Here is a 144,179-nt window from a genome sequence, read left to right as displayed (position 1 = left end):
TGTCAATGGAGGAGTACCATAACAAGTACAGAGAATATTCTCACCTCTCATTCCCTCTCCCTCTCTTCCTCTCTCCTCTCCCTCTCCCCTCTCCTCCCTCCCCCCTCTCCCCTCTCCCTCTCCCCTCTCCCTCTCCCCTCTCCCCTCTCTCCTCTCTCCTCTCCCCTCTCCCTCTCCCTCTCCCCTCTCTCCTCTCCTTCTCCTCCCTCTCCCCTCTCCCTTCTCCTCTCTCTCCCCTCTCCTCCCTCCCCCCTCTCCCTTCTTCTCCCTCTCTTCTCTCCTCCTTCTCCCCTCTCTCCTCTCCTCCCTCTCTCCTCTCCCCTCTCCTCCCTCCCCCCTCTCCCTTCTTCTCCCCTCTCTCCTCTCCTCCCTCTTCCCTCTCCCTCTCTCCTATCCCCGCTCCCCCCTCCTCTCTCCCCTCTCCCTCTCCTCTCCTCTCTCCCCTCTCATTGAAATCTGTTCATTGTCCACGTTCACTTGTTTGCGCACAACAGCCCCCCCCCCCCCAGCCCCCATACCCCCCCCCCCCCTCCCCACAAAATGCCCCTCCAGCACTCCAACAGACACTCAGGATGTGAAGGCAGTCCCAGGAAAGCAATAACAGGAAGCAACAGAAACCATCATTGACATTACAAAAAAACACCCTCCCACCCGCCCTCCCCCAAAGAAAAGAAAACAGAGGACCGCCCGCCGCGTGCGCTGTGTGTGTGCGGCGACCTCTGCCTTCCTTGTTATCTCGGTCCCCACGGGTTACGCGGCGACGGCGGCGACGGCGGCGACGGCGGCGACGGCGGCGACGCTCTTCTGGGGTCCAAGGTCGGCGGCGAGCACTGCGTCCGTTTACATCAGCGGGCCGCGCTCCGTTAGCGGCGAGCTCAAACCGTTCCTCTGGAGCAAATCACAGCGGCGCACCAAATGGAAGCGCGGGGGGGCTGCGTTTGCTGCGTTGCTGCGGGGGCCAGATAAGAGCGAGCGTGCCGGGGGTCCCCGACGCCCTGCGGCCCGTAGCCCGCCCCGGTGGGGCTCGCGCTCGCCCGCGGCCGCGTGGGGCGGGGCCGTCGGAGCGGCCTGGCCAGCGGCGCCCAAAGCGGCGCTCTCTCAGTCACATGCATTATGGATCCGTAGCCGCACACGTGTGCGCAGAGGCACGTGCGTGCAGACGCACACGGGGTGCACAGGAACTCACACACATAGACAGAGAAGCACACACACACACAACACACACACTCGCACACTCACACACACAAAAAACACGTATGCACAAACACACATATAGTATACACACACACACACACACACACACACACACAGACAGACAAACACGTATGCACAAACACACATATATACACACACCCAAACACACGTATCTACACATATGTTCACATATGTTCACATAAACACACTCACACACGCACACACACACACACACACACACACACACACACACACACACACACACACACACACACACACACACAACACACACACACACACACACACACACACACACACACACATTCACACAGAGAGAGTGTAAGTGGGGAAAGCTGTTAGGACTATCAGACCGCGGGGTCTAGGGAGAGAAAAGCTGGATGAAATATTAATGGGGCTGAAATATTAACGTCATTATTCTTCTGAACTCCTCCTGTGAAGTTTGCAGAGCGATGGTCGTGCCTCCGCAGTACTGAGGGCCCGGCACCCGGGATCCCCTGAAGGAGCCCGGGGTGGAGAGGCGGAAGGGGCTCCAAACACACGGGTCCTCTGACTGACCAGCCACGTGCACTCTCCCCCTTGGCATGTGTACGCTGATGTTTGGAGCACGTATGGGCGCTTTTGTTCAAAGGGGGGGGGGAGAAGCTGTTTTCCGACCAGCTGTGCTGACTACGCCGTTGCTGTCAGACAGCAGAAGGTTTGGAGGCTGGGGCCATGGGAACGCATGCACACACACACACACACACACACACACACACACACACACACACACACACACGCACACACACACACACACACAACACTCACACACACACATGAGGGTGCACACACGCAAACACAAATCCATGTGCACACACACACACACACTATATGTGGTCACTCCTGCACACATGCAGACATGCACATGCATGCACAAACAGACAAACAATTCAGACCTAGACATGCAGACACAAACACCACACACACCACACACACACACACACACACACACACACACACACACACACACACACACACACACACACACACACACACACACCTCGCATGCACACGTGCAGAAAAACACATTCATGCACACGTGCGGGACGACCACGCAGATATACTTGCTCATGCATGTTCAAAATACACACTCACGCAGGCACGTTCACGCAGACCTTTTTGTTCCGTCTGTTAATCCAGCCCTCCCCCTCTCTATCTCTCTCACTCCTTCGGAGCAACAACAGGCATAAATCTCCGGCACACACACACACACACACACACACACACACACACACACGCACAGCATTCTCGCTTGGCACCCGGGGCGACGCTGTGGCGACGTCTGGCAGCGCGAGATGAATCAGCGAGACCCGCGTTCACATGTGGATGAAGATACCGCTGGCCTTTCTATAATCCCCCCCAGCATACGGGCTAATCTCTGTGTTTCAAGTAACGCGGTTCAAGGCCCTTGAGGTTCAATTTTTGGGTTCTCTCGCCTTGACCCAATTTGTTTTACATCATGGCTCGGAAATCTGTCAGAGGCATTTGGTGGCGAAGGCCGTCGAGAAGCGGCGGGTTTGGGACAACGTTTGTCCCCATGAATGGCCGAGATGTCCACGCAGGGAGAAGTGCTGCGGACACACAGCATTCTTGCATTCGTGTTAAGGGTTAAATCGTCTTTCTGGAAATTCATGTTGAGAAAACAGAGGGTCGCAGCGACAAGGAAAAGGAGCATGTATTAGACATAAGAGAGAGCAAGAAGGGAGAGATAGGGAGAGAGAGAGTGAAAGAGAGGGAAAGATATGCGATATCAGTCTGACTTTGATCTGCCACATGTTGGAATAATAGCTTGTAACAGCACTGCAATGTGTTTTTGAAAGGGAAATCTAAAGGGGTTGTTCTTCAGGCATTAAAACGACACTTTCATCAACACGTATGCGCATCAGGTATTTGAAAGGCACCTTCAGCAGGTGGGACAAAGCAACAGACGACCCTCCTCCTTTTGGATATCACGTGACATGTCGGTACACGTTCACCGGCCATCAGCGCGTCACTTTTACGACTTGCGAGCTTGCACCATCGACCGGAGGGTGGGTAAACCTCTCCCTAATATGACAAGAGGAGTTAATTGGAGCCATCAATCAGCAGCGCGACTCTTCATCTCTCCTCCACATCGCTCTCCTCTCCATCATTCTGTCTTGTACCTTCTTGTCCTTTGGCCGCACTCGCTCCGACAATCTCGACGATCTCTCCTGCACACAATCCCTCCTCCTCCTCCTACTTCTACCAATAAAATATTGAGGATTCGCAGAGGATGAAACAAGTGGTATAATGCTCTCCCTGCCTCCCCCCTCCCCACATTGTGCCAGCGGTAATTAATATCTCACTCCTCGTTCTCCTCCGGCAGCCACTTCAGCTTGTCTAAGTATTAATGTTAATAACATTGTTACAAGCTGTCCTCCGACGCGTTTAAAGGGACACCTCGCCTCAGGGTCGCGGAGGACCAGAGGACAAACGGGAATGAGGCGAGCATCTCCCCTTCTCCTCGCGGAGAGGAAAGGGTTACGCCTCCGACAAAAGACCAATCAGGGGCGCACCACAAACCTCCGCAGTGAGAGAGAGAGAGAGAGAGAGAGAGAGAGAGAGAGAGAGAGAGAGAGAGAGAGAGAGAGAGAGAGAGAGAGAGAGAGAGAGAGAGAGAGAGAGAGAGAGAGAGGGGGGGGGGAGCGAGAGCGAGAGAGAGAGAGCGAGAGAGAGCGAAGAGAGAGAGAGAGAGAGGGGGGAGAGAGAGGGAGGGGGGGGGAGAGGGAGAGGGGGGGGGAGAGAGGCGCGAGCGAGAGAGAGAGAGAGAGAGAGAGAGAGAGAGAGAGAGAGAGAGAGAGAGAGGGGGGGGGAGAGAGGGAGAGGGGAGGAGGGGAGACAGAGAAATACTGGGAGAGTAGGAGAGCGGCAGATCTTGAATCAGCAGAGAGAGGAACGAGCACAACTGAGAGTTCTGACGCGCGGGCTCCTGTCTCCTAGGACAGGACAGGGTATAACACACAAACGGCACAAACGAAGATCAAGGACAAGATTTCCCAGACATCTCCTCCAGGACGTGACTGAATGGAGTTGTACTTCTTTATTTCCCCCCCCCCCCCAGCTCGTTATTGAGTACGGCGACACAGAAGAAGAAGCAGAAGAGAGGGGACATCTGTTGTCAATTGAAATGCTTCTCACATGTCAATCCATACCCCGTCTGGACTCCGCCGGGTACGCTGCTGGAGTACGCAGGGGGACGAGATGAGACGCTCGGTTCTGACTGCTCAGACTGTTTTACGGTGCCCGAAGACGGCAGACACAGCGTGTTGCGCGGAGCAGCCACGGAGCATCTCCGTGTAGCCGGCATGGTGAGCTGATGGGCCGGCCAACTCAACGGCTTGATTTATAGAAGCGCAAGTCTTCCAGGCTCGGCACGGCAAAGGGGGTGAAGCGTCGGTCCGGCCAAGGGCAATTATAAGGAAGTGGGCTCAAAACGAACGACAGGCGTGTAATTGGATATAGACATCTCATTGCATTGACGTTGTTTATCCTTCGTTTTTTTTGTTCTGTGGGGATCCAGTTGTTGTGTATTAAATTAAATTAAATATCCCATTAGCAAGTTGTGCATATCTATTTGTGACTAAATGTAACTATTATTGTGAATAAATAGATCCGTCTCTGTAAGTGCAACACACTCGCACGCGCACGCACACACAAACACACACACACACACACACACACACACACACACACACACACACACACACACACACACACACACACACACACACACACACACACACACACATGAAACACACCAGGATGCACGCATACAATTGGACACATGCAGATACGCACTCACATTCACGCATGCATGCGTGAATGTGTATGTACTCAAACACAGAAAAGATGCACTCACTCAAACACACACACGCACACACACTCAACACACACACTTTCATATTCTGGGTCTGAAGAGCACAGATCAATCGCAGCAATTCTTAACCCTCAGCGCACTCAATCCTAACACACACAAGTCTGCATTATGCAGGGTGTGATGTATGTGATGGATACGGGCGTCTTTACAAAGAGTTGGCTGCTTGATATTGCGCGGTTGCCTGGCCATTAAGATCTGACGTTTCCTAGTCATGCAAAAATACGGAGATGCATTTCTCAAAGACGTCCAGGAGCTCATTCACCAAGAAACCGTTAGGAGCAAGACAGGCGAACCCTTCAGCAGGGTTCACCTTGCATCAAATGTTGCATACATTTGCATGCGTTTTGCAGTTATATTCAATATGTCAGAACAGGTGACAGATTTACGTCACAAAAGCAAATGTGGAAGTGAAGGGATAAATATCTCCCTGGTGCTTCCTTGCTAATGGCTGTTATTAGTGCTGGTATTATGCTAATGCAATTGAAAAGATGTAAAGCACACCAGCCGTTGCACGGAACACGATAAGACAGCAGAGGCTGCTATGCTAATCAGAGTCAGTGCTGCCTCTCTACTGAGGATACATGTTTATTTTCACTAACGCAACCCACTCTCGCTCTCTTTTCCCTCTCTCCTTATCTTCTCTCTCTCTTCATCTTCTCTGTCTATGTGTATCTATCGTGTTATCTTCTCCCTCTCCCTCTCTCTCTTTATCATATCTTCTCTCTCTCTCTCTTTCCCTCTCTTGATCTCTCTCTTTCTCTTTTCCCTCTCTCCTTATCTTCTCTCTCTCTTCATCTTCTCTGTCTATGTGTATCTATCTTGTTATCTTCTCCCTCTCTCTCTTTATCATATCTTCTCTCTCTCGCTCTCTCTCTCTGCAGCTATCGCTCTCTCTCTCTCTCTCTCTCTCTCTTTCCCTCTCTCTCTCTCTCTCTCTCTCGCTTTCTCCCTTTATCTCTCCCTCTCCAGGTCTCCAAATGAGCTGCGCTGGGCTGCAACAGAAAGGACAGAGGATCTCATGGAAATGCGTGTCGCTCTTTGCCGAGACCCTTGCGTGCATCGGCGAGACGACGCGTCACGCGTCTTTTCAACTTTCCCCTCTCTCTCCTGCTCGTGAGGAAAACCGTCTACTGATTCTCCGACGAGCCAGCCCGGTCTCTCTCCATTCTGCCCTCATCCAAGCACGTCAAACGATACGCAAAACGCCCTTCTGCAACTACAAAAAGGACCCTGAAAGGGATGACCCCTGGACACGCACGCACACAAGAGAGAATTTCCTCTGAGCTCGAGGGACGATGACCAGGATTTGCGAAGGTCAAAGCGGTTGGGAGGTCAAACGCGAAATGACTTGTGCTTGATTGACACGCCGTGTAAAGGCCTGGTGGAGATTGGTGAAGAGTGAGACTGATGAGACACTTTGAGAGCATCGGCCTGCTCTTCTCATCGTGGTTCCCAAGGGGGGACATGGGCCCTGCGTCCTGCCAGGATAATCTCACATGTCTTGGGCTGATACTGGACCAAAACAACAATATGCATCTGCGGTGTCAATCTTCCTTGGATAACTAACTGACTTGGCTCTTGGTTTGGAGTACACACTAATGGATGTAGGTGGATTTCCTTAAAAATCCACCAAAAAAAGAAAGAAGAAGAATAAAAGACTGCTTTCCGCCCAGGGGCGACAGTCTGACTTCAAAAACACAGATTTGGATTGTACGACGCATTTGTGTGCATTTGGATTCCACCCGTGCTGAAGCGGAAAGGGGGGGGCTTGTGTCTCTTTAGTACTGCATGTTGGCCGGGTATCTCGCCTGCCTGGGAATACCACGGGTTTATAAACAGGAGATAGCGGAGACGGTTTATCCCCAATCCACTCATCTGTCAACGCTCCCAGCGTCGCCAAAACAAACACATCCGTACGGAGAGCGGGAGAGGGGGAAAAAAAAACAAAAGAAAGAGCGCGGAGGACATTGAGCACTGCCTTGCACATTTCCCTCGGAGCTCGGCAATCTGGTGGCGGGGAGAGTACTCACGGCTGGGTTACTTTCTAAAGCATCACCCCCTCTCTGTCATCGTTACTCTGGTGCACGACAGGTGCCTCTCTGGCAGGTTCTCCCCCTGGGAGGCGAGTGAAAAAAACACAGAGAGATACCGTAGAAAACAAATAAGTCTGGCAGAGAGAGAGAGAGAGAGAGAGAGAGAGAGAGAGAGAGAGAGAGAGAGAGAGAGAGAGAGAGAGACAGAGGGATAGAAGGCCCTGGGCACAGGGCTGGTCCCCCTCCTCTGGCTGCGTCAGAGGGGTGATGCTGTTCTCGGTGGAGCTAACATGGGATCTCTGGTTTAGTCCCGCTGCACAGGGGCCCAGATAGAGCCGGAACATAGGGTGAGTACTGCAGGAGAACATCTGTGTGTCTAGTCTGTGTGTGTGTGTGTGTGTGTGTGTGTGTGTGTGTGTGTGTGTGTGTGTGTGTGTGTGTGTGTGTGTGTGTGTGTGTGTGTGTGTGTGTGTGTGTGTGTGTGTGTGTGTGTGTGTGTGTGTGTGTGTGTGTATGTGTGAGTATGTATATGTGTGTGTGTGTGTGTGTGTGTGGGGGGGGGGGGGGTTCTGTGATTGTGTGTGTGTGTGTGTGTGTGTGTGTGTGTGTGTGTGTGTGTGTGTGTGTGTGTGTGTGTGTGTGTGTGTGTGTGTGTGCGTGCGTGCGTGCGTGCGTGCGTGCGTGCGTGCGTGCGTGTGTGTGTGTCCGTGAGTATGTGTGATTCTGTGAGTGTGTGTGTGTGTGGGGGGGGGGGGGGGGTTCTGTGAGTGTGTGTGTGTGCGTGTGTGTGTGTGTTTTGGTTCATTACTGCCAGCTTGTGATCCTTCCTTCACGCGATTCTATGATTGATGTCTGACTGGGGTTTGTACATGTATACACAAATACAGAACCCCCCTGTGGAGCGTGTGTCAAACTGTGACGACTTGATGTGTTTGGACCCACCTGTTCACACACTGCTGTGTCAAAGATTAAGAAGGAGCTTTGAATGTCAATAAGCTAAGGTGATGAAACAGCATCTGCTGAGTTACTCATGCTTTGCATATTCGCGATACCTTGGAACCTGGAGCTGGCAGGTCAAAATTGGATCTTCTAAAACTTTAACGAGTTCCTGCTCTCAGACATTTCCCATGTAACATTTATTGATCCCTGGATATTTTGGCAGCGATGAGTGTAACGAGTGGGCTCCACAGATGAAAGTATTTTTACATCTGGCATCGTGGGAGGATGGCGGTGCCCTGGTGTGTGAGCCGGCAGTTAATATTCTTATGAACTCGCCTTCTGGTGTCAGTGAAGCGATCCTTAATCATCGCTCCCCGCTCAGCACAGGATTAACCTATCCATCCTCTTCTTTTCCGCAATTTTAATGTGCTCTTCCTTCTCCCCCCCCCCCCCCCCCCCAATCCCCACCTCCCCATCCCCGCTGTCCTCCAGGAGAATGCATATTTCCCTCCGTCTAGAAGAAGACGCCACCATGAGCAACGTCACCGTCACCGACAACACCGCGCCCATCGGCCGGACGGCCGGCCCCGCCGCCTCCTACCCCTACCCCTTCCCCGTCGGCTTCCAGGTGTCCCTCACCGGCTTCCTCATGCTGGAGATCGTGCTGGGCCTGAGCTCCAACCTCACCGTGCTGGCCCTGTACTGCATGAAGTCCAACCTGATCAGCTCCGTCAGCAACATCGTCACCATGAACCTCCACGTGCTGGACGTGCTGGTGTGCGTGGGCTGCATCCCCCTCACCATCGTGGTGCTGCTGCTCTCGCTGGAGGGCGACACGGCGCTGCTGTGCTGCTTCCACGAGGCCTGCGTCTCCTTCGCCAGCGTGGCCACCGCCGCCAACGTGCTGGCCATCACGCTGGACCGCTACGACATCTCCGTCAAGCCCGCCAACCGCGTGCTGACCATGGGCCGCGCCCTGGCCCTGCTGGCCGCCGTGTGGGTGCTGTCCTTCGTCAGCTTCCTGGTGCCCTTCGTGGAGGTGGGCTTCTTCGCCGGCGGCCAGGCCGAGCTCAACCAGACGCTGGTGGAGACCATGGTGCACACCAGCCAGTGCTACACCGAGCTGGGTCTGTACTACCACCTGCTGGCCCAGATCCCCATCTTCTTCTTCACCGTGGTCGTGATGCTCGTCACCTACTCCAAGATCCTGCAGGCGCTCAACATCCGCATCGGCACCCGCTTCCAGACCTCGCAGAAGAAGAAGGCGCGCAGGAAAAAGTGCCCGTCGACCGCGGCGGCGACGGCGGCGGCGCAGCACGACGGCCCCGACGCCACCGCCGCCGCCCCGCCGAGCACCGGGAGCCGCATGCCGGCGCTGGGCATGCGCACGTCCGTGTCGGTGATCATCGCGTTGCGGCGCGCGGTCAAACGCCACCGGGAGCGGCGGGAGCGGCAGAAGCGCGTCTTCCGGATGTCCCTGCTGATCGTGTCCACCTTCCTGTTGTGCTGGACACCCATCACGGCGCTGAACACGGTCATCCTGAGCGTGGGCCAGAGCGACCTGACGGTCAAGCTGCGGCTGGGCTTCCTGGTCATGGCGTACGGGACCACCATCTTCCACCCGCTGCTCTACGCCTTCACCCGGCAGAAGTTCCAGAAGGTGCTGAAGAGCAAGATGAAGAAGCGGGTGGTGTCCATCATCGAGGCCGACCCCCTGCCCAACAACGCCATCATCCACAACTCTTGGATCGACCCCAAGAGGAACAGAAAGGTGACGTTTGACGACAAAGAGGCCCGGCAGAAGTGCCTGTCCTCGGAGGACGTGGAGTGAGGGAAGCTTCAGGGCGAGGCCGAGTGTTGTATAAAAGGAGGACTTTCATTTACATCAGGTAGTGATGCGAAAAAGGGAAACACTTTTATCCAAAGCAGTCGTGTACATAGTATGTGTATTAGAAGTGTACAAATAAACAGACAGATCATAATTTATTACTATTTATTGAAAAACAACAAAAGTAGATTTCATAGATACACAATAAATATACTGTACTGTACTGTAGATATTGCATGGCTTTTTGTAATGGTAGCAATACACAGCACATGTGTGTACATACAAAAAAACGTGTACAGTATAAGAATAATTAGGGAAACGTATAAAGAACTAGAAGTTGTTATGTATATGTATATTTATAATAAATTGTGTCTTCACTTAACCAGCAGTATATTTTGGGTTCTCTTCTCAGTGATGTACTGTATGTCGTGTGTTTGTTTGTTTATAAAGCGAGCACCACCTGTAGCTCTTTAACAAACGTGTTTCTGGTTTCCGTTCATCAAACATGATTACAATTCTTTGGATGAAGCCAGGATATGGTATTGTTCCGGGGAGTGTAATGTTAGCATCCGTTACCTTAACATAACTGCTTTTGTAGTTCAAGAGACAGAAAACATAACATGGCTCTTGTTAGGAAAGATAGATATTTTCAGAATCACTTTGGGTTTGACTGCCTTTCCTCTGGCTGCATGAACCGCGATCCACTGCCAGCTTCAATTGGTGTGATGGGCTCTCTCATGGACGGCTAGCATTGTGATATCTGCGAAACAGATGAAAATTTCAATGCAACCAGGCTTTCAGAACACAATCTTCTCCTGCAATTGCTAAAATTACAATCCCCAACCAGAGCCGTGAGGCCTAATAAAATATTCCATCTCAATGTGCAGTAGAAAATATAATTCCTTCTTCCCTTCTTCCATTGTTGGTCTATGCATACAACTGTGAAATTGTTTTCATTAGATGGCAACTAAGAAGAGAAATATAATAAGCAGGGTATATTCATTGTCAAAAAGGGAAAATAACGTCTTCTTACTGAAATTATACAACGCATGAATGCCAGTGAGAAGAGGGTCTAACGGAGGGAGACTTTCCACTGTGAGGCTTCCTCACACCTACCTATTAGCATGTAAAACCACTCTCATCTTGATGAGGTTTCTTTCTTCATTACAATCCTTAGGTCAGAGATTAAATCTGACACGCACACACCCACACACACCCATGCCTGCACGCACGAACACACACATGTGCACACACACACACACACACACACTTAAATGCATGCACATACACGTCCATGCGCACACACACAGACACACAAACACCCATGCGTGCACACACGTACACACACACATGCACACACCAATGTACACACCCACACTCGCCGCACAGGCCTTGGTAATGAACACATTATGCCTTCTACCATGTCAGTTTGTAGCCCCGAATGGAGTATTCCCTTGGATCCTAAAAGCATGGGGCTCCTAGCTGCCAAAGGGCTATCACAATCTCAGTACCCTCCAGCCAGCGATGGCTGCCGGTAAGTGGGCTCGGAGCTCCGTGGAGAGGGCTGATGTGGGAATATTGATGCAGCCATGGTTCTTTACGACCTGGGCTCTAAATAGGAGTGGAGGCGACTGCCCTGAATACACTTCTGTGATGGAGAGCTGGGATGGGAGGATAGCCAACGATGGATTGATTGACAGGTGTGCCCGAGGTGGGGGGGAAGAGAGGCCTGGACCCTGACGAGTAGAGGACCTGGACAACAGCAGGAAATGACTGCAGGGATTTAGGATGGCCCCCGAACTCTGTAGATGCTGTGTTAGTACTCTCACAGCTCTACGAACAAAACGAACCATGATCAGCCATAGTCCAACACAATACAACTGTTGGGCAGCACATTGAGCTCCAACTGAAAACAAAAACACATGCATAATATATAGCCAATGTAAAAATAGAAATAAATGAATGAGTAATAAATCGATGGGCCTCACAGCGTTTGTTTTTGTACCGGGGCAGGTTTTAAACAGGACCTCGGCTCAATTACTCATTCAGACACGAGCAATCATTTCAATCGATGTGCTTCCAAAAATAACTTTCCCTGAGCGATACACACAGAGGTGTAACTACCTTGTTTGCTTGTATTTAAACCTAAAATGAATGTTGACGCCTTTTTTTTTTTTTGATACCATTGGAATCAAAAACGACCTGCAGAGAAAACGGACGAGCAGAATAGTCAATAGTGCATATGGTGTTATTGATGTGTCAAAGTTCAAGCTAATACAATGACCTCATGCACCTCCTATAACTTATGCAGGCCTCTCCTTGTCCCCTCCCTATTCAATCACTTGGTCCTCCCCCATGGCGTGTCCTGTATAAGCTGCTTATTTTGGACATCCTTCCCCAAGTCAGATGGCATCTCTTAGTGGCCGTCCCATATCCATCCAGCTGCAGATTCACAGAATAAAAGCCTAGGGAAATCACATTACTCTCTCTGTGCGGAGGCCATATTACATTAGGTCACACTCAACTGTAGTTCTTGTATCATGGGGCCGAAGAAGAAAGGAGATTTTCAGCCTCATGACTAGCTCAGGATGACAAATTGTTGTTTCTTTTGCAGGCCCTTTTCCATCCACTTTACGACAGATATAAGGTGCTGTATGGAACCGACATATTGATGAAAAATCAAAGCCATAAGCACTGGTTTGAAACCACACATGGCTTAGATACTGTTCTGTTCTCTGGCTGGCGGGACCTCTAGTCTATAGCATGACACTAGTGAGCTATAAGTGGTAGCATTTACCATCAGTCCCTATAGATCCGGGGTCAACCACAGCTGCTTCGATCAAGGTCTTCCTTCATGAACTACTTGACAACAGGGCTGCAGATGAACCGGCGAGGATCCAAATGCACAAAAAATTCAAGAAAGATTGAAACACATTACACAGATCTCATCAGCCATTTGTTGAAGAGGGACACGTTGGCAATGTGCAGATTATGCTGCTTTGCCCCCTGAGCTTCTGTGTTAAACCGTTTCCTGGGACTTTTGACTGACAGAGGCTTGTTTTTAAGTATTCTGAAGGACAAACGGAAGCCCATATTTGGCTGTGTGCCACACTTGAATGTGCACGTGTGTCTTTGGTGTGTGGCTTGCGTATGCATGATTTTTGTGTGTGTGTGTGTGTGTGTGTGTGTGTGTGTGTGTGTGTGTGTGTGTGTGTGTGTGTGTGTGTGTGTGTGTGTGTGTGTGTGTGTGTGTGTGTGTGTGTGTGTGTGTTTGTATTTGTGTCTGTGGTGTGAGAGACCGGTGTGTATCTATGTTTGTATATATGTGTGTGCTTATGTGCTATGTGTATATGCAGGCCTACATGCCGGTGTAGGTGTCTGCAGAGTGTGATATGATGTGATGACCAGTTGCATCATCAGCCCGAGAGTCTGCTGCTGCTGGGGGGGGGGGACCGCCGTCAGGTCAATCAACAAACCAACGTCCTCCCCACAAATCGGATAATAGAAAAAACATAAAAAAAAACATTTAACGACACCAAAAAGACACGGAGGCCTTCAGTAAACGGTGTGTCTGAGCTGTGAGGCAATGAAGGACTGGATAACACGTAACTAATTATGTAATGCCGAGGACATGGACGTAGGCTTCTTGCGCTTGCGACTCATTGCTAGTAATAGCTTGTGACCATGAACATGAGCTTAATGGCTTACTCATACGAGTTGCAACGATATAAACATAGGTGTACACAAGGTTTCATGGGACCATCAACCTACCCAGGGACACAAACGCAGACCTCCATTAAGTTCCACACAAAATCACGATGATGGGCTATTTCAGAGGCTCGAACGGTTCTGGTTTTAGACCCTGACATCGCACATCAAGGGTCATGTAAAAAGGATACAATGTATCAACACAGGAAGAAGCAACAACTCTCTCTCTCTCTCTCACACACACACACACACACACACACACACACACACACACACACACACACACACACACACACACACACACACACACACACACACACACGCACACACACACACACACACATGCCAAGCAAACAGTCACCTTAGCTTGGCCATGTGCTTATTGCAGGCACTTCACCATAATAACCGTCCATTGCCTGCAGCCACCGCCGCTGAGCCGGCGAAGAGGGAACACAATCAAAGTACAATCATCTCTGATGGCGTTATTTATCGCTTCTCATACTCCTATCATCTGGCGCGCACGCACACACTTGATGCACACACACACACACACACACACACACACACACACACACACACACACACACACACACACACACACACACACACACACACACACACACACACACACACACACACACACACACACACACACACACACACACACATCCAATGAGGGATGGATGGGAGAGCTGTCCGTCTCCTCTCCGCCAGATGACACGTGGTAATAAACTACAACGCGCTGAAAAGGCAGCGGGGAATTGCCCCATGTGGCCAAGCAGACAGACGCGGACACGAAATGGAAGACACTTTGAAGAGGTTCAAGTTAAGTTCAAGCTAAAAGCCTGGAGGATTTCTTTATGGATTGTTAAGCCTATTTCCATGAGCAATTGAGTTTTTTGTAAAAAAAAGAAGTAAATGTGTTCCAGCCTTTGCAGTTTTACCCCACATAAAATACATTTATAATAATGACATAGGAAAGAACTTATCTTTTCTGGGATGGTCTATATAGTAGTAGTAGCAGTAAAGCAGTAGTAGTAGCAGTAGTAGTATTAGTAGTAGTAATAGTAGTAGTAGTAGTAGTAGTAGTAGTAGTAGTAGCAGCAGAAGTAGTGACCAATCCATGAGCCCAGTGCACCAGTCTCTCACTGTGCAATAGCGCCATCCTGTGACGATACGACAGACATCCAGGCATTTCGTTGACACAATTGAAGCTAACCTAAATAAATACAATTAAATAAACAACCCCAAAATATTCAACAAACAAGAAAATGTGAATAAGACTGCGCGATACAAAAAAAAAATGAATATTTTATTTTGGACAGGGGGAAAACCAGCTTGCGTCTATTCAACGGCATGGCATGTCAATCTATTTTAGAGAATCATGACACTTGAAACGTGAGTAGACTCAGCCCCATACACTCAATCACACACGCACACACACACGCGCCCACACACACACACACACACACACACACACACACACACACACACACACACACACACACACACACACACGCACGCACGCACACACACACACACACACACACACACACACACACACACACGCACACACGCACACACGCACACACAAAGCAAAGCAAAGACTAAAACCAATCAAAGTTATGGGCTTTATATTGCACGCATGAAGACAACCAACTAGGAACAGAACCAATACACTCCTTATAAGGCATTGTATAAACTAATTGGCTGGCAGATAATATCAAATGGCATTACTCTTTTCTATGAGCTGGACACACCATCTTTTTGGGGTACTTTTTGTGAGACCATGATGACGCCTCCATTAAGTGAACATTCGTGCGGATGACGTAGGCTGAGGTTCGGCTCCGTGAGCCGCCGAGGAGCAGCTGTCGCGAGGCTGGCCGCTGTATGCTGTCCAGAACTCCCATATACTTTTAAAGTTTGACCTACTTATTCCGGTAAGTAAAAACATCTCTTATATTTCCCATAACATCCAACTGAACAGCCGTAAATTCGTCTTAGTATGCTACATATTATAAGTTAAGCGAATCTATTTGAGTTGCACTAGTTTCTCGTATTAGCACGTTCCTAATCTTGACTTTTGTAATTGTATTCTAGTAAAATCATTCCTTATGATGAGTTCTCATTAGGCTGGTATACTAGTCAGACAGACGTATGAAGGTGAAAACATCATATGGGAGAACATCGACTTAGATAAGCTTCGTTTGTTTAAAAGTGGTGTAAAAGAAAGAATGGTGGTAATAGGTCATATCTGCTGCAGTAAGTTCTCTATATGAACCAGGTTAAAGTCGGTGTAAATCGGTTGCCCCGTAGATGAGTCTTCAGTGGACCGCCGTGGCCTGCTTCCTCTATGGTCAGATAGTGGTTAACCTGGTCCTGTGCTTCCCCCTCATCTCAGCTCAAAGGTATTCTATTAAACCACCTGACACCATTTTATATTAAATATATCAAATCTCAAGATATGTCTAGATATATGAGAAGTGTGTAGAAACATGTAAACGCAGAATGTTAATGTACACACACTGTTGACATTTGAGTAATCCTCAAGCCCATCTGTGAATATATTAGTTTAACTTACATACTGCGTTCATATTTTGTAGTTGGCCTTCTCACATGTGGATAGCATTGAATCACCTATATATTTTTTTATTTTTCACATTTTCTTATTTTTATTCTTGCCTACATCTTATCGTAATTTATATATAGCCTTGGTCTACACAGAGGCGTTTTACGTAAATAGCACTGAGCACAGCTATGTACTGAACCAAATGAGACCACATCACCAGCAGGGGGCGTCGACAGTCATTATCCACGCTGTAATAAAATATATCGCCTGTGAAATCCCCAGCACTTCATTGTGTATGGTCCAACCGTTACTCTACCTACAATGAATCACATTAATACAACTGTAGGCCTAGTTAAAACTGAATTCACAGTCTACAGATGCTTGAGAAAATCAGTTAATACTCAGCTCTACATACTATTTTGTACTCAGTTATAGCCCATTAAGCCTTAATAACGTCATTTGGTTGCCTCCTTTCCAATATGGAATGTAGTGCATGTTTTTTATCACCTTCTTACCGATTTAACAGTTTCAGCACATCTTATATACCTTTTGTTGCATGAGTTTAAATAGGTGGTCTGTGGTAACCCTAACCCTAACAAAAACCCTAAGTATGGTGCTCTAGATGTGAGAATGTTTTCATAATTTTTTGTACATTAAGCCTTTTGGTAATTCAATGTCCACATTCTTTCCACACATTGTTTATCTACTTAAATACTCCTAACCCTAGACGTTCTCTTATCCTCTCTCCTTGCAGGTGGCGGTCACTTTTCAACTGGACAATATGGAGCTGGTTTTCTCCGTATTGGAACAAAGCCTTCTGCACCATGATCATGGTCCTAGTTGTGCTTTTTTTCGGTAAGCATTTGTTGTCATCATTCGGGGAAAGGACATCATAGTTTCCTATCGTTTTCATTCTTATGAGAAAAGTGAAAACTTCCTTTAGATGGCTTTACACTTGGCTATAATGTTGTTTGTTGTAAATGTACAAATGTACCAATTCTAAATCATTTTCAAATCAACCATTTTCAATTGAAAGTGATAGAAAATCACTTTCACTATCACTGATCACATAGCACTTTAAGCTGTACAGTTTGATCATTGCTGTTTGTGCAGTTTGCGCATGTTTTGGCCAAAAAAGGTTGGATGCATTCATTCAATCATTCATTTATGACAGGGTAAAAACATCCAAAACTCTGATACACTCCTTTCTCTAAAAAATTCAGCTTAAATCCCATCTCTTCAGGACCACCTACAACATCTGAAAAACCATCTTCCACCCTCTTTTTCTCTCTCTTAATGTGTTGTCTATTGTTGTAGTGTTGTTTATTTGCCTTTTATTCTACTTCATTTAAGAATGTTCGATTCTGATTGGCTGGGGGGGGTGCATTAATCCGGCATATTGCCCGCTGACTTGTCGGTTCTACTTGCTGCTGACTGAGCACAGTAGATCAATACGCTGCTTGTATCGTTTTCTATCGCATACATTTCCAAAATGAGGTCCATAGTAAAAATAAACCAAGGAGTGCATGTTTGATCGATCATCATTAAAGCTGACTTGATACGAATGTAGCAACTACGTTATTAAACTAGTGATCAGATCCAGCCTTGTGTGGTTGCTATAGAAACGAGTTACCTACTGCTGAGCTAACGTTATTCACCGTAGTTCTAAAGGGAACTACTTTTCGAGGGAGATGAACTTAAACAGAGTATACATTTAATAAGCATGCAATACGAATAAGAAAAAGGCTAATTATTAAAGCATATGAATTGTTTTATTATGTTGGCCGGCGCGAAGTAGAATAAACGGAATAATCACCTCAAGGCAGGGCAATAAACAGTTTGATATGCCCGGCTCGCGGAAGGTTACCGCCCTCGACTTCGACTCGGGCGGTAAGCCGTCCACGAGCCGGGCATATCAAACTGTTAATTGCCCGACCTCTCGGTGATTATTCCTTACTTGTTTGAGTGTCTGTATGTATCCCTTTTTGTAAAGCGTCTTTGACTACCAAGAAAAGCGCTGTAAAGAAAACAATCTATTATTATTATTATTATTATTATTATTATTATTATTATTAATAATAATGTACCACTGCAACATGCCCTGCCCTGTGTTAAGACGCCGTTCGGGAGGTCCAGAAGTACTCCTCGCCCCAGACAGCACAGGACGCCACACTGAACCCCACCCTGTTTGATCACCTCCACATGAAGCTGTTCAGAGCCCAGAGGAACCTCTACATCTCAGGGTTCTCCCTCTTCCTGTGGCTGTCAGTAGCCCATAACAAACACCCACACGTTTCAACGTTTTGCATTCATAAAACGGGAGTTACTATCAGTATACTAGAGTAACCAAAAACATGAACATCCACTTTAGAGTACCAAAACCTTGAATGTCCCTCAACGGCATGTATTTCATGTTACTGTTATTTAGTCATTTAGCGGGAACAGTTATCCTCATGAATGAACAGGTATACTGGGGTATGGAGAGGGGTCCCTACCAGCGAAATGAGATGTTGTTCTTTCTGATTATATTACCTAGAGGGAGCATGTGTAGGCAGAAGAGGACTGGGCCTAAAATAGTCCCCTGGGGGACCCCAGAGGACACAGGGGCAGAAGCTCATAACAAACCACCACACTTTTTTTTTGCATTTATAAAAGATGAGTTACTATCAGTATATTGGGCAATCGGCATGTATTTGCTGTTACTGTTATTTAGTCATTTAGCAGGAATGGTTATTCTCATGAATGAACAGGTATACACAGGGGTCCCTACCAGTAGATTGTGGACATTGGGGGTTCAATGGGTTTTCTGTCTCCCTGTCCGGGCTGGTCCTGTGATCGCCTCACAGTATCATGCGTCGCATTGTGACCTTGGTGAACCAGGTTGCCTTAGCAACCACGGACAGCGCCGGACTTCAGGCCCAGACGGTTGGCGCTAACCAGGCAGCCACCCGGTACCAGGCGGAGAACCTGCAGCTGAAACAGGTCTGAAGCATTCCGGAGATAAGCCTTCAAACTAAACCCCAAATCATGGTATTACACAGAAGCCATTCCATTCCTGCCTCATTCAGAAGTATGGATTTCCTCTCGATTCGTTGTTGGGCCACACCAGAGCCAATCCTGTCAAAAATCAGCCGGTGAAATCCGAGTATTTACTTACTTGCTACATTAGCATTTTTATTTTATCCGTCAACACTTTGACACCTCTCACACTCTCAAATATATACGTTAAATTAAAATCGGATTCAGCACTTTTTTCCTCCTATAGTAAATCTTGAAAACATTTCAAAGTTAAAGTAATACGTTTGCATAGTAAAGCGGCGTGGTAGTGTTGTTCAGTAGTAATCCTTGAACCAAGAGATCACTTAGGATGAAAGCAATTGACAAGCAGAGACCGTGCGGTGTGCCCAGGCTCTGCAGGCGGAGGAGGAGAAAACCTCAACCAAGAGCCGGCAGATGGAGAAGGAGGAAGAGTCACGGGCCAGAGACCTGAAGGCTGCAGAGGAAGGTGGGAACCCCGATATGCTCAGATTCAGCATGAAGTTCCAACCCAGTCTCACGGAAATTAGTGACATTGTCACGTCATTTAATTGATCCATTCATTTGTGATCTGGGACACGTCATTTAATTTTTTTCGTGCCAAAAAGCTCAAATTTCAAACTCATGTACCTAATGTCCCTAGGCCTACAGATAATTGTTCTCATTTGTTTTTCAAGTTTTTACAAACACAGAAAAATTGTCTGTGATAACTACCAATATGACAGCTTTTGGCCACCCGTTTCTAGTTTCACCACAATTCACGGATATATTTAATGCAGGTGCGCTGCTCTGTAGGCAAACCGCGATGGAAAAAAAGATAGCTGCTTCATCTCTTCTTTTTAGAATTGTAGGCCTATGTCTTAATGTTTATTTTATCTAGCCATCTATTGTCTTGTTTATTTGTAGGCTATGTGAATGAAAGTCTGCGTCGATGCCTCTGTGTCGCGAGCAGACGTTGCCATGAAATTTGTGCTTTTTTGGCATGAAAAAAATTAAAATGACGTGTCCCAGATCACAAATGAATAGATTAAATGACGTGACAGTGTCACGTATTTCCGTGGGACTGGGTTGGAAGGACCTGCTGCTGAAGTCCGCCATCAGGGAGAAAACATGAACATCCACTTTAGAATACCAAAACCTTGAATGTCCCTCTAAGATTGTGTGAAGGCCAAATGTTACAAATTGAGAGTTACTTTTCTTTACTAAGAAAACCATGAAAACGTATCTCAGAATTCTGAGATAATTAACTCATCAATTCAGAAAAAGAGCCAAATTAAAATTTTCAACTGGATGATTACGCTTCCGTCCATGGCGCTGTCTGGTAAATGGAATGATGTAGGGCAGGGAGCGTGTTAAGCCCACACGCACTTTAGTAAAGCTTGCGTGCGATTTCCTTAAAGTGCGCGTACAACTTACTAAAGAAAGTGCGAGTGTGATTTTCTTAAAGAGTGTGTGTGATTTACTATTACACACACGCTCTTTATAAAAAGATAACTCTGTGCCACGATTCGATTCAAAATGAATTTTAGATTAATTACATTGGGACGTCAATATCCGTATCTAGTCCACTGTGTGCTAAGAAAGGTACCGTGGCAATTAACTAGGCGTAGCAAAGGCATTTTTGTTTGCATCCGCAAACAATTGTTTTTATATTACAATTTTATTTATATTTTTGGTAGTCATGAATCAACTCCGGATCATAGATAACGATGATCTCTAGACGAAAAATCTGTGTTCATTAATACAACAAATCAAAAAACGTATAGATACAGTGGATATGATGTTTTTCTCTGAAATATCTGTTGACAGGACTATATATAATAAAATGCTGGATATGGATACATTAGATGTGATGTTTTCTCTGCAGTTGTCCGTAAGGCCCGGGTTGAATTGGAGGCTATGAGGAGGCAGGCTAAGGGCCTCACACAGGAGTACGACAGACTGCTTACGGAACACACTCAACTACAGGTAACGCACGCATCGACAACGCACACAAACTATGCGCAATGAAAATGTTTATTTATTTATTTTATTTCAGGACAATGCACATTAACAAATATGCATTGTCATAATAATTAGATGACCTTGGGTGTCTTGAAAGCCGCCTCTAAATTAAATGTATTATTATTATTATTATTAATAAATGAATGTACAGCAGTACACATAAATGTGCAAGATTGTAGCCCGGGTACTAATTTCCATCTGTAGTCCATTGGGCAGGTAGATGTTACAGTACAAATAACAAAGATATACAAAAGTGAAATTTGCTATAAAATACAGGGAGAAACAGAAAGAAAGAAAAGGAAAAACAGGAGAACTCATTAGTATGTGTTCAAACTGAGACCCAATTCATTAGTATGCTGTACAGCTACAGTTAGAGGTGGTTGCACATTTGGTCGGCTCTAAGCCACACCTTTACTTGGCTCTTGAAGGTAGGCATAACGTACAGCTGCAACACATAGGGACAAACACACGCACAGCATTTGTACCTATCCAATTAGAAAGCTTTATGCTGTTTGTAATGGCTCTGACTCAAAATGTGTGACTTACTCCACAGAATCTTCAAAACACTGCGGACAAAAAGGACCAGTAACATTTGACTCATGCTGGTTTGATATTATTCCCTGTGAATCCTCCGCTTTTGAAGTTTGAATTTCTGTATGAATCCTATTGCCACTCAAGGCATTCACCTGCACTGCTGTCCTCCTCTTCCTCTTACCTGTAGGGTAAACATAGCTGTAGCACTTATCACTAATTAGGGGTCTGTTGCTTTAAGTACGACAGTAAACCTGTACAGACACAACTACTGAAGATACCACACATATATGAATGTTGTTACTGCTAGGTGTGTGTTCCATTTGATGTATCTGTATAGGCTTGGATGGCAGAACTTTTGAACATTACAACGTGCAATCGATGTATGTATGTAATCGTCACTTTACTGTATTTAGGATTTGATAAAAATATTGAAAAACAAAATAAATACATTATGACTGCTGGTCTAATACTATTTATTATCTAGTAATTGTTTAGAGTAGTAAGTCAAACACAATTGCAGGTATATACCACAGTTTGAAGTGTGTGTGGAGGATGGCTGGTTTCAGCAGCCTCACGTTGCTCGAGGGGCAGGGTAAGGCTGCACACCGGTTAACCAGCAAAACCAACCATCACAAAACACACGCAGAGAGATCACAGTCCCTCTGTGTATCCTACTCAACCTCGCTAATAAACCGGTTCCAACATCAAATCACCACCCTGCGTTGATTTGGCGGAGCCCAGTAAAAGCCACCTAGGTGGGATCTAGTTGTCACAATTAAATGGACTCACATCAAAACGTCCACACATTGTCCAGCTTGACACAATTTCTAATGGTTCATCAAACATATTCACTGTCTGCTGCGTCACACCAGAAGGCTGAGGCAGGCTGGGTGGTGGGACTTCCAGAGTGGGCCTGTGATATGGGCCTGGAGCTTGGCCAGCTGTGACCCGAGCAGTCCATGAAGGGGCTGATGGGAAGTCCCAGAGTGGGCTCCTCGTCTCCCTGCCAAGACGCCACAACACCGTTCATTTTGAAGACATCATCTCAACCCGTCTCAGCTGGACGGATTCCGGTCAGATGTCATCACATTTATTTTAGGATTTGGTTCGGCTTTTATACCCCGACACCCTCAGCGACCATTTTCTAGAGCCCACCTCGCTCTTAAGTAGGCCTACAACATATAGCACAGCCTTCCCCTGAGTTGTGTCCTATCGTCCACATGCAGCCAATACTCCAGCATTAGCATACAGCAGCTAATGGTTCAGCGCTACCGCTGGGCCAAAGGCTGGCAGAAATGTCAGCCATACCGTAGGTGGCGGCTCGCCTATAGAGGGCGCTGGGGCGCCGCCCTCCCGCCGACCGGCCATCTTTTCTTTTTCAAATATATCTATCTATATATTTTTTAATAATCTTCTCATTTTGAGAATTAATCTATTTTAATTGCATTCGAATAATGCATTTACTTTAGAATATCTTTAGAATCCCCCATAATTAAATCTTACTTCACTTAGATGTTCAACGTTCCTTTTGGTGAAGTAGCTGTCTTCCGTGGGGCGCTTTTCGCTCAGCCCCACATCCCTGAATTATTAGCCAATGGTTCCCTCGTTGCTAGGCAGAAAAGTACATAATTTCGCCAATCAGCGTCGTTGAATTGTATGGCTTTGGGGCGCTCAAGATATAGCACCAAGCGCAGTGCACCGTCCACTGCGCGTAACCGCGGATTTGCCATTACCTCAGAGATCAGCAAGATGGCGACTTTGAGTGTTGCTGCCACTGTTTCCCTGTGAGTTCAGCTAGCCCCAATTTCAGTTAAGTCTTTGCTTATGAATCCCTTCGAAAGAAGAATATTTGCAGAGCAATTGCAAGTAAAAGAACTCGGAGCAGAAAAGCCAGAAGTGAACATAAGCCAACAAGCAAGAGAAAAGGATAGAGCTTACAACAGAAGTTTTTCCAGCGTATGGTTCAGGCTTGGCTAACTAGCTGTGGGTATGCCAATGCAATTTTTTGCTTTCCTTGTATACTTTTTAGAACAAGTGCGTGTGATAGTTCGTGGACACAGACAGGGTTGACAGGCCTGAAACATCTGTCAGAACGGATAAAAAAAACACAAGTGAGCCAGAGTGCATATGAACAACTGTGTGAAGCTAGCCATGCTAGAGGTAAGCAACTTCTATTTATTCCACTAGCCTATATGTATTTCCCTTGAGATGGACAACACTGGTTGCAGACCCTCACAACCTCCCCCCACCCCTTTCAAGTGTACTGTATATAGTTCTCTGCAAACCTATGGTGGGACCAGGCCTTCCTTGTGCCTATTGTATATAGTCCTCTGCAAAGCTATTCAGTGTACACATACTGTGTATAGTTCTCTGCAAACATGGTGGAATCAGGCCTTCAGTGTGCATATATATTCCTTTGCAAACCTATTCAGTGTACACACTGTATGTAGTCCTCTGCAAACCTATGTTGGTATCATGCCTAAAGTGTGTCTTCAACAACCACACACAAAAGCTTGCACATTTACATGAATTTTGTGGAATTCATATTTCATTGTATTTGTCTAAATGCATACTAATGCAGACTGTAGATATATTTATGAGTGACGTTTACCAACACAATTACACAGTTACTTGGCCGTAACACACTCACCCATTATCTCTATCTCTCTCTTTCTCACTCACACAGAGAGAGAGAGAATGTTACCTTGTGTGTAATTCAAAGTTATTGTTGATGTATCTGCACTCTTAATGTTGCTGATTTCTACAAGGCAAAAAAATTACTTAAAACTTAGTTCACTGGCCCCATTCGTCTTTGTAAGTTAATGTTCTTTAATTGCCTTTACTATTTTGTCAGAATGCACCAGAATGCTTTGTTTGTTTGTGAAAATCACAAAAAAATCTTGTGGGGGACCCCCCCAGACCCCCCTACAGGGGTTTGAAATGCAAACGTTCAGCCCCCCCTCAAATAAATTCCACCAGCCGCCACTCCAGCAGCCGGGGTCTGCAGACTGGCCCTGCCATCCGCCGCGTCTGATAGGAATGTAAATAGGCAGGGTCTAGCGCCAGGTTTGACTGTTGCTGTGGCACCAGGCCCTGTGACCGCCCTGCTAAAACCGGCCTGCTAAAAGAAAAACGACCACCCCTATGTCTCCCTCTAACTCAAAGCATTGAGATGATCAGTGGATGGATCACTGACTTGATTGGCTTTAGTCACGAACGTAATGGGGACTGAATAGGCCAGTCCCACTGCAGGAGGGAGGGGCCGTCACTGACAACATGCTGAACAGAAGACTGCTATGTTTTCATTGCTCTGTCCGAGGGATGTATTTGGGGGCCCTCTCACATATTTAGTACAGAACAATTTTTCTGTTACCTGTAAACATTTAGGGACAACACACAACACATGTTAGAACTGGTTATATTCAAACTGCAATTGTTGATGCTGTAAATGCTGCTTGGTGCACAGACAAACACACACACACACATACGCACGCACCCACACACGCACGCACGTGCGCGCATGATTGTTGATATGGCCGATCAGTCCTGGCACTGGCTGTGTGGGGAGGTGCCCTACTGCATGGAGCACGTCTGTGGCATGGATTCTGTTATGATCCATCTCATAATTCATAGGAGAGAAGAGAGAAACACTCTTCAGAATATATCATATTGTCCACTAGAGGACACTGTTGCATCGCGTGTGGTTGTATTTAGGTTAATTTACGTCACTGTTGGACGCACAAGCGTTTCATTCACTTGTGTGAATGAAGCACTCGGTAGTACCACCCTCTAGTGGTCGTCCATCGACATTACACCTGCTGTGAATATCTTACTGCCATAATAGCAGGCCTGTATGGAGTTAGAATCATGCCAAAACCCCGCACCCACGCAAAACGTGTTTTGCTCACACATAACGATTCCCACGCACACAAAATGTGTTTTATTCACGCACAATGATTCACACCCACGCTCAGTGTGGTTTGCAAATACAAAACATCATTCACAAACTAATGCATTTTGCTTCAGAAACAAATACATTATGTTTTACACAAAGTACAAAAAGAAATCCTTCAAGTACACAGAACAATTCTACAAGTACGGAACACGAAAGCTGCGCGTGGATCGGAATGTATTTGCGCACGGATCGGAATGCATTTGCGCACGGATCAGCAAGGCGGAAAATTCGTGCCAAAAGTCACGTGACAAATAAATGTCCTGCGATTCACACTAAACAACAGCAGGTGGCGCTGTTGAGTCAGTTTAAGGCCGCCAGGACGGTCTCTTTTTTTTTTTTTTTTTAAATCTTTATTTGATGCCGGCCATCAAATAAACGTGACTTTGTTGTCACGTGACTTTTGGCACTAATTTTCAGCCTTGCTGATCCGTGCGCAAATGCATTCCGATCCATGCGTAGCTTTCGTGTTCCGTACTTGTAGAATTGTTTTGTGTACTTGAAGGATTTTTTTTTGTACTTTGTGTAAAACATACTGTATTTGTTTCTGAAGCAAAATGCATTAGTTTGTGAATGATGTTTTGTATTTGCAAACCACACTGAGCGTGTGTGTGAATCATTGTGCGTGAGTAAAACACGTTTTGTGTGCGTGTGAATCGTTATGCGTGAGCAAAACACGTTTTGTGTGTGTGCGGGGTTTTGGCATGATTCTAACTCCATAGGCCTGGTACCAGTTACTCAAGTGCGCATGTGCCAAGCGCGAACGCATACACCACAAGCAAGCACATGCGCATGAACATACACGGAAACAGACACACATGCACACACACACTACACTCACACAAGCACGCGCACACACCGCACGTCAACACAAAGGCAGCGACACAGACGCCCATATGGTCGTAAAGTAGTCTGCCCCATGGTCATATTCTAGGACTGTTGTTGTTTAAAATCGAATTACTCCGCCTGTATCTTTCGGCATTGAAGCCTATTTATTTATTTATTTCAGCAGGTATTAAAATTGTATACCTGATTTCATACCTGATTGAAACAGCTGTTATTGAGAAACACCTGATTTCAAAAGTGTTGTTATTGAGAGATTTGCACACATCGTCGGGCCAAGTTCCAAATCGAAGGTCTGCTTGATTGATGATTTGTATTTCTACTTTTCATTTATTTGCATTTCACTCGCTAAGCCTGTTGTTAAATTGTTAAAATAAAATATGGAAGAAATAACTTCCCTATAATGTCGAATTTGTACTTTGAATTAATTGACTTTGCAGAGTTGGTGTTTCCATTGCACATAGGCTATTCTGATTAGCCCGACATCATATGACGAGTGTTGCGGATGGCACTTCAAAAGCGTGCAGTAACATTAGGCTAGGCCTAAAAAAAAATATTGTTTGGTTCCGGTTTCCGACCGACCCTGTCAATTTATGCGCGACCCAAATTATTTTATGAGCTTTAAAAAAAATAATAAATAAATGTTGCAGACTATAATTACGTTTTGGTACAGCACCTCTTCATTCTATACAAGGATGAGCGAATTTTCTCGCTTTGAAATGAAAACAACCTACCTATCATTCGCTGAAAAAATAAAAAAATAAAATAAATTCCCTACCTACCCATGACCTCAACTTACAACCAACAGGAACCAAACTTTTTATTTTTTTAGGCCCTATTAGTTTATTTTTAATTCTTACTCCCAATTAGTTTAGTTAACATCTTTTAATGTAGCTCAAAATGTACGTAAATATAAATTGTGGGTGTGGTCATACGCCAGTAGTTTCTGCCCCACCGGAATGAAGGGGCACCGCACGCTACTGGTAGGTGATAGGCATCAAGGCAATAAAGGCATGCAAACTTGAAACTGATCCTACTAAGTTCAAGTCTGACTGTTTTTTATCGGATAAAAAAAACCCTGCTGTGAAGAACTGTTAGATTCCCAACCGGCTGTTTCCCAAGTGCACATGAACGGTCGCTGTCGAGAACACGCGTAACCGTGAGCATCATCACTGGCAAGCCGGCTCGTCAACACCAGGAGAGTGAACGGCTGTTTGTGATGTCATAATGAGGAGAGCGTCTCCAAGGAACTCGACTGGTCACCGGTTTATTAGGACGCACCGGTGTGACTTTATTAGCGAAGCGTAATGCATTCACTTGAGAAAATAAATTCTGCTCTGCTTATCTGAATTAACGAGTATCTCAGAATTCTGGGATAACAAGTTACAGTCAAGGGACCGCATAGCATGGGCTATACGCTGTCTTTACCGAAATTTTGCCTACATGACGACTAATTGTTTCTGTACAAAAAACATTATCCCATGTGTGAATTAGGCCTATTATTTGGCCGTAAAAAGAGCCATCTGAAGTTTGAAATTCATGTGGTCATGCATCTGTCTCAGCAGAGACTGCCATCACGCTGTGAAAATATAAACTCCTCAAGTTCAAATGCGCTGACACTTAAAGGAAATGGAAGATGGCACTCTCATTGGTTAATTGCATTTTATTTCATTGGTTTATCCAAAACACACCTATTGGTAATGAAGACCAATAGGTTTGCGTCGGGGGCAAAAGCCATTTATCCGCCGGTTTAATAGAAACAGCGGCAGAGAACCGCCCATAAGACTTGCGTTTTTCGAGTTTCACACTTGCCTTTCAGGCAGCTAAAATAGGGCCCTTACGCCTCATGCCCACTGCACCGCCAGTCAAAGGACGTGGGAAGGCGTGGCTGACGGATGGGGGAGTAGTCTTTGCAGAGGCATCCGTCAGCCAATCAAATCGCTTCGCCGGGTTCTTCCCGCTTCTTCCTGCTTGTTGCGTTGTCATTGCAAGATTTCCCGCTTTCCAGTATCGTCAGAGCCCGAGTCGCGTCACAGTGCTTAAATTTGCATACGCGATCTGATTGGATGACGGATCCGTCGCTGCTGAAAAAGTTGAAAATTTTTCAACTTTTTGACGGAGCCGAAGGCTCCAACGGAACGGACGGATCCACAATGCATTGCGCGTCCGTCCCCATGCAAAGTCAATGGGATCAGTCAACGGACGGAGGTAGTGGGCACGAGGCGTTAAAGTTACTTATCACTTAAAGTTTACGTTTAGGATGAACTGAAGGGTGAAAACAAAGCAACCTACCAGTGAAACACATTTGTGGGAACATCTACAACAGTGTTGGGAAGAGCATCCCAAGCAATATTTGATTTCCATTGTAGGAAGTTTGTTCGGCTGTTATGTCTGCAAAAGGTGGCTACTTTGATGATTCAAAAATTATGATACAAATCGTTTAACAAAAGGATTCCAGGATTTGTCTTTTTTTGTCTGCAAATTATTTATTTATTTTTAATGTAGGCCTATCTTTGTTAATACTGTTATGATTATATGACAATATTGAAGATATCACTTGACTTACAGGTTACACAAAACGTACCCCCAAGTGGACAAATATAAAAGTAGAACTTATTGCGAATATTCAATATTAAGATCTCACCTTCCTCTTGAACACTTGCTGTGAACTCTTTCCGTGTATTGGGGACTGAGGTCACCCTAGGTTAGGGAACCAACATGTTTTGTCCTATGAAGGTGTGCCTTCGGCTGTATTGCTGTTTTTCTGTTGGCAATGTACTGTATCTTTGGAACAATTGTGTAATGAATTATCTTTGGCACTATTTAGATTATTACCTGTCCCACATTTACTGAAGCGATTTAGCATAAACCTCAACTTTTAAAGCAATGAGCATCTTACTGGAAGTGTGCAGAAACGTATTATCTTTCCAGGCTGTTGGACTGGAAAACTAAATTATTAACAGCATATAGAATATTTGAACTGAAATTATCACTTACTAAACTGAAACGTTAAATAATGGGATCAGCTAGACAGACTCATTTTCATATTTTGTTTAACAAGCTCTAAGGATGAACATTGAAACACAAGCAGGTTTATGATTATGATTTATTTATCTGTGACAGTCACTCTACATTAGCAATCAAACCAATGTTATGCAATCAATATTAAAACTGTGCACAGTAAGATGTTGATGCATCTTATTCTCCATCGTTCACAAAATCAGACTCAGTGGTTTTTACATCCACTGCAGTGTAAGCCACACCATTGTAGCGGCCGGTGGTTTGGAACTGCAGCTCGCTGCCATTCAGGCATCTGATCTTCACTGTGGCCGAGTAGGGGATGTCGATGTCTGCTCGTTCCACTGACACCTCAACTTTCACGGTCTTTCCTGCCGGGACCGTCACATTGACCTCATCTGATTCGTTTATGGTCTCTTCTTTGGACACTGAGGAGGTCTGCTCCGCTCCCACGGTCACGCTAAACCCACCAGACACCTCCACCAGGTCCGGGATCCCTGCTGTAACAGTCGGGCTGACGGTGGACTCAATCTTAGTGGTGGTGCTCCAGCTGTTAGACTTGGTCACAGATCTGCTGTACGCACATTTATGCCCTTGATCCGCAGTACTGCCATTGTGATAAGACATAGATTTTACGTATTCTTTGTTTACCTTCAAACACAAAAAAAATGCATATTTTTCAGGCAACACACAAAATAATACTTAATAACCAGTACAGAAAATATCAACTCATTAATTTAGTCTAACATTTAGACTTTAACACTTTATTCAAAAGATTTAAGTGCTGACACTATTTTATTGACCTAATGAAATTAAACAAAATACATAACTGTCAACCACTCAAATTATAATGTTTATACGGTGGACAACACTCATCAAGTTTTCCTTTATGGAACGTAAAAGTGGGCCTACAAGCATTTGATCAGAACAAATCTTTATTCATTCTTCTTAAAAAAAGCACCTTGTGACAGCTGCTGATATAAAAAAGGGCTTTATAAAATACTTTTGATTAATATATTAGAGTAATATATACTATGAAAGATAGGTATAAATCATGCTTTGTTTACGATGGGAAAGAGTAAAAATACGTGCCAATTTCGGTCCTGGACACAACCTACTACAAAAACAGGTGCTATTGATGCATGAAAATTATTCCATTTCAATTGCTTTTCGGAGTTAATAAAGAAACACTTGTTAATTTAAATGTATTGGCCCACTTAGCCTGCCATATTCAGACTCATGTCTTCCACAAATAGCAGCACTCACCTGGGGTGTATACATGGCCAGGCTGGGATAGGTCATGTCGGTTAGCACAGACGACTTGATGGCATTGATGAAGAGGAATCCCATATTGTCGATGGCACCACCAGATCTCCCCTCCAACCCCAGGCAGACTCCAGACCCCACATCGATGGAGTACTCGCCGGTCTTCAGTCCCCAGTCACTCATGTGGGCCTCGAACTTGTTTCCAGAACTCGTCCTGAACTTGATGCCACCCAGACGTGTTCCGGCACCGTTCCCCCACAGGGACAGCATGGTGATGCGTTCGTCAATCCCAAACGTAAACTCACGGAAACTGTCACCCGCTCCAAAGGTCTTCGTACGCCCGTCGGTCAGTTCTGCCCGCACAGCTTTGATATACGAGCCGCCCACCTCCACTCCAATCTTCCTGAGGGTGGCACCATTGTCACGGCCAGTGAAACTAAATGACCTGCCTCCCTGTCCACCGATTAAGTACTGTGTAGTCGCCATGATTAATAACCTGAAACAGAAATGTACATCAATATATTCATGAATCCTCCAAATGCTCGACAAAAGATTCAGACATTTGGAGCTGTAAAAGGAAATCAAAGGACAAGATCCAAGGGCGAAAAAATGTATGGACAACCAAATCTGGCGGTATTTATACATAAAATAATACAAAAATTAAAAGGGTTGGCGTTAGCATGCCATTTCCTATGCTAACACATAGTATAACGCGCACACACACTGTGTGTGTGTGTGTGTGTGTGTGTGTGTGTGTGTGTGTGTGTGTGTGTGTGTGTGTGTGTGTGTGTGTGTGTGTGTGTGTGTGTGTGTGTGTGTGTGTGTGTGTGTGTGTGTGTGTGTGTGTGTGTGTGTGTGTGTGTGTGTGCGTGTGTGCGCGCGCGTCGTAATCGGGAGAATTCCCGGTGGGTCGTTAACATTTTGGGGCTGCCGGGCTGATTACTGCAGGATAACAATATTGTGTTTATAAAAGTTCCTTGCTGCGCCGTCCGGCCAGCCAGATCTGTGCGCTCGCAGCCTCTGACTCGCTGTCTTGAGTCCCACAAACAAACACAAGCAAGCACTCCCAAATTTTTTACGTCGCAACCAAGTGAAATCAAAATCATGTTATTGAAGGCATGTTGCTTTTGTGCCCTAAAAAATTGCCCTGCTGCAGCCCAAGTGGCCTTGCCCCTAAAAAACGAAATTCCCGACCTGCTAGAGGGTACAATATAACTAATGGGGATTAGAAATGTGTGGGTTGATTCCGGTCATGCGCAGTGAGTGCACTCTGAGGTAGGTAGACGGACAGGTAGGCCATCCAGTTTAATAATTCCACGGTTCTGGACCTCGGTGACCTCAGAGCTGGCTACGGGCATGTATACGCATATGAGGCAGAACTATATATTAGAAGCTAGCGAGCGTGACTGTTCCCCTTTAAGAGGTACGATGTAAGAGCTGTTATTGTTGTGTAGTTGGAGTTGACTGCACCTGCCTCTGTATCACTGGCAAAAAACGCAAGCAAGAATTACAGTTAATTAAATGCAGGATTTTACTGTTGTAGTTGGTTGAGGCGGAGTTCATTCTGAACTATTTTGTTTCAAACTGCAAATATTATTTTTCTTACGGATTATTCTGCAGATTCTGTTCTCCATTAATTGATTGATTCTTTACTTCATAGAAATTCAGAAACTAGTGAGAAATGCCGTCAGGATTACCCAGAAATCAAAATCCCATAGATCCCGGTTAGACCACCCAGGATCCTCCTTACCTGTCCTGGTGGCTCCGCTCTGGTCTTTCTTCCCTTTCCAGGAACCAATGGAATCGTCAGTATGGATCTGACCGCACTGTAGAGAGCTCTTTGTGAGTCTTCTCTTATAGCCGACCCTAACCACGCCCCTCTGCCCACACCACACTGCAGTGATGACACCAGAGTTGTTTGGTGAGAAAAGTTGAGTGAAATTAAGGCAAGTTGTCTGCCAGTTAACAGTTTACGCCCTGTTTTGGCACCGCAAAGGTGGAACAAGATCCGTGTCGATGTCAGGACTGCCAACCAGCTTCTGCAAGTGACTCAAGACTCATTTGTTCAGAGTTCACAGATAGTGAACACAGAGTTCACCACAGCCTCTTCTCCTCCCTCACTCTGCTAAAAACACCTCTCTTACGCACTTGTTGTATGTTCTGGCACTTAAAAATAGTAGCTTATCCTTATCCAATAGCGTCTTATCCAAGGTAAAAAATACGGAAATTGCCTTTCGTAAAAAAAAAAGAAACAAGGGGCTCTTACAAATATCTCACTGTATATAAATAAGAGAAGTAAGGAAAAAAATAACTATACCATATTTTTTTATCTAGTAGATCTAACCATTTCTTTCATGAAACAGTAATACAATTTATTTTGGCGCATGGTTCCCCTCTTTTCTGGTGCTCCCTGCTGTAGGATTTAAAGCATGGCCTACAGATGTCAGATACAGAATACCAACATCACACCAACATGACAACAGGGAGCACTATACAATCCCCCATGGCGTACATCAGATATCTCAACCCATCGTGTAGATTACATACAATACAGAGCAGAATCAAGCAGGTAGAGGCCTGGGTGGTGGTGGGTAGGGATGGGCATGATTAATCGACGATTGTGACGGTTCCCTGTATGTTGTGTCTTCCATTTGTTTCTAGGACTGGGGAGCAGAGACCTACTTAATGGGTCATTAGGAGTGATTGGCGTGCACCTGGGCCCGGGTGCCAACGCCCTGTAAGAGTCTGCTTCCCCAGTCCTTCCCTCTCTGTTCTTTTCAGCTCCCTAGCCATGCACACCTTTCAACACTTATGTTGAAACAACACACACACACCTATAATCCACTCATGCATACACACTCCACACTACGGACTTACTGACTTCCACATCCCATACTTTTATTATAAGTTCAGCACTTGGATTGGTTTGGTTTGATTAAAATACTTATTTTGATTGGGAAACTGTTGTCTCCCGTCTTTTTGTTGTGTAGCCTGGCGCCCCTAGGCCAGGTGCGTAACAACGATCGACTAATTGATCGTTATGAATTTCGTCGATTACGTAAATATTTAATCGATAATACATTTAAAAAATATATATTTTACCTTTATTTAGAAAAGCAGATCATTAAGAACAAGTTCTTATTTACAGTGCTAATGCTAAAAAATATCTTCACACGGTGTGTCTTTTACAATTACCATTCGTAGTGTTGTTCAGCAGAGAAATAGTCCGCCAAAGACTTGGCGTTGCTAAGCAACCGGAGACGCTGGGGTTGACATGTCACTGGTACTTGCGGAGTGATACCAAAGCCGTCATTAGAGGCAAAAAATCCTTTGTTTTCCTTGACAGCAGTCAATTATACTCATGATTATACTTACTAACAGTGAATCATCTAATATAATTCACCGCCGGAAGTTGTGAAGGGCCCATGCAAGTGAACGGAGCATTCCATGGCATTGAGAAGACCCGTGTAATAAAGTGGACTACACCACCTCTTCTATTCCACGTGGAATTATATTCCGATTGAGCTGTTCTTACACTTCTAATCGGACCAGAAGTGTCCATAAACGCAGGAGAATGAACGATACATTTTCATTGCATTTGAATATAGCATATAAATACCGTATTTCCCGCACTATAAAGCGCACCGGAGTATAAGCCGCAGCAGCTATATTGAATGATGTGTATATAAACCGCACTGGACTATAAGCCGCAGGTGTTTTAATGTCTAATTACCATTAGGGCTGGCCCGAATGCCATTTTTCAGGTTTCGAATACTCGTTGGTTTTTCCGAGCGAATATTCGAATACTCGTTGCAGAAAAAAACACCATCAAAAACAACATTAATAATCCCTATGCTCCATGGATCAGATTTTGACAGTATCTGCATATTTTGTTGAAGATTTAATAGCTTTTGAACGTTAACTGGTAGGCCTAAGTAGGTTGAAGTTCCTTAGTTTTTCCCAGTGAAAGCGAACAGCTGTTGTTCCGTTCCAAATCAGCTGTCCTCTGCAATCTCAGCCCTTACAGGAGCTTTTCAATTCATCCTGGAACATGCATCTTTTCAGGGACTTAGTACAATAAATCCATAACAAATACCGAATATTGATTGTCTTATGTGTCCATATTATATCCATTATATTGTCCGGGTATTCCCAAGACGCTCACGCTCTGCAGCAAGCCAGTCACAGTTGATTGGCAACTCGCTGTACAGCGAACGTAAACAAACAACTAAGCTAAGATTAGCATTTCGCTAAGTATTACTTACCGAGATCCCGCTAATGTTGTGTTATAAAGTAAAGGGAAACAAGATATCGATTCTTCCTCCACCTCTCTCGCTTCTCTGCTTGGTGTCGCTGACGCTTATAGTTTGCCTCCCTCGCTCTGGTAACGTCACCTACGTGAAAAAAACCAACAAAGCTCTGAATACTGATTTAAGCTTCGAATACAAATTTTCCGAGTGGCCGTTAGCTGTAAAAATCCATAGATTAGCCGCACCGTTATATAAGCTGCAGAATCAAAAAATGGAGAGAAAAAGGCGCGGCTTATAGTCTGAAAATTATGGTAGTTAATTTTAATATAAAAATATTAACGATTAATTGATCGTTAATTCTCCCGACGATCGACTAAGACAATTTAATCGAATGCCCATCCCTAGTGGTGGGTAAAATTTTGCTTTGTTAGAGATGGAAGGTCTTACGTTGAACGTCTTATGCGGGGATTCCACCGGACGCGGAACGGCTGCGACTCTGCCCTGCTTGCATTTACACCGGGCGCGTTACGGCAGCGCAGCGCTGCCTTGCGAGCCTGCCGTATTCACGCGAGATTGCGAGATCACGAGATCACGAGATCACGCGATAATCCTAAACCTAATGTACTCACCTTGCACTCCCAAAACTATTGCAATTAAATGCCAGGCTTTGTCCTTTCTGACATTGTCCTTATAAAAAGGATGATTTGAGACCCTTTGATTGATTGACTGCTGACCTGGTGCCACCGGTCATGACGTAATAATGTTGGTGTGAATTTGTGATAGGCTACGTGAGCTGAGTATTGTGTTTTATTTTGAAAATTGACCGGATGCTCTATGGCTTTCACTTTTTCACTTCCTGCCCTGCTCGATCTGCTCTGTTGAAATTGACGGGGTTCAGCAACGGCTTGCGGCAAAAATAGAAATGCTAGGGAAAGATAGCGCTGCGGCACGGCGAGCCGCTCCTGGGACGTTGCTGAGACGTTCCGCAGCCACGCCCGGTGGAAATGGTCTCATTGATTAGAGTGGAACCGATCTGCTGCGGTGACCGCGGCCAAGACGTGCCGCAGCCGTAACGCATCCGGTGGAATCAGGCCTTTATCAGTTTACGTGCGTTTGATTGGCCAGCCTTAGCCGTCCCAACAGCCACTCTAAATGTAAATGTAAATGGATGCAATTTTATATAGTGCTTTTTCTAAACATTAGCCACCCAAAGCGTTTTAATATTTTTTCCTCACATTCACCGTTTACGCACACATTCACACACCGACGGGCCGGTTACACATGCAATACTGGTAAGAAACGATGTTTGTTAATGTATTGCGTATATCATTAAATATAACCTCAGCTACCGCATATCGTGTGTGTGTTAAGTTTACTTTGCCGAGATTTATTTGAGGACTCTGTGTTTCTGAAGTTGTGGAAGAAAACGTTATTCCACGTGTGAATCAGGCCATATTATCTGGCCATGAACTGAGCCATTTGAAGTTTGAAATTCATGAAGTCAAGCATCTGTCTCATCGGAGGGGCTGGGGCAGATGTCTCTCTAAGGGGCCATTTATACGTAAAGGAGGCGTCGGGGGTTTGTCAGAATGTAGGCATTTGTTTGACAAAGGAAGTATATATCAATAGTGTTAAACATTTGGCTCCATTGTAACAATATTTACCTTATATTCTGGACTAGAATTTATACTTAAAGTTAACCTTACATATACTTATTATCTAAATGAACTGAGAAATAGACTGATGTCATTGACTACAGAGGGATGTCTGTCTGAGTGTTCGCTGGTCAACCCAGGACCCTCTGAGGTGTTACGAATGGCAAAGGGACAGGGCCCGGAGCCTGCCCCCCCACTGCTGACGCGTTTCTCTCTCTACCAGTATTCCAACAGTTTGGCGGAGAAGCCTCCAATATTTTGCACCATACTAGCAGCCTATTCGATGCAGAAAGGGTTAGGACTCTGGAAACAGAGTAGTCAATGATCAGCTGATTCAATTGACGCCCATTGTCAAGACAACTGGTACAAATGTTGCCTTAGGTTGGATTAACAAGATCATGATTGTACTTGGTTCCATATGTTTTTTCTGCCTCTGCAGTTGAGCAGGAAATAGAATAGTGATTTTACTCTGCTGCATCGACTTACGGGGGGAAACCCCGGAAATGTTTGAATGTGTTCAGACATGTTGCTTTTTTTGTTCAATGTATTTTCATATGTTATTCTATGATATATGAAGAACAGCTGATAGAGCGGTTAGTTGTACTTTTAAATCAATGCATCTGCAAACACCGTACAGCAAACACATATTTTTTTGACACAGACATCGTGTACATGCCCATAACTTTTAGGATTGATGAGTATTTGATCGTGAGAAAACATTGTTTTACCGTGAGTGAGTGTTAAAAAGAATGAATGCAGGCCCGTGTGTGTATGTGTAAAATAATCAGAGCCGGACAGTAACGGAGTACATTTACTTGAATTTACTTTACTCGAGTATCATTCTTGGGGAGTACTCATGACTTTTCTCAAGTAAATTCGAAAGGCAAATACTCTTTACTCCGCTACATTTCCATCCATAACCGTGAGTACCGTTACTTCTTCTAAAAAATAAAAGGAGAAAAGAAAAATCTCGGAAACCCTCAATTTGTTGTTTCCCTCTCAAACGTGATTGGATTGTGCAGGCGCCACTGATTAGGACAGCCTTCAGCCTATCAGCAATCACCTTCGCTTTCCGCCAAAGTCAACTCCATGGTCAGATTTAGATGAGAGACGATTGCTGATTTGATTGATGAAAAAACAGAGAAACTCACACATAGATACAATTATTAGCTGAATTTTCTTTTCTGATATTAAGTTGAGCAATTGTTTTTATGTTCTTGAGTATACTGTTATACTGTTTACTATTGTGCTATTGCCTTGTGGTCAAGTGAGAAATGTTAAATAAAGCAACATGGTAAAAAGATGAAAATTACTTGATTTTACTTTCAATTCCTTTTACATTCTCCAAGGTATTAACAATTTTCATAACTCCATGTAGGACGTTTCTATACATAAATGTAAGCGCTGTGGCACTAGTAATGCAATATTTAGAAAATGTACTCTTGTACTCTTGATACTCAAATACTTTAAAAAAACAAGCAGTTCAGTACTTTTACTTAAGTAGACATCTGACTGTAGTACTTTTACTTGAGTAAAATTTAGCAAGGGGAATCTGTACTTTTACCCAAGTAAGGAAGCTGTGTACTCTGTCCGAAATGTTTCAAAAGACAATCGGGGATACACACAGTGTATAAAATACAGTCTCCTTTGTCTTGTCTATCCATTTAACTGTCTATGCTCATTTGCAATACTCAAATTAAAATAGATAAAACACAGATAAACCTAAAATGCTTAATGCTCACCAGTCGATTGACCTCAAAAGTGTTTGCTTTTGCTATCGGCAAACTAAAATGGTGAATTGTCTATTGAAGCCTAAAGGTGTGGTGTAAGAGAAGTTTGAATGTGTTCAGACATGTTGCTTTTCCATCGAAGTCGATTAGAAGCACATAACGCCATCCATTCCACGGAACAGATACTCTGTACCAGCAAAACCAGAAATTCATGATAGGAATGCAGATTGATATCTGAAACACCACTGTTATGTCTTCTTTACTAAATGGCTGTTTTTAAGTCTTGGTCTTGAAAGTCGAGTCTCAAGCTTGATAGTAAAAGGTTCAAATCATTCTATATCCCTGCAAAAGCAGCAATACATTTAAAGTTGCGTTGTTGCTTTGAATAACTGCAACAAACCAAAAATGCCATCAATGATCATTTATCAAAGCTCAAATCTGACCAAATTTCTTTGCTTTCCAGTCTCTGAAGAGAGTCTCGAGTAAGTCCAGTCTCTCAGCCGGGACACACACACACACACACACACACACACACACACACACACACACACACACACACACACACACACACACACACACGGACACAACATTAGGTCTTGTTTACTCTCAGAACCATCAGCTCCCAGTAGTCTTGTGGTCTTGGACAAGTTGAGCAAGATGTTCAATGTATTTTCATATGTTATTCTATGATATATGAAGAACAGCTGATAGAGCGGTTAGTTGTACTTTTAAACCAATGCATCTGCCGCACGGTGCACCGTACAGCAAACACATATTTTTATGACACAGACATAGTGTACATGCCCATGACTTATAGGATTTGATCGTGAGAAAACATTGTTTTACCGCGAGTGAGTGTTAAAAAGAATGAATGAATGCGGGTGCGTGTGTGTATTAGGGCTTTGACTTTTGCCCAAAAATCATATTCGAAGTTTGTTTGTTTATTACTATTCGAATATATTTGAATATTTATTAATAATATTTTGACCATTAAATGCCTTCAGTAAGACCTGGGCTGAATCCGAAAACTTAGTACATACTATTTCTGTTCAGTGTCTACTACTTGACCGTACTACACTTGACAGTGTAGTACGGTCTACAGCTATGAGTAGAACGCCTCTGAACGCTTCCGAACAACGCCGAAACTCCGCTATCCCTCTGAAAATAATAATACAGTCCATGGCAATGTATATTAACGGGGGGACAAATGCATATTAGGAACACAAGTCGATAACGATAATGCATATGTAAGGTTGATAATTAGACAGGCCACCATGTGGTGCTGTTTACGTGATTTGAATATTGTGTCCCTTGTGTGCCAACGTAGTTTGTGTGTGCGCCATCTTGTTTCATGTTTGACCGCAATGGATACAAGGTGAGCAGTGTTTTAGTTATCTTGCACAATCTATATTTTAAATATAAGTTTAAACCACCCATCCGTTCAGTTTGTTTGGTCAATATGTTGCATGGGATGTTCGTTTACCTGTTGAGTGTTATATGTGATGTGTTTGTTTGCGTCTTATAGGATCTCGTACAATATGATTTTGTCTACTGCTTGATTTAATGTTTTCGTCCTTTTATTCTTTTATTTGAAAGATAATGTTTATTTAAGTATATAGTTTATGGTTATATGTTTTTATTTTTACATTTTGTTGGGTCAAAGAGTATTTTCTAATTCTTGTTTCATGTTTGACCCTAATGGATACAAGATACATGGCAACTATTGAAGAATTTCCACTGTTGGGGAATAAATTACCAAGCGTCTTCCACAATCCTGAACAACTGTGTCCCGTGGTCCTTCTCCCTTCACACCAACAATCAAACACAACGCAGTGTCCAAGGGTCATAGAGAGGCAGCGGGACATTTGGGTTACGGCTGGGTCAGCCATGCAAGGCGACAGCCAGCTCGTCGGGAGCTAACAGTCAGGGTTAGGTGCCTTGCTCAAGGACACCTCGACACTCAACACTAGGAGGAGCCGGGGATCGAACCGACAACCTTCAGGTTACCAGCCAACCCGCTTTACCTCCTGAGCTACTGCCGCCCTCTAGTCATGTGTAAACACTCTAGGCTCCCGGCCGGGCTGCCCGGGTCCAAGGCCGGGGAGCTGCCCGGGTCCACAGCCGGGGAGCTGCCGGGCCCATGACCCATTTTGTTCAACAAAATGTGACAATGATATCCATATGTTCAATGTTCTAGGGACAGGTTGAAGATAAGCTTTAATCCCCTGCCAAGTCATGCAATAGTTCGTTTGAAAAATGCTTATTAGCCTGGAGAATGGTGGATCGATGTGATGTTGTTTTCTTTTCATAAACCAGTGTATTTTTCATTTATTTTGGTAAAAATGTATGTATATATCTATCTTTCAGTTACTATATATTACATAACATATAACAGTGACATAAGTTCTGCCATGTAATTCCTTCTTATTTGTTATTTGTGTTTTCTTTCAGGAGATCATTGACGCTGCTGCCATCACAGAGCCCATCATTGTTGTTGATGTTGATCCCTTGTTGTACCCTGCATTTTGGTGGTTTGTGGGTAGGCCCAAAGCCATTGATAGGTGTGATGGAAAATCTACATGTTATGTTTTTCTTTATGAAATTGTTTTTCTTGTGTTTCGTGTGATGTTATCTGGTTTCACATTCCGTTCCGGGTATTGTCTTACCATCTTGCTATTCTGCAGAGTCTTATCAAATGTAAATCTTAGTGTTTCATGTGATTTAATCTGGTTTCATATTGCGTTTCCGTGTTGTCTGTAGTTTGGTTTGGTCCTGTTTTCCTTGACCTCCTGGGGAGCGCAGAGAAGCAAAAGGTGATAAGGAACAGCCTCAACCACCTTCTCAACCTCTTAAAGGGGACCTATTATGCTTTTTCGACTTTTATGACCTATAAATGTTGTTATAATGATTGATAGTCATGTTAAACCATACTAAAGTGTCAAATAATGACGTACATGCATTTCGACGTATTCCCTGCTGACAGTCTGGGGTGGCTGTGCAGAGCGTTAAACACTCGGGACAACGTTTGCGATTCACTTGTTCACATTTCCGGGAAATCATCTACGTACGTGTCTCCTGCCGCGCCCCCATATGCCTGGTCAGGAGGGGGGCGAGGGGGCGGAGAAGGACGAAACCGAGCGTTGACAGAGAATGCTGAAAGCGCCCAGATGAGTGGATGAGATTCCCGAAAATCAACATTGTTTTTTGTGTATGGTTAAACATGACTATCAATCATTATAACGTTTATAGGTCATAAAAGTCGAAAAAGCATAATAGGTCCCCTGTAAGGAACTCCAATCAATAGATTAACATCTGGTAGTAGTTCATCACAAACCCCATATTGAGTGTTTTCAGAAGACAGTTACATCCGGTGGACTGTAGGGGGCGCAGGGAGGGTGGGGCCGGAAGTGGAATTCTTGCCCACTGTGAAGAGGAGTGTTTTGGTGGGCTTGTGCTTGTGTGTGTGTGTGTGTGGTGGGATTAAAAGGTAAAGGTGGGTTTAATCCATGTATAAAGATTGATGTGTGGGGTCCGACTACGGGAACCAGGGCGAGAGATAGGCATAGAGAGTAGAGAGTTTTTTTGATTTCTTACGGCAGCTGCTAGGACACCTTCACGTGCATGAGGATAAACAGTCGGGTCTTTGGGGGTGATGGATGGCGTCAAGACATGAGATGGGGTGGGGTTGAACTGGGGTTAAAAGGTTGGTGTGGGGGCCCGACTACGGGGGGACCCAGGAGGAGAGAAGGAATACAGAGCAATAATAGAAGTACCAGGTGTTTGCGGGACTATCTGGCTGCATGATTGGGTGTGAGGATAAACATTATGCCCATCAAAGAGATGTTTGAAGTCAAGACAGGAGATGGGGTAGAGGATGCGGCCTTTTGGTCCACTGGGTCAGGGGGCTTGTGTATGTGTGTGTGTGTGCGTGTGTTTCTGTATTGTAATCAAGTTTTATCTAATATATTTTTCTATGAAACCTCTGCACTCATCATGAGACGTTTATCTCATGATGAGTGCATTGTTTTCATGTGACAACACCATAATTATCCGTATAGCGACGCATATACGGGATGGATCCATCTGTGGTAAATGTGGGGGTCACCAACGGTCCAGGGGGAAACGGGGAGGTAACCCTTCCTTTATAGTCCCCTAATTACCCGGTACATACATGGTAAATCATAGTGTATTACTGGGTAATTACCACTGGTAATAAGAAAGTAAATACAGAGGTAGTTACCCGGTAAATCATAGTGTCCCAAAGGCTCATCCGAAAAGTTCTCTCAAAAGGTCTAAAAAAGGACTAGTTCAAAAAACTTTAGCTCCTGAAGCTATAGACTTGATTCTCCATGCAGTCATAAACCCTGAGATCTCTGCGCAAGGGGGCCTATTGTCTGGGCCTGAGCAGCCAGCAGAGACCGTCACAGTGCAGCCGGATGGGGCCAATCAGCATGGTAAGAAATGAATAGTACATATGCCATAGAGTCTGATGACCTAGGGGGTGATATTGATCATGTAGATTTCTTTTCTATTAAAACAGACATTGATTGCTCCAACCTTGGAGACCCCCTTCGGACCCCGCTACCATCACTGACAGCTGAGGACCTCGAGTTCCTTGATGAGTTCCCGTGGTTGGACAACTCGTCGAAATGTGAATCGCCATCCGGCCAAAAAGCTCAAATTTCAAACTCATGTACCTAATGTCCCTAGGCCTACACATAATTTAATGTTTATTTTTCTCATTTTTTTTTCAAGATTTTACAAACACAGAAAAATTGTCTGTGACAACTACCAATATGACAGCTTTTGGCCACGCGTTTCTACTTTCACCACAATTCACGGATATATTTAATGCAGGTGCGCTGCTCTGTAGGCAAACCGCGATGGAAAAAAAAAAAGGTAGCTTCTTCATCTCTTCTTTTTAGAATTGTAAGCCTATGTCATAATGTTTATTTTATCTAGCCATCTCTTTTTCTTGTTTATTTGTAGGCTATGTGAATGAAAGTCTGCGTCGATGCCTCTGTGTCGCGAGCAGACGTTGCCATGAAATTTGTGCTTTTTTGGCATGAAAAAAATTAAAATGACGTGTCCCAGATCACAAATGAATAGATTAAATGACGTGACAGTGTCACGTATTTCCATGAGACTGGGTTGGAAGGACCTGCTGCTGAAGTCCGCCATCAGGGAGAAAACATGAACATCCACTTTAGAATACCAAAACCTTGAATGTCCCTCTAAGATTGTGTGAAGGCCAAATGTTACAAATTGAGTTACTTTTCTTTACCAAGAAAACCATGAAAACTTATCTCAGAATTCTGAGATAATTAACTCATCAATTCAGAAAAAGAGCTGAATTAAATTTCTCAAGTGGATGCATTACGCTTCCGTCCATGGCGCTGTCTGGTAAATGGAATGATGTAGGGCAGGGAGCGTGTTAAGCCCACACGCACTTTAGTAAAGCTTGCGTGCGATTTCCTTAAAGTGCGCGTACAACTTACTAAAGAAAGTGTGAGTGTGATTTGCTTAAAGAGCGTGTGTGATTTACTAATTCACACACGCTCTTTATAAAAAGATAACTCTGTGTCACGATTCGATTCAAAATGAATTTTAGATTAATTACATTGGGAAGTCAATATCCGTATCTAGTCCACTGTGTGCTAAGAAAGGTACCGTGGCAATTAACTAGGCGTAGCAAAGGCATTTTTGTTTGCATCCGCAAACAATTGTTTTTATATTAGAATTTTATTTATATTATTGGTAGTCATGAATCAACTCAGGATCATAGATAATGATGATCTCTGGACAAAAAAATCGAAGTTAATTAATACAACAAAGCAAAGAACGTATAGATACAGTGGATATGATGTTTTTCTCTGAAATATCTGTTGACAGGACTATATATAATAAAATGCTGGATATTTATATAGCCTATTTATTTATTTCAGCAGGTATTAAAATTGTATACCTGATTTCATACCTGATTGAAACAGCTGTTATTGAGAAATACCTGATTTCAAAAGTGTTGTTATTGAGAGATTTGCACACATCGTCGGGCCAAGTTCCAAATCGAAGGTCTGCTTGATTGATGATTTTTATTTCTACTTTTCGTGTATTTGCATTTCACTCGCTAAGCCTGTTGTTAAATTGTTAAAATAAAATATGGAAGAAATAACTTCCCTATAATGTTGAATTTGTCCTTTTGTCCTGAAATAATTGACTTTGCAGAGTTGGTGTTTCCATTGCACATAGGCTATTCTAATTAGCCCGACATCATATGACGAGTGTTGCGGATGGCACTTCAAAAGCGTGCAGTAACATTAGGCTAGGCCTAAAAAAAAAAATTGTTTGGTTCCGGTTTCCGACCGATTTATGCGCGACCCAAATTATTTTATGAGCTTTAAAAAAGATTAAAAAAATAATAAATAAATGTTGCAGACTGTAATTACGTTTTGGTACAGCACCTCTTCATTCTATACAATGCAACATCATAGGATAAGACACCCTCAAATATGTCATGTCCTAAGCAAGGAGGGAGACCGGGATTGCAAACATGAAAAGATTTCAGATCATTGAAAACAGAGTTTTGCTTTATCCCTTTCATGTTTTGACTGTCTCCAGCTTGTAGGTCAGCAACAGCAGAATCGTAGCTTTCAGGGCTACGCTGCGGACCACATACATTTGGATTGTCACTCTGAAACTCACTGCGTGTAATTTCACAGTACCTGCAAAAGTACTCAGAACGACTAAAGTTTTCAGTAAACCCACCAATGCCGTGTGATCCCAAATTATCACCAGCAATACAATACAGAGCCCCTTTGACTGTTTCACCCTGTACAGTAATTCCATTTTCCTCCAAATCCTTCAAATCCATTAGCATCTCTGAGAAAACTTTTGCATTTCCAAATTGTTTTAGGTCAGACTCACAACACAGTAAGACGAGGGACATGTGATCAGTATTAGACCGCACATGAGCAGGCATGTTTGCCACAGAAAGGTAGACTGCAAGTACTTTGTGTTTTTTCCTGGCAGAGCCTAGGGGATTGACAATTTCAAAGGCATCCTGGTACAGAATTATCTTCAGGCATCCTGGATTGTCAATGAAGAACTGGTTGGATTTAAAGTTCTGTCCATCACTTAAGTCACCAAAAGTTTCAGAGTCTGATTCACAGGACTGCTGGGACACTGAATTCCTCCAAAATTCAGATTCCAACAAACAATTTAATGTTTGTTTCACAGGTACGTAATAGGCACACTTTTCCATCATATTTTCATCATTTCCTAAAGTTAGTTTTTTTGGCTCTATGTATTTGAACATCTTCTTAAATGTTTGAGCTCTTGCGTATGTTCTAAGTGGTCCCTGATGACACAGAGAGAACAGATCTGAATCCTTCACAAAATCACATATTTTAGCAATAGCATCTTCTGGAAGACGCATGTCATTTTTCAAAAGTGAATTAAGTTTACTTAAAATGTACTCCTGTCCTAATGTATGCACATTTTGCATTTCTTCAACAATCGTCTGGATTGTTGAGTTTGGAAGGAGGAGCTGTCCTTGCAACTTTAGGTAGAATAAACATATATTCCTTAGGTAAGTGTCATTGAAATTCTGTAGATATTCACTGCTTTCATTTGTCTCCCCATTTGTGTTCTGAGGGGCATCCTCACATGCACTGACAGCAGAAGCCTGGGATATAGTTTCTCTGTACATATCTCTTACACTATCCACAGAAAATGCTCTATGTTTCCTGGAAATATGAGCAGTAAATTATGACTTCACAGTGAACCTGTTTTCACAACCAGTTACTGGACATGCCACATGTCGCCCCTCCAGTAAATGCTCTTTTAGGTGGGATATAAGTTCGTTCACTGTGTGAAATTGGCGCTCACACAGAGAAATTGCACATTTTAAATTTGCTACAGCGGCCGTAGCAGTAACAGAGGGAACAGGCACATTGTGAGCCCGATAGAAGTGAGCTTTAAAAGCTGCGTCGGTCGAAAATGTCCGCTTGCAGTTGGCGCCAAAACATTTGAAAAAACAACGCGGTTCATTTCTGTGAACTCTACAATGCAACACAAACCCTCTCAATGTCTGCAGTGTTTGACTACAAAACGGGCAGACAATCATTTTTAGCTTATTAACATTACCGACTGTTTGGCTCGGATGATTGTGGAAAAAAAACACACCTCTACTGAACATAAAAAACAAGTGAGCTGAATGAGTTCAGCAACAGATAGCATGAACACACCGTGGAGCGTGGACTAGTTAACCCCTCCGTCCGTCTGAGTCATTACTCTGAGTTTTGTATATCCTTGACTAAACAGAAACTAGTATATTTCTGTTAACCAACTCATGATTTCAAGAATTAAGAAAATGAATTGTTACCAGCTATTCAGAGGGTAGTTCTTCAAGTAGCCGTGTCATGGACCTGAGACGTGTTCACAAGACTTCGGTCACTGCGCGCCGCAGACTGCTTGGTGCACGCCTGCGCGGGATACGAGACGTGAACTTGTCAAAACAGCTGATCATTTGTAATCCAATGAAAGAGCAGAAAACCAGTCTAGTGCACTGTGATTTGTTGAGGAAGATTTCAAAAGGTTTAAATTCAAACACAGCCGTTTTTTTTTTTGCGGGAATGTTAATTGGTTACATTTTAATATTACTTTTCTTATGGCTACTTTTCCTTATTGATCATTTTATCTATTGCCTATTTTACAAAGGGTCATTCATATGTTCCAACAGCTCTATGTTCCCACTCCTACAGCCCTATCCCACATTACTACGTTTAATCAATTTCAACAGAGCAGATCGAGCGGGGCAGGAAGTGGAAAAGTAAAAGCCATAAAGCAATTTTCAAAATAAAACACAAAACTCAGCTCATGTAGCCTATCACGACTTCACATCAACATTACGTCATTTTTATAAGGGCAAAGCGTGGCATTTAATTGCAGTAGTTTTGGGAGTGAATGGTGAGTACATTAGGTTTAGGATTATCGCGTGATCTCGTGATCTCGCGTGAATACGGCTGGCTCGCAAGGCAGCGCTACGCTGCCGTTCCGCGCCCGGGGGAAATTGACGCAGGGCACAGTTCGCAGCCGTCATTCATATTCATACGTCATATTGACGAATGGCCATGGATCGTGTGTGGCACTATATGCCTATACTCACATCTAGAATTGAATAGATCATTCTCGTTGCTTCGAGGAAGTCTGGTGGTCTCCGTATATAATAAATAAATGCATTTATTGATTTACAAAGTTCACTTGTCTTTAACTAACAAAAAAACACTAACTTAATCAAGGAAAATTCGATTGTTAAATAAAATAGAACTTCAATTAACAGAATTATAAGGTAGTTCACAATTCGTTATTCAGACTTAAGGAACCTTTTACTAACCTGACACTTGCCAGATTCCACCTAGCTCCACTCATCCTTCAAATGTTTGTGCTAGTAGGGGAAATACTACCACACCAGGTAGCCAGGCTTGAGGCCTGCCATTTGAGGGAATTGTTTTGAGTCTTTTCAAGTTTCTCCTTTAGCTCGCCATCTTCTCTGCTCCGGCAATAGGGCCTGACCTGTTTAGGCAAACAGGTAAGAAAATCACAAGTCTGCTCAACTTGGGAGCAGCAGGTTAATCAAGTTTTCCATTATGGAGGTCTCACCGGTGTTTAGTTTTGAAACATTCCTCCTCAGCAGCAGCACATCAGATCCTCAGGGGCTTGAAGTCTCAGGAAAGGTATGGTTTTGTGTCGAGGGTTGAAAACAGAAGTTCCTCAAGATACGAAGCAAGTCACATGTCTGGGAATATGCATCCCGGTCTAGAAGAGCCATACCAAATATCATCTAGAAAAAATAACCCGTAATTTTTTAGACAATTCCTATTAACCTTGTTTTATTGTTTTTATCCGTAAATTTGACGACGCCTACGGTTTTCTTCTGTTTAAGAAAAAACGGGCAAAAATCATTATTTCAACAGTTAATTGTTGTAACTTGGACAAAATTGTATTGCTATTTGTATTACTGTTTTTTAGTGTTTTAACTACAGGAATCTGTTAATTTTACACGTAAATATTATTATTTAAAAAAAAATTTACACTAATATTAACCGTTTTCTTTGGTTTAGTATTTTTCAAAAAAATATTGTAACATAAACGTGGCTTTATAGTTTTACTATTTACAGTTTTTTTATGTCATGATTTCACAGGTTTTTACTGTTTATTTCACAGACATTTTAGGCATAACATACAGCTGCAACACATAGGGACAAACACACGCACAGCATTTGTACCTATCCAATTAGAAAGCTTTATGCTGTTTGTAATGGCTCTCTGACTCAAAATGTGTGACTTACTCCACAGAATCTTCAAAACACTGCGGACAAAAAGGACCAGTAACATTTGACTCACGCTGGTTTGATATTATTCCCCGTGAATCCTCCGCTTTTGAAGTTTGAATTTCTGTATGAATCATATTGCCACTCAAGGCATCACCTGCAATGTCCTCCTCTTCCTCTTACCTGTAGGGTAAACATAGCTGTAGCACTTATCACTAATTAGGGGTCTGTTGCTTTAAGTATGACAGTAAACCGTGTACAGACACAACTACTGAAGATACCACACATATATGAATGTTGTTACTGTTAGGTGTGTGTTCCATTTGATATATCTGAATAGGCTTGGTTGGCAGAACTTTTGAACATTACAACGTGCAATCGATGTCACTTTACTGTATTTAGTATTTGAAAAAATTATTGAAAAACAAAATAAATATATTGACTGCTGGTCTAATACTATTTATTATCTAGTAATTGTTTAGAGTAGTAAGTCAAACACAATTGCAGGTATATACCACAGTTTGAAGTGTGTGTGGAGGATGGTTGGTTTCAGCAGCCTCACGTTGCTCGAGGGGCAGGGTAAGGCTGCACACCGGTTAACCAGCAAAACCAACCATCACAAAACACACGCAGAGAGATCACAGTCCCTCTGTGTATCCTACTCAACCTCGCTAATAAACCGGTTCCAACATCAAATCACCACCCTGCGTTGATTTGGACGAGCCCAGTAAAAGCCACCTAGGTGGGATCTAGTTGTCACAATTAAATGGACTCACATCAAAACGTCCACACATTGTCCAGCTTGACACAATTTCTAATGGTTCATCAAACATATTCACTGTCTGCTGCGTCACACCAGAAGGCTGAGGCAGACTGGGTGGTGGGACTTCCAGAGTGGGCCTGTGATATGGGCCTGGAGCTTGGCCAGCTGTGGCCCAAGCAGTCCATGAAGGAGCTGATGGGAAGTCCCAGAGTGGGCTCCTCGTCTCCCTGCCAAGACGCCACAACACCGGTCATTTGGAAGACATCATCTCAACCCGTCTCAGCTGGACGGATTCCGGTCAGATGTATCACATTTATTTTAGGATTCGGTTCGGGTTTTATACCCCGACACCCTCAGCGACCATTTTCTAGAGCCCACCTCGCTCTTAAGTACAACATTTATAGAACAGCCTTCCCCTGAGTTGTGTCCTATCGTCCACATGCAGCCAATACTCCAGCATTAGCATACAGCAGCTAATGGTTCAGCGCTACCGCTGGGCCAAAGGCTGACAGAAATGTCAGCCATACCGTGGGTGGCGGCTCGCCTATAGAGGGCGCTGGGGCGCCGCCCTCCCGCCGACCGGCCATCTTTTCTTTTTCAAATATATCTATCTATATATTTTTTAATAATCTTCTCATTTTGAGAATTAATCTATTTTAATTGCACTTGAATAATGCATTTACTTTAGAATATCTTTAGAATCCCCCATAATTAAATCTTACTTCACTTAGATGTTCAACGTTCATTTTGGTGAAGTAGATGTCTTCCGTGGGGCGCTTTTCGCTCAGCCCCACATGCCTGAATTATTAGCCAATGGTTCCCTCGTTGCTAGGCAGAAAAGTACATAATTTCGCCAATCAGCGTCGTCGAATTGTATGGCTTTGGGGCGCTCAAGATATAGCACCAAGCGCAGTGCACCGTCCACTGCGCGTAACCGCGGATTTGCAATTACCTCAGAGATCAGCAAGATGGCGACTTTGAGTGTTGCTACCACTGTTTCCCTGTGAGTTCAGCTAGCCCCAATTTCAGTTAAGTCTCTGCTTATGAATCCCTTCGAAAGAAGAATATTTGCAGAGAAATTGCAAGTAAAAGAACTCGGAGTAGAAAAGCCAGAAGTGAACGTAAGCCAACAAGCAAGAGAAGAGGATAGAGCTTACAGGATAAGTTTTTCCAGAGTATGGTTCAGGCTTGGCTAACTAGCTGTGGGTATGCCGATGCATTTTTTTGCTTTCCTTGTATACTTTTTAAAACAAGTGCGTGTGATAGTTTGTGGACACAGACAGGGTTGACAGGCCTGAAACATCTGTCAGAACGGATAAAAAAAACACAAGTGAGCAAGAGTGCATATGAACAACTGTGAAGCTAGCCATGCTAGAGGTAAGCAACTTCTATTTATTCCACTAGCCTATATGTATTTCCCTTGAGATGGACACTGGTTGCAGACCCTCACAACCTCCCCCCACCCCTTTCAAGTGTACTGTATATAGTTCTCTGCAAACCTATGGTGGGACCAGGCCTTCCTTGTGCATATTGTATATAGTCCTCTGCAAAGCTATTCAGTGTACACATACTGTGTATAGTTCTCTGCAAACATGGTGGAATCAGGCCTTCAGTGTGCATATTGTATATAGTCCTTTGCAAACCTATTCAGTGTACACACTGTATAGTCCTCTGCAAACCTATGGTGGCATCAGGCCTTCAGTGTGCATACTGTATGTAGTCCTCTGCAAACCTATGTTGGTATCATGCCTTAAGTGTGTCTTCAACAACCACACACAAAAGCTTGCACATTTACATGAATTTTGTGGAATTCATATTTCATTGTATTTGTCTAAATGCATACTAATGCAGACTGTAGATATATTTATGAGTGACGTTTACCAACACAATTACACAGTTACTTGGCCGTAACACACTCACCCATTATCTCTCTCTCTTTTTCTCACACACACAGAGAGGGAGAGAATGTTACCTTGTGTGTAATTCAAACTTATTGTTGATGTATCTGCACTCTTAATGTTGCTGATTTCTACAAGGCAAAAAATTAACTTAAAACGTAGTTCACTGGCCCATTCGTCTTTGTAAGTAAATGTTCTTTATTTGCCTTTACTATTTTGTCAGAATGCACCAGAATGCTTCGTTTGTTTGTGAAAATCACGAAAAAATCTTGTGGGGGACCCCCCTACAGGGGTTTGGAATGCAAACGTTCAGCCCCCCCTCAAATAAATTCCACCAGCCGCCACTGGGGTCCAGCAGCCGGGGTCTGCAGACTGGCCCGGCCATCCCTGCCGCGTCTGATAGGAATGTAAATAGGCAGGGTCTAGCGCCAGGTTTGACTGTTGCTGTGGCACCAGGCCCTGTGACCGCCCTGCTAAAACCGGCCTGCTAAAAGAAAAACGACCACCCCTATGTCTCCCTCTAACTCAAAGCATTGAGATGATCAGTGGATGGATCACTGACTTGATTGGCTTTAGTCACGAACGTAATGGGGACTGAATAGGCCAGTCCCACTGCAGGAGGGAGGGGGCCGTCACTGACAACATGCTGAACAGAAGACTGCTATGTTTTCATTGCATTACTCCGAGGGATGTATTTGGGGGACCTTTCACATATTTAGTACAGAACCATTTTACTCTTACCTGTAATCATTTGAGGACAATACACAACACATGTTAGAATGGTTATATTCAAACTGCAATTGTAAATTGTTGATGCTATAAATGCTGCTTGGTGCACAGACACACACATACGCACGAACCCACACACGCACGCGCACGCATGCTTGTTGATATGGCTGATCAGTCCTGGCACTGCCTGTGTGGGGAGGTGCCCTACTGCATGGAGCACGTCTGTGGCATGGATTCTGTTATGATCCATCTCATAATTCATAGGAGAGAAGAGAGAAACACTCTTCAGAATATATCATATCGTCCCCTAGAGGACACTGTTGTATTGCGTGTGGTTGTATTCAGGTTAATTGACGTCAGTGTGGGACACACAAGCGTTTCATTCACTTGTGTGAATTAAGCACTCGGTAGTACCACCCTCTAGTGGTCGTCCATCGACATTACATCTGCAGTGAATATCTTACTGCCATAATAGCAGGCCTGTCGTACCAGTTACTCAAGTGCGCATGTGCCAAGCGCGAACGCATACACCACAAGCAAGCACATGCGAACGAACGAACATACACGGAAACACACGCACACACACACACACTACACTCACACAAGCACGCGCACACACCACACGTCAACACAAAGGCAGCGACACCCACCGGAATGAAGGGGCACCGCACGCTACTGGTAGGTGATAGGTATCAAGGCAATAAAGGTATGCAAACTTGAAACTGATCCTACTAAGTTCTTTTTAAGTCTGATTGTTTTTTATCGGATAAAAAAATCCTGCTGTGAAAAACTGTTAGATTCCCAACCGGCTGTTTCCCAAGTGCACATGAACGGTCGCTGTCGGGAACACGCGTAAGCGTGAGCGTCATCACAGGCAAGCCGGCTCGTCATCACCAGGAGAGTGAACGGCTGTTTGTGATGTCATAATGAGGAGAGCGTCTCTAAGGACCTTGACTGGTCACCGGTTTATTAGGACGCGCCGGTGTGAATTTATTAGGGAAGCATAATGCATTCACTTGAGAAAATAAATTCTGCTCTGCTTATCTGAATTAACGAGTTAAGTATCTCAGAATTCTGGGATAACAAGTTACGGTGAAGGGACCGCATAGCATGGGTTATACGCTGTCTTTACCGAAATTTAGCCTACATGACGACTAATTGTTTCTGTACAAAAAACATTATCCCATGTGTGAATTAGGCCTATTATTTGGCCGTAAAAAGAGCCATCTGAGGTTTGGAATTCATGTGGTCATGCATCTGTCTCAGCAGAGACTGCCATCACGCTGTGAAAATGTAAACTCCTCAAGTTCAAATGCGCTGACACTTAAAGGAAATGGAAGATGGCACTCTCATTGGTTAATTGCATTTTATTTCATTGGTTTATCCAAAACACACCTATTGGTAATGAAGACCAATAGGTTTGCGTCGGGGGCAAAAGCCATTTATCCGCCGGTATAATAGCAACAGCGGCAGAGAACCGCCCATAAGACTTGCGTTTTTCGAGTTTCACACTTGCCTTTCAGGCAGCTAAAATAGGGCCCTTACGCCTCATGCCCACTGCACCTTCAGTCAACGGACGTGGGAAGGCGTGGCTGACGGATGGGGGAGTAGTCTTTGCAGAGGCATCCGTCAGCCAATCAAATCGCTTCGCCGGGTTCTTCCCGCTTCTTCCTGCTTGTTGCGTCATTGCAAGATTTCCCGCTTTACAGTATCGTCAGAGCCCGAGTCGCGTCACAGTGCTTAAATTTGCATACGCGACCTGATTGGATTACGGATCCGTCGCTGCTGAAAAAGTTGAACATTTTTAAACTTTTTGACGGAGCCGAAGGCTCCAACGGAACGGACGGATCCACAATGCATTGCGCGTCCGTCCCCATGCAAAGTCAATGGGGATCAGTCAACGGACGGAGGTAGTGGGCACGAGGCGTTAAAGTTACTTATCACTTAAAGTTTACGTTTAGGATGAACTGAAGGGTGAAAACAAAGCAACCTACAAGTGAAACACATTTGTGGGAACATCTCCAACAGTGTTGGGAAGAGCATCCCAAGCAATATTTGATTTCCATTGTAGGAAGTTTGTTCGGCTGTTATGTCTGCAAAAGGTGGCTACTTTGATGATTCAAAAATTATGATACAAATCGTTTAACAAAAGGATTCCAGGATTTGTGTTTTTTGTCTCCAATTGTTGATTTATTTTTTCATTTATCTTTGTTAATATTCTAATGATTATATGACAATATTGAAGATATTACTTGACTTACAGGTTACACAAAACTTACCCCCAAGTGGACAAATATTAAAGTAGAACTTATTGCGAATATTCAATATTAAGATCTCCCCTTCCTCTTGAACACTTGCTGTGAACTCTTTCCGTGTATTGGGGACAGAGGTCACCCTAGGTTAGAGAACCAACATGCTTTATTGCTGTTTTTCTGTTGGCAATGTACTGTATCTTTGGAACACGTGTCATGAATTATCTTTGGCACTATTTAGAGCATTACCTGACCCACATTTACTGAAGCGATTTAGCATAAACCCCAACTTTAAAGCAATTTGCATCTGACTGGAAGTGTGCAGAAACGTATTATCTATCAAGGCTGTTGGACTGGAAAACTAAATTATTAACAGCATATCGAATATTTGAACTGAAATTATCACTTACTAAACTGAAACGTTAAATAATGGGATCAGATAGACAGACTCATTTTCATATTGTTTTACAAGCTCTAAGGATGGACATGGAAACACAAGCAGGTTTATGATGATGATTTATTTATCTGCGACAGTCACTCTACATTAGCAATCAAACCAATGTTATGCAATCAATATTAAAACTGCACAGTAAGATGTTGATGCATCTTATTATACATTCATAACTTTATCAGACGCAGTGACTTCTATATCCACTGCAGTGTAAGCCACACCATGGTAGTTGCCGGTTGATTTGAAGTGCAGCTCGCTGCCATTCATGCATGTGATCTTCACTGTGGCCGGGTAGGGGAGGTTGATGTCTGCTCGTCCCACTGACACCACAACGGTCATGGTCTTTCCTGCCGGGACCGTTACTTTGACCTCATCTGATTCGGTTATGGTCTCAGAGGCGGTCATTGAGGAGTTCTGCTCCGCTCCCCTGGTCACGCTAAACCCACCAGACACCTCCACCAGGTCCGGGATCCCTGCTGTAACAGTCAGGCTGACGGTGGACTCAATCTTAGTGGTGGTGCTCCAGGTGGTAGACTTGGTGAAAGATCTGCTGTACGCAAATGTATGCTCTTGAGCCGCAGTACTGCCATTGTGATAAGACACAGATTTTATGTATTTTTTGTTTACCTACAAACAAACAAAAAATGCATATTGTTCAGGTAACACACAAAATAATACTTAAAGGTGCCATGACATGCTATTTTATGGATGCTTTAATATAGGTATTAGTGGGTCACTAACACAGTATTCAAAGACGTTCCCGAAATTCAGCCGTGGTGCAGAGTTACAGCCACTCCGAGCCAGTGGCACATTGAGCTTCCCCCAAATGCACTGTTTTGGTGTTTGTAGCTATAATGCAAATGAGGAGGAGCAAGGCGGGTCAAGGAGGAGGGTGGGGGTGTGGCCCTGAGCAGCTTGCAGCCACGGTACCATGCGCTCTGTTTACAGTGGATCTATCGCAATGGCGAGGCGCACACAGCCTTTAGCCGTGTTCTGTAAATATTCTAGAACACACGGGAGTCCTGGAGCTCTATATCTAAATAATATCATATACATAGATATCTATATCATATGATATATTATCACGGCCAAAAGCTGTTTGAGCCGACATTATGAATCTCAAACGACCGCGTTGGGTTCTCCAACGTTCTTGGTTCTTCCACGTCCACATCAATCTGAAGTAGACTGAACCGCGACATGGAGGAGAAAGGGATTGTTGCCGGGCAGCGCTTAGGCACCTCTGCCTCCTGCAGCGCCGAGGCGGTGGTCCCTCGGCAGCGGGAAGCGGGGCTCAAGTGGGAGACATTCGCAGCCAACAATCCCTTTCTCCTCCATGTCGTGGTTCATGTCCTTGAGGGAGTCAAAGCCAGGTTCCTTTCCCCCAATTCATTCTCCACCATGGCTGAGATAACCCCCACTACGAGTCTCGTTGTAGAAATACCAGAGACGAGAGCCCGACGTGTTATGCGCCATAACACCAAAAGCAGAACGGTTATCCAAATAACAAGGAAGTGTACAACACTTGCGTTACAGTCCTGGAGCTCTATATCTAAATAATATCATATAATACATCGATATCTATATCATATCAGGCCTCGACATTAACGGTTGCCCGCTTGCCCGGGGCAACCAAAAGTCATATTTGGGCAAGTTGAGATTGATTTCTGGTTGCCCGAACGGGCAAGTGGATTTTGGGTGGATGTTAATATAAAGGCTATTTATTCAAATGTTTTTAGAAACTGCAGAACAACCTTTTTTGCCGCAAAATAACACAAAATATAAGTATTTGCAATTGATCAGCGCGCCGTCGTCTCTTCTCTCGGAAAGCGAGTTAACAGACACGCATCGCTTCAGTGCGAATATAGCCCCGCCTTCTGTCACTCGCAGTGCGTTCTCTGGCCGTGATTCGAAGGTGTTGGCTAAAGGTTAGCCAACAAAGCTAGCATCGCAAATGCAGCGCCTACGCGAACGGTTTAGGTAGAAGGAAAATGGAGTAGTGATGGAGGAGTGCAGTTTGGAAGTACTTTGGATTGAGGCAAATTACCAAGGAAAGTCATATGCAAGAACACGGTTTTGGGTTTCATAACTGTGCACATGCACAGCAATAGCGATCTTTTTCACGAAATTGTACCCTCACAAACTATATATTACATGAAAGCTGAGCCTCCACTTATTCCAACAGTCCAAACCATATCATTCTGTGACTAAAACTCGCAAATAACAACTTAAGAAGAAACGTCCCATTTTCTTTTAACAGCCAAAAATGAAGTATTACCTTTGTGATTTTTGTCCACAAAGTTGATTCTGGTCGAATAAAACCACCATAAACGGATAACCCAGTGTCTGGGCCAAATTTTGCAACTAAACAAGGTATTTTCAATCAATGAATAAGAGGTTTCTTAGGAAATAGGTAAATTGCCTTCAATCAGAAAACATATTCTTCAGCGCAATCTAGTGGCCATATGTTTATTTGCGAGTGTTTGGCATGGTGCATTCGAATATATTTGCCCTGAAATTTAAATAGAGGTGTCAAGTGTCAAAATTGTAAGATATCTACCTTTATTCTACCTTTATCGCTCCCAAATGATAACGACCAACTGATAATTATTTCAGGTGGAAATGTTATCTTCCACTTATGCTGTGTTCCATGGCTTTATTCACTTTAACCAAGTATCATCCCCATTGAATATTTCACTTGCACAACAATCTTTCTTTTGGCACAAAGATGACATTATCGCCCTTGCAGTTGTGGAGATATACTCTATTTACTTTGGGTATGTTCTTTCCTGAAAAAAACTTTCCCCCTGATATCGAAAATGGTATAGAATATCGATATTTTTCCAGGTATAGTGTCAAAGTTAGAAAATCCAGTATCGTGACTGACAACACTACTAGAAACGCGATTGTGATTATTCAGTTAGAGCTACAAGAAACGTGAAAGTTAAAAAAGACATATCTTTGCTACTACCTCTGACATTTAGTTAAGTACAATTGCATGAAATCATGCAGGTCTACATATAACTTGGCGATAGCTTTAATAGGTTGCAACGGTGGACTGAAATCACTTCATGGCACGATGTGACCGCTCGATAAATAAGTAAACAAAGGGAAGTTTGTTATTTTTTAAACACAACATGTGTGGAAGCTAACATTCAGCTTCAGTCTGAGCTTGGATGATTTTTCTGAGCCCCCCCAAAACCAGGCCGCATGCCTGGCAAAAAGAGGCCTGTTCAAGATTCTGATTATAATTTGGGCAAGTGAACATCACATTCGGACATCACAAGTCGAACCTGACCTGTACTTGCCCGATGGGCAAGTGCTTTAGAAACCTTAATGTCAACCCCTGCATATAACACATATTATCATGGCCAAAGGCTGTGTGTGCCTCCAGACGATTATGAATCACAAACGACTGTCGGGTTCTCCGACGTCTCTGGTTCTTCCACTTTCACATCAATCTGAAGTCGACTGAACCGCGCGCTGCCCGCTGCCGGGCGATGGTTCTTCGCGGCGGTGGTGCCTCGCGGCAACCGGCGGCATGTCGCAGTTCATGTACTTCAGGGAGTCAAAGCCAAAGTTCCTTTCCCCCAATTCCTTCTCAACCATGGCTCAGATAACCCCCACGACAGTCTTGTTGTGGAAATACAAGAGACGTCAAAGAACCGACAAGAAACACTTGTTTTCACACACACACACACATGTGGCGCTCGCACGGTCGTGTCTCATTGGCGGGCCAGGCAGAGTAAGGGGAGGAGCTTAGATGCTATGTGACGACATATGAAACCACATTCCAAATCAGCGCGCTGGAGCCTCAATTTTTTTCAAAGGCGAGCAGAACACCTATAGTGCTCGTTTTACACCGAACGCAAGTTTTAGCCACTGGGGGACCATAGGCAGGCTAGGGGAACTCATATGTATGTTAGAAAACCTCATAAAGTGAGATTTTCATGCCATGGCACCTTTAATAACCAGTACAGAAAATATAAACTTATTTATTTAGTCTAACATTTAGACTTTAACACTTTATTAATCCCCCGGGGGAGAAATTCGAAAGATTTACGTGCTGACACTATTTTATTGGCCTTATTAAACAAAAGACATAACTGTCAACCCCATATCAAATTATAATGTTTATACAGTGGACAGGACTCATGAAGTTGTATTTTACGGAACGCAAAGTGGGCCAACACGCATTTGATCAGAACAAATCTTTACTTTCTAACTGCTGATATAAAAGGGGCTTTATAAAATACATTGGATTGATTATATAAAGGAAAAATCAGACCTATGAACGATAGGTATAACACATGCTTTTGTTAGTGATAGGAAAGAGGAAGAATACGTGCCAATTTCTGTCCTGGACACAAGCCTACTAAAAAAACAGGTGCTATTCATGCATGAAAATTATCCCACTTCAATTGCTTTTCGGAGTTAATAAAGAAACACTTGTTAATTTAAATGTATTGGCCCACTTATCCTGCCATATTCAGACTCAGGTCTTCCACAAATAGCAGCACTCACCTGGGGTTTGTACCCGGGCAGGCTGGGATAGGTCAGGTCGGTTAGCACAGACGACTTGATGGCATTGATGAAGAGGAATCCCATACGGTCGATGTCACCACAACAACTCCCCTCCAACCCCAGGCAGACTCCAGACCCCACATCGATGGAGTACTCGGTCTTCAGTCCCCAGTCACTCATGTACTCGAAGAACTCACGTTCAGAACTCGTCCAGAACCTGATGCCACCCAGACGTGTCCCGTTACCGTTCCCCCACAGGGACAGCTTGGTGATAATCTCGCCAGGTTTGAACGTAAACTCACTGAAAGTGTGACCCTGTCCAAAGGTCTGCACACGCCCGTCGGTCAGTTCTGCCCGCACAGCTTTGATCTGCCAGCCGCCCACTGCCACACCGATCTTCTTCAGGGTGGCACCATTGTCGAGGCCATTGAAAATAAATTCAGTGCCTCCCCCTCCACCGATGATTTCCAGTGTAGTCGCCATGTTTAATAACCTGAAACAAAAATGTACATCAATATATTCATGCATCCTCCAAATGCTCGACAAAAGATGCAATATTTGTCACAACATTACCTTTCACAATAATGCAATGTTATTTATTTACTCACCAATTGCCTTAATAATTATTTCTTAATGGTGATTGTCAGGTGCATTTCTGAATTATCCAGGATATTCGATTATTATAAAATGAGGGGTCATGGGAAAGGGAATAAAATGCCTGAAGCATCAGATAAAATTAAGGAAAAGGACATTCTGTAATTTATACACTCTATAGTATAGAATATATATATATACTGTATTTAGTATAGACAGAATATGGTAGCATTATTGTGTTATTAAAAGAATGTAGACACGTCTTTCAAATACTAGTTATACTTTCAAAGTATAACTAGTATCTTTTGAGTTATACTACTCTGTGAATCAATATGTTGAGGCGACACACAACGCACATCTTCACAAGGTTCATGACTACGTCGAGGCGTCTGCGTGGTCACAGAGTTTAGATTCATGGAAGAGGATAACAGAACTGTTGTGTCCCCTCACAAGCCCACAATGCAGCCCTTCATCAGGTGGTCTACCGAGGCCCATTGGCTAACCCGCACCCAGGACCCCCCCCACCCCTAAATATCTCTGTATCATTTGTCATTTATTCAAACTGCGGCACACTTACACACTTCTATACACTTTCCACAATCCTAATAAAAAATAATAAATAAACCTAATTAAAAAAAAGTTAAAGTCAAGGATAAGTCTTCACGGCATATCAAAAAGGCTACTTACCAGTCAGTGTGGTCCTGTCCTTGCCAAGTGACCAGTAAAAGGTAAGAGAAGTGTCTTATAGATAATGTCGACGGTATTCGGAAACACCCACAACCTTTTGCCCATGCCTTTCGCCCTTTTGCCCATCCGCACCAAACGGTGGAAACATGCCAATGTAGCCTAATGTTTTTCAGTACGGACCTGTTTGTCTGGCGGTTTCGCCATCTAGTGGACAAAACACGTTATTTTGAGGTGTTCTTGCTCTCGGCACTGACTGGCGGAAAAACCAAACTGAAAGCAGTGGCAAACTTAATACAGCTTAACTGTGCGTTCCCACTAGGGATGTGTCGGTCGCGACCGATTCGTTACAACGAACGAATCCCGAACGTGAACGACAAGAACTGGTTCCCCAAAACAAGAAGAACTGGTTCTTTGATTCTTTTATTTCCAAAAATATGGTCACGTAAATAAAATATACAATCGAACAGAGCTTCGTCTCCCCGCGACTTATATTGATTGAGTCTACAACGTTCTCAAAGATTCAGCCAATTTTTATTTATGACCATGAGAGTTCTGTAATGCCTGAACAATGAAGAATTAAATGTAAAGTAAAATACAATTATAAATGTAAAACTAGGAATGAAATATAGAGAGTAAGCAAGTGGTATAAATATTAGTGGGACGTTTGGTTATACTATATAGTGTATCTTCTCGATTTCCACGGGGTTTAGAGCCTAGAAGTGGTTTAAATTATGCTCACGGCCGTCTCGCGGGGTGGGGGTGGCAGACACCAAATTACGTAATCTGACGTAACGAACAAATCAAAACGAACAAATCAAATAAACGAATCGTTATAGTGAACTGAACTGAAAGAACTAGTTCCCGGAAAATAATCATTTTAGCCCATCCCTAGTTCCCACCAAACACCACACTTGTCGCCTGACACGTTAAAATGACTGTCACAACTGCCATGAGCAAAGAGCAAAACCATTTGTACATAGTGTAGGCTACAGTAGCCTATTCGATATTGAATGAAGTAGGTTACTTTACACTCCCTGTCACTGTACAGAGTAGACGATATGATTTGCTTGTACAGCACCTTAAAAAACTCACTGTAGCCTATATTCATAGGCACACATGGCGGCGGCGCACATAGTTGCAGCGGCCCGGAGCTCCCCAAACTGGCATGTTTTTTTTGTAATTTTTGGTAGCACTTAATATTATTTCACACGGCTTTTCACACTGCTTTCGGACCCAACAATGAAGTACAGCCGGAATTAACTTTTAAACTTTTTAAAACTTTTAAAGATCAACAACGCTCCTTTTCGCCAACTCCCAGCTGAATTCGCCATCCAGCGCTCCTGAGGCTGAGAAGCGGAGGAGAAGACGCTGTGCGCGGCTGCAGATCCGACTGGAACTGGCTTCACAGGGCACATCGAGAACGAGAACTGCTGCAGCTTGGTCTTTACGGAAACCTGGCTGGAGAAAAGACCCCGGACTCGGGCTGGATGGCCGCACTGCCTATCGAGCAGACAGAACAGCTGACATGGCTTTGTTGTCATGGCGGCGGCGGACATAGTTGCAACATAGTTGCAACGGCCCGGAGCTCCCAAAATCGGGAATGTTTTGTAGTTTTTGGTAGCACTTAATATTATTCCACACAGTTGTTGTTTTTTCCACACTGCTCTCAAACCCCGACAATGAAGTACAGCCGAAATGCACTTTTAAAGCTCAACAACGCTCCATTTCGCCTCCCGGCGGACTTCACCATCCCAGCCGAGATCACCAGATCACCATCCAGCACTCCTGAGGCTGAGAAGCGGAGGAGGAGACGCTGTGCGCGGCTGCAGAAGAGGGGAAAACGCGGAGGTACGTGGGCTAGGCTCAAAGCGAACCCATTCAAACCCCCGCTTCCTACCATCTTTCTCTCAAATGTCCGTTCGATCCGCAACAAGGTGGATGTGATCCGACTGGAACTAGTTTCACAAAAACACATGAAGAACTGCTGCAGCTTAATCTTTTCGGAAACCTGGCTGGATAAAAAGACCCCGGACTCGGCTATTGAGCTAGATGGCCGCACTGCCTATCGAGCAGACAGAACAGCTGACTCGGGTAAGAAGCTAGGAGGAGGTCTGTGTATCTATACCAATGACTCGTGGTGTACCAATGTCACAGTTGTTAGCAAACATTGTTGCCCTGACGTGGAATTTTTGTTGCTCCAATGCAGACCGTTTTACTTACCAAGAGAATTCTCTTCTGTTTACATCTGTGCTGTTTACATTCCACCCGACGCCAATGCTAAACTGGCACTAGTAAGGCTACAGGACATTGTAAACAATAGCCTGCTGGCACATCCCGACAGTATCTTTATTGCAGCGGGGGATTTTAATCATGCTGACTTAAAGTCTGTACTTCATTCTTTCCACCGTAATGTAAAATGCGCTACCAGAGGGAGCAACACACTTGATCAGGTTTATACCAACATAGCCCATGCATACAGAACCCAGGCGTACCCCCACCTAGGTCTCTCTGATCATGTTTCGCTCCTCCTGCACCCCTGGCACTCACCCAAAATCAGAGCCAGTAGGCCCGAAGTCAGGTCTGTCAGGATTTGGCCTGAGGACGCCATCCCTAGGCTCCAGGACTGCTTCAGCTCCACAGACTGGGACATTTTCAGTGGACTGGGTGTGTTGACACGTAGGTCTCTGAATAATTATCTTGTCTCAGTCCTTGACTACATCAAATTTTGTGTGGATATTGTTACATCCTGGAAACAATTCCGTGTCTTCCCAAACGTTAAACCCTGGATGACACCTAAAGTAAAATCCTTACTACGAGCCAGGAATGCAGCATACAGAACCGGTGACACCAATGCATACTGCACGGCAAGATCCGACCTGAAGAAAGGCATCAGTTCTGCCAAGCAAGCATACATGACCCGCATTGAAGCTCAGTTCAACAGCGCCTCATGCCCCCGGCAGGTGTGGGAGGGCGTTAGGGCAATAACGGACTACAAGGGAAGAACATCCCCCCCTGTCAACAGCAGCGCCCCCCTAGCGGAGGAGTTAAACATCTTTTACGCACGTTTTGACAGGAACAACAAGGACCCGGTGTCGCCCCCTCTCCCCTCTGACGGCTCCACCCTAGTCCTGAGCACTCATGAGGTCAGACTCATCCTACGCAACATCAACATCAGGAAGGCAGCAGGCCCAGATGGAGTCCAGGGACGGGTGCTCAAGGACTGTGCGGCTGAACTAGCTCCAGTTCTCACCACCATCTTTAACCTGTCTCTGGCCTCATCCTGGGTCCCAGGATGTCTCAAGGCAGCAACAATAGTCCCGGTTCCCAAGAAACCAAATGTTGCAGGTCTGAACAACTACAGACCTGTGGCACTCACCCCTATCGTCGCAAAATGCTTTGAGAAACTAGTCATGAAACACATTAAAGCCTCCATACCGCCATCATTAGATCAGAATCAGTTTGCTTACCGGAAGAACAGGTCAACAGAGGATGCCATTGCCATTGTGTTACACACTCTACTAGAACATCTTGAGCACAGTAACACATATGGGCGACTCCTTTTTGTTGACTTTAGTTCAGCTTTCAACACTATCCTGCCTAACAAGCTACACAGCAAACTACACAAACTTGGCCTGAACACCACTTTATGCAATTGGATTTTGGACTTTCTAACACACCGTACACAACATGTCAGGATTGGCAAGCATGTCTCCCCCACCCTGCCCATGAACACCGGGGCCCCCCAGGGTTGCGTGCTCAGCCCACTTCTCTACACACTTTTCACTCACGACTGCTGCTCCTCTTCTCCATCTAACCTCATAGTGAAATTTGCTGACGACACAACAGTACTTGGCCTCATCACAGGAAATGATGAGACCTCATACAGGAGGGAGGCCGAGAGACTGGTAGAGTGGTGCGGTGATCACAACCTGGTTCTCAACACCACCAAGACCAAGGAAGTGATCATCGATTTCCGCAGGGCCAGACACCTCAGCCACTCTCCACTCCTAATCGGAGGGGAGGAGGTAGAGAGGGTGTCCAACTTCAAGTTTCTGGGTGTGACTGTGGCCGACGATCTGTCCTGGAGGACCAACATCACCTCTGCCGTGGGTAAGGCACAACAACGCCTCTTCTACCTTCGGAAACTAAAAAGGGCTAAACTTCCACAGGGACTGATGGTCAACTTCTATCACTGCGCAGTAGAGAGTGTACTCACCTACGGACTCCTGGTGTGGTTCTCCAGCTGCACCAGGGCCGAAAAGGAGGCCCTCCACAGAGTGGTCAAGGCTGCGGGGAGGATCATTGGGAAGAGCCTCCCAGAGATCTCCACAGTCTTCACCTCCCGCTGCCTACGCCGGGTGAACAACATCCTAAAGGACCAGGTCCACCCAGCGCACCATCTCTTCCAGCGACTGCCCTCCGGACGGAGATACCGTTCCATCCGCTCCAGGTCCAGCAGATTGACCAATAGCCTCTATCCAAAGGCTGTCAGACTGCTGAACGAACAACCTGCCCCCCGCACCCCCCACCCCACCCCCTCGGTCATATAACTCATATAACACTATTTTCCATCTATTGCAGGACTGCAGCCCCCCAACCCCCCTCACTCTCACACATCACAACTATGGACTGGACTTGGCTGCATTCTTATTCAAGTTATTATTGTTATTTATTTATTTACTTATCTATTTATCTTTTTTTATTTTTATTTTTTTATTTATTAATATATTTATATTTATATACTATGCCAGTGGTGATGCTCTAAACTTAATTTCGTTGATTAACTCTGTTAAACAAGGACAATAAAGAATCTGAATCTGAATCACACCCAGCCTCGCTTTCAATATAACACGCACTCGCATTCTGTATTTACCATCAGTAAATAATAATATGAAAACAACATAAAATATCTTTCAACAAGAAAAAATAATTTGTTTACTGTAAATGGATAAAGGTCAACAAATGCGCAATTTTCAGCTGTCAGAAATGTGTTGGGATCACTTGTATTCCTCATAGCTCTCAGGCTGTGAGGAAATCAGCAGCCCGCGATCGCAGCTCCTTTGATGCGAACGCGCACAGAGCGCATAGTTCAGAGCCGGACAATGATGTCGTAGTAAAGCCCTCTCAGGTCTACTCTGCATGTATTAACTGTGCCTAAACATCAACTGCACTGAAGTCATCATAACTTCAGAAGTTCTCATTTTCAAATGATTATGAATACTATTATTGTTATTTGAAGCCGTGTCAGTCTTGACTGTGGGTGGTGTGGTCCTCTGTGTCTGCTAGTGTCATACAGTAATATTTTTGTCGACATTATTAAACGGAAGAACTTTTATTTTGAAGAGCACAGGGCAACGAAGCACACTAGCCAATAAGAGGACCCGCCCAACGGCGGAAACCAGATATTGAGTGGTAAATTCGTTTTGTTAAGAAGAACCAAAAAACTAATAAACAAAAACGAAAAAACGTCTGGTTTTTGGTTTCTGCTTATGTCAATTATTCCCAGAAAACAGAGTAATAAAACGTACCTTGCTCGTTGTTGCCTAAAATTGGTCGCGCGACAAGTCATAATCCGTTGCAGGAGTTATTTGTGCAAGTTTAATCATGCGACTTTAGTCGCGCGTGTATGATGAAGTTGAGTTGTTGTTGAAGTACCAGAGACGTTGGAGAACCCGAAGCAGTCTGTTCATAATGTCATCTGGAGACACACGCAGCATATGGCCGTGATATTATATTTAACTAATTATATTTGTGGGAACATCTTTAACAGTGTTGGGAAGAGCTTCCCAAACAATATTTGGCTGTTATGTCTGCAAAAGGTGGCTACTTTGATGAGTCAAAAATGATGACACAAATCATTTAACAAAAGGACTTCAGGATTTGTTTTTTTTGTCTACAGATGTTTATTTATGTATTCATGTTTCTTTGTTAATTCTGTTGTTATTTATGTCCATGCAGATGTGTGTGCATTTACTTTTGTTTCGCATTGTGTCTAACAGTGGTGAGTGCGGCAGAGGCCAGACTTTCTTTTTCTACTTTTTCTCTTGTGACAGGCCAGTGGGAGTTAGAAACAGAAGGGAAACCGGGGCAGAGGGAGACTGACGTCTTCGATGTTGTGATTGTCAGCTTAGGGCATTTCACAAAGCCTCATCTAACTTCATCAGTATTTAAAATGGCTTCACTTTAACACAGGAACCATGATGATAAAAACATGATTGATCTTATTGTATGCCTATAGAATGTAGGCCTAAGTTTGATTGTATAAATACTGTAAGCTAACAGAAGAACTAAATTGAGAAGTATTTATTTGAAATGTAGCCTAGTTAATTGTTCATATCTGAGCACTTTGAGAAAAGCAGTGCCATTGTTGACTTTGTTTAATGTAGGCGAAACTTAAAGCTTGGTATCATAAGATTAAAAAATAATTCAGTCTATTATTTAAAAAGACCACCTGAGGACATAGGCCCTATTGAAGTTCAATGTATTACCTTTGCAGTTGTTGATGAAAAGGTGATGCTGAAAATGATTTGCCTTCCCTTGCCTTAGAAGAAGAATGTTATGTGGGGAATACAAACTGGCTTTATTGAACAATCTTGGAGAATCACATTTTGGTTTAATCATTTTGCTATGGCACAATTTTGAATGATCTGTTTAGCAAATCCAGCGCAGGCACCGGCGCGTGAAGCCGCGGCCACACCAAACGCGTAACCCGCGTAAGATTTACGCGCGTAACGCAGCTAAAATGTTGCTTGACCATTTTGTGTCAAAAATGGTCCTACGCAGCTACGCACCTGTGGCTGGATTTAGGAGTCTGAGGTAGGAAACCCAAACGCCGCCGTGTTTGAGTGCCTGATAGAGTTTAGATCGGGTTAGATTAAATAATCTCAGATATTAATAACAATAATCGGGTTCAATAACTTCACATGGTGTGTCTGGTGTGACTTGATCAAGCGTCAAGTTAGGCACGTTACACGCGTTATCCAACGCGAGTAACGCGTTTGGTGTGGCCGTAGCATAAGGTTAGCATTTCACTAAGCATTACTTTTCCTCCCGAGATCCCGCTGATGTTGTGTTATAAAGTAAAGGGATACAGATATCTATTCTTCCTCCACCTCTCTCGCTTCTCTGCTTGGTGTCGCTTATAGTTTGCCTCCCTCACTCTGGTAACGTCACATACGTGAAAAGAAAAAAAAAAAGCTCAGAATACTGATTTAAGCTTTGAATACTAATTTTCCGAAGGAGTATTCGAATATTCGAATAATTCGGGCCAGCCCTATTGGTATTTGCCCTTAGTTTACACAGTATTCTAAATGCACCAAAATCCGAGGCAGCATCCAAAAATATTCGCGATATCCATCTCACATACCAGGCATGCTGCTGCTGACTGTAGCTATTCTATGATAAATATCAAAATCATCTCTGGATAAGTGGGCTAGAAACTCCTTACCTGGTTGTAAGTTGTATACATATTCCATGGAGATCCTCAGACATAGAGGGTCGCTCAATCATTTCTAACCCCGCCATAAGCGAATATGTTGTATTTTCTATGTTGCCGACAAATACCCAAGTCTCTCCAACAACTTCCAATATAACTCTACATTTCATTGTGCAAACATTTAAAATCCCGACTTTGAAATGACATGAGGCCTGGGCTGGCACAATATATTATCTTCACTGGCCTACATTACAAACATAATTTCCAAATCAATTTCACTGTGCGAGTAAGGCCTATTTAAGATCGCAACTGAAATGGCATACGGCCTCTCGCCAGGGTTGTGGTGGGAATTTGTGACAACTGAGCTTAGCGTGCGGCGAAGTGAACGCGGCAACCGGAAATCTATATCTTTTTTTTCATGAAATAGGCTATGCTTTTGTGAAATTGTGTAGGCTATATCGAGAACGAAAAAAAAACGTTAACCGGTTTTGGGGATTTCATAATAACGTTTCTGTTCCGGAACAGTTGAAGACCATTTGGTTTTCGTTTCCATTTCCGTTTATCGTAAAATTCCGTTCGTTTTCGGTTTTCGTTCCTTGAACCAGTTCGGAGCCCTGCTGCTTACTAAGCCCTGGCGTCGTCCCACCATTGACAGAGCCCCTTCAGTAACAACCGACACAACTTAGCCGTTCTTTTTCGAAGAACAGTGTCAGTTCGTTAAAGATGATTTCCCCGGTAGTGCGCCTGGGCAGAGGGAGCAAACAGAGCAACTCTTCACGGAAGATCTTTCCATCAAAAAATCTTGCGAACATGGACAGCTGTTCCATGTCGGTTCGCTCACAAGATGAGTCGATGGCTATATATGCCGGCTTCGGCTTTCTTCATATCGGTGAGTAGACTGAAAAAGCAATCCTCCGCTAAAACATTCACTCTTCTGGTTGCTGTGCTTGCCGACAGCGGCACCTGCTTTAATTGCTCTACAACTTTTGTTTTGATATTTTCCTCTTGATTTACGACGTGAATTGCACATTTTTAATCAACTCTGCATCAGCAAAGGGCTTCTAAGCAAGCATCCAGGAAACATGCAATGAAGCAGCTGTTGCGCTCTCTTGTGCCGATGCCGTTTTGCATATGGTTGAAACTGACCGCTTGTATGATGTCAATATGCTTGCAATTTTTTGTTTGCGTTGCTCAGATGTTTCTGGGAAACTTCCATTAAAGCTGACAGCATGCAAACAGTTAAAGTGCCGCTTCAGGTTGTCCGATGGCAACCTGACAATCTTCATGCATATTAAGCATGTCGGCTTTGCGTTGGCATTAGCAACACTTCATTCGGTCAGTCCATTCGGTTTAAAAATGGCGGTGCTCCTGGTCGACCTTCCTTTTCTAGGCAAATGTTGTTTCCTTCATCAATTTTCAAGTTGTAAGTCCCTGGGATGACAGACGGATAGCGGGAAAGTGACAGCAGCGGAGGCTACTCTCTGGTGGTGACGCTAGTGAAGTTGAAAACGCACGAAGCACGTCATTACGTATGCACGCAGTAACGTCAACGGTCAAGTGGACAGTGTGGACTGAGGGCAAAATATAGCAGACCGCGCAAATATATATATTTTTTATATATTTTTTTATAACATGTGAATGCGCTGGGTCAGCGCGGGCCGGACATTTGGCTCTCGCGGGCCGGGTCTGGCGGTCTCACCGCGTCCGCCATCTTGTCGTCACCTGACAGCACTTGGACGTTCGATGTCCTCCTACAAGCCGCAGCGAGACATTATAGGATTAGTGTGATAGTGTAGCACCGTGTAGCACAGCACATATACCCAATAGAATTCCACACACTTTTGCGTCACCGTATTCACACAGATTTCCTCCCCAAAACGCTCGTCTAAACGCGGAATAAAAAGTGAAGACGCAACGCCACTTTTGCGGCTTCTGTTCAGACCGTCGTCATGTAAACGTAGCCTTAGTGAGGGAAGTTCTCATATTCTGTTACGGTTTATATCGATTGGCAAGGAAGTGTTCGGTGCACCAGTTCAAATAGCCCATATTAATATGATTATAATTGTCAATAATTCACCACACATTTTACTAAAAGATTGTTTTAATACCATCATGTTATTAACAGAGTGAATAGGATTTGTTTTCCTTGCTGTTTTTTGTAGACATTGAGAGATTTGATGGAAAATACTTTGGGAATATTGGATGCAATGCTGACGGTCTGCAAGGGAAAAGAGTAGTCGTGATTTGGATTGGGAATTATTGGCGGCGATATTGTAGTCGACATAAGTAGAGCATCAGAAAAGTTAAATAAATGAAAAATGTATTTCTTAAAATTGGTATGAAATCACAACAATGTAGCAGCAGAAATAGAGGCGTTAAATTACAGTTTATCAAGGGAATGCATATAAAGTATTGAATAGAGGAAATGTGTTTTTTCGGATTAACAGGTGTACCTCGGCTCCAGAAATGGGACATGGCTGGTCGGGCGTTTGAGACCAAACTGAACCGGGCGTTTAACCAGAGCCTCTATGGCCTCAAGCCTCGACACGGTTAAACAGACGCTAACAGCTTCCACAGGTCCATCTCTAACTTCATTCCTAGGCATTCTGATCTCAAGAGGGAATGCCTGGAACTTCAAATGTTGGTTATTTGTTTGAGAGAGAGAGGGGGCAGGTCTTTTTAGCATGCTTCGGACGGAGTCATTTCTGTTTCAGTTACAAGGGTTTAGCTGCACAAGGCGAGAAAGTGACAGAGGGATAGTCTTTTCCATCGCATGTTTCTCATTTCTTTGTCAAAGGTTGTTTTTTTCCATATTTATTCCCTCCTCTCTTTATTCTATTCTTGTTGCGGTTCTTCTTGTCATGTTCATAAAATTCTCACTCAGAGAACCGTTATCGGGCTTACACAGCTCAGGGGGAGATGGAGAAAGCATTATTATGTTGCAGTACTCTGGGATAACGCTACAATTCTTGATCCTCTCTAAGCCCAGCTTGTACCTTCCCAATCATTAATTGTAATAGTTAAATTTTTCAGTTGTGAGCCCAATTCTCTTGAGAGAGCTGTGGTCAGGGATCACTTTGCATTTATTAGTTGATGATCTACTAGATATTGTTGTTGGTTAACTGTACTCCAAATAATGCTTGACTTGAGATTATACACATGAACAGAGGTGTTTTTTCAATTGTTAATTATTATTACTATCCAATGAAAGCATCCACTGTTCTGTTGCCATGTTTTTTGCACAGATCCTGTGAGTGATGAGCACCCAAGTCGGCTCATCTCAGGTCAGGTTCAGATTTGGCCAAAGATGAAGGAGTTCTGTGGTTCCAGTGTGGTCTTTGTGGATGGAAGCATTCTAGACAAGGTGTGTTTTAATTATCTTATAAGATGTTTGTCTCTTTTAAGTAGCTAGGTATTTTTGTTTTGTTTTGTCTTGCACCGTGAAGGTGGCTCCAGAAATGGCTGCCATTTCTCCTTTTCCATACCAAACTTTGTTAAAGCACATGTTACATCCCGGTAGATGTTGTTGTGTTCGCCAAGGGTTACCACTGCAGCTTCCCCTTCCTGCCCCCAGACCTGCTGGCTACGAGCGGCCATAGGCTGCTTCTCTACCGCCACGTCTTCCCTCGTGCGCCGACCAAGACCGGCCATGGTGGGCTTCATCCACGCTCTGGGAGCCATCAACCCCCTGGCTGAGATGCAGGCTCCCTGGGCCACACGTGTATTTAAACTTAAACATAGGAAAATCACGTATATTTTGGATGAGTTAAGGTAACACTTCTGGCAAGCGTTTCTATATAGATAGATACACCTCCTGCCATGACTCTTATTAATTATTAATATCTGAGCATGTCTTTGAGAAAAAAAATAAAAATGGCGGCTACTGAAGGACACTTGACACATCCTGTGTGGAATAAGAATATCGTTGCGTTTGAGTGGTTTTGAGTGGTTTCCACTGTAGGTGGAGAACAGGGTGACTTGAGACGCTAAGACGAATAGAGCGTGTGTCCCCTTTGAAGACACGGGTGGCCCACCGAGCCTGGATCTCAGAGATGGGCATGATGGCTCCCAGCGGCTGCCCGGGTCCAATGACGGCCAGCGTGTTCCTCTCCAAATCCGGAGGGAACACGTACTTATAAAGTGAGGCCTTGTTCCCAGAGACTGGCAGCACATTGGAGGCGAGAAAAGGAAATGAAAAGCTGTACCCAGTGGCAATTCCTGCGACACAATGGGATCACACTGAAAATATGATCAAGAATACGGAATTGGGAAATAGCACTGTGCGTGTGTGTGAGGGACTGTGTGTGATTGTAATCACTCCTACCACAAGGTCAATATTCTCTACTACACTGCCATCATCAAACTCCTCACTGGATCCTTGGAATCTGCGGATGTTGTGTTTGACCTTTACTGTTCCGGACAGGATGCGGTTGGGAAGATCATCACTTACGGTGGAATGTTGACTAAACTATGCCGATGACACTGTTCTTTAGACTTTGGCTTTGTCGGTGAGGACAGCTGTAGATGATCTACAGACTGCCTTCAGTTTATTACTACCTTCCTTAGTTAAATTGAGACTAGTTAAAAATACAAAAAATACAAAATACATGATTTTTACGTGTTCCCGCTCATCACTAGCTAATATTGAAATCTCAACTGCTGATGGCACCCTGTTAGAGAGGGTAAAAACGTACAAATGTTTCGGGATTTGGCTTGATGAGAACTTAAACTATCAAGCACACATCGATAATCTTCTAAAAAAAGCTTAGACCAAAGTTAGGTTTCTACTTCAGACCAAAAGAGTGTTTCCTTATGCTGCCAGGTTAAGCCCAAAAGTACCTTTTTACCTATGTTAGACTATGGTGACATATGATATGCATGTTCCCATTTATTTTTTAAAAAGTTGGATGTAGTGTATCATGCAGCATTAAGTTTTGTGATAGATACAAAAGCAAGAACACACCACTGCAAATTATATGAAATAGTCAAATGGACTTTACTGTCACTCAGGAGGAAAAGCCATGTTCTAATTTTTATTGCAAAAGCATTGGTTGGTAAACTTCCACCCTACATTTGTGGTCTCTAAACACGCTACACCAGTGCTAACAGCCCTAGGTCGGTAAACAAATTGGTCCTAAACATCCCAGCTATGCATGCAGAATTAGGTAAGACTTCCTTCAGCTCTTATGCGCCATACGCCTGAGATGATTTTCAGAACATAATAAATCTGAAGCCTTTGGCCTCCATAGATATTTTTAAAATCTCTTAAACAGCTAGAAACAGTGTCACTGTTTCTAGCTCTTTCTCTGTCTCATTAACACTTTTAAATGTATTCTTGCTTGTGGTATATGTCTTCTCTGTGCCTAAACTGTACTTGTCTTCTTGTATTCTTGCTTGTTCTTTTTGTTTGCTTATGCTTTGCTTGTCAGTCTGTTTGTGGTCTATGTCATCTCCATACTGTAACTGTACTTGTCAGCTATCTTGGCCAGGACTCCTTGGAAGACGAGATATTATGTCTCAATGGGACCTTCCTGGATAAATAAAGGTAAAATAAAAAATGCCACATGCTCACAGACTTGGAGACTGAGGTGTGCAGGTACCGGTTGTGTGAATGTATGTAGAGGCTTCCCAGTCCATGAGCATGCGCAGTGCGTGTAAATACCGGATCGAAACTTGAGGATTTGATCGTTTGTGGGGACAATTTGAGGAAATCTACCTAGCCAGGGCTGGTCATATGCGCTAAATTGTGTTGGACAAAACCAAGATCCAGCTATGGGAGATGCTAAACACACGTTGGAATAAAAAGGATGTCAATGGCTCACCAACTTCCCAATCTTGGAGCAATGCGTGGACTGCAAGAGAGGGTGGGTCATGGCTGATTCACCTGTCAACATAGACAATGTCAGCCATCAACCTGGGGTCTTAGCAAACCAGTTAAATCCTTGAAGTACGACCTTGGATACATGAAGCAAACAGTGGACACAAGACTGTTAAAACATGACTCGGGGCAGACGACATCATGTACTGACTACCTGTGTTTTGGTTTAAGATTGTACAGCCTGTGGTTGAACCGTTGATTGAGACTTCTCTCTATCATGCTGCAGACGAGATTAAATGGGAGGAGCGATCTAAAACATGTCAAGGCCTTACTGACAGTCATATCCCCGGGCCAGCCATTGTCTCCAACTCGGTTTCGGATCCAAGCAGCCCTCCGTGTCCTCAGGTAAACCTGAAGAGACTGGTCAATCGGAAAAGTAAATTATTAAATCGAAACGGAAGGACGCATGGCTAACATTGCAAAGGTTAAGAGATGCATGAAACATTCAAATGGGTGACTATGAGGAAGAATAAAAGATTCCAATGTGATTCAGCGAAAATAGGTAACACATTTAGATATCCCATTCTAGTTTTTAGTTAGCATTTATGGGTCTATAAAAGAGTCATGAACCTGCTTGGTGACCCTGCTGAGTTCCACAGTGATGTCTCCTCCTGAGTTCCCTATTCCAATCACTACCACCTTCTTGTTCCTCCACTAATCAGGGGTCTTGTAGTTGTGACTATGGAAGTACACTCCCTTAAACGCGTCGATTCCTAGGAGAATAATGTTTCATACTTGTCTTTGAAATCAAAGACAAAACTGACTTTGTTTTCCGTAATCTAGGCCTACTAGTTGGCAACATTCCTAACCCCTCTATTATCTTATGCATGTGAAAAAAACTAAATTCACTTTATTTGATACGCTTTGGATAAAGGTGTCTGCTGAATTACTATATATATTAAAGATTATACGTGCAATATCCTGGTCAAAATTCAATGCGCCAACTGCCTTACTGTTCCACTCATATAGTCTCCTCAAGCTTCCTGAAATCAACACCTATCACAATGCATGCACAATGTACCAGGTGGTAAATAATATGAACACCCGCCTATGTGAGCTTGTACCTTGTACCTGTCTCTCGTCCAGTGCACACACACTATACCCAGGCCTGCCTTAACCTGCCATTGGGCCCTGGGGCTGAGGTTTCGTAGGCCCCCTGAGAGGGGATCTTACAATGAAGATGTGTAACTTATTTCCGACATTTTGCCGTTATTGACGGACGGACGGACGGGGGGGGGGTGGCTGTGGTGTAAAGGGGCCACTAGGAGGGGTGCACTAGCCTGAGTATTGTTTCCAGGGGACCACAGATATGGAATAAGCTTGAAGGCTTCATAAAAATGTCCCAGTCCTTCTTGGCTTTCAAAATAAATCTAAAACAGAAGCTGTCATATGAAGCCGTCACCTACATATGACGGTGGTGGAATGTATTGTTACAACCTAGTGTTGTCAGTGTGTCTGCGAGATGTATGTGTCGTGTTCTCTGTGGAAGTGTGTGCCTGGGATGAGGATATGGGTGTGTGTGTGTGTGTGTGTGTGTGTGTGTGTGTGTGTGTGTGTGTGTGTGTGTGTGTGTGTGTGTGTGTGTGTGTGTGTGTGTGTGTGTGTGTGTGTGTGTGTGGGGTCACGGGTCCCCGCTACAAGCATTTCTTGCTTCTTAGGGATCGCCTTTTCATGCCGCCATCTTTGTTGTTGTTAATGCGTGTTGGATGTATGTATTATGTTTTTGCTCTTGTATTGTCCGGCACCTTAGCATGAATAAACTAAAAAGCATAATAGGTCCCCTTTAACACAAATGACGTTGATGGTTATTAGGGACTGTGGTGACTTTTTATCACTAAAAGTGTTTTAGTGATAAAGGGATTTTTAGACGGGTTCAGCTCCTGCTCAATGAGTCTCACATTCCTCTGCTTGCGATCATTGCGATTCACCATTTATTGATCCATTTATTCAAAAGATTCAAAGAAAAAGAACGGGTGCATTACGGTATCATTTTTATAATATTTTGAATAGCCTAATAAACATTTCAGTTGCATTAGTATTTAATTTTTCATTTGCTTGTTTAGCTGTGTATGACAGTTAACAATGTTGTTGTATTACAATTATTTATGTGGGTAGGCTACTCCAACCTCGTTGCTGATCGATATGTAGGGATTTATTTGTATATAAATTATTGATTGCATTTTTCGTAAATAGTTGGAAGGAATCTGTTTCTTAAGCCATAACATTGCACTGTATTTTTTTCTAGGCCTACGTACATTTACTATGTTGTTAGTGTTATATGTTTTATGGAGCAGTCTTTCATATTTATGAAGTTAACTTGTACTTCCATGGTCGGTAAACAATGGGATTGCGATCGCTCCGGGGGGTATACCACGAACCTCGCTGAACATTCTCAGGCTTTCTTGGGAAAACCTGGCTCGACAGAGCCGCAACTAGCAATCAGAGTTAAATGGTACCACGAAGCTCACTTTAGATTCAATTAGTTGAACCAGGTTTTCCGCTTTAGGTTCAGTGCACGTTCACTTGAAAGGGGCGTTTTTTGCGTCATTTTTCTCACCTTTACGATAGATCAAGCAGTCAATGCGTATAAGTGAAAAGATTCTGCATATTGTCTATAAAATAATATGCCAAATGCAGAATTGTTCGCCATTAATCCAAATAGAATGATGATGATTTAAAAATGCATAAGCAACGTCCATCCTGCCTTATTCTATAATTTAGGGAATTCACTTTAAATACACCCTATGTAAGAAATGCATCGCATTTTATCAACCGCGAGAGGTAGCGGCTGTAGCGTAGTGGATTAGACCTGAACGCCAGCGACCGGGGTTCGAATTCGCCGGTCTATCATCATGCATTTTAACCCCATAGATGTGGTGCCAGCACGGCCTTGAAAATATGGGTTCAAGTTCGACATAAGCACACCCGAGGGCCGAAAGGGGGGGCATGCCCACGGGGTCTGACCGGGCAAAGTTTCGGGCAGGAAGGGCCCCCCCTTCCTGCCCTCGGGGTCCGACCGGGCCAGTTCGGTGCGGGTGCCCCAGTTATGCCCTAGAATAAGGTATTCAAATTTCAGGGCGGTAGGACCTTCCTTTCTCAAAAACTGTTTTTCCACCACATTCTGAACCATTAGGTGTTGCAGGCAACACTTCTGAGGGGCTTTGTCCAAATGACAGTCCATTTGGGAAAACTTTTTTTCTCTAAGTGCTAGAACTCCAAATCTCGGATATGTCGTTCTCGGGGCCCCGGAAAATGTGTCTAAACATTTTAGCATCCCTAGCTATCTCGAAAAGGCCGGAAAAGGGGCGTGACCTCCAACAGTACAGTAAATGTACATTAGACAGAGGTTAGTTTCTTGTCCCCATTTTTTGTGGGATGGAGGTGTAAATTTGCGGCTTAAGGTGTGTAGACACAGCTGGCCTGTGGCCACGTTTTTGAAGTCTGGGGTCAAAAGGTCATGGGTTTACATTTTGTATGTGGAGCATGGAAAAATCTGAGAAACACTCCAATTCAGAATTCATTGGTTTACATTTCGTTCTTTGGAGCACGGTTATTTTTATTTATTTATTTATTTTCAGTTTTTGAGGGGGGGGTTCAAAGATGCAAGTGTTTCTGCAATAATCCACAATCCAATGGCAAAACCCGTTGGCTTTTTGTCGAGGGAATCCAGGGCGACGCTCACTTCCGGGTTGGCCAACATACGTCATCCCTCCACCACTCTACTGTAAAAACACATGTTGAAGTTGAATGAGAATAATAATAATGATAATAATTCTGCCATAGTATTTATTTAAGGGGGGGGGGGGGGGGGATACAAGTCTTTTGGCCATTCGTAGTGTTGATCAGCAGAGAAATAATTTGTCCGCAAAGAGGGTGACGTCGCTTAGCAACGGAAGATGCTGGGGTAGACAAGTCACCGGACTACTACCCATGCAAGTGAACGGAGCGTTCCACGGCATTGAGAAGACCCGTGTAATAAAGGCCTATAATATTTCTGTTTATGGCATAGATTTCTCCTCAGATTAGGCCAATAAACCAATGATAAAATAAAAATAAAAACGCTCGATCGAGGCCCGGCCCGAGTATAGTGGTGGGAAATATCGGCCCGACCCGGCCCGCGTCGGGCTCGGGCAGAGAATCTAAACACTGACTGGAACTACTCAGCAGGTGTCTGTAGGGCTATATCAGGTGTTAATGCACGCCCTGCTGCCAATCAGAATACGAGTATTCCCCCAGACCGTGGTCTAAACAATATTATTCACGAGTTATAATCAACCCCTACACATCAATATTAATGTAGCCCATTAAATACGGTATGATTTCTAGATGTCATGGCAACGTCCGCTCGCGACACTGGACTTGTGAGGCATCGACGCGGACGTTCATTCACATAGCCAAAAACAAGAGAATAGATGGCTAGATAAAATAAACATCAAGACATACAATTCTAAAAAGAACAGATGCATCAGCTACCCTTTTTTCCTTCGCGGTTTGCCTACAGAGCAGCGCACCTGCATTTAATATATCTGTGTATTGTCACAATTTCTCAGTATCAAAGGTGAAAGTGGAAACGGGTGGCCAAAAGCTGTCATATTGTTAGTTATCACAGACAATTTTAAGTAGAAACGGGTGGCCAAAAGCTGTCATTTGTTAGTTATCACAGACAATTTTCAACAATGAATGATCTGTACGGAGCTCCATAAGGGACATTAGGGAGAACGCTCCCCGGACAGAACCTTAGTTTGGAAGTCGTGCTTAGTGACACGACAAATACTTCCAATTGAAATACAAAATTTAGAAAATACGTGTCCCTGATCACGTTTCAATAGATTAAATAACGTGACAGTATCACATATTTTCGTGAGACCAGGTTCGAGTGTGTGCATGGGTTGAATTGCGTGTGTCTCACGCAGAATGCATGAGACTTGAGAGCCCTGTACTTAAGTGACACAAACCAGCCCCGCAAACGTTCTCTCCCGCTTGAGATTACGTCTTTCTTTATAGGTTCATGGGTCTGGTGCGCCGATTTCCCATGCTGATATTTCGGATCTATTTAAGCAATAGATCACGCCAGGCTGTGGTATGTGCTCATTATACCACTGTTAAGGGGCGTTGTCCGGCCCCGACGCGCAGCGGAGGGCCGGCGACCCCCTTCAACATATAATATAATTGAATAACTTCAACTTTTTGACGGAGCCAAAGGCTCCAACGGAACGGACGGATCCACAATGCATTGCGCGTCCGTCCCCATTCAAAGTCAATGGGATCAGTCAATGGACGGAGGTAGTGGGCACGAGGCGTTAAAGTTACTTATCACTTAAAGTTTACGTTTAGGATGAACTGAAGGGTGAAAACAAAGCAACCTACAAGTGAAACACATTTGTGGGAACATCAGTGTTGGGAAGAGCATCCCAAGCAATATTTGATTTCCATTGTAGGAAGTTTGTTCGGCTGTTATGTCTGCAAAAGGTGGCTACTTTGATGATTCAAAAATTATGATACAAATCGTTTAACAAAAGGATTCCAGGATTTGTGTTTTTTGTCTACAAATGTTGATTTATCTTTGTTAATACTGTAATGATTATATGACAATATTGAAGATATCACTTGACTTACAGGTTACACAAAACGTACAACCAAGTGGACAAATATTAAAGTAGAACTTATTGCGAATATTCAATATTAAAGCTATACTGTACGATGTGAGAGAGCTAGCATGATTTGAAATTAGCTTCTCTTCGGAGTTCCGTTTAACTCCTCCCCCACCCTTCAGGACTCCCTGCCCCAACCCCTCGACACAGAGCCGTGCACGAGCGCTAATGCTGCTTACGGCTTACTTCAACGGCAACCATTGCGTCACTTTTCAGGCCATTCAACTCCCTCAGCTGTCGCCATCGCTGAAAAGCGAATCCAATATTTATTCTCGTTTTTCCTCGAGCATTCTCCAACTTTTTTTTTGTTGCTGCCTTTTCATTTTCTGTCTTTCCTTTTCTTGCCTTTTTAAAAGGATGAACCGGGGCAAGTAACGGTGGCAGTGGTAACTTCTGTTTTTTTTCTTCCATCGTGTTAACGTTGTAGGCTCACTAGGTCTAGTCCACTGTCATGAACTACTATGATAACAACGCTTTCTTTGCCCTCCGTGAACGCGCTCAGGCCGGCTCAGGCTCGTACACAGAGGGGAGAGAACGCGCAGGCTTGTGATTGGTTCTTTAGATTCGGGTACAATGTCTCCGATTGGTAAGCATTTTAACAGGTTTATAGCAGATACAGAATTGGGTTTTTTTTCGCTTCTTTTTCATTGCCCATAAGTTATTTATTGCTGTCTGGATGTATAAACCAATTTCAACAACATATTAAAAAGTGCATATCACTGAAAATCGTACAATATGCCTTTAAGATCTCCCCTTCCTCTTGAACGCTTGCTGTGAACTCTTTCCGTGTATTGGGGACAGAGGTCACCCAAGGTTAGAGAACCAACATGCTTTATGGCTGTTTTTCTGTTGGCAATGTACTGTATCTTTGGAACACTTGTGTCATGAATTATCTTTGGCACTATTTAGAGCATTACCTGACCCACATTTACTGAAGCGATTTAGCATAAACCCCAACTTTAAAGCAATTTGCATCTGACTGGAAGTGTGCAGAAACGTATTATCTATCAAGACTATTGGACTGGAAAACTAAATTCTTAACAGCATATAGAATATTTGAACTGAAATTATCACTTACTAAACTGAAACGTTAAATAATGGGATCAGCTAGACAGACTCATTTTCATATTGTTTTACAAGCTCTAAGGATGGACATGGAAACACAAGCAGGTTTATGATGATGATTTATTTATCTGCGACAGTCACTCTACATTAGAAATCAAACCAATGTTATGCAATCAATATTAAAACTGTATACAGTAAGATGTTGATGCATCTTATTCGATTTTCTTCACATATTTAGACTCAGTGGACTTTACAGTCACTGCAGTGTAAGCCACACCATTGTAGTTGCCGGTGGTTTGGAACTGCAGCTCGCTGCCATTCAGGCATGTGATCTTCAATGTGGCCGAGTAGGGGAGGTCGATGACTGCTCGTCCCACTGACGCCTCAACTTTCACAATCTTTCCTGCCGGGACCGTCACAGTGACCTCATCTGATTCGGTTATGGTCTCTTCTTTGGTCATTGAGGAGGTCTGCTCCGCTCCCAGGGTCAAGCTAAACACATCAGACACCTCCACCAGTTCCGGGATCCCTGCTGTAACAGTCAGGCTGACGGTGGACTCAATCTTAGTGGTGGTGCTCCAGGTGGTAGACTTGGTCACAGAACTGCTGTACGTAAATTTATCCTCTTGATCTGCAGTAGTGCCGTTTTTATATTTCAGCGACTTTATATATTCTTTGTTTACCTACATACCCCACACACAGACACAGAAAAACACAAAAAATATGGATATTGTTCAGGAAGCACACAAAATAATTCTTAATAACCAGTACAGAAAATATAAACTAATTTATTTTGTCTAAGATTTAGACTTTAACACTTTATTAATCCCCCGTGGAGAAATTCAAAAGAAGTGGTGACACTATTTTATTGACCTAATGTAATTAAACAAAAGACATAACTGTCAACCCCATATCAAATAAAATGTTTATACAGTGGACAGGACTAATCGTGTTGTCTTAATGGAAGGCAAAGTGGGCCAACACGCATTTGATCAGAACAAATCTTTCCTCATTCTTCTTAAAAAAACACCTTGTGACAACTGCTGATATGAAAAGGGCTTTATAAAATACATTTGATTGATTATATAAGAGTAATCTGCCCTCTGAAAGATAAGTGTAAGACATGCTTTGTTAGTGATAGGAAAGGGGACTAAAAGGTGCCAATTTCTGTCCTGGACCCTAACCCCACCTACTACAAAAACAGGTGCTATTCATGCAGGAAAATTATCCCACTTCAATTGCTTTTCGGAATTAATAAAGAAACACTTGTTAATATGCATTGGCCCACTTATCCTGCCATATTCAGACTCATGTCTTCCACACATAGCAGCACTCACCTGGGGTGTAACAATGGCCAGGGTGGGATAGGTCATGTCGGTTAGCACAGACGACTTGATGGCATTGATGAAGAGGAATCCCATTGAGTCGATGTCTGAGCCAGCTCTCCCCTCCAACCCCAGGCAGACTCCAGACCCCACATCGATGGAGTACTCGGTCTTCAGGCCCCAGTCACTCATGTACTCGAAGAATTCGCGTCCAGAACTCGTCCAGAACCTGATGCCACCCAGACGTGTCCCGGCACCGTTCCCCCACAGGGACAGCTTGGTGATGCGTTCGCCAAGTTCAAACGTAAACTCACTGAAAGTGACTGCATTTCCAAAGGTCTGCACACGCCCGTCGGTCAGTTCTGCCCGCACAGCTTTGATCTGTGAGCCGCCCACTGCCACACCGATCTTCTTCAGGGTGGCGCCATTGTCACGGCCGGTGAACTCAAATCCTACGCCTTTCCGTCCACCGATGATTTCCAGTGTAGTCGCCATGATTAATAACCTGAAACAGAAATGTACATCAATATATTCATGCATCCTCAAAATGCTCGACAAAAGATGCAGACATTTCAAACTGTAAAAGTAAATCACAGGACAAGATCCAAGGGCGAAAACTTACGGACAACCAAAGCAGGCGGTGTTTATGTATAAAATAATACAAAAATTAAAGGGGTTGGCGTTAGCACTATGCCATTTCCAATGCTAGCACCTAGTATGAATATTACCGTAGGCCTACATGTATAAACATTACCAGGCCATTGAATAACACACACACACACACACACACACACATTGTGTGTGTGCGTTGTTATTATTATTATTATTATTATTACCACACACACACACACACACACACACACACACACACACACAGTGTGTGTGGTAATAGTGTGTGTGTGGTAATCGGGAGAATTCCCGGTGGGCCCTTAACGTTTTGGGGCTGCCGGGCTGATTAATGCGGGATAACAATATTGTGTTTATAAAAGTTCCTTGCTGCGCCGTCAGCCAGAGCTGTGCGCTCGCAGCCTCTGACTCACTGTCTGAGTCCCACATACAAACACACACAAGCGCTCACAAACTGTTAACGTCGCAACCAAGTCTTTATTAGCAGAGGGGAGTAAATGAGCGGCCCCTCCCTGTGCCCCCTCCCCCGCCAAGTGGTACAACCCAGGTAGGCCTTGAGCTGCTATTGGTCAGAAAGCTAATGACGTAACAGCTATGACAACATTGAACTCTGCTGCAGCTCGTAGAGAGTGGAATGCCTCGTTTCCACATGCGTATGTTTTTCGTATCCGTGCTTCCGTAAATTTACGGAAGGAGTCGCTAGTGTTTTACGTACGGACATGAATTTATTTACGGACAAAAGATGGGGGAGCGTATGATAATGGCCGTTTATAGGAGAACGGTACTTTGGAACATGAGGATCGACATATACAGAGATAAAAAATAAAAATAAAACGGACTTGGAAAGAGATCGGTGAGGAGTTTGGCCTGCCAGGTACTTAGATGTTTTGTGAAAAACATAAAAACTTTCATACGGTATCTCCGTAAAACGACGGCGAAAGTTAAATTTTTTGAACGTATATTACGGACATACCGGACAGAAATCTTACGGAGGGGAGGAGTCTCGGAGGAAAAACGGACATTACGGAGAATCACATAGGAATGAATGGACTTTCGGTCGGAGACGGTTGGATCGCATACGAGAATGTACGTATGTGGAAACGAGGCGGAAGGGTTATCCTGGGAACGGTTAGTTCCCAGGGCAGAGAAAAAAACAGCTACAGGTGTGCGTGTGCACACTGCACAATGTTATAAGTGCAACAAAGGATAGGATGCAGTTTCTAGGAACAAGTTGTAATATTACAGGAAATTACGGGACAAATGTTGGAGAAATATAGGAAAATACATGCTATAATATGTAGGCCACAGAATCCACTTGTGATTTTTTCAGAAACTAGAGTTGGGTAGTGGCTCCTACATATTAAAAGCATCCTGGGGGGAACGGGTTAATATTAATTACATATAAATGATTATTTTGCTACAAATTGTGTTTTTATTTCTCTAGAAGTGTTACACTGTTTATTAAGAAGGCATTATCGCTTTTAGAAGTGGATTAGTCAATTTAAGTGAAATCGAAATCATAGTTTTTAACGCATAGCCTTGGTGCCCTGGCATGTGGCCTTGTTGAGGCCATCCAGTTTAATTGCTAGCTCTAAAAATAATTCCACAGGTCTGGACCTTGGTGACATCAGAGCTGGCTACGGGCATGTATACGCATATGAGGCAGAACTACATATTAGATTAGAAGCTAGTCAGGATTACCCAGAGATCAAAAATCCCATAGATCCCGGTTAGACCACCCTCGATCCTCCTTACCTGTCCTGGTGGCTCCGCTCTGGTCTTTCTTCCCTTTCCAGGAACTAATGGAATCGTCAGTATGGATCTGACCTCACTGTAGAGAGCCCCTTGAGAGTCGTCTCTTATAGCCGACCCTAACCACGCCCCTCTGACCAGACTACAGATGCCCTAACCCTAACCCTGACCCTACAGAGGGATGTCACCAGAGATGCTTGTTGAGATAAGTTATGGCAAGATAGGGGAAGTTGTTTCCCAAGTTAACAGTTTGCTAACTTCTGTTTTGGCACCACAAAATGTGGATCAAGATACTTGTCGAGGTCAGGCCTGCAGAGTCCCAACCAGCTTCCCACAACACAACAAGTGACTCAAGAGTCACTTGTTGTGGAGTTCACAGAGACACAGAATTCACCACAGCCGCTTCTCCTCCCGTACTCTGCTAAAACACCTGTCTTACGCACTCAGGGCCGGCGATCGGCATAGGTGACCTATAGGCGATCGTCTGGGCGGCAAATGTGTTGGTGCCCTCTGGTGGCACCCTTAATTTTATTAATTTATTAATTTATATGGATCAAGTGAAATAAAACACGCTTGCTAAACATGTTCCCAAATGGAACGGACAAGGGAGGGAACGGGGGACTAACTGCTAGTGCGAATTGAAACTCTCACTGTGGTGTGCAGGGCAACGCGATATTGTGGTGAGCAGCGCGGGAAGGACGAGATGGGAGCCCAGGTCAAGCGGTTATGCAACTCTCGCGCCCTTTACACCGCACGGCTACGAGAGTTGCCTTTAATGAACACACACATCAAAACACACTCAAAAACCAAACTCCAAAACACAGCCTACAGGTTGAAGCAGAATTGCCATCGGCATTGCCATCAGTGGTTGCATTGACGGTTTTAGTCGCTATAATGTTTGGATGGAGGCCTACACCACAAACAATGACCCCAGGGTTATTGCCGACCACCTCGTGTCATCCGCTGCACGCTTGGGAGGATGCCCGGAGCGTCTGCGTGCTGACAGAGAAACGGAAAATGGACACGTTGAGATTAAACTCGAAATGTCGAAAATAAAGTGGAAACATCATATCGACTTTAATCTCGACGTGTCCATTTTCCGTTCCTCTGTCGGCACGCAGACGCTACGGGCATCCTGCCAAGCGTGCAGCGGATGACACGAGGTGGTCGGCAATAACCCTGGGGTCATTGTTTGTGGTGTAGGCTAGGGCTGTCACTTTTTCCAAAAATGAAATTTGAACGAATTTCGAATGTCCATAATTAATTAGAATACATTCGACCCCCCCCCCATAGAACACGACAACAGTCTTGATTTTTTTATGTTGCTCTTTTTATTTCTTGTGGAAATCACGTATACCTACTGAATTCATAACAGCACAGGATAAAAACACATCTTTGATAACACATTTGTAAACACAACAAGAGGAAGCTCCGACACACAAGTGCGGCTGTCTTTTACACATTAACAATAACTCGCGCGGCTGTACACTCTGTGCTGCTCCGCTCGGCAGTTGTTCCTCTGCTGCTACATTTCGGTGGTAAGCTAGCAGATGAGTGCGCAAATTTGATGTTGTCGATAAGTACGACAGCTCTCTTTTACAAAGACGACAAACGGCCTTGTCTTTGTTTGTGACTTTTCCACCCACGGTGTAAAAGCCAAAATGCTTCCATACGCTGCTTTTTAAATGTGATGGTGTCGTTATGGTCCGCTCAGCATTGTACTCCTCGCAATTCTAAATTTTTTTTTATAGCAATTTTTTAATAGCCGTATCTCGGTTCGCGTTCTCTTCAGTTACGTTTTGTTTCAAAGCCCTCTTGGCCTATCTGTATCGAATGTTGATTCAACATTCGATACAGATAGCCAGGCCAAAAGGGTCGGCAACAGGTCAAACTGATATAAAATTTTAGCGCGCCCTCTGCTGGATCGAAAGCAGACTACTTAAAATGGTCTGAAGTTCTTATGAGACGGCAGCACACACAGTTTGAATGGAGAATTACACTTCGAATTCGAACTTTTCACCCCACCTTCGAACGAATATTCGAACTTCGAATAAAAAGTGACAGCCCTAGTGTAGACCTCCATCCAAACAATATAGCGACTAAAACCTTCAATGCAACCACTGATGGCAATGCCGTATGGCTTTAGTTTATCGTACCGATCCATATGAGTGCATTTCGGACCTTTGCTGTGATATTGCCTGCGCCTCAGACGCCGGGCTCGCCTTTGCTCCACACCCTCAGGATCAAGCAACTTGATAAATTGTCTTACTGTATTTTGCGACACACAACATAACCTTTATTTATTGCACGGAGGTGCAACCATCTGTATCTTTGCATCTGCCCATTTCCCATGTTAAACCCGATTCTGAAATACAATTTTGCCAAATTATCCACACAAGCCATTGAATTCAGTGCAGGCCCTTGGAGCGGTTGCTATCCCTCCCAACTAATTTCAACTTTATTCTCGACATTTCGAGTTTAATCTCGACATGTCGAGATTAAAGTCGACATGACATTTCAACTTTATTCTCGACATTTCGAGTTTAATGTCGAAATGTTGACTTTAAAATCGAAGCGTCGACTTTAATCTCGTCATGGCAAAAAAAAAATATGTCTCCATGTGTGGCCCTAATACTCCGTCGTAATTTATAAGTGCCATTCAAAGCCAAGATATTTAACTAAGGCATAATGGCGTCATTGGACTATCAAATGAACTCAAATGAACACCCTGACCAACTGAAACAAATTCAAGACAAGAAACAATACAAAGATATTCAATAGAAGAAGGGTCAAACATCTCGACAAATATCAGCAGAAGGGATTATTTTAAGGTACACACCTTAAAATAATCTGGAACTAGGAAACTACTTGTGTGCTCACGTTTCGCTCCACCTAAATGGTTCAGCAGAAGCTTGGCAACTCCATATAAACCATTTGCAACGCACGCATTGGCTCACTCAGTACATTCCCACTTCCCTTGGTCACTGTAAAGGCCAATTTCCACCAGAACCGTCACGGCAGAGAAGCGGCTGTGTTCCGTACTGCAATCCAGGCGCGTGCCGTCCATATCATAGATCTATAGACAGGGCCGTTTCTAGCTGTTTGGAGGGCCTATGCAAGATACTATTTTTTTTTCTATTTTTTTTTTTCCTCCTGCGTGAAGATTTGAATGTCCCTTTGTCTAAGAGAGAAGGCCAACATTCCAACCGTATGTTGTTTGCATGGGGTAGGCACCAGAACATAATAATAAATCAAGGGATAGCCCCTTCCATTAAAGTTACAAGAAGAATTTGGGAACAAAGACAGAGCTCGGAGTACAGAGCAGGGCATAGCGACATGGGGGCCAGGGGGGGTCGTGTCGTGTCGTCCCCCCCCCCTGGTCCGAGGTTGGGCATCCGGTTGCGCATTAAGTGTCACACATGTGTCAAACATCCCTTTTTTTTTTTTAAATACATGCATTATTAGTTAGATCTAACTTTGACTTTTTTTTTTTTTAAGTGTTATATTTTGACATTATGAATAAATATTGCACTTAAAATAGCAACCCCCCCCACCACCCCGTTGACAATCGAGGCACCCCCCCCACCCACCACCACCACCCCGTTGACAATCGAGTCCCCCCCCCCCCCCTTGACAATCGAGTCCCCGTTGACAATCAAGTGCACCCCAAATATAAGACCAACGATCGCTTCGAGCGCAGCAATCGCTTCCCTGTCGTCATTGTGTTAAACCAGCCAATAGTGTGCAAGGGAGAAAAGCAAGATTGGTGATTGGCTCCAGTAAAAGGGGATCGGAAACAGAAAGAAATGTATTGCCCCTCTCCAGCCCCCACTGCAGAGGGAATTTAAATCGCCGGCTGAAAGGGCTGGGGGTACCCAGTCTAAAGGCTGATTCATATTACTCCGTAAAGTGCCGTACGTAGACCCGGAGAGCCTGTCGGAGAGCCTGTCGGAGAGCCTGTCTGAGAGCCTCTCTGTAGCTCTACATGCGAATCAAATATTTTTTGACTAGCCGTTGACGCAACGGAGACGGCAAGCGCTGTGATTGGTCCTCTGACAAAATCTTTTCCGGAATCACTTCTCCGGTTTGACTTTGCACCTTATTTACTTTGTTCATTGTTTACTTTGCACATTAAGGACTAATAAAACAACAAATAAGATTTGTAAAGCTTTGGACGTTTATTTACAACACTATTTACATAGTTTGTAGTCAGCATATATGATCGATCAGGCGGCGAATTGCACGGATTAGGATTACGGGCACATGGTAATATAAACACCGGCCTTAACACTGTAATCTATCTAAACTATAACCGCATTTCACGTTAATCGCATCGTTTGCTGCATTACCAACATTGTCTATGCTGACTAACTGTCCGTCCACACCAGAAGCGAATTGAGCGACCAAATCGCCGGAAGTCATTCACTTTCTATGGGCAAGAGCGACCAAAGCGACCAAAGCGACCAACGCTACCAGCGGCCAAAGTTGAGCGACCAGAGCGTCAAAAAGAAGTTGAAAACTTTTTAACTTTATGCAAATGACTATTATTCGCTTCAGCGACCAAACACTGACAGCCAATCGGAATGTAGACGCTCTTCGCTTGCGTGGATCCCAGGGAACATCGGCAGGCACTTTGGTTCCTACCTACCTTTATTCACTCACTGAACAAAATGTCGGCTGAAGTATTAATCGCGGCTGTAACTGGGCACCCGGTGTTGTACGAACCCACCCTTTTTCAGTTCAGAGATCGAAACGCCATAGTGGTTTGGATATCAAGTGATGATAAGCGGGAGTATTTATAGGCTACATCTAGAACGTTCGTATTTAAGCGGGAATCATTATAATTTGCTCTACATGCCACCAATCTAACCAACCAATCACGTGTAGCATGCTTTAAACAAAACCGTCACATAAACAAACTAATCGACAAGACGAGGGATAAAAGACAAGGGATATATCTCTTGTCTTTTATCCCTCTATTCCCCACTATTCACGGAGCCTGAGGTGAATAATTTTTAATTAAATAGTCTAGATAGATAGATAGTCAAGTCTTTATTAATACCAAACGACACAAATCGTCGGGAATCCATTTAGGTGGTTCGTCCCACACAGGACAGTAGCCTACAAGACCACACAGAACAAGTCTGACTGGACATACACACAATACATCACATTAAAACTAGACACGCGTTGATAGATAGATAGACAGAAAGACCTAGATAGATAGATATGTTCCATTATTTGCCTTGCGGAGCCAACCAGTCCTGTGCACGTATGCAAATTAGCCATGTGCGCTAAACGTCTATTTGTTTTGAATGCGACGAATGAGTGCAGATCATGATTTGCAGATCCAGATCAGTGAAACATATTTCAACTACTACAGCACGCAGGGTTTTTTGTTCTCGGTTGTAATTAGCCTACATTTTAGGATTTTTATATTGGGGGGAATCACTGTCCTACTTGTTGACGAAGCACTTTATCGAACAAGCAAAACCGTCTCGGCAATATGGCCAAGGTGTATGGGAGAGTTCAATATTTGATATGGCTGTCTGTAGGGCCTACTAAACGCATACGGCTCCTTTAAATGCGTCTGCATAATTGAATTGTACGTCATGAGCGACTTGAGCGACCAAAGCGAACAGAAAAATTCGCAGCGCTTTGGTCGCTCCTGGTGTGGACGTACAGTAAGGCTGCACACCGGTTAACCAGCAAAACCAACCATCACAAAACACACGCAGAGAGATCACAGTCCCTCTGTGTATCCTACTCAACCTCGCTAATAAACCGGTTCCAACATCAAATCACCACCCTGCGTTGATTTGGACGAGCCCAGTAAAAGCCACCTAGGTGGGATCTAGTTGTCACAATCAAATGGACTCACATCAAAACGTCCACACATTGTCCAGCTTGACACAATTTCTAATGGTTCATCAAACATATTCACTGTCTGCTGCATCACACCAGACGGCTGAGGCAGGCTGGGTGGTGGGAGATCCAGAGTGGGCCTGTGATATGGGCCTGGAGCTTGGCCAGCTGTGGCCCGAGCAGTCCATGAAGGAGCTGATAGGAAGTCCCAGAGTGGACTCCTCGTCTCCCTGCCAAGACGCCACAACACCGGTCATTTGGAAGACATCATCTCAACCCGTCTCAGCTGGACGGATTCCGGTCAGATGTATCACATTTATTTTAGGATTCGGTTCGGGTTTTATACCCCGACACCCTCAGCGACCATTTTCTAGAGCCCACCTCGCTCTTAAGTAGGCCTACAACATATAGCACAGCCTTCCCCTGAGTTGTGTCCTATCGTCCACATGCAGCCAATACTCCAGCATTAGCATACAGCAGCTAATGGTTCAGCGCTACCGCTGGGCCAAAGGCTGACAGAAATGTCAGCCATACCGTAGGTGGCGGCTCGCCTATAGAGGGCGCTGGGGCGCCGCCCTCCCGCCGACCGGCCATCTTTTCTTTTTCAAATATATCTATCTATATATTTTTTAATAATCTTCTCATTTTGAGAATTAATCTATTTTATTTGCATTCGAATAATGCATTTACTTTAGAATCCCCCATAGTTAAATCTTACTTCACTTAGATGTTCAACGTTCATTTTGGTGAAGTAGATGTCTTCCGTGGGGCGCTTTTCGCTCAGCCCCACATGCCTGAATTATTAGCCAATGGTTCCCTCGTTGCTAGGCAGAAAAGTAGGCCCTACATAATTTCGCCAATCAGCGTCGTTGAATTGTATGGCTTTGGGGCGCTCAAGATATAGCACCAAGCGCAGTGCACCGTCCACTGCGCGTAACCGCGGATTTGCCATTACCTCAGAGATCAGCAAGATGGCGACTTTGAGTGTTGCTACCACTGTTTCCCTGTGAGTTCAGCTAGCCCCAATTTCAGTTAAGTCTCTGCTTATGAATCCCTTCGAAAGAATAATATTTGCAGAGAAATTGCAAGTAAAAGAACTCGGAGTAGAAAAGCCAGAAGTGAACGTAAGCCAACAAGCAAGAGAAAAGGATAGAGCTTACAGGAGAAGTTTTTTCCAGAGTATGGTTCAGGCTTGGCTAACTAGCTGTGGGTATGCCAATGCAATTTTTTGCTTTCCTTGTATACTTTTTAAGACAAGTGCGTGTGATAGTTCGTGGACACAGACAGGGTTGACAGGTCTGAAACATCTGTCAGAACGGATAAAAAAAACACGAGTGAGCAAGAGTGCATATGAACAACTGTGTGAAGCTAGCCATGCTAGAGGTAAGCAACTTCTATTTATTCCACTAGCCTATATGTATTTCCCTTGAGATGGACACTGGTTGCAGACCCTCACAACCTCCCCCCACCCCTTTCAAGTGTACTGTATATAGTTCTCTGCAAACCTATAGTGGGACCAGGCCTTCCTTGTGCATATTGTGTATAGTCCTCTGCAAAGCTATTCAGTGTACACATACTGTATATAGTTCTCTGCAAACATGGTGGCATCAGGCCTTCAGTGTGCATATTGTATATAGTCCCCTGTAAACCTATGGTTGCTTCAGGCCTTCAGTGTTCATATTGTATATAGTCCTTTGCAAACCTATTCAGTGTACACTGTATATAGTCCTCTGCAAACCTATGGTGGCATCAGGCCTTCAGTGTGCATATTGTACTGTATGTAGTCCTCTGCAAACCTATGTTGGTATCATGCCTTAAGTGTGTCTTCAACAACCACACACAAAAGCTTGCACATTTACATGAATTTTGTGGAATTCATATTTCATTGTATTTGTCTAAATGCATACTAATGCAGACTGTAGATATATTTATGAGTGAGGTTTACCAACACAAATTACACAGTTACTTGGCCGTAACACACTCACCCATTATCTCTATCTCTCTCTTTCTCACTCACACACCGAGAGAGAGAGAATGTTACCTTGTGTGTAATTCATAGTTATTGTTGATGTATCTGCACTCTTAATGTTGCTGATTTCTACAAGGCAAAAAATTAACTTAAAACTTAGTTCACTGGCCCCATTCGTCTTTGTAAGTAAATGTTCTTTATTTGCCTTTACTATTTTGTCAGAATGCACCAGAATGCTTTGTTTGTTTGTGAGAATCACAAAAAAATCTTGTGGGGGACCCCCCTACAGGGGTTTGGAATGCAAACGTTCAGCCCCCCCTCAAATAAATTCCACCAGCCGCCACTGCAGCCGGGGTCTGCAGACTGGCCCTGCCATCCGCCGCGTCTGATAGGAATGTAAATAGGCAGGGTCTAGCGCCAGGTTTGACTGTTGCTGTGGCAACAGGCCCTGTGACCGCCCTGCTAAAACCGGCCTGCTAAAAGAAAAACGACCACCCCTATTGTTTCCCTCTAACTCAAAGCATTGAGATGATCAGTGGATGGATCACTGACTTGATTGGCTTTAGTCACGAACGTAATGGGGACTGAATAGGCCAGTCCCACTGCAGGAGGGAGGGGGCCGTCGTTGACAACATGCTGAACAGAAGACTGCTATGTTTTCATTACATTACTGAGGGATGTATTTGGGGGCCCTCTCACATATATTGTACAGAGACAACACACAACACATGTTAGAACTGGTTATATTCAAACTGCAATTGTAAATTGTTGATGCTGTAAATGGTGCTTGGTGCACACACGCACACACATACGCACGCACACACGCACGCACGAGCGCATGATTGTTGATATGGCTCGTCAGTCCTGGCACTGCCTGTGTGGGGAGGTGCCCTACTGCATGGAGCACGTCTGTGGCATGGATTCTGTTATGATCCATCTCATAATTCATAGGAGAGAAGAGAGAAACACTCTTCCGAATATATCATATTGTCCACTAGAGGACACTGCTGCATTGCGTGTGGTTGTATTCAGGTTAATTGACGTCAGTGTGGGACACACAAGCGTTTCATTCACTTGTGTGAATGAAGCACTCGGTAGTACCACCGTCTAGTGGTCCTCCATCGACATTACTTCTGCAGTGAATATCTTACTGCCAAAATAGCTGGCCTGTCGTACCAGTTACTCAAGTGCGCATGTGCCAAGCGCGAACGCATGCACCACAAGCAAGCACATGCGCACGAACATACAAGGAAACACACATACACATGCACACTCACACTACACACACATAAAGTAGTCTGCCCCATGGTCATATTCTAGGACTGTTGTTGTTTAAAGTTGAATTGCTCCGCCTGTTTCTTTCGGCATTGAAGCCTATTTATTTATTTGTTTCAGCAGGTATTAAAATTGTGTACCTGATTTCATACCTGATTGAAACAGCTGTTATTGAGAAATACCTGATTTCAAAAGTGTTGTTATTGAGTTCCAAATCATAGGCTATTCTAGGACTGTTGACGTTCCAAATCGAAGGTCTGCTTGATTGATGATTTGTATTTCTACTTTTCATGTATTTAAATTGCACTCGCTAAGCCTGTTGTTAAATTGTTAAAATAAAATATGGAAGAAATAACTTCCCTATAATGTCGAATTTGTCTTTTGAAATAATTGACTTTGCAGAGTTGGTGTTTCCATTGCGACCAAAATTTGAGAGTGTGCGACCGAAATCTCCATCTGGTCGCGCATGTGCGACCAGTAAATTTGTCCCTTTTTTCAACGTGGAAGGGGCGCGTCGATGAATCCGGTATCTTTAGCAGGCCAATGAGTGTAAGGATATGGAATGTCAGTGGCTATTGTGTCGAGCCGGAGGGTCCTAGAGATTATCGAGCGAGCGTAAACGTCTGTGCGAAGGAGAAAGATTTCACAAACCTGCTACGTGCGTTTACAATGAGCAAGCAAACTATTGACTCGTTTTTCCGACCTTCGGCTAGTGTGCCAGTGCAAGTCAGTCCTGCACGGTTCTTATTTTACAAACCCTGCACCCGCCCGTACCCGCAATAGCCTACTTCAAAGCGCATCCGACCCGTGTTCCGACAGTAGCCCGACCAGACCCGCTATAAATTGATATCGACACCTGACCCGCACCCGATGGAGAATTAGAAACATTAGATGGGAATTACACTATCTGGTGTTTGGCGTGGTGCTTTAGATTGTTGTGCAAAAACAGCACATCATCCACTGTTGACGGTTTTAGTTGACTCCTCTGCTCCTGATTTACATATCCAGCACCGGTGAAGTCTCGCTCGCAATCGCAAAACCCGCGCCCGACCCGCGCTGTACAGGCGTCCGACCCGACTCGTTTCATCCAAATTGTGCGGGTCACCCGAACCAGTGCAGGACTCTGCTTCAGGTGCCATAAAGGGCTTTGCACACGGGAGGCATTTGTCGGGCCTGATAATGCATTCTCAATGGAGAGGCGAGCGGGCTCAGCGTCCTGACAAGCGGGCGCACTCCCGTGAAACTGTCGCTTCCGTACTTGTCGAACGCATGCATGCGCAAACCTGGAAACCGTTGGGATAGATGAGAATCACAATAAAATGTGACGGCACATTTGAAACAGCACATTGTAATTTCTGCATCTATTATCAAAATAGTTATTAGTAATAGAGTGAACATTTGTAGGAATGTGAATATTTGGTTGGCATGTTGATTAACGGTGTGTGCCCCCAAAATCACTGGTTCATTAGGACGCACACAGTGTGACTTTATTAGGGAAGCGTAATGCATTCACTTGAGAAAATAAATTCTGCTCTGCTTATCTGAATTAACGAGTTAAGTATCTCAGAATTCTGGGATAACAAGTTACGGTCAAGGGACCGCATAGCATGGGCTATACGCTGTCTTTACCGAAATTTAGCCTACGTGACGACTAATTGTTTCTGATGTTGTACAAGAAAACATTATCCCATGTGTGAATTAGGCCTATTATTTGGTCGTAAAAAGAGCCATCTGAAGTTTGAAATTCATGTGGTCATGCATCTGTCTCAGCGGAGACCGCCCTGTCAAAATATAAACTCAAAGAGCCATTTATCTGCTGGTATATTAGCAACAGTGGCAGAGAACCGCCCTGAAGACTTGCGTTTTCGAGTTTCACACTTGCCTTTCAGGCAGCTAAAATAGGGCCCTTAAAGTTACTTATCACTTAAAGTTTACGTTTAGGATGAACTGGGTAGAAGGGTGAAAACAAAGCAACCTACAAGTGAAACACATTTGTGGGAACATCTACAACAGTGTTGGGAAGAGCTTCCCAAGCAATATTTGATTTCCATTGTAGGAAGTTTGTTCGGCTGTTATGTCTGCAAAAGGTGGCTACTTTGATGATTCAAAAATTATGATACAAATTGTTTAACAAAAGGATTCCAGGATTTGGGTTTTTTGTCTACAAATGTTGATTTATTTTTTCATTTATCTTTGTTAATACTGTAATGATTGTGACAATATTGAAGATATCACTTGACTTACAGGTTACACAAAACGTACCCCCAAGTGGACAAATATTAAAATAGAACTTATTGCGAATATTCAATATTAAGATCTCCCCTTCCTCTTGAACACTTACTGTGAACTCTTTCCGTGTATTGGGGACTGAGGTCACCCTAGGTTAGGGAACCAACATGTTTTGTCCTATGAAGGTGTGCCTTCGGCTGTATTGCTGTTTTTCTGTTGGCAATATACTGTATCTTTGGAACAATTGTGTAATGAATTATCTTTGGCACTATTTAGAGCATTACCTGTCCCACATTTACTGAAGCGATTTAGCATAAACCTCAACTTTTAATGCAATTAGTGTGGTAGAAATTAACCTTACATTCTATGTTAAACTATGATTATTATTAGGCCTACATATCATACATATACTTTAATAGTGGAAAAGAGCTGATCACCTTTGGCCTAGATGTTATGTGACACCAGTGAGTGGGTCCAGGACATTCTCACCTGATGGGCCATGTGGCACATCAGTCAGAGAGTCCAGTCTACTCCCATTTTGATGTACTCTCTGAAGACAATGCTTACAGTCACACGTGTGCATCATCTCTGTTTGTATAAGGATAATGTATGTTCTAAGGTCACATTGGTAGCCAGAAGACATGAGAATATACTGACATCCACACAGTGTGACCCAGAAAAACATTCTATGCACATCAATATTTGATGAAAGTCCAACTTTGTATTGTGTAAAGGATTGGGGATATAAGGAGCTGAACGGGGTTCATTCAGGAGGGTGTATTCGCGAATACCATTCGGCTTTGTTGTCTCTCGTTTGCGGGTGGCAATAAACTCTCCATCTATACTTGACCTGGACTCTCCGATTCCTCTTTGCTTATAGCTAGTTGAAATGAATTAGATAAGTTGTTATTATTAATGCTACCACGTTAGCATCTGACTGAAAGTGTGCAGAAACGTATTTAAGGCTGTTGGACTGGAAAACTAAATTATTAACAGCATATAGAATATTTGAACTGAAATGATCCTTTACCAAACTGAAACGTTAAATAATGGGATCAGCTAGACAGACTCATTTTCATATTTTGTTTTACAAGCTCTAAGGATGGACATGGAAACCCAAGCAGGTTTATGATGATTTATTTATCTGTGACGGTCACTCTACATTAGCAATCAAACCAATGTTAAGCAATTAATATTAAAACTGCACAGTAAGATGTTGATGCATCTTATTCGACATCCTTCTGTTAAAAGGAGCTGCGGGTGCAGGCAGGCAGGTAGGACCCAAACGCAGACGGTTTCTCGAAAACTGCACTTTATTCAAGCCTAAGCGCTAAGGCACAAGAATCAGGAAACTCGGGAGACAACTCGGAACTCGGGAGGGAACAAGGAACACGGAACACGCAAGACTAACCACCAACACTAACCACAGCAAACCACGATAAACCACACACAACCACAATGACAGCACAAGGAACAAAGGAAAGACGAGGGCTTAAATAACAAACACAACGAGGAACAGCTGAGACACATTAGGGGAGGGAACAGTAATCAACACAGGAGGGAAACACAGGGAAACACACACACCCTGACACCTCCATATAATCGGACTCAGTGACTTTTGCTACCACTGCAGTGTAAGCCACACCATTGTAGCGGCCGGTGGTTTGGAAGTGCAGCTCGCAGCCATTCAGGCATGTGATCTTCACTTTGGCCGAGTAGGGGAGGTCGATGACTGCTCGTCCCACTGACACCTCAACTGTCACGGTCTTTCCTGCCGGGACCGTCACATTGAACTCATCTGATTCGGTTATGGTCTCAGAGGCGGTCATTGAGGAGTTCTGCTCCGCTCCCCTGGTCACGCAAAACCCACCAGACACCTCCACCATTCCCAGGATGTCTGCTTTAACAGACATGCTGACGGTGGACTCAATCTTAGTGGTGGTGCTCCAGGTGGTAGACTTGGTCACAGATCTGCTGTACGCACATTTATGCTCTTGAGCCACAGTACTGCCATTGTGATATGACACCGTTTTTATGCATTCTTTGTTTGCCTACAAACACAAAAGAAATAAATTGTGTTCAGGCAACACACAAATAATACTTAATAACCAGTACAGAAAATATAAACTTATTTATTTAGTCTAACGTTTAGACTTTAACACTTTATTAAACTCCCGGGGGAGAAATTCGAAAGATTTACGTGCTGACACTATTTTATTGACCTTATGTAATTAAACAAAAGACATAACCGTCAACCCCATATCAAATGATAATGTTTATATGCTGGACAGCACTCATCAAGTTGTCCTTTATTGAACGCAAAGTGGGCCAACAAGCATTTGATCAAAACAAATCTTTCTTCATTCTCCTTAAAAGAAAAACACCTTATTACAACTGCTGATATAGATAGGGCTTTATAAAATACATTTGATTGATTATATGCAAGAAAAATCTGCCCTATGAAAGATAGGTATAACACATCCTTTTGTTAGTGTTAGGAAAGAGGACTAAATGGTGCCAATTTCTGTCCTGGACACAACCTTCTACAAAAACAGGTGCTATTCATGCAGGAAAATAATCCCATTTCAATTGCTTTTCGGAGTTAATAAAGAAACACTAGTTAATTGAAATGTATTAACCCACTTAGCCTGCCATATTCAGACTCATGTCTTCCACACATAGCAGCACTCACCTGGGGTGTGTACACGGCCAGGCTGGGATAGGTCATGTCGCTTAGCACAGACGACTGGATGGCATTTATGAAGCGGAATCCCATTTTGTCGATGTCATGACCAAATCTCCCCTCCAACCCCAGGCAGACTCCAGACCCCACATCGATAGAGAACTCGGTGACCAGCGGCCATTCAGTCATGATCGCTGAGAACTGGCGTCCAGAACTCGTCCCGAACCTGATGCCACCCAGACGTGTCCCGACACCGTTATCCCACAGGGACAGCTCGGTGATGCGCTCGTGCGGGCTGAACGTAAACTCTTTGTGAAAAGTGTCTGACCGTCCAAAGGTCCCCACACGCCCGTCGGTCAGTTCTGCCCGCACAGCTTTGATCTGCCAGCCACCCACTGCCACTCCTATCTTCTTGAGGGTGGCGCCATTGTGGAGGCCATGGAAAGCAAATGAATCGCCTCCATCTCCACCGATGTCATTCATTGTAGTCCCCGTCGTCAATGACCTGAAACAGAAATGTAAATCAATATATTCATGCATCCTCCCAATGCTTGACAAGAGATGCAGACATTTCGAGCTGTGAAAGGAAATCAAGGAACAAGATTCAAGGCAGAAACGTATGGGCAACCAAAGCTGGCGGTGAATTCATACAAAATAATACTTTGTTAAAAGTATTTTCTTTAAAAGAAAGTAAGAATAAGTGGATCATTATTATGAAATATTTGTCACCACATTACCTTTAACAATAATGCAAATAATGTTATTTATTTACTCATCAATTGCCTTAATAATTATTTCCTAATGGTGATGCATTTCTAAATTATCCAGGATATTAGATTATTATAAAATGGGGGTCATGGGAAAGGAAATACAATGCCTGAAGCACCTTATACAATTATGGAAAAGGTCATTCTGCAACATATACCGTCTATAGTATATATAATATATATATATATACTGTATAAAGTATATACAGTTTATGGCAGCATTATTGTGTTATTAAAGGGACACTTCACCCATTTGCATTAAGCTTTGTATTGTTAGAAACCCAGTAGGGGTGCAACGGATCACAAAACTCACGGTTCGCATCGTATCACGGCTTTTGAGTCACGGGTCGGATCATTTTCGGATCAACAGCAACAAAGAAGATGACAATACAAATGTGAGTATAAATATCTTCAAATGTGTAAAAACTAAATAAAGTGAAAAATATGGTAATATTCCTGCTTCCTTTAAGCATATCTAAAATAATAGCTTCTGTCCACATAAAATAAAAACTTGACTACAACCAAACATAAACTGCCAATTTGCTGCTTCTGGTTCTGGTCCGGTTTCCGTTTCAATGGGATTTACAAAACGCCAAATAAAACACGACAAACTATATTTCGCTACGATACTTGATTAGGAACATCAACGAACACTACTAACCACTCTGTGAGTTGCCCATGTTTTATAACCTGAAACAGAAATGTAAATCAATATATTCATGCGTAGTGGTATGAGGCAACGCTGCTACTAATAGACACAGGCTTCTGTTTCACCACGCCCTCTCCGGCTCGTTCGCCAATCATTGCTTGTCGAGGGGATAAAATTAGGCCGTGCCCTTCCTCCTGAACTCTCGCTTCCTGCCTCTTTAGGCCCGTCCAGTGGACGGGCCTCATGAAACGTCAAAGCCTCTCAGCCAGATGAACCACCAAAGTGGTTCGTGCTCGAAGCTTCAAATGAGTACGCTAGGGACATCTAGTGGTGAATGAAATTATGACAACCCAACCCAAAATTTGATTTTTGCTTCGTGTGCCGATGCAACATTAAATCTTTTGAGAATTGAAGTGATTTCAGTGATACATGTGTGTGAGTGTGCCATTCATAAAATGGCACAGAGCTCATGCTAGAAAATAAATCATAATAAGTCAGCTGTCAGGAGCAAAGTGACAGGGACACAACAACACTGAGCTAGGAGGAGCTGGGGATTGAACTAGCAACCTACAGCGTTTTACTAAAACTCAAACCGTTACTATAATAGATCTGCCGAGATCCTCATCGCAATTGGGGCAATGTATTGGGGTCGTTTACCGCCGCTGACCAGAGCATAGGTGAGTCATGGTGAGCTTTTGGTTGTTAATTGCCTGTTAGTCTGGTGCTAAGCTCACTTTGCGCTCCTCTCCCTTTAACAGTCTGCTTGTCGCATGGTGCGTGGTGGCTGTCTCCCCCGCTACGCCGATCCTCTTCACCCCTCTCCCTCTTTAGAAGGGACGCAAAATAACCGGACTGAGAACCGGGGTTATGAACGCATAACCGGGAGCTGAGCCTTCCTGGTTATCTACTACATCATTGCTATATTATCATTGCTTCGCTGCCACTTCCGCCGACTTGGTTCGGGGCTCTGTCTGCTGCCCCTGGTCGGCTTGCCTCCTGCTGTTAGCCCGGTGTCCCGCTGCTGCTGTGCGTGGTGCGGTGTGTGCGTGTGTTGCTGCCGCTCGGGTGGGCCGCTGCGAGCTCCGCCGGGACTCACCCCTGGTTTGGACTGTGTGTGCGTCATGCAAACTTGAAACTGATCCTACTAAGTTCTTTTTAAGTCTGACTGTTTTTTTATCAGATAAAAAAAACCCTGCTGTGAAGAACTGTTAGATTCCCAACCGGCTGTTTCCCAAGTGCGCATGAACGGTCGCTGTCGGGAACACGCGTGAGCGTCATCACTGGCAAGCCGGCTCGTCATCACCAGGAGAGTGAACGGCTGTTTGTGATGTCATAATGAGGAGAGCGTCTCTAAGGACCTCGACTGGCCACCGGTTTATTAGGACGCGCCAGTGTGACTTTATTAGGGAAGCGTAATGCATTCACTTGAGAAAATAAATTCTGCTCTGCTTATCTGAATTAACGAGTTAAGTATCTCAGAATTCTGGGATAACAAGTTACGGTCAAGGGACCGCATTGCATGGGCTATACGCTGTCTTTGTCGAAATTTAGCCTACATGACGACTAATTGTTTCTGAAGTTGTACAAGAAAACATTATCCCTTGTGTGATAATATTATTTGGCCGTAAAAAGAGCCATCTGAAGTTTGAAATTCATGTGGTCATGTATGTCTCAGCGGAGACTGCAACCGCGCTGTCAAAATATAAACTCAAGTTCAAATGCGCTGGCACTTAAAGGAAATGGTAGATGGCACTGTCATTGGTTAATTGCATTTGATTTATTGGTTTATCCAAAACACACCTATGGGTAATGAAGAACAACCCATTTTGTAATGTATATTTGTGAAGCACTTTGAGTCTGCCTTGTGTATGAAAAGTGCTATATAAATAAAGTTGCCTTGCCTTGCCTTTGTTAATACTGTAATGATTATATGACAATATTGAAGATATCACTTGACTTACAGGTTACACAAAACGTACCCCCAAGTGGACAAATATTAAAGTAGAACTTATTGCGAATATTCAATATTAAGATCTCCCCTTCCTCTTGAACACTTGCTGAGAACTCTTTCCGTGTATTGGGGACCAAGGTCACCTTAGGTTAGGGAACCAACATGTTTTGTCCTATGAAGGTGTGCCTTCGGCTGTATTGCTGTTTTTCTGTTGGCAATGTACTGTATCTTTGGAACAATTGTGTAATGAATTATCTTTGGCACTATTTAGATTATTACCTGTCCAACATTTACTGAAGCGATTTAGCATAAACCTCAACTTTTAAAGCAATTAGCATCTTACTGGAAGTGTGCAGAAACATATTATCTTTCCAGGCTGTTGGACTGGAAAACTAAATTATTAACAGCATATAGAATATTTGAATTCAAATTATCACTTGCTAAACTGAAACGTTAAATAATGGGATCAGCTAGACAGACTCATTTTCAAATTTTGTTGAACAAGCTCTAAGGATGAACACGGAAACACAAGCAGGTTTATGATTATGATTTATTTATCTGCGACAGTCACTCTACATTAGCAATCAAACCAATGTTATGCAATCAATATTAAAACTGTATACAGTAAGATGTTGATGCATCTTATTCGATTTTCTTCACATATTTAAGACTCAGTGGTTTTTACATCCACTGCAGTGTAAGCCACACCATTGTAGTTGCCGGTGGTTTGGAACTGCAGCTCTCTGCCATTCAGGCATGTGATCTTCAATGTGGCCGAGTAGGGGAGGTCGATGACTGCTCGTCCCACTGACGCCTCAACTTTCACAATCTTTCCTGCCGGGACCGTCACAGTGACCTCATCTGATTCGGTTATGGTCTCTTCTTTGGTCATTGAGGAGGTCTGCTCCGCTCCCAGGGTCAAGCTAAACACATCAGACACCTCCACCAGTTCCGGGATCCCTGCTGTAACAGTCAGGCTGACGGTGGACTCAATCTTATTGGTGGTGCTCCAGGTGGTAGACTTGGTCACAGAACTGCTGTACGTAAATTTATCCTCTTGATCTGCAGTAGTGCCGTTTTTATATTTCAGCGACTTTATATATTCTTTGTTTACCTACATACCCCACACACAGACACAGAAAAACACAACAAATATGGATATTGTTCAGGAAGCACACAAAATAATTCTTAATAACCAGTACAGAAAATATAAACTAATTTATTTTGTCTAAGATTTAGACTTTAACACTTTATTAATCCCCCGTGGAGAAATTCAAAAGAAGTGGTGACACTATTTTATTGACCTAATGTAATTAAACAAAAGACATAACTGTCAACCCCATATCAAATAAAATGTTTATACAGTGGACAGGACTAATCGTGTTGTCTTAATGGAAGGCAAAGTGGGCCAACACGCATTTGATCAGAACAAATCTTTCCTCATTCTTCTTAAAAAAAACCTTGTGACAACTGCTGATATGAAAAGGGCTTTATAAAATACATTTGATTGATTATATAAGAGTAATCTGCCCTCTGAAAGATAAGTGTAAGACATGCTTTGTTAGTGATAGGAAAGGGGACTAAAAGGTGCCAATTTCTGTCCTGGACCCTAACCCCACCTACTACAAAAACAGGTGCTATTCATGCAGGAAAATTATCCCACTTCAATTGCTTTTCGGAATTAATAAAGAAACACTTGTTAATATGCATTGGCCCACTTATCCTGCCATATTCAGACTCATGTCTTCCACACATAGCAGCACTCACCTGGGGTGTGTACACGGCCAGGCTGGGATAGGTCATGTCGGTTAGCACAGACGACTTGATGGCATTGATGAAGAGGAATCCCATTGAGTCGATGTCTGAGCCAGCTCTCCCCTCCAACCCCAGGCAGACTCCAGACCCCACATCGATGGAGTACTCGGTCTTCAGGCCCCAGTCACTCATGTACTCGAAGAATTCGCGTCCAGAACTCGTCCAGAACCTGATGCCACCCAGACGTGTCCCGGCACCGTTCCCCCACAGGGACAGCTTGGTGATGCGTTCGCCAAGTTCAAACGTAAACTCACTGAAAGTGACTGCATTTCCAAAGGTCTGCACACACCCTTCGGTCAGTTCTGCCCGCACAGCTTTGATCTGTGAGCCGCCCACTGCCACACCGATCTTCTTCAGGGTGGCGCCATTGTCACGGCCGGTGAACTCAAATCCTACGCCTTTCCGTCCACCGATGATTTCCAGTGTAGTCGCCATGATTAATAACCTGAAACAGAAATGTACATCAATATATTCATGCATCCTCAAAATGCTCGACAAAAGATGCAGACATTTCAAACTGTAAAAGTAAATCACAGGACAAGATCCAAGGGCGAAAACTTACGGACAACCAAAGCAGGCGGTGTTTATGTATAAAATAATACAAAAATTAAAGGGGTTGGCGTTAGCACTATGCCATTTCCAATGCTAGCACCTAGTATGAATATTACCGTAGGCCTACATGTATAAACATTACCAGGCCATTGAATAACACACACACACACACACACACACACACACACACACACACACACACACATTGTGTGTGTGCGTTATTATTATTATTATTATTATTATTACCACACACACACACACACACACACACACACACAGTGTGTGTGGTAATAGTGTGTGTGTGGTAATCGGGAGAATTCCCGGTGGGCCCTTAACGTTTTGGGGCTGCCGGGCTGATTAATGCGGGATAACAATATTGTGTTTATAAAAGTTCCTTGCTGCGCCGTCAGCCAGAGCTGTGCGCTCGCAGCCTCTGACTCACTGTCTGAGTCCCACATACAAACACACACAAGCGCTCACAAACTGTTAACGTCGCAACCAAGTCTTTATTAGCAGAGGGGAGTAAATGAGCGGCCCCTCCCTGTGCCCCCTCCCCCGCCAAGTGGTACAACCCAGGTAGGCCTTGAGCTGCTATTGGTCAGAAAGCTAATGACGTAACAGCTATGACAACATTGAACTCTGCTGCAGCTCGTAGAGAGTGGAATGCCTCGTTTCCACATGCGTATGTTTTTCGTATCCGTGCTTCCGTAAATTTACGGAAGGAGTCGCTAGTGTTTTACGTACGGACATGAATTTATTTACGGACAAAAGATGGGGGAGCGTATGATAATGGCCGTTTATAGGAGAACGGTACTTTGGAACATGAGGATCGACATATACAGAGATAAAAAATAAAAATAAAACGGACTTGGAAAGAGATCGGTGAGGAGTTTGGCCTGCCAGGTACTTAGATGTTTTGTGAAAAACATAAAAACTTTCATACGGTATCTCCGTAAAACGACGGCGAAAGTTAAATTTTTTGAACGTATATTACGGACATACCGGACAGAAATCTTACGGAGGGGAGGAGTCTCGGAGGAAAAACGGACATTACGGAGAATCACATAGGAATGAATGGACTTTCGGTCGGAGACGGTTGGATCGCATACGAGAATGTACGTATGTGGAAACGAGGCGGAAGGGTTATCCTGGGAACGGTTAGTTCCCAGGGCAGAGAAAAAAACAGCTACAGGTGTGCGTGTGCACACTGCACAATGTTATAAGTGCAACAAAGGATAGGATGCAGTTTCTAGGAACAAGTTGTAATATTACAGGAAATTACGGGACAAATGTTGGAGAAATATAGGAAAATACATGCTATAATATGTAGGCCACAGAATCCACTTGTGATTTTTTCAGAAACTAGAGTTGGGTAGTGGCTCCTACATATTAAAAGCATCCTGGGGGGAACGGGTTAATATTAATTACATATAAATGATTATTTTGCTACAAATTGTGTTTTTATTTCTCTAGAAGTGTTACACTGTTTATTAAGAAGGCATTATCGCTTTTAGAAGTGGATTAGTCAATTTAAGTGAAATCGAAATCATAGTTTTTAACGCATAGCCTTGGTGCCCTGGCATGTGGCCTTGTTGAGGCCATCCAGTTTAATTGCTAGCTCTAAAAATAATTCCACAGGTCTGGACCTTGGTGACATCAGAGCTGGCTACGGGCATGTATACGCATATGAGGCAGAACTATATATTAGATTAGAAGCTAGTCAGGATTACCCAGAGATCAAAAATCCCATAGATCCCGGTTAGACCACCCTCGATCCTCCTTACCTGTCCTGGTGGCTCCGCTCTGGTCTTTCTTCCCTTTCCAGGAACCAATGGAATCGTCAGTATGGATCTGACCTCACTGTAGAGAGCCCCTTGAGAGTCGTCTCTTATAGCCGACCCTAACCACGCCCCTCTGACCAGACTACAGATGCCCTAACCCTAACCCTGACCCTACAGAGGGATGTCACCAGAGATGCTTGTTGAGATAAGTTATGGCAAGATAGGGGAAGTTGTTTCCCAAGTTAACAGTTTGCTAACTTCTGTTTTGGCACCACAAAATGTGGATCAAGATACTTGTCGAGGTCAGGCCTGCAGAGTCCCAACCAGCTTCCCACAACACAACAAGTGACTCAAGAGTCACTTGTTGTGGAGTTCACAGAGACACAGAATTCACCACAGCCGCTTCTCCTCCCGTACTCTGCTAAAACACCTGTCTTACGCACTCAGGGCCGGCGATCGGCATAGGTGACCTATAGGCGATCGTCTGGGCGGCAAATGTGTTGGTGCCCTCTGGTGGCACCCTTAATTTTATTAATTTATTAATTTATATGGATCAAGTGAAATAAAACACGCTTGCTAAACATGTTCCCAAATGGAACGGACAAGGGAGGGAACGGGGGACTAACTGCTAGTGCGAATTGAAACTCTCACTGTGGTGTGCAGGGCAACGCGATATTGTGGTGAGCAGCGCGGGAAGGACGAGATGGGAGCCCAGGTCAAGCGGTTATGCAACTCTCGCGCCCTTTACACCGCACGGCTACGAGAGTTGCCTTTAATGAACACACACATCAAAACACACTCAAAAACCAAACTCCAAAACACAGCCTACAGGTTGAAGCAGAATTGCCATCGGCATTGCCATCAGTGGTTGCATTGACGGTTTTAGTCGCTATAATGTTTGGATGGAGGCCTACACCACAAACAATGACCCCAGGGTTATTGCCGACCACCTCGTGTCATCCGCTGCACGCTTGGGAGGATGCCCGGAGCGTCTGCGTGCTGACAGAGAAACGGAAAATGGACACGTTGAGATTAAACTCGAAATGTCGAAAATAAAGTGGAAACATCATATCGACTTTATTCTCGACGTGTCCATTTTCCGTTCCTCTGTCGGCACGCAGACGCTACGGGCATCCTGCCAAGCGTGCAGCGGATGACACGAGGTGGTCGGCAATAACCCTGGGGTCATTGTTTGTGGTGTAGGCTAGGGCTGTCACTTTTTCCAAAAATGAAATTTGAACGAATTTCGAATGTCCATAATTAATTAGAATACATTCGACCCCCCCCCCATAGAACACGACAACAGTCTTGATTTTTTTATGTTGCTCTTTTTATTTCTTGTGGAAATCACGTATACCTACTGAATTCATAACAGCACAGGATAAAAACACATCTTTGATAACACATTTGTAAACACAACAAGAGGAAGCTCCGACACACAAGTGCGGCTGTCTTTTACACATTAACAATAACTCGCGCGGCTGTACACTCTGTGCTGCTCCGCTCGGCAGTTGTTCCTCTGCTGCTACATTTCGGTGGTAAGCTAGCAGATGAGTGCGCAAATTTGATGTTGTCGATAAGTACGACAGCTCTCTTTTACAAAGACGACAAACGGCCTTGTCTTTGTTTGTGACTTTTCCACCCACGGTGTAAAAGCCAAAATGCTTCCATACGCTGCTTTTTAAATGTGATGGTGTCGTTATGGTCCGCTCAGCATTGTACTCCTCGCAATTCTCAATTTTTTTTTATAGCAATTTTTTAATAGCCGTATCTCGGTTCGCGTTCTCTTCAGTTACGTTTTGTTTCAAAGCCCTCTTGGCCTATCTGTATCGAATGTTGATTCAACATTCGATACAGATAGCCAGGCCAAAAGGGTCGGCAACAGGTCAAACTGATATAAAATTTTAGCGCGCCCTCTGCTGGATCGAAAGCAGACTACTTAAAATGGTCTGAAGTTCTTATGAGACGGCAGCACACACAGTTTGAATGGAGAATTACACTTCGAATTCGAACTTTTCACCCCACCTTCGAACGAATATTCGAACTTCGAATAAAAAGTGACAGCCCTAGTGTAGACCTCCATCCAAACAATATAGCGACTAAAACCTTCAATGCAACCACTGATGGCAATGCCGTATGGCTTTAGTTTATCGTACCGATCCATATGAGTGCATTTCGGACCTTTGCTGTGATATTGCCTGCGCCTCAGACGCCGGGCTCGCCTTTGCTCCACACCCTCAGGATCAAGCAACTTGATAAATTGTCTTACTGTATTTTGCGACACACAACATAACCTTTATTTATTGCACGGAGGTGCAACCATCTGTATCTTTGCATCTGCCCATTTCCCATGTTAAACCCGATTCTGAAATACAATTTTGCCAAATTATCCACACAAGCCATTGAATTCAGTGCAGGCCCTTGGAGCGGTTGCTATCCCTCCCAACTAATTTCAACTTTATTCTCGACATTTCGAGTTTAATCTCGACATGTCGAGATTAAAGTCGACATGACATTTCAACTTTATTCTCGACATTTCGAGTTTAATGTCGAAATGTTGACTTTAAAATCGAAGCGTCGACTTTAATCTCGTCATGGCAAAAAAAAAATATGTCTCCATGTGTGGCCCTAATACTCCGTCGTAATTTATAAGTGCCATTCAAAGCCAAGATATTTAACTAAGGCATAATGGCGTCATTGGACTATCAAATGAACTCAAATGAACACCCTGACCAACTGAAACAAATTCAAGACAAGAAACAATACAAAGATATTCAATAGAAGAAGGGTCAAACATCTCGACAAATATCAGCAGAAGGGATTATTTTAAGGTACACACCTTAAAATAATCTGGAACTAGGAAACTACTTGTGTGCTCACGTTTCGCTCCACCTAAATGGTTCAGCAGAAGCTTGGCAACTCCATATAAACCATTTGCAACGCACGCATTGGCTCACTCAGTACATTCCCACTTCCCTTGGTCACTGTAAAGGCCAATTTCCACCAGAACCGTCACGGCAGAGAAGCGGCTGTGTTCCGTACTGCAATCCAGGCGCGTGCCGTCCATATCATAGATCTATAGACAGGGCCGTTTCTAGCTGTTTGGAGGGCCTATGCAAGATACTATTTTTTTTTCTATTTTTTTTTTTCCTCCTGCGTGAAGATTTGAATGTCCCTTTGTCTAAGAGAGAAGGCCAACATTCCAACCGTATGTTGTTTGCATGGGGTAGGCACCAGAACATAATAATAAATCAAGGGATAGCCCCTTCCATTAAAGTTACAAGAAGAATTTGGGAACAAAGACAGAGCTCGGAGTACAGAGCAGGGCATAGCGACATGGGGGCCAGGGGGGGTCGTGTCGTGTCGTCCCCCCCCCCTGGTCCGAGGTTGGGCATCCGGTTGCGCATTAAGTGTCACACATGTGTCAAACATCCCTTTTTTTTTTTAAATACATGCATTATTAGTTAGATCTAACTTTGACTTTTTTTTTTTTTAAGTGTTATATTTTGACATTATGAATAAATATTGCACTTAAAATAGCAACCCCCCCCACCACCCCGTTGACAATCGAGGCACCCCCCCCACCCACCACCACCACCCCGTTGACAATCGAGTCCCCCCCCCCCCCCCCCTTGACAATCGAGTCCCCGTTGACAATCAAGTGCACCCCAAATATAAGACCAACGATCGCTTCGAGCGCAGCAATCGCTTCCCTGTCGTCATTGTGTTAAACCAGCCAATAGTGCGCAAGGGAGAAAAGCAAGATTGGTGATTGGCTCCAGTAAAAGGGGATCGGAAACAGAAAGAAATGTATTGCCCCTCTCCAGCCCCCACTGCAGAGGGAATTTAAATCGCCGGCTGAAAGGGCTGGGGGTACCCAGTCTAAAGGCTGATTCATATTACTCCGTAAAGTGCCGTACGTAGACCCGGAGAGCCTGTCGGAGAGCCTGTCTGAGAGCCTCTCTGTAGCTCTACATGCGAATCAAATATTTTTTGACTAGCCGTCGACGCAACGGAGACGGCAAGCGCTGTGATTGGTCCTCTGACAAAATCTTTTCCGGAATCACTTCTCCGGTTTGACTTTGCACCTTATTTACTTTGTTCATTGTTTACTTTGCACATTAAGGACTAATAAAACAACAAATAAGATTTGTAAAGCTTTGGACGTTTATTTACAACACTATTTACATAGTTTGTAGTCAGCATATATGATCGATCAGGCGGCGAATTGCACGGATTAGGATTACGGACACATGGTAATATAAACACCGGCCTTAACACTGTAATCTATCTAAACTATAACCGCATTTCACGTTAATCGCATCGTTTGCTGCATTACCAACATTGTCTATGCTGACTAACTGTCCGTCCACACCAGAAGCGAATTGAGCGACCAAATCGCCGGAAGTCATTCACTTTCTATGGGCAAGAGCGACCAAAGCGACCAAAGCGACCAACGCTACCAGCGGCCAAAGTTGAGCGACCAGAGCGTCAAAAAGAAGTTGAAAACTTTTTAACTTTATGCAAATGACTATTATTCGCTTCAGCGACCAAACACTGACAGCCAATCGGAATGTAGACGCTCTTCGCTTGCGTGGATCCCAGGGAACATCGGCAGGCACTTTGGTTCCTACCTACCTTTATTCACTCACTGAACAAAATGTCGGCTGAAATATTAATCGCGGCTGTAACTGGGCACCCGGTGTTGTACGAACCCACCCTTTTTCAGTTCAGAGATCGAAACGCCATAGTGGTTTGGATATCAAGTGATGATAAGCGGGAGTATTTATAGGCTACATCTAGAACGTTCGTATTTAAGCGGGAATCATTATAATTTGCTCTACATGCCACCAATCTAACCAACCAATCACGTGTAGCATGCTTTAAACAAAACCGTCACATAAACAAACTAATCGACAAGACGAGGGATAAAAGACAAGGGATATATCTCTTGTCTTTTATCCCTCTATTCCCCACTATTCACGGAGCCTGAGGTGAATAATTTTTAATTAAATAGTCTAGATAGATAGATAGTCAAGTCTTTATTAATACCAAACGACACAAATCGTCGGGAATCCATTTAGGTGGTTCGTCCCACACAGGACAGTAGCCTACAAGACCACACAGAACAAGTCTGACTGGACATACACACAATACATCACATTAAAACTAGACACGCGTTGATAGATAGATAGACAGAAAGACCTAGATAGATAGATATGTTCCATTATTTGCCTTGCGGAGCCAACCAGTCCTGTGCACGTATGCAAATTAGCCATGTGCGCTAACGTCTATTTGTTTTGAATGCGACGAATGAGATCAGATGAAACATATTTCAACTACTACAGCACGCAGGGTTTTTTGTTCTCGGTTGTAATTAGCCTACATTTTAGGATTTTTTTTATATTGGGGGGAATCACTGTCCTACTTGTTGTCGAAGCACTTTATCGAACAAGCAAAACCGTCTCGGCAATATGGCCAAGGTGTATGGGAGAGTTCACTATTTGATGTGGCTGTCTGTAGGGCCTACTAAACGCATACGGCTCCTTTAAATGCGTCTGCATAATTGAATTGTACGTCATGAGCGACTTGAGCGACCAAAGCGAACAGAAAAATTCGCAGCGAAAATTCGCAGCGACCAAAGCGTCTTTGACGCTTTGGTCGCTCCTGGTGTGGACGTACAGTAAGGGTGTGGGATGTTCAACATCAATAAGGTTGAGTTCATGAGGATAACATTATATTTTCTGAGTCAACAATCATTTTGGGCAGGTGTACTTTATGTACTCCTTGCAATACATAAAGGTTTTGTGTCGCAAAATACAGCAAGACAATTTATCAAGTTGCTTGATCCTGAGGGTGTGGAGCAAAGGCGAGCCCGGCGTCTGAGGCGCAGGCAATATCACAGCAAAGGTCCGAAATGCACTCTGGCATATGGATGGGTACGATAAAAGCCATACGGCATTGCCATCAGTGGTTGCATTAACGGTTTTAGTCGTTTAGGGTTATTCGTTTAGGGTTATTGCCGACCACCTCGTGTCATCCGCTGCACGCTTGGCAGGATGCCCGGAGCGTCTGCGTGCCGACAGAGGAACGGAAAATGGACACGTCGAGATTAAAGTCGAAATGTCGAAAATAAACTTCAAACATCATATCGACTTTAATCTCGACGTGTCCATTTTCCGTTCCTCTGTCGGCACGCAGACGCTCCGGGCATCCTGCCAAGCGTGCAGCGGATGACACGAGGTGGTCGGCAATAACCTTGGGGTCATTGTTTGTGGTGTAGGCCTCCATCCAAACAATACAGCGTCTAAAACCGTCATTGCAACCATTGATGGCAATGCCGTATGGCTTTAGTTTATCGTACCCATCCATATGCCAGAGTGCATTTGGGGGCCCTATGCGAGAAACTATTTTGGGGCCCCTATTTTTCAAATTCTGAGGTAGAGATTCCTATCTTTTTCATATATTCTGTGACGATGCATCAGTCTGTTACATTTTAAGAGGAAAGCAGGCTAGAGTATGTAACACTTCATTGGATTAGCAGATTAAGAATTCTTTATGCAACAATATTCTGGGCCAGATTACTAGGTTAGACTATGGAGAAAGATGGATAATTAATGAGACGACACAGTTTAGTTTGAAGACTTATTATTCAGAAGTTGTTTCTTTAAACAGTACAAAACAAACTTAACCTTATACTTCATAAATCACATAAACGACATAACCTTGGGCCCAAGTAGGAAATAAAAGAGAGTCAAAGAAAATGTAACCCGGGATTGTGATTGTCTCTTGTGTGTTGTGATTGTTCCGTTTTGGATTCTCGCACGATATGCGGAATAGTAGTGGCCGTGCGGATCCTACCACTCAGTTGATAACTCACAACCGGTCCAAAGAATTTGAAAATGTTCATCCCAATGAATCATGGTTCAATGGTAGCTCGCCATCTTTGGACGGGATCGGTCAGTGTGGAATCAAGCGTCAAAAGAAAGACCTTACCAAAAGTATTTTCACAAGAGAACTGCGTCGCTCTGATGGTTCATTCGTTTGTATCTGGGTTTGGTTATCTGACTAAATGAATAGCACAGTGGCTTGTTCTGGCTCGGAGCATGAACACATGCATTCTCAGGGGCGTAGCTTGGGCCGGGGCTTCCGGGGCGGGGCCCTGGGTGTCCGGGGGGCCCGGCCGCGTGGGCCCCGCCTAGCCCCCGTCGGGCCCCCGCGCGGACGCGGCCGCCCGTCGGTCGCCGTGCTGGCGGCGGTGTGAAAGCAGCATAAGATGTCTGGAGTGAATGTAAAAAGGAACTGACCGCATTATATAGACTCTCTTCTCTCATAACATCACAGTCAGGGTGGCATATATATTTTATCTTCCTCTGCCTTAATGTATGTAATTTGGTAACAGTAGTGATATTTTGGCCAGGAATAAAAAAAGTATATACAATCGCACATAGGCTATTTCATTTATCAACTTCAACAAGGAAATTTAACATTCAACATCAATCCAACCTCCAGCTTTCCTCGTGAGTGCCCGGATTGTTTACATGATGTGGGCGCATCTGTCTGCGTCACACAAATACCCGGCGCATTTACTGACGCACATGACGTTTAAAAATGTTCAGCGTAGTGTCCGAATCCTCGTTTGTTCGTTCCCTATATAGTGTACTATCATGAACACTATATAAGGAATAGTGAGTGAGTGTATAGCGAACGACTTCGAACACAGCTAGTGTCTCCAACTCTTAACATATTGTTAAAAGCTAAAAAGTGGTACTAAAAAATGTAAAGAGAAGAAAGACCTGGATGCGCGCAATTCGAAATGTTTGCACAGCGTTTTTCCTGTACCTCACCATACCAGTGACAGTAGCCACGGCAGAGCGGTCATTTTCCAAGCTCAAATTGATAAAGACTGCCCTAAGGAGCGCCATGGCACAGTAGCGATTGAGTGTATTGGCCATACTCTCAATCGAGAATGAAAGAGCAAGGAAATTGGATTTCACCTCTATTATCAACGAGTTCGCTGAACAGAAGGCACGCAGAGTTAACTTCTGAACGGGTAAGAGCAGTTGTTATTTTATTATTGGTTATGGCCGCTGTGCCATGTAGGAGTATGTTACCATTGGCCATTTTGATTAGGCCATAGTTGTGCTGTTTGGGAAATGTAGTTGTGTGGTCAGCTGAATGGAGTATTTATGTTTTGTTTTTGATAGTAGGCAGTGTGTTGCAAATACAGTGTACGTGGTCCTAATAATGTTTCTGTGATTTTGACATGTGATCTAGGGATGCTAAGTCTCTGTCCATGGTTCTGATGATGATTTTGCGTTCTCTCGTTGTGGCGGCTGTTGGCCTAGGCCCTATGGGGGAGTGGATGCATTCGCGTGTGTGTTTGTGTTTGTTTGGGGGGGGGGGGTTTGGGGGAGTGGGTTGGGGCCCAGCACGATCTTGCCCCGAGGCCTTGCACAACTAAGCTACGCCACTGGTGTGTATGCATTGTTTGATGAACATAAAGTGTTTGGGCTAATTGTTCTGTGGTGTTTGATGTGTGACACATCATGTTATATTGATGTGTCACCTATCCCAGTGGGCTCTCCCAATCGGCCCTGATTGGTAGGCCTATTTAATGGGGAGCCATGGTGAGGGAAAAAGGTTGGGCGTTAGTTATGTAACAGCTTGCCGAGAGGCTGTATTCTTTTGTGTGACTTTTTGTACTTTTTGGCACAGTCAATAAACCGGCACCATTTTTGCAGCCTTCAACTCTCTGGGCCGACTCCTGCTTTGGACCAACTGACTTCTTGGTTGCGTCCCGTCCCGCATGTGAGTTGGGGGTTCAATACCTCATTCTCACATATGTTTAAATTCTTTTTTTGTGCATAGTCCCATAGAATAAATGATGTTTTCGTTATCCTATATAGAGCCCTGTATATCTAGGAGAGGGTCCTCTTCCAGCGAGCCCACCATGTTGCACTAACATGTTTCAACATGGCCTAGAACGAACATACGACTATAGAGAGGACATCAATTAAATTAACACTATCTTACGAATAAGATATGAACAGACTAAATAACTAAACCTAAATTAAAAATATTTTCTAAATAAAACATAACAGAAAATGGTTGTCAACTGAGCACCATTGGGTTAAGTTCCAAGCTTTTGGGGGTTGAGCTGTCTGTACATTATGTCCCAAGTGAAAGACTACAGGCCGGAATACATCCATCAATACCACACCAATGGAAGACCAACTTCACACCAAACGGATATAGATCCATCATCCTATAAAAAAACGTATATCACGACATCCCGAGGATTTGTCCTGCAAAGAGCAAACGACTAAATCTATGAAGCCTATTATCCACAACTTATTAGGCTCTGATTTTTGATAATCTTTTCCATAATTAAGACAGATTAATTGTTCTATAACCTCACAAAAGTCTACTTTGGTAAAAGTATAAGGACTTAATTATCGTGCCAAAGAGTTGAAGATCAGTTTATATTTTTTTATGGCCAGTATTAAACATAAACATAAAACAACATTTACATGTAACCAACCATTATAACTTCCTGTTATATTATTATTAATCTCAATCCAAGGGAAAATTATGCTTTTTGTTACGTGTGTGTGTTTTTCCTCTGCTGTTTTGTGTGCTGTTCCAGGTACCACCCTCCCCATCGGACTGATCAGACACACCTGCAGCCCCTCAGCAATCACGTGGAATGCTATAAAGCTGCAGGGATGAAAGCAGACGTGGCCAGTGGGCCAGATAGGCGAACAGAGTTGGGGTCGCTCGCGAGTCAGAGCTACGTGGGCTCTTCGTCGTGGCATTGCTCCCTCAGTGGAGGGATAGTGTTGTTGGTTGCTCCCTCAGTGGAGGGATATTGTTATTGGTTCTTTCTGTGTTAATATAGGACTCAGTTATGCAATAAATGGTATATTGGTTGAAATCCTGCTACTCTCGTCTGTTCATTAATCACCCGGTTTTATATTAATTGTTGCCCCCCCCTTCCCCCTGGACACCAACGGGGTGGGTCGTAACACTTTTATACAAATTCGTTAAAGCAGAATGTGGGAACTGATGTAAAGGAGGCCTGTTTGATTGAACGTTTAAAGGCCAATCAAGGTGAGTAAGCTTCGCTTGAGTCATACAGTGTAGAGACATTGCCATCTGATGGTTAAAACTGCAACCACAACCAGGACTGAAATCTGGGGAGGAAGAGTGTTTATTTAATTTATGTTTCTGAAATGAATAGTGTTAAAGGGACACTGTGTAAAAATTACTCCCATCTAGTGGTACAATTGTATATTGCATTCAAACTAATAGTGCTCGCTTATTCAAAAACTACGGTGGGCAGTATGTCCCAAGAAGCTGTGTCATGACATCCAATACTACCTCATCGAGTCATTCGAGTGATGACTCGATGATTTCAAAACAAATTTCAAACTGCATTGAATCATTAGTGTAAGCTAATGATGTATGAGTAATTACTAGGGATGAGTCGGTCGCGACCGATTCGTCACAACGAACGAATCCCGAACGTGAACGACAAGAACTGGTTCCCCAAAACAAGAACTGGTTCTTTGATTATTTTTTTCTAACATAAACCAAAAATATGTTCACGTAAATAAAATATTAGAGCTGTCAGTTAAACGCGTTATTAACGGTGTTAACGCAAACCAATTTTAACGGCGTTAAAAAAATTATCGCGCGATTAACGCAATTGTTATATAAAAATAAAAAAAATAATAATAATTTTCTTTGGCTCAAAACAAAGAAGCAGTAGCCTGACTGCTATGTTCAAATGACATTTGTTCAAAGCAGTCGTTTAATTGCACTATAGGCACTTTTTTTGTATCGTCCTGTTTTGATCAGTATATGCCAATGTTGTTATCAATAAAAAATCATTTGCACAAGGCAAGCCGATGCACTTCACCATGTTGATAAGAGAATTCAAATGTGAAGAATTATGGGACAAAAAAATCAAGGGATATTTAGCATAGAAAAAGAATGTGCGATTAATCCCGATTAATCGTGAGTTAACTATGACATCAATGCGATTAATCACGATTAAATATTTTAATCGCTTGACAGCTCTATAAAATATACAAACGAACAGAGCTTCGTCTCCCCGCGGCTTATATTGATTGAGTCTACAACGTTTTCAAAGATTCAGCCAATGAGAGGTAGCAATGGTGTTGCAATGGCACCTGGGTAAACAAATGACAAGGCGGTACCGTTGAATATGCGCGCTTTCTCTGTCTGACGTATCTTGGGTCATACCATTCGATGTGGGGCCACTCATATATCCCCCTACATTTTTTCGAAAATAGACTTGACCCCCATCTGTTTATTGGATAAACGCATTTCCCAATCCCAGGAGTTTTGATCCATTCTACGTCAATTTAAGAACAAACAAAGAAATTAAACTGCAGTTCGTATTTTTTATTTATGACCGTGAAAGTTCTGTAATGCCTGAACAATGAAGAATTAAATGTTAAGTAAAATACAATTATAAATGTAAAACCATGAATGAAATATAGAGTAAGCAAGTGGTATAAATATTGGTGGGATGTTTGGTTATACCATATGGTATATCTTCTCGATTTCCACGGGGTTTAGAGCCAAGAAGTGTGTTTAAATTATGTGTGTTTAAGAAGTTAAAATTATGCTCACGGCCGTCTCGCGGGGGGGGGGGGGGCAGACACCAAATGACGTAATCTGACGTAACGAACGAATCAAAACGAACGAATCAAATAAACGAATCGTTATAGTGAACTGAACTGAAAGAACTAGTTCCCGGAAAAGAATCATTTTGCCCATCCCTAGTAATTACTCCTCGAACAAGATAGTGAATTATTTCAGTCATCCTTCACGCTGGCTCAGAGTGAAAACGCGTTTGCATTTCCTGTACCACGTAGTGCTTTTTGTCCTTCATGGAAGCCTCCATGAAGCTTACCCGTCCTATGTAACTACCAAGCCCCCAGGAACACTGCATATTTCCGCAATCCACCAGTGCTCAGCGGCCAAGCCTGGTATTGCAGCTGTTTAAGCGGGCTGTGGACTAGCGGTGGATTCAATGATTCGTTTCCATGACCCAGTTCGCGTGATTCAGTTCGCCACGAGGAGTCGTTCGCGAATCGTTCGTTCGTTCAGTCGAGTTTCCGGTAGCACTAACTCCACTGAGTCTGACTGACTCAGCTGAGAACCGTGCAATGGGGTCCATTCCATGTTGCGATCTACCGCTACCGGAAACCAGGCTGAACGAACATACGATTCGTGAACGACTCCTCCCAGTTCAGTCGAGTTTCCGGTGAATCGATTCACCGGAAACTCGACTGAACGTGGAGGAGTCGTTCGCGATTCAGCCTAGTTTCCGGTAACGGTGAATCGCATCATGGAATGCACGCCATAGCACGGTTCTCAACTGAGTCAATGAGACTCAGTGGAGTTAGTGCTACCGGAAACTCGTTCTTCGTTCAGTCGAGTTTCCGGTGAATTGAATGGTGAACGAGACGACCGAACAAATGAGAGAGACGAACCGGTTCGGGTCGTTCGTTCTAAAGACTCGTTAATTCGAACCGGTTCGCGAACGAACGAGCCAACACTACTGTGGACGGGTCCCTCAAATCATGGGACCCAGAAGTAGATATCTCCGTTCACTCCAATACAAGTGTGGAACAGGAATGTGTCTCCGCAAAAAATGTCTGGATATCAATCAAAGGCTCATAATTACCTTCATGCCATGTCCTAAAAAAAATTCGTTTTTTCTTTTCAAAACGCCACCTCAAGCGTTTTATTAGCCGATATCTCAAATATTTTTTGCTCCATTTATTCAAAAGATCCAAAGACAAAGAACAGGTGCATTACGGTATCATTTTATATTGTTGTTGGACCGGAGTGGGGGGGTGGGCACGCATGCGTTCTATATTTCTGCATCCGGTACGTCATGAAATAGGGCGTAGCCATAGACCCATGATGCGGAACCATATCGCTCCTTGGTGTAGCCCTGCGCCACTGAGCAGTTTACATAGGAATGAATAGGCGCCATTTTGATATCCGTTGTCCATTCTATAGCTGTGTTCGAAATCGTTCCCTATCATGGATGTAGTGCACTAAATAGGGTGCACGCCATTTTGTAGGGTGTTCGAATTCTCAGTGGTCCACTATACAGGGCACTATATATAGTGGACTTAAAATAGGGTACATACGATGTACCCTACATGTTACTCCCGTATACCACAATGCAATGCGGTCGTGTTTTTCCGGAGGAGAAGAAGAAGCTGAATAACCGCGAAAACGAATACATTTAATGATGGAGTCTCCGGCTTTCGTATAGAATTTGGTATTTGGTATTTAACATAGAAAATGTAACATTCAAAATTAGTTAAAAAAAACTTGAAAAAGGAAATGTAACATTCAACATCAATACAACCTCCAGCTTTCCTCGTGAGTCCCCGGTTTGTTTACATGATGTGGGCGCATCTGTCTGTGTCACACAAATACCCGGCGCATTTACTGACGCAAATGACGTTTAGAAATGTTCAGCGTAGTGTCCGAATTCTCGTTCCCTATTCCCTATATAGTGCACTATATCATGTACACTATATAGGGAATAGGGAACTCTTCTTCTTCTTGGGGTTTTACGGCAGTTGGCATCCACAACTTGGTGCATTACCGCCCTCTTCTGATCCAGTTAATGAATCAAAACAAAAATATCCAAACACTCACTCATTCACACCTTCTTTCTACTCTATATCCTATCATATAACCCTGTTTCTCTCAAAAAGCCAAACAATACTTTTATACAATTCCTCTTCATCAATCTTAAAATATTTTCCAAAGTATACTCCTGCATACCCAATTCTCTCAATTGATTTTTCATACTTTCCCTCTCCATCCCATAACCACTACAAGTTCATTAAAACATGTTCCACTGTCTCCTCTACCTGGCACCCCTCACATAATCCAGTGGGGTGTTTTCCTATCAAATTCATTGTTTTATTTAGTGCACTGTGAGTCTGTGCCCCAACCTTAAACTTATCAAAATTTGTTCATCCTTCCTCTGACCACTATACCTTATTTTAACATTAACACTTTTTTGAATATTATATAAATATCTCCCTTTCTCCTCACTGTCCCATTTGTCTTGCCACATTTTGTTAACTTTTCCCCATATCAGGCTTTTAACTTCTGCCTTACTTAAACTGATATTCATTTTTACTTTTTCCTTCTCCAATGCCTTCTTCGCCATCTTGTCGGCTTGCTCATTTCCCTTCACCCCTACATGAGCTGGAACCCATAACAAATGTATTTGCCTCCCCTGCTGAACGATTCTCGTAATTGACTGTAGAACTTCATATAACAAACCTTGGCGACTACTTGAATAAAAAGACCTCATACTTGCCAAAACTGATGCTGAATCTGTACAGATCACAATTTTTTCAACTGTACTTGATTCCACCCATTTTAATGCGACCAGCACCCCCAACATCTCCACTGTATAAACGCTTAAATTATCTGATGTTCTTCTATTAGGGAATAGGGAACGATTTCGAACACAGCTTATATTACGTCGTGTGGTGTGAATGAGGCACTCTGTAGTACCACCCTCTAGTGGTCGTCCATCGACATTACATCTGCAGTGAATATCTTACTGCCATAATAGCAGGCCTGTCGTACCAGTTACTCAAGTGCGCATGTTCCAAGCGCGAACGCATACACCACAAGCAAGCACATGCGCACGAACATACACGGAAACACACACACACACATGCACACACACACTACACACACACAAGCACGCGCACACACCGCACGTCAACACAAAGGCAGCGACACAGATGCCCATATGGTCGTAAAGTAGTCTGCCCCATGGTCATATTCTAGGACTGTTGTTGTTTAAAATGGAATTACTCCGCCTGTATCTTTCGGCATTGAAGCCTATTTATTTGTTTATTTCAGCAGGTATTAAAAGTGTATACCTGATTTCATACCTAATTGAAACAGCTGTTATTGAGAAATACCTGATTTCAAAAGTGTTGTTATTGAGAGATTTGCACACATCGTCGGGCCAAGTTCCAAATCGAAGGTCTGCTTGATTGATGATTTGTATTTCTACTTTCATGTATTTGCATTGCACTCGCTAAGCCTGTTGTTAAATTGTTGTTAAATTGTTAAAATAAAATATGGAAGAAATAACTTCCCTATAATGTCGAATTTGTCCTTTGAAATAATTGACTTTGCAGAGTTGGTGTTTCCATTGCACATAGGCTATTCTAATAAGCCCGACATCATATGACGAGTGTTGCGGACGGCACTTCAAAAGCTTGCAGTAAAAAATTGTTTGGTTCGGTTTCCGACCGACCCTGTCAAATGATGTGCGACCCAAATTATTTAATGAGCTTTAAAAAAAAAAAAAAAATGTTGCAGACTATAATTACGTTTTGGTACAGCACCTCTTCATTCTATACAAGGATGAGCGAATTTTCTCGCTTTTAAATGAAAACAACCTGAAAAAATAAAAATTAAATAAATTCCCTACCTACCCATGACCTCAACTGACAACCAACAGGAACCAAACTTTTTATTTTTTAGGCCCTATTAGTTTATTTTTAATTCTTACTCACAATTAGTTTAGTTAACATGTTTTAATGTAGCTCAAAATGTACATGTTCAAAATATATATAAATTGTGGGTGTGGTCATACGCCAGTAGTTTCTGTCCCACCGGAACGAAGGGGCACCGCACGCTACTGGTAGGTGATAGGCATCAAGGCAATAAAGGTATGCAAACTTGAAACTGATCCTACAAAGTTCTTTTTAAGTCTGACTGTTTTTTATCAGATAAAAAAACCCTGCTGTGAAGAACTAACCGGCTGTTTCCCAAGTGCACATGAACGGTCGCTGTCGGGAACACGCGTAAGCGTGAGCGTCATCCCTGGCAAGCCGGCTCGTCATCACCAGGAGAGTGAACGGCTGTTTGTGATTTCATAATGAGGAGAGCGTCTCTAAGGACCTCGACTGGTCACTGGTTTATTAGGACGCGCCAGTGTGACTTTATTAGGGAAGCGTAATGCATTCACTTGAGAAAATAAATTCTGCTCTGCTTATCTGAATTAACGAGTTAAGTATCTCAGAATTCTGGTATAACAAGTTACGGTCAAGGCCGGGGACCGCATTGCATGGGCTATATGCTGTCTTTGCCGAAATTTAGCCTACATGACGACTAATTGTTTCTGAAGTTGTACAAGAAAACATTATCCCATGTGTGATAATATTATTTGGCCGTAAAAAGAGCCATCTGAAGTTTGAAATTCATGTGGTCATGTATGTCTCAGCGGAGACTGCAACCGCGCTGTCAAAATATAAAGTCCTCAAGTTCAAATGCGCTGGCACTTAAAGGAAATGGAAGATGGCACTGTCATTGGTTAATTGCATTTGATTTATTGGTTTATCCAAAACACACCTATGGGTAATGAAGAACAACCCATTTTAGATTTGCTTTGGGGGCAAGAGCCATTTATCCGCCAGTATAATAGCAACAGCGGCAGAGAACCGCCCCGAAGACTTGCGTTTTCGAGTTTCACACTTGCCTTTCAGACAGCTAAAATAGGGCCCTTAAAGTTTACGTTTAGGATGAACTGGGTAGAAGAGGGTGAAAACAAAGCAACCTACAAGTGAAACACATTGGTGGGAACATCTACAACAGTGTTGGGAAGAGCTTCCCAAACAATATTTGATTTCCATTGTAGGAAGTTTGTTCGGCTGTTATGTCTGCAAAAGGGTGGCTACTTTGGTGATTCAAAAATTATGATACAAATCGTTTAACAAAAGGATTCCAGGATTTGTGTTATTTGTCTACAAATGTTGATTTATTTTTTCATTTATCTTTGTTAATACTGTAATGATTATATGACAATATTGAAGATATCACTTGACTTACAGGTTACACAAAACGTACCCCCAAGTGGACAAATATTAAAGTAGTACTTATTGCGAATATTCAATATTAAGATATCCCCTTCCTCTTGAACACTTGCTGAGAACTCTTTCCGTGTATTGGGGACAGAGGTCACCTTAGGTTAGGGAACCAACATGTTTTGTCCTATGAAGGTGTGCCTTCGGCTGTATTGCTGTTTTTCTGTTGGCAATGTATATCTTTGGAACAATTGTGTAATGAATTATCTTTGGCACTATTTAGATTATTACCTGTCCCACATTTACTGAAGCGATTTAGCATAAACCTCAACTTTTAAAGCAATTAGCATCTTACTGGAAGTGTGCAGAAACATATTATCTTTCCAGGCTGTTGGACTGGAAAACTAAATTATTAACAGCATATAGAATATTTGAATTGGAATTATCACTTACTAAACTGAAACGTTAAATAATGGGATCAGCTAGACAGACTCATTTTCATATTTTGTTTTACAAGCTCTAAGGATGAACATGGAAACACAAGCAGGTTTATGATTTATTTATCTGCGACAGTCACTCTACATTAGCAATCAAACCAATGTTATGCAATCAATATTAAAACTGTATACAGTAAGATGTTGATGCATCTTATTCGATTTTCTTCACATATTTAAGACTCAGTGGTTTTTACATCCACTGCAGTGTAAGCCACACCCTTGTAGTTGCCGGTGGTTTGGAACTGCAGCTTGCTGCCATTCAGGCATGTGATCTTCAATGTGGCCGAGTAGGGGAGGTCGATGACTGCTCGTCCCACTGACGCCTCAACTTTCACAGTCTTTCCTGCCGGGACCGTCACAGTGACCTCATCTGATTCGGTTATGGTCTCTTCTTTGGTCATTGAGGAGGTCTGCTCCTCTCCCGTGGTCAAGCTAAACCCAGCAGACACCTCCACCAGGTCCGGGATCCCTGCTGTAACAGACACGCTGACGGTGGACTCAATCTTATTGGTGGTGCTCCAGGTGGTAGAATTGGTCACAGTTCTGCCGTACGAAAATTTATCCTCTTGATCTGCAGCAGTGTCGTTTTGATAAGTCAACGACTTTATATATTCTTTGTTTACCTACATACCCCACACACAGACACGGAAAAACACAAAAAATATGGATATTGTTCAGGAAGCACACAAAATAATTCTTAATAACCAGTACAGAAAATATAAACTCATTTATTTTGTCTAAGATTTAGACTTTAACACTTTATTTATCCCCCGTGGAGAAATTCAAAAGAAGTGGAGACACTATTTTATTGACCTGATGTAATTAAACAAAAGACATAACTGTCAACCCCATATCAAATAAAATGTTTATACAGTGGACAGGACTAATCGTGTTGTCTTTATGGGAGGCAAAGTGGGCCAACACACATTTGATCAGAACAAATCTTTCCTCATTCTTCTTAAAAAACACCTTGTGACAACTGCTGATATGAAAAGGGCTTTATAAAATACATTTGATTGATTATATAAGAGTAATCTGCCCTATGAAAGATAAGTGTAAGACATGCTTTGTTAGTGATAGGAAAGAGGACTCAAAGGTGCCAATTTCTGTCCTGGACCCTAACCCCACCTACTACAAAAACAGGTGCTATTCATGCAGGAAAATTATCCCACTTCAATTGCTTTTTCGGAATTAATAAAGAAACACTTGTTCATATGTATTGGCCCACTTATCCTTCCATATTCGGACTCAGGTCTTCCACAAATAGCAGCACTCACCCGGGGTGTGTACATGGCCAGGCTGGGATAGGTCATGTCGGTTAGCACAGACGACTTGATGGCATTGATGAAGAGGAATCCCATATTGTCGATGTCTGAGCCAGCTCTCCCCTCCAACCCCAGGCAGACTCCAGACCCCACATCGATGGAGTACTCGGTCTTCAGTCCCCAGTCACTCATGTACTGGAAGAATGTGCGTCCAGAACTCGTCCAGAACTTGATGCCACCCAGACGTGTTCCGGCACCGTTCCCCCACAGGGACAGCCTGGTGATGCTCTCGGCAAGTTCAAACGTAAACTCATTGAAAGTGTGACCCTTTCCAAAGGTCTGCACACGCCCGTCGGTCAGTTCTGCCCGCACAGCTTTGATCTGCCAGCCGCCCACTGCCACACCGATCTTCTTCAGGGTGGCACCATTGTCACGGCCAGTGAAAGTAAATGGACTGCCTCCCTCTCCACCGATTTGATATAGTGTAGTCGCCATGATTAATAACCTGAAACAGAAATGTACATCAATATATTCATGCATCCTCAAAATGCTCGACAAAAGATGCAGACATTTCAAACTGTAAAAGTAAATCAAAGGACAAGATCCAAGGGCGAAAACTTACGGACAACCAAAGCAGGTGGTGTTTATGTATAAAATAATACAAAAATTAAACGGGTTGGCGTTAGCACTATGCCATTTCCAATGCTAGCACCTAGTATGAATATTACCGTACATGTATAAACATTACCAGGCCATTGAATAACACACACACACACACACACACACACACACACACACACACACACACACACACACACACACACTGTGTGTGTGCGTTATTATTATAATTATTATTATTACCACACACACACACACAGTGTGTGTGGTAATCGGGAGAATTCCCGGTGGGCCGTTAACGTTTTGGGGCTGCCGGGCTGATTAATGCGGGATAACAATATTGTGTTTATAAAAGTTCCGCCGTCAGCCAGAGCTGTGCGCTCGCAGCCTCTGACTCACTGTCTGAGTCCCACATACAAACACACGCAAGCGCTCACAAACTGTTAACTATGGAAGCATATATGTAGCAAAATTCAAATGGCAATGCAATTTGCAATTTGCAATTCAATAAGTAATTACGTTATGCAATTGACAATGCATTATGCAATTTCATAATGTAATTTGTAAATACGTTATTCAAAGTGTATTTTAATATGCAAAGTGACAATGCAATCCTCAATTAAATTTGCAAAAGTTATAACAATAAAAATACAATAACATTTTGTCAAATTCTTTGAGTTCCTTTATTCAAATTGAAAAGCTATAGCGTCCCCGTGATTGCAATCCACTTCGCCACGCTCCGTGTGTTGCGATATTCAAATGACATTTCAATCCGCAAAACGGAATCAAAAACCGAATCCAAAACGGAATCCAAAGAGGAAATCCAAAGAGGAATCCAAAGAGGAATCCAAAGAGGAATCCAAAAAGTCAATATGCAAAGTGGCAAACGTATCAGCCAATCAGCGTCTGGGCGGGAACTACGTCACTTTCTATTGTGTCTGACTGTTTTATGTGTGGGGGGAGGGAGTTCCAGAGCCTGGGTGCTGAACAGCTGAACCCATTCGTAGTGAGTCGTGATGTGGGGATACATAGTAGTCCAGCAGAGGTTGAGTGGAGGGAGCGGGAGGGAGTGTATTCTTGGAGGAGGTCCCAGAGGTAACGGGGCTAGGTTGTGGAGAGCTTTGTAGGTGAGGAGTGGGTGGAGACGGTGGGTCTCCCGACCCTATGTTTCGCACCCAGTGCCTGTAGCACTTGGGAAATCTTTGTGTTTACCACACTGGCGTCAAAACGTACCCGTGAGGATAAGTCGTCTATCCTATCTCCCAGAACACGCACTCTATCTACTGCATCTGTGTCTTCAACACGATTGTTCTCCACATCATCGGCCAAACTTCGGAGCATATCAATAATCTCCATTGGTGACCATGGACCTGACCTGACACATACGAACTAGAACTTAAGTGAACAAGGAAATTACGAGCAAGTGACGTAGTTCCCGCCCAGACGCTGATTGGCTGATACGTTTGCCACTTTGCATATTGACTTTTTGGATTCCTCTTTGGATTCCTCTTTGGATTCCTCTTTGGATTCCCTCTTTGGATTCCGTTTTGGATTCCGTTTTGCGGATTGAAATGTCATTTGAATATCGCAACACACGGAGCGTGGCGAAGTGGATTGCAATCACGGGGACGCTATAGCTTTTCAATTTGTATAAAGGAACTCAAAGAATTTGACAAAATGTTATTCTATTTGTATTGTTATAACTTTTGCAAATTTAATTGAGGATTGCATTGTCACTTTGCATGTTAAAATACACTTTGAATAACGTATTTACAAATTACATTATAAAATTGCATTATGAATTGTCAAATGCATAATGTAATTCCAAATTGCATTGCCATTTGAATTTTGCTACATATATGCTTCCATAGTTAACGTCGCAACCAAGTCTTTATTAGCAGAGGGGAGTAAATGAGCGGCCCCTCCCTGTGCCCCCTCCCCCGCCAAGTGGTACAACCCAGGTAGGCCTTGAGCTGCTATTGGTCAGAAAGCTAATGACGTAACAGCTATGACAACATTGAACTCTGCTGCAGCTCGTAGAGAGTGGAAGGGTTATCCTGGGAACGGTTAGTTCCCAGGGCCCAGTTGTTCAAATTTAATCTGGATTAAACTGATCCGGATTGGGAAATCCCATATTTTGCTATCCAGGATCACTTGATCCAGATTACTTTTATGCCAGTTTTTCAAAGAAACTGGATAGGATCAAAGTGATCCAAATCCCAAATTTCAGAATTACGAAATCTCGATTACCGAATTTTAGAATGGAACCAACAGTGCAGCCTACAGGCTTAGCAAAGAACAACAAGTACACCGAAAAATACAGGTGGCCACAAATAGCCATTGTTTGTTTTAATTTTAAGAAACAGAAAAATTATAATGAACTGAAACATTTACATTCCTTATTTAGTTTTGGTAATAAACAAATTTTAGCACTGTCCAATGGAAACAAATTGATTGATCAGACTGCCCAGTGCCATGGACACAACCTTCACCTGATTGCTCAGTGGATTTGTCCACTCCCATATAGTCTCCTGACTTGGTAGAAAGTCCCACATGCGTAAAAGCGCGAGCGCAATTAAGCACTGTTCCTCCACGGAACAAAAAATAGCACTGTCCAATGTTCAAAAAATGTTAGGATCATTTACAGGACAAATACCAGCTCTTTCCACCTCTGCCTTTAGGAGTTGTATCTCCATTTTCACTTTTGTCTGCTGCAGTTGGGTTAGCAGGAGTTTCTCTTTTGCCAGTTGAATCTGAATTTCTGCTCTTTCAGTTTCCTTTCGCAGAAGCACCTCATAGGCGTCACCATCCTGGCCCGAGGAACGTTTACGCTTTGTTTTAGCAACTCTAGAAACAACTGGCTCCATGGTCAGGGGGGATCCATCGTCCTCCTCAATCGCTGGAGTAAGGTCCAGGACAAATTCCTCTGCAGGAGGGTTCGGCTCACATTCTCCAGCCTCTGTCATTGTGGCCTCTCCATTTCCTTCTACACATTCTATACCGTGCAGAGCCTCTGACTTTTCGCCTCCGACGATATCGAGGACCATATCAGTGTTTTCTACCCTTTTATATGGCTTGTTACCAGTGCGAGGGTTTTTTGCCTCACTGAGGTCCTTGGTTGCCTTGGCCCACAGGTTTTTACAGCGCAGTATTACTTGTTTTAAGGTCCTCTTTTGGCCAGACCCCAAGGCATTGATTCGGTTGGTAATGTCTTCCCAAATGGTGTCTTTACCTTTCTTGGTGACCTCCCCACCCTTTGCCGAGCTGAAACCACCTACTATTGTGGCAAAATTGGCCCGAACACCCTCCAGTAGTGCGTACGTTTCTGCCACAGTGAAATTAGGCCCTTTTGACTCCATGATTTCTCCTTGGTCTCCATGATTTCTCCACTGATCTTATACGCCTTGGGCATTATTGCTTTGGCCTGTGATCAATTAGGCTTCTAGTAATTAGCTTGTTGCTGGTTAATTGGTTTGACCACTTTGTTACGACCCGGCTCGAGGGAAGCAACATGAAGTCGACAAACAAGGATTAAGTATACGAAAAACCGGGTTTATTGTTACAAAAGGTTGAACCGACGGGTGAATGAGGACCATGCTGCTGGCTCTGGCTAGAGAGAGCGAGTGAATGAAGCCTCCCAGGCTTTGGTGCCAGGTAACGAGGAGAAGGAGGGGCTCCAGGAGGAGCTCCAGGAGCACTGCAAAACATGGAGCAGATCTGCACGTAACAAACACATCATGTTTCGCACACATTTCTCTTAACCTACAGAGGCATCCAGATGGCGGGTATTGTTCATCGGTACCATAGGAGAAGGCACCCTGCTAGGGTGTATGCTGAGCGTGCCAAACCACTTGAGCAATACACTTCAGATGAACTGTATGCACGTTTTCGCTTTGGGAGAGATGACATCAAGTACATTTCAGACCTGATTAGACCAACACACCAACACAAAACCCGAAGGAGTCATGCTTTGTCCGTGGAGGAACAGTGCTTAATTGCACTGCGCTTTTACGCATGTGGGACTTTCTACCAAGTAATAGGAGACTATATGGGAGTGGACAAATCCAATGTGAGTAATGTGGTGAAGGTTGTGTCCATGGCACTGGGCAGTCTGATCAATCAATTTGTTTCCTTTCCCAAGGATGACCAGATTGCTCAGACTAAGCACAAGTTTTTTCACATGGGGAACATGCCTAACACGATTGGAGTTATCGATTGTACACATGTGCATATCCAAGCACCTCGTGAGAGGGAGTGGGAGTATGTAAATCGGAAGGGGAGGCACAGCATCAACGTACAACTTGTGGGCAACGCCGACCTCATCATCACCAACTGTGTTGTGAAATGGCCAGGGTCTGTCCATGATGCACGCATTCTAAGACAGAGTGCACTATACAGAGAGCTCCAAACAAACCGGCCAAATGGCATTATATTGGGAGACAGCGCTTACCCACTTCTACCATGGCTAATGACCCCTTTTCCGGTTGCAAATACACCTGAGCAAGCACGCTTCAACATTGCACATTGCAAAACAGGATGTGCCATTGAGCGCTTAAATGGAGTGCTGAAGAGAAGGTTTGCCTGTCTTAACTACCTGCGAGTAGAACCTAAGGTGGCATGCAACATAATTCTGGCCTGTATTGTTCTGCATAACATCGCCACCAGGCGTCATGTCCCTTGCGATGCCAGTGACGCTCATGATGGACCTGAGCCTGATGTAGACCCAGAATGGCCACGAATGGTCCTACCTAGTGAGGGACACACTGGACATGCTATAAGAGAGGGAATGGTACGAAACTACTTTTAACTTTGAATAACTGTGTACAATTTTTGTGTACAAATGCAGTGGCGAAACTACCGGGTGGCAAGGGGTGGCAGCTGCCACCCCCCAAAAAATGCTTGCCACCCCACTTGCCACCCAGGTTGTTAGAAGTGTCTCCAATATACATTTATTGAATGGTATTATATTTTTTGCTACTGAAGCTGTTGATCTCATTGGTAACTTGTTTAAGTTTAAGAACTAAAATCTTTATGTCCCCCCTCCCCTGTAAAATGGTTGAGTCCATGAATCCTATTTGCTCTCTTCTCACCGTGCGCATCTGCCGCTTCATTCAAATGAAGGCAGAAACGGTTTGAAAGCCAAAGAACTGGAGACAAGCCAACTGTACGCTTGCAGTAATGAAAAAAGATATATCTAAGCATCGAGGTGACAGCCCAAATCAACCAATCAGGCAGGGATTCCCCAGAACTCCGGCCAAATTGTCCGATTGAAATTTGCTAATATTTGTCTTAATAATAGTCTGCTGACAGCGCCCCCTCCTATCGATGCCGTAAATAGCCTATGTGACGAGATACCCTCTCTGTGATCACAGCTCTCCGTGGCTACGGAGGATTGCATTTCTCCACAGCCGTCGAAGTCCTCATATGCGATATGAACGACATTTATCCAGTGTGGGCCAAGCGCGAAAAAGAATGCCTGTGTGATCCTGTCTCTATTGTTTTGTGTGATTTGACTGGCAGTTTGTCTGCTTATAGGTCGGAACGAAGCGGCCACCGATTATTGACAGGATGGGTACTTTATTCTACCGGACTCGTTCGCTTCTTCACTAGACACACGCGCTACCGCTCGCTCTCCTCGCTCGTCCACTCACTCGCTGACGTCACTCACACACGCATACGCACTCTGCCATTCTCCCGCACACACATATGCTACTCGTAACACTATGCCTCGTTATTGCGACGTTCACGTTTTTCCTCATCTATTGAGAGTTAGGCTATTAAACATGTTGCATTCTATACGGCCTGATTATGTCATTATTTAAGCTACATAGCCTAATAAGAAGCGCTAAGGATATTTGAATAAACCAACCAAACAGTTAAAGGGGCCCTATTATGCCTACCAGCAAAAAGCATCCTCCAACTGCAATCTTTGGTTATTTCTTTAATAATTTAGCTATACTTTAATAGTATTCTTTCGGTTCAAATCTGTTCAGTGTTCCAAATTATTTGTTATTAAATGTTACACTAAGATAATTGGTATTTAAGTGTTGTTTAAATAAAATGCTTTTTAAATTTAAAAGAATCGTGGGATGTATCGAACCGTGGGTCAAAAATCGTGATACAAACCGAATCGTGAATTTGTGTATCGTCCAGCCCTAGTAAATATGTTAACTGTTTTCATTAGCGATTGGTATAAATAAATACATATAGACACCAGGCATGTGTCCAACAATAAAAAGACTTGACTTGACTTTGTGTGTGTGATTTGCCACCCTTGAATTTAACTTGCCACCCTTCTGCCACCCCATGTAAAATTTTCTAGAATCGCCACTGTACAAATGTATCATAGCTTTTCTTTATTTTATTTTTACTCATCATTATCATTTTGATTATCATTTTTATGATTTGAATTCATCCGAAATATGAATAAATCCTATATCATTTGCCAAAAAACTGATTTTGTCAGCATTAAAAAAATCAGAAAATTCAGAAAATCACAACTGAATCCACCCTTCTGGTGGGATCAGGATAATCTTGTTTTTTTGGATCAAATGTATCCCAAACCAACTTCAAAGTTTTGAACAACACAAAAGGAAGGTTTGATCCAGATCAAATGTAAAATCGGATTACGTGATCTGATCTTCTTTCTGAATCCATCTTTAGTTTTGAGCAACCCATTTTCAAGATTTGATCCAATCCGTTATCCGAAATCCCACTGGATTACTTTTGAAAAACTGGGCCCAGGGTTCTGCCCGCACAGCTTTAATCTGCGAGCCGCCCACTGCCACTCCAATCTTCCTGAGGGTGGCGCCATTGTCACGGCCAGAGAAAGTAAATGAATCGCCTCCCTGTCCACCTATTATATGCAGTGTAGTCGCCATTCTTAATAACCTGAAACAGAAATGTACATCAATATATTCATGCTTTTATTTCGACATTTCGAAATAAAAGGAAATCAATCAATGTTATTTATTTACTTACCAATTGCCTTAATAATTATTTCTTAATGGTGATTGTCAGTTGCATTTCTGAATTATCCAGGACATTTGATTATTTTTTTAAATGGGGGTCATGGGAAAGGAAATAAAAGCACAATATAAAATTATGGAAAAGGACATCCTGCAATATATATTTATACAACGGGGGACCTAAATCCAGCGATCTGATTGGTTCCCAACTGTTGTATAATGAACGTATACACAACTGCTATGACGCCCGATCATTTTGTGAAAGTTTGCATATCACTCCGCGCCTGGAAGTAGAAACAGTTACAAAGTAAAACATATGTTGGATGATGGATTTTTTAATCTAGATTAATTTGCCATTTTAGTCTAGATTATTCTAGATTAAAATGGCAAACGGCCAAAAATCTGTTTGTTTACCTTGACAGCGGTCAATTAAACTGGGCAATGGTGATTTATCAAATATAATTCACCGGCGGAAGTTGTGAAGTGCCCATGCAAGTGAACGGAGCATAAACAAAAATAATTGACAGCTGAACGTTGGGAAGGCCCATGCAAGTGAATGGAGCAGTCTACAGCATTGAGAATAGCCGTCTAATAATCCATAATAATGTAAGGTTTAGAAGTTAAATATTTGAAAGTTGTAGAATAAATTAATGTAATTTATTTTGGAGTTAATTTGCTAGAAATGTACTCACAATTTTTAGTCAGTTAATCATTTACATATTTATGTTACACAATTATTACATATTTACATGTTTACATATTTAACACAGTCAGGATATTCTGTTGAATCTGCCTCTCTGATTCCCTCACGTTTACCTCAGTTTTAGGGTGCACTCACACTAGGCCATCTGGCCGTGGTCGTTGGCCGTTTTCACACCTAACCGTGCTCAAATGGCCCCATTGTTCTCTGGCCTGCACTCACACTGGGCCATCTGGCCGTGGCCGTTGGCCGTCGCAACTGTGGCCTGGCCACGGTAGGCTCTTGTACATACGTCATCACGTCATAAGTAACACGTCATCACCAAGCGTCCGCTGCATGGACCATAATAAAGTGTGCCGCCAGTCAGAGTTTTAACAACAATGGACAACGACACAGAGAACTAAGCTCGCACTTTGCTGAGTCTGTTGCTTATTTGGATATATGTTTACCGTTTAATGGGAAAGAAGACTCGTTGCCGTTATTATGTCCGTGGTCGTCGCATGGACTATACGTCATCCAGCTCAGGTTGCGTAGCTGTGCGTGTGCGCGTGTTGGCTCATTAGCATCTGTACCGTAGCGGCCCGGACCGTAGCAGCACACCTCTCCCAAGTGGCCAAATTGGCTTGGCCTGGCCAGACTGGCCACATTCACACTGGCAGATTTGAGCACGGTTAGGTGTGAAAACGGCCACGGCCAGATGGCCTAGTGTGAGTGCACCCTAAATTCTAGCTTCTGATTGGTTAGTTCAGTCACATGATGGGTCCGAACAAGGAAGTGTTTGAAAATAGATTAACGGCGATTTCTTTTTTATCGCGCGATAAAAGTTTCGCCGAAACTTTAAGAGCAGTACAACAGACAGCGCAGAATCAACACTGACCGCGAGAAGTTTCGATTTTTTTCCCCAACGCACATCTATCTATGTGGTTGTTTGTTCCCCCTCGCTCGTTCACACACTAAAAACATGCATTACCTTCGGACTGACCCTGGTCTGCCCCTCCTCTCCACGCATAGACTTCACTAGACTAGTCCCGTCTCAGGCTCAAACACTCAAACGTCTAGGGGAAATAACATGGAATTTGCAAATGCAACTGCACCATGTGTGATCAATTTAAATGTTAAAATGTAAGACTTCATGAACTTCAGGTTCATGACTGCGTCGAGGCGTCTGCGTGGTCACAGAGTTTAGATTCATGGAAGAGTATAACTTTACTGTTGTGTCCCCTCACAAGCCCACAATGCAGCCCTTCATCAGGTGGTCTGCCGAGGCCCTAACCCGCACCCAGGACCCCCCCCTTCAAACTGCGGCACAATTACACACTTCTATACACTTTCCACAATCCTAATAAACCATAATAAATAAACCTAATTAAATAAACGTTAAAGTCATGGATAAGTCTTTCAACGGCATATCAACTACTTACCAATCAGTGTGTTCCTGTCCTTGCCAAGTGACCAGTAAAAGGTTAGAGAAGAGTTTTTATAGATAATGTGGATGGCATTCGGAAACGCCCACGCCCAGCGGTGGAAACGCGCCATATTAGCCCGTTTCCACCGGCGGTTGCGGGTCAGTTCGTATACAAAAGGCGCGTTCACTCTCCTGGTGATAACGAGATGGCTCGCCAGTTATGACGCTCACGTTTACGCGTGTTCCCGACAGCGACCGTTCATGTGCTCTAATGACAGAAGTAAAAAAATTACACCTGGACGATTTCCTGCAATGCCAAATGCCAGCCAGGAATTAATGTTTTACAAAGCATACATTTGAGTGTTCTTAATTTGCAGTGTGGGCTCCATGGTGGATACATAATACTATATTGCTATTTATTGTCTTTATATAATCATGACTGAGTACTGCAAACTGAATTTTCCAATTCTGGGATAAATAAAGTTATCGGAGTCTGAATCTTTATTGAGAAGATGCGTCCGGTGGTCTACGGTGTGTTGTTTTGTCCTCACCAGTTATAATCTTGCCATCTTTGTTCGGTTTAGGGCCGCATGTTCAGCTTGTCTGAGGCGTTCGTACAATCCCTTTGTTTGGTCTAAGGCCACGTGCCCAGATGGGATGAGGTGTTGATATATCTTTGTCTTCATCAGGTATAGTCTTATTTTGTATGGAGTTTTGAATATATATATTATTATTATTATTAACGTTTTCCTGGGATATCGTTTAGTGTGGTATTTTTCAATATTTTTTATAGTTTAGTTTCCTTTGTTTGTTCCTGAGACACAACCACTGACGAGAGGGCCGACGTTGCCAGGAGTCTGTGTTTGTCGTTGTAAAAAGTCAAGTCGTTTTTTGGTTCATTGTTGTTTGCTGAGAATACCGCCTCCAACCCAGAGGGCGTTGTAGTCAGATTAGATTAGATCAGATAATGTGTTAAAACAGAAATTTGTCTTGCATTACAAATCTCTTCAATCCTCATATCAAGTTTCTTGAGAATACCGCCTCTTAGTCAGAGGGCGGAGTAGTCAGAGGGTTGATTGTTCCCTGAGAATACCGCTTCTTATCTAGAGTCCGGCGTAGTCAGATGTTTTATTGATTCATGAGAATATAATGTGGGGGGAGAATAAAATATTAACTAAATAACATAAAATAGAGTTATGCATAGTTGTAAGCCGGGAAACCAGCCTAGGTAGGAAACCAGCCATCAACAGCAGGAGAGATATTGGGTAACAAACACGTGTTAAGTAGGGCCGAGATGAATTGGATCTCGGAAAGGTGGGGGAAGAGGACAGCTAGATCAGGCACTAAATGGGCAAAGGAGGGAACTTTTAAAGTATTATGTGGGGAAATTGAGGTAATGATTAAAAACTTTATGTGTTACGGCCACTGTTTGTTTGTTGCTGCCTTCTTGCTTCTTGTTATGATGATCTGAAACACTTCTTCTGGCCTAAACTAAAGACCTCTGTGGCACAGTATTGCCAAACTTGTCACTCCTGCCAGGTTACTGGGAAACCGAACCAGGTCATGCCTCCTGCCCCTCTCTGTCCGATACCTGTCATGGATGAACCATGTTCCCATGTGATTGTAGACTGCGTGGGCCCACTTCCCAAGTCAAAGACTGGCAACCAATTTGTACTCACCATCATGTGTGCGGCCACTAGGTTCCCTGAGGCGATTCCCTTGCGAACGATAACCTCATAGAGCTCTGACTAAGTTCTTCTCTACCTTTGGGTTCCCCAAAGGTTTGCAGACGGACCAAGGCACAAATTTTCTTTCTCAAATATTCAAGCAAGTGTTGCAGTCACTGCCTATAACCTACAAGGTCTCAATTGCTTATCACCCAGAGTCACAAGGCGCCCTTGAGCGCTGGCGCCAGACCTTTAAGTCAGTCCTGAGGAAGTATTGTTTAGAAACAGGCACATTTTGGGATGAGGGCGTCCCGATTGCCTTGTCTGCCCTTAGAGAAACCGTACAGGAGTCACTTGGTTTCAGCCCTGCAGAGTTGGTTTTTGGGCATACTGTTAAAGGTCCCCTGAAGGTGCTCAAGGAGCAGTTTTTGGCTGAGGTTCTTCCTCCCGAGGTAAAAGTGCGGGACTACGTTAGCCAGTTTCGAGAGCGCTTACAACAAGCTGGCTCTCTTGCTAAGGAAGCTCTTGCCTCAACCCAGAAGACTACGAAGAAGCGTTATGACCAGAAAGCTGTCGTTCGCTCTTTTGAGCCAGGAGATCAAGTTTTGTATGTCATGTAATTATGTTGAAACTGTATCATGTCAGGGAAACAGACATTAAGTTGCCCAAGGAGAAAAGTCTCCCTGTTTCTACTGTGGGGTTGTTCTCGGTTGTTTCAAGTACTGGTGATGAAGATGGCCTAGAGCTTAGGAAATGCCCCACAACATTGTGCTCGGTTTTCTAATTCAGAAACCATGTCCAACCTGCCTTCCCTTCTTGTCCACTTGTCAGTAAGACAGTGTTCTGATATTGTCCAGTTCATATCTGATTTCCCGAATCTATTCAGTGACGTCCCTACTGTAACAACTGTCCTGACCCATGACATAGATGTAGGTCAGTCACCAGCCGTTAGGCAACATCCCTACCGGATCAATGCTATGAAACGGACTGCCATGAAAAGGGAAGTAGAGTACCTTTTGGGTAATGGGTTAGCTAAGCCCAACTGTAGTCCCTGGAGCTCTCCCTGTTTACTTGTGCCTAAGTCTGATGGAACACTTAGATTTTGTACTGACTTTACATTTACATTTAGGGCATTTAGCAGACGCTTTTATCCAAAGCGACTTACAATAAGTACATTTGTCATAAGAAGTGCATCAATATATGGCTGTTGGTACAGAAATGATGTTCATAGAACCAAGTGCAAGTACAACAATCGCTAGGCTCACCAATTCCCCGTGTTACAGCAATGATAGCAGCTACTGCAGTTGCTACACAGTTCAGTACTATAATACAATACAATACAATACAATACGTAATTACGTAAAAGAATAAAGGACGCCTGGACGATTAAGTGCATATGTGTATATTGTCCGTTCGGCAACTGGGGCCAGATTTTGATAACAGAGTTGCCCAGTTGGTGACGTACATTTTACTAGTGACACGCATGAACATGGCGGAACATGAACGTTTTACTCAATATAAAATCATCAACCATCATATTGTATACTTTACTATTGATTGACGTTGTAACCGTCTGTTGGCATTCACTTTGCTCCATTTTAAACATTGTGTACTGGTAAACCAGCTCTAGATAAGGGCAAGTGTAGCCTTCCAATACAGTTGCAATACAATGTGCTTCTCATAAATAAAAGCAAAAGAATAGTAGGTGATAGGCTACAAGGAAATAAAGTCGTTCAAACTTGAAACTGATCCTACTAAGTTCTGTTGAGCTCTGACTGGTTTTTGTTGGTTAAAAGAAACCTGCAGTGAGGAACTTTTAGATTCCGAACGCAGTGCACATGAACAGTCGCTGTCGGGAACATGCGTAAGCATGAGCTTCATCACTGACGAGGCGTCTCGTTATTACCAGGACCATGAACGCACCTTGAGTATATTGCTAATTCCCAGCGTGACTCGCTGAACAAATTCAAATTGTGAAATTTGAATTTCACAACACACACAGCAGGTCTATATATATAGGCCATTTATAACACACAGGTATGAGATATGTGAAAGATAACTCCTCGCCTTACACAAGACAAAGAGAATGGATGAATATCTTGTCAACTTGTGGGGCAGGCAGTGATCTGACCGAATGATCTGTGAACTTGAGAGGCATTTTTCTGGTGTGAATGATGAGTAAAGTTATTTTTCAATAGACATCATTTTTGTTTTTGTGTGGAAAAAAAGCGTGGGTGGTGGCAGTAGTGCTCATTGGGTGCTCAGCACCCCTAAAGCTCTGACCCTAGTATCGCCCCTGCCCACGACAATAATTTTAAACAATGGCGGCAAGCGGTTCACGAGTGGCTTTTCGTTGGTGCGATAGTGAAGTCGAGTGTTTACTTGAAATTTGGGCAGACGACAACATTCAGTCGCAGCTGGACGCCACGCTTGGTGATGACGTATTTATCGTATTACGACGTGATGACGTATGTATGAAGGAGCCATCGTGCCCAGGCCAAGGCCTTTGGGAGCAGTGTGACCACAGGCCAGCGGGGGGAGTGGGGAGGGGGAGAATCGTGCTGAATCTTCCTGTAGCACGGAACAGGCAAACTTGCCTAGCGTTACATTTTATAGGCGACCCACAACGTAAGATGTCACATTCACGATAATGAACTACGAGGGCACTGGAATACAAAATAGTTTACAAGTCATACATGTACTGTATGCACGATGTGAACACTGCTATAAACTATGAACCATATTTTTGTCAAAAGAAGAACTCAGAACTCAATGAACTCAAGGAGGGGTGCAATTTCTGACGGGGGAGCCATTTTCGGCAACTCAAAGAACTCAATGAAGGGGTGCGATTTCTGATGGGGTTGCAATTTTCGTCAAACTCAATGGACTCAATGAGGGGGTGCGATTTCTGATTTCATTTTCAGCACAACACCGGCACGGGTCACACAAACCAGAGTGGCCTCTTATTTGGTGGTGAGCAGCGTTCTCCTTTGTTATAGATGTGCTATGTGATCGGTGCCTACCCCATCCCAAACGCTAAGCAATGAGTATGGTCTCTCAAAAAAAGATCTGTAGTAAAAGTAGAAAGAGAGAGAAAAAGGGATGAATGCTGTGTATGCACTAACAAAAAATGCTCTGTGGGTGCTAACCGGCTGGTACCCCTCAGATATTGTTGAGGGGTGTACATGACACATTTTTTTACTGAAGATATTGCTGAATGCAAAGGATATCTAACCTTTTTTTGCAGGCATCGATGGACGTTGTGCAGGCCTAAATAACGCTCTGTGGGTACTAACCGGCTGGTTACCTTTTTTCTTACAGGTATTGTTGCTTTGTTTTTGTATGTGTGCTAACTATAGCGCTCTGTATGGTACTAGTTTGCGGATAACACTTTTTCCCCTGTGAATGAAGAGTCAGGGCTGACAACTGTAAAGTGTTATTTAGGACCAAACGTGCTCAGTCAGAAGACAGTTGTGGTTGCGGCCAAACGGTCATCTCACAGTAAACCTAGTAAAGCACAGCAGCGCTCCGGGCCTCGTGGGTCTTTGTTTTGATATAAGGCCACGCGCCATCTTTGTTAGGTTTAAGACCACCATGTTCTTACAATCTCTTTGTTTTAGTTTAATGCCACGTGCCCCGGTGGTCTACGGTGTGTTGTTTTGTCCTCACCAGTTATAATCTCGCCATCTTTGTTCGGTTTAGGGCCGCATGTTCAGCTTGTCTGAGGCGTTCGTACAATCCCTTTGTTTGGTCTAAGGCCACGTGCCCAGATGGGATGAGGTGTTGATATATCTTTGTCTTCATCAGGTATAGTCTTATTTTGTATGGAGTTTTGAATATATATATTATTATTATTATTAACGTTTTCCTGGGATATCGTTTAGTGTGGTATTTTTCAGTATTTTTTATTTTCAGTGTTTTGAGAAGCTTGTTTCCTTTGTTTGTTCCTGAGACACAACCTCTGACGACAGGGCCGACGTTGCCAGGAGTCTGTGTTTGTCGTTGTAAAAAGTCAAGTCGTTTTTTGGTTCATTGTTGTTTGCTGAGAATACCGCCTCCAACCCAGAGGGCGTTGTAGTCAGATTAGATTAGATCAGGTAATGTGTTAAAACAGAAATTTGTCTTGCATTACAAATCTCTTCAATCCTCATATCAAGTTTCTTGAGAATACCGCCTCTTAGTCAGAGGGCGGAGTAGTCAGAGGGTTGATTGTTCCCTGAGAATACCGCTTTTTATCTAGAGTCCGGCGTAGTCAGATGATTTATTGATTCATGAGAATATAATGTGGGGGGAGAATAAAATATTAACTAAATAACATAAAATAGAGTTATGCATAGTTGTAAACCGGGAAACCAGCCTAGGTAGGAAACCAGCCATCAACAGCAGGAGAGATATTGGGTAACAAACACGTGTTAAGTAGGGCCGAGATGAATTGGATCTCGAAAAGGTGGGGGAAGAGGACAGCTAGATCAGGCACTAAATGGGCAAAGGAGGGAACTTTTAAAGTATTATGTGGGGAAATTGAGGTAATGATTAAAAACTTTATGTGTTACGGCCACTGTTTGTTTGTTGCTGCCTTCTTGCTTCTTGTTATGATGATCTGAAACACTTCTTCTGGCCTAAACTAAAGACCTCTGTGGCACAGTATTGCCAAACTTGTCACTCCTGCCAGGTTACTGGGAAACCGAACCAGGTCATGCCTCCTGCCCCTCTCTGTCCGATACCTGTCATGGATGAACCATGTTCCCATGTGATTGTAGACTGCGTGGGCCCACTTCCCAAGTCAAAGACTGGCAACCAATTTGTACTCACCATCATGTGTGCGGCCACTAGGTTCCCTGAGGCGATTCCCTTGCGAACGATAACCTCATAGAGCTCTGACTAAGTTCTTCTCTACCTTTTGGTTCCCCAAAGGTTTGCAGACGGACCAAGGCACAAATTTTCTTTCTCAAATATTTAAGCAAGTGTTGCAGTCACTGCCTATAACCCACAAGGTCTCAATTGCTTATCACCCAGAGTCACAAGGCGCCCTTGAGCGCTGGCGCCAGACCTTTAAGTCAGTCCTGAGGAAGTATTGTTTAGAAACAGGCACATTTTGGGATGAGGGCGTCTGCCCTTAGAGAAACCGTACAGGAGTCACTTGGTTTCAGCCCTGCAGAGTTGGTTTTTGGGCATACTGTTAAAGGTCCCCTGAAGGTGCTCAAGGAGCAGTTTTTGGAGGTTCTTCCTCCCGAGGTAAAAGTGTGGGACTACGTTAGCCAGTTTCGAGAGCGCTTACAACAAGCTGGCTCTCTTGCTAAGGAAGCTCTTGCCTCAACCCAGAAGACTATGAAGAAGCGTTATGACCAGAAAGCTGTCGTTCGCTCTTTTGAGCCAGGAGATCAAGTTTTGTATGTCATGTAATTATGTTGAAACTGTATCATGTCAGGGAAACAGACATTAAGTTGCCCAAGGAGAAAAGTCTCCCTGTTTCTACTGTGGGGTTGTTCTCGGTTGTTTCAAGTACTGGTGATGAAGATGGCCTAGAGCTTAGGAAATGCCCCACAACATTGTGCTCGGTTTTCTAATTCAGAAACCATGTCCAACCTGCCTTCCCTTCTTGTCCACTTGTCAGATAGACAGTGTTCTGATATTGTCCAGTTCATATCTGATTTCCCGAATCTATTCAGTGATGTCCCTACTGTAACAACTGTCCTGACCCATGACATAGATGTAGGTCAGTCGCCACCCATTAGGCAACATCCCTACCGGATCAATGCTATGAAACGGACTGCCATGAAAAGGGAAGTAGAGTACCTTTTGGGTAATGGGTTAGTCTGATGGAACACTTAGATTTTGTACTGACTTTACATTTACATTTAGGGCATTTAGCAGACGCTTTTATCCAAAGCGACTTACAATAAGTACATTTGTCATAAGAAGTGCATCAATATATGTACAGAAAGGATGTTCATAGAACCAAGTGCAAGTACAACAATCGCTAGGCTAACCAATTCCCCGTGTTACAGCAATGATAGCAGCTACTGCAGTTGCTACACAGTTCAGTACTACAATACAATACAATACCATACCACCATACCATACCCTACCCTACCCTACCCTACCCTACCCTACAATACAATACAATACAATACAATACAATACAATACAACACATTGTACAATGGTGGCCAGAAAGGGGAGGGTGGCTATGCAGTGTCGAGGTGGACTCTGAACAGGTGAGTCTTGAGTCTTTTTCGGGAAGATAGTGAGCGACTCTGCGGTCCTGAGAGCGGCAGGGAGCTCGTTCCACCACTGAGGTCCCTAAACCGAGAAAAGTTGTGACTTTGCTGAACGGCCTTTGCTAGCTCTTAGCGATGATGGTACCAGACGTCCAGCTGAGGTAGTTGAGCGGAGGGATCGAGCTGGGGTGTGTGGCTTTACCAATGCTTGGAGGTAGGCAGGGGCAGTTCCATCGACTGCCTTGTATGCCAGTACCATCGTCTTAAATTTGATGCGAGCTACTACAGGGAGCCAGTGGAGGTCCCGGAAGAGGGGGGTCACATGGGAGAACTTTGGTAGGTTGAACACGAGGCGTGCTGCCACATAATTTGGGGCTCAAAGGTCAGGTGAGGGTCCATTCTGACACCAAGGTCAGTGACTGAGGATGAGAGGAGGATTTCGTGGCCGGAGAAGGTGATGCTGGTGATAGTGGGTCTGGTGTGGAGTGCCATAAAGAATGGCTTCCGTTTTTGAGCTATTGAGTTGCAGGAAGTTAGCCGGCTTTATCCACGGCTTTATCTCCTCCAGGCGGGAGGAGATAGGGCTGCAGGGCTGCAGTGGGGGTGGAGTTTGTTTGGATGTAGAGTTGGGTGTCATTATGGAAGAAATTAACCCTACATTTTATGGCAAACTATGATCACTATTAGGCCTATATATCATATAAATACATTATCAGTGGAAACGAGGTTTAGACACGGCGCCAGGGAGTAGGTTCACTCTGTTCCTATCTTGTGCTGCCACATGCAGGGTCCAAGGGTCAGGATGGACAGACGTCAAACTTAGGCTGCACTTGGAAAAATATGCTGACATGCACACAGGTAAAAGATCCAGGTAAAGCCGTGACCTGGAAAAACACTTTATGCAAATCAACATTTTGGTCGCTATTGAATAATAGCGATCATGTTAGGCCTTGCCCTTGTGAATTAATTTCACAGAGGTTATTTCACTCCAACATTCAAGAAACACAAGAGCCGAGAGCTGAACACACAAACCCAGAGGCCAGAGCATCTCCTAACTGTAACGAATGTCAAAACAAAAACTATCATCAAAACCAATGGAAGCTGTACACTTCCGTTGTTTAACGTCAAATCAAAGAACTCTCATACATCGTCACCACAAAGCTCTAGGAGGCAGGAGGGCAGTATTATGCTGATGTTGTGTTGTGCCTCTCCTTCTGCACAGGTAGAGCCACTACTGCTGCACCCCCACTGCCCGGCCCCTACCATCAGTACCCCTGGCCTCTAGCTACAGCCGGCCCGGGAGCAGTCCAGAGGAAGGCTGCAGCCCCGGCCCAACGGCGCCAATCAGAATCAGAACCGGAACCAGAAAAGGTTTATTGCCAAATACATTTACACATATTAGGAATTTGTCTTGGTATTCGTTTTCGTTGCGCACGATCTTAACAAACAATAAACAGTAAACAATAAACAATAAGAAAGTATTGAATAATAAGTACTGAAAAAGATAAGAGTAAATAAAAAATTAAAATAAATAAATAGAGATACTCTATATACATATATACATAGGCACCTTAATAAGATAAGAAGATAAGATAAAATAAGAATATATGTACAATTGTGCGTGATGGTGAAAGTAGTGCTAAACTTGTTGTCATCATAGGCAGATGACTCTGGGTGTTGATGGGGGAAGGGGGGGTCGTGTGCGTGTCAGTGTTAGTGGGGGTCCGGGGCCGTTGTTGATGAGGCCGGTTGCAGACGGGAAGAAACTGTTTTTGTGGCGGGAGGGTTTGGTCTTGACAGACCTCAACCTCTTACCGGAGGGGAGTGTTTCATAGAGTATATGTCCGCGGGGTGGGAGGGGTCCAACATGATCTTCCTTGCACTCAGTGTCCTGGAGGCATGCAGGTCCTGGAGGGACGGCAG

The 144,179-nt window shown here is 43.7% G+C and overlaps 10 protein-coding genes across 15 annotated transcripts; 4 read left to right on the top strand and 6 right to left on the bottom strand.

Moving 5' to 3' along the window:
* Nucleotides 1-4,085: 4,085 nt before the first annotated feature.
* Nucleotides 4,086-10,331, top strand: LOC132464064 (G-protein coupled receptor 22-like). Of its 2 annotated transcripts, XM_060060228.1 has the most exons (4): nt 4,086-4,580; nt 6,119-7,529; nt 8,070-8,183; nt 8,614-10,331. In XM_060060228.1, the coding sequence occupies exon 4, from the start codon at nt 8,618-8,620 to the stop codon at nt 9,950-9,952; it is 1,335 nt and encodes a 444-aa protein (XP_059916211.1). In that variant the 5' UTR covers nt 4,086-4,580; nt 6,119-7,529; nt 8,070-8,183; nt 8,614-8,617; the 3' UTR covers nt 9,953-10,331. The 2 variants fall into 2 exon arrangements, with proteins under 2 accessions (XP_059916211.1, XP_059916210.1); XM_060060227.1 differs by lacking the exon at nt 8,070-8,183 and having other exon boundaries at nt 4,087-4,580.
* Nucleotides 10,332-15,921: 5,590 nt separating this feature from the next.
* LOC132464063 (B-cell receptor-associated protein 29-like) lies at nt 15,922-22,262 on the top strand. The gene is made up of 7 exons (XM_060060226.1): nt 15,922-16,065; nt 16,981-17,081; nt 18,343-18,490; nt 19,073-19,208; nt 19,635-19,731; nt 21,130-21,230; nt 21,820-22,262. Exons 1-7 carry the CDS (start codon nt 15,974-15,976, stop codon nt 21,853-21,855), a joined length of 711 nt encoding a protein of 236 aa, XP_059916209.1. The 5' UTR covers nt 15,922-15,973; the 3' UTR covers nt 21,856-22,262.
* Nucleotides 22,263-29,683: 7,421 nt separating this feature from the next.
* LOC132464061 (aerolysin-like protein) lies at nt 29,684-32,785 on the bottom strand. The gene is made up of 3 exons (XM_060060225.1): nt 32,630-32,785; nt 30,880-31,375; nt 29,684-30,264 (listed from the first exon to the last, which is right to left on the bottom strand). Exons 2-3 carry the CDS (start codon nt 31,363-31,365, stop codon nt 29,794-29,796), a joined length of 957 nt encoding a protein of 318 aa, XP_059916208.1. The 5' UTR covers nt 31,366-31,375; nt 32,630-32,785; the 3' UTR covers nt 29,684-29,793.
* A 22,201-nt stretch (nt 32,786-54,986) lies between these two features.
* Nucleotides 54,987-84,573, bottom strand: LOC132464071 (aerolysin-like protein). The gene is made up of 3 exons (XM_060060241.1): nt 84,477-84,573; nt 59,460-59,952; nt 54,987-55,565 (listed from the first exon to the last, which is right to left on the bottom strand). The coding sequence occupies exons 2-3, from the start codon at nt 59,940-59,942 to the stop codon at nt 55,098-55,100; spliced, it is 951 nt and encodes a 316-aa protein (XP_059916224.1). The 5' UTR covers nt 59,943-59,952; nt 84,477-84,573; the 3' UTR covers nt 54,987-55,097.
* LOC132464060 (uncharacterized) lies at nt 61,893-65,260 on the top strand. The gene is made up of 2 exons (XM_060060224.1): nt 61,893-64,850; nt 64,984-65,260. Exons 1-2 carry the CDS (start codon nt 62,420-62,422, stop codon nt 65,100-65,102), a joined length of 2,550 nt encoding a protein of 849 aa, XP_059916207.1. The 5' UTR covers nt 61,893-62,419; the 3' UTR covers nt 65,103-65,260.
* On the bottom strand, nt 80,872-84,616 carry LOC132464070 (aerolysin-like protein). Its single transcript, XM_060060240.1, has 3 exons — nt 84,477-84,616; nt 82,107-82,599; nt 80,872-81,452 (listed from the first exon to the last, which is right to left on the bottom strand). The coding sequence occupies exons 2-3, from the start codon at nt 82,587-82,589 to the stop codon at nt 80,982-80,984; spliced, it is 954 nt and encodes a 317-aa protein (XP_059916223.1). The 5' UTR covers nt 82,590-82,599; nt 84,477-84,616; the 3' UTR covers nt 80,872-80,981.
* A 12,304-nt stretch (nt 84,617-96,920) lies between these two features.
* LOC132464067 (aerolysin-like protein) lies at nt 96,921-101,141 on the bottom strand. 5 transcript variants are annotated; one of them, XM_060060235.1, is made up of 5 exons: nt 99,923-100,042; nt 99,575-99,593; nt 98,504-98,999; nt 97,404-97,862; nt 96,922-97,049 (listed from the first exon to the last, which is right to left on the bottom strand). In XM_060060235.1, exons 1-5 carry the CDS (start codon nt 99,939-99,941, stop codon nt 97,038-97,040), a joined length of 1,005 nt encoding a protein of 334 aa, XP_059916218.1. In that variant the 5' UTR covers nt 99,942-100,042; the 3' UTR covers nt 96,922-97,037. The 5 variants fall into 5 exon arrangements, with proteins under 5 accessions (XP_059916219.1, XP_059916217.1, XP_059916220.1 ...); XM_060060236.1 differs by lacking the exon at nt 99,923-100,042 and adding an exon at nt 101,007-101,141 and having other exon boundaries at nt 96,921-97,862; XM_060060234.1 differs by having other exon boundaries at nt 96,921-97,862; nt 99,923-100,043.
* A 1,252-nt stretch (nt 101,142-102,393) lies between these two features.
* Nucleotides 102,394-106,166, bottom strand: LOC132464072 (aerolysin-like protein). The gene is made up of 3 exons (XM_060060242.1): nt 106,013-106,166; nt 103,629-104,121; nt 102,394-102,975 (listed from the first exon to the last, which is right to left on the bottom strand). Exons 2-3 carry the CDS (start codon nt 104,109-104,111, stop codon nt 102,526-102,528), a joined length of 933 nt encoding a protein of 310 aa, XP_059916225.1. The 5' UTR covers nt 104,112-104,121; nt 106,013-106,166; the 3' UTR covers nt 102,394-102,525.
* Nucleotides 106,167-123,447: 17,281 nt separating this feature from the next.
* LOC132464068 (aerolysin-like protein) lies at nt 123,448-125,495 on the bottom strand. The gene is made up of 2 exons (XM_060060239.1): nt 124,691-125,495; nt 123,448-124,036 (listed from the first exon to the last, which is right to left on the bottom strand). The coding sequence occupies exons 1-2, from the start codon at nt 125,216-125,218 to the stop codon at nt 123,587-123,589; spliced, it is 978 nt and encodes a 325-aa protein (XP_059916222.1). The 5' UTR covers nt 125,219-125,495; the 3' UTR covers nt 123,448-123,586.
* A 3,579-nt stretch (nt 125,496-129,074) lies between these two features.
* On the top strand, nt 129,075-130,103 carry LOC132463929 (putative nuclease HARBI1). Its single transcript, XM_060060042.1, has one exon. The coding sequence runs from the start codon at nt 129,075-129,077 to the stop codon at nt 130,101-130,103; it is 1,029 nt and encodes a 342-aa protein (XP_059916025.1).
* The last annotated feature ends 14,076 nt before the right edge of the window (nt 130,104-144,179 follow it).

This window comes from Gadus macrocephalus, chromosome 9, assembly GCF_031168955.1.
Source record: "Gadus macrocephalus chromosome 9, ASM3116895v1".
In the NCBI taxonomy this organism is placed as follows: domain Eukaryota; kingdom Metazoa; phylum Chordata; class Actinopteri; order Gadiformes; family Gadidae; genus Gadus; species Gadus macrocephalus.
Note: the sequence above shows the minus strand (reverse complement) of the source record. Positions and strands in the feature narration are given on the sequence as shown.

Bases quoted from the DNA above. Each gene is read 5' to 3' on its own strand.
- LOC132464064 (XM_060060228.1), top strand. From the start codon at position 8,618: ATGCATATTTCCCTCCGTCTAGAAGAAGACGCCACCATGAGCAACGTC.
- LOC132464063 (XM_060060226.1), top strand. From the start codon at position 15,974: ATGAGTCTTCAGTGGACCGCCGTGGCCTGCTTCCTCTATGGTCAGATA. The intron at 18,491-19,072 runs GTCAGTAGCCCA...ATCGCCTCACAG, and splicing joins TTCTCCCTCTTCCTGTGGCT to TATCATGCGTCGCATTGTGA. The intron at 21,231-21,819 runs GTAACGCACGCA...CTTACTCCACAG, and splicing joins CGGAACACACTCAACTACAG to AATCTTCAAAACACTGCGGA.
- LOC132464061 (XM_060060225.1), bottom strand. From the start codon at position 31,365: ATGGCGACTACACAGTACTTAATCGGTGGACAGGGAGGCAGGTCATTT. The intron at 30,265-30,879 runs GTGAGTGCTGCT...TTGTGTTTGAAG, and splicing joins TGGCCATGTATACACCCCAG to GTAAACAAAGAATACGTAAA.
- LOC132464071 (XM_060060241.1), bottom strand. From the start codon at position 59,942: ATGGCGACTACACTGGAAATCATCGGTGGAGGGGGAGGCACTGAATTT. The intron at 55,566-59,459 runs GTGAGTGCTGCT...GTTTGTTTGTAG, and splicing joins TGCCCGGGTACAAACCCCAG to GTAAACAAAAAATACATAAA.
- LOC132464060 (XM_060060224.1), top strand. From the start codon at position 62,420: ATGAAGTACAGCCGAAATGCACTTTTAAAGCTCAACAACGCTCCATTT. The intron at 64,851-64,983 runs GTAAGGCACAAC...GTGGTTCTCCAG, and splicing joins CAACATCACCTCTGCCGTGG to CTGCACCAGGGCCGAAAAGG.
- LOC132464070 (XM_060060240.1), bottom strand. From the start codon at position 82,589: ATGGCGACTACACTGGAAATCATCGGTGGACGGAAAGGCGTAGGATTT. The intron at 81,453-82,106 runs GTGAGTGCTGCT...TGGGGTATGTAG, and splicing joins TGGCCATTGTTACACCCCAG to GTAAACAAAGAATATATAAA.
- LOC132464067 (XM_060060234.1), bottom strand. The intron at 97,863-98,503 runs GTGAGTGCTGCT...TTGTGTTTGTAG, and splicing joins TGGCCGTGTACACACCCCAG to GCAAACAAAGAATGCATAAA.
- LOC132464072 (XM_060060242.1), bottom strand. From the start codon at position 104,111: ATGGCGACTACACTGGAAATCATCGGTGGACGGAAAGGCGTAGGATTT. The intron at 102,976-103,628 runs GTGAGTGCTGCT...TGGGGTATGTAG, and splicing joins TGGCCGTGTACACACCCCAG to GTAAACAAAGAATATATAAA.
- LOC132464068 (XM_060060239.1), bottom strand. From the start codon at position 125,218: ATGCATGAATATATTGATGTACATTTCTGTTTCAGGTTATTAATCATG. The intron at 124,037-124,690 runs GTGAGTGCTGCT...TGGGGTATGTAG, and splicing joins TGGCCATGTACACACCCCGG to GTAAACAAAGAATATATAAA.
- LOC132463929 (XM_060060042.1), top strand. From the start codon at position 129,075: ATGGCGGGTATTGTTCATCGGTACCATAGGAGAAGGCACCCTGCTAGG.